The sequence below is a fragment of the Acomys russatus genome, chromosome 32 (assembly GCF_903995435.1).
Source record: "Acomys russatus chromosome 32, mAcoRus1.1, whole genome shotgun sequence".
Taxonomy (NCBI): Eukaryota; Metazoa; Chordata; class Mammalia; order Rodentia; family Muridae; genus Acomys; species Acomys russatus.
This window is the reverse complement of record NC_067168.1, coordinates 32,644,627-32,776,957: the sequence shown is the minus strand read 5'-3', so window position 1 is coordinate 32,776,957 and position 132,331 is coordinate 32,644,627. Positions and strand designations below refer to the sequence as shown.

Below are 132,331 nucleotides of genomic sequence, written 5' to 3'. Positions count from 1 at the left end.
GTCTTCAGGGGCAGTAAACTGAGAAACTGGCATGTGGAGGAGTGTTTTTGGACTGATTGGTTAAGAGTGTATATGGTCCTCCCAGAGGACACAAGTTCTATTCCCAGCACCCATGTCAGATAGCTTACAACTGCCTGGAACTCAAGTAGCTCCATGGCCAATCAACAGCTTGGGTCTCCTGAGGCATTTACAGTCATATTCTCTCTCTCACACACTGTCTCTCTCTCTCTCTCAATTAATTAAAAATTTTAAAGACTATTGAACAGTCAGGAGGCAGAGACAGGCGGATCTCTGTGAGCTTGAGGCCAGCATGATCTACAAAGCGAGTCCAGGACAGCCAGGGCTATTATACAGAGAAACCTTGTCTGGAAGAAAGAAAAAAAAGAAAGAAAGAAAGAAAGAAAAGAAAAAACAAACAAAAAAGATTTATTCTGTCTGCATGTGTGTCAGCACACCCGAAGAGGGCACCAGATCTCACTATGTGGTTGCTAGGAATTGAACTCAGGACCTTTGAAGAATGGCCAGTGCTCTTAACCTTTGAGCCATCTCTCCAGCTCATAAAAAAAATTTTTTTTAGTGTTTTGAGGAGAGATACAAGAAGTGGATACATATCTGATCTTATTTTACCTATCTTGGCATAGAATTGGTTCCTTTACATTCCTTTACGTTAGGAATGTCTAGGTTAATTTAACATAAGGACTGTGAAGTTCCCAAGACAAAAAATAGTTGCTCACAGGCTAGGCATGGCAGCACATACCTTTAGTCCTGGCACTCTGAGAGGCAGAGTCAGGGTGATCGCTGTGAGCTCAAGGACAGTACAAAGCAAGTCTCGGACAGCCAAGGCTACACAGAGAAACCCTGTCTCAAAAAACAAAACAAAACAAACAAACAAAAAACGACCAACAACAAACCATGTTCTGGGAGCTGGAGAGATGGGATCACCGAGGATTTTCCCAGAGGACCCAGGTTCAAATCTCAGCACTTAGATGACAGTTCACAACTATCTATAACTCCAAGATCTGACACTCTTACATAGACATACATGCAGGCACATAAATGCATAAAGTAAAGATAAATAAAACAAATAACAACAACAAAACCACATTCTGGACTGATATGCTTCAATTAATAAGAACAGTTAGCCAGGAGCAGAATTACAGAAGCTAAAAAGCAAGGTTAGTACATTTAGAGACTTTCCCAGAACTATGGACTTTGCTGGATTAGTTTTGGCAGATGGTGCTGTCTGAATTTTATAGCCTAAATGGTACTACCTTCATGGAGTCAGTTGTGCTACGTCTGGGGACCTGTTACAAGAAGGATCTCATGTAACCCAGGCTAGCCTCCAGATCACTGCGTATCTGAAGACAACTTTGAACTTCAGCTGATCCCACCCCCCACTCTGGAAGTGCGGATTGTACCATCATATTTGCTTTATACAATGGTGGGGGTTGAACCCAGGCATGCTAGGCAAGCATCTGTCCCATCTGAACTATAGCTCCAGCCCCACAGTTCAATCTTTTTTTTTTTTTTAAGATTTATTTATTTCATTTATTGCATATGAGTGATTTATGTGCAGAAGAGGGCATCAGATCACATTATAGATGGTTGTGAGCCACCATGTGGTTGCTGGGAATTGAACTCAGGACCTCTAGAAGAGCAGGTGGCGCTCTTAACCACTGAGCCATCTCTCCAGCCCCCACAGTTCAATCTTAATTACTGATGTTACTTCCAGCTCTCTTACCTTCATACATGTAAATATGTGTGTATATGCATAAATACATATGCACACACAATGTACTATGTAGGCTACAGAGTTCAAAGAAGCCTTGCTGGGAGGGGAGGGGAGGGGAGGGGAGGAGCATCTGGTGAGTTACTTTGTTATATATGATGTCAGTGAACACGGCTGGAAAGTTGCTAGAGGTTCTTAGAATCCAGCTGCAGAGGCGTAGCACCATCTTGGATATGGATGGACAGAGAATGGCTATTTGAATGGGTCAAGTTAGGCAGAGGGAATCATGCGGAGCTAAAGCCTTGAGGACAGTGAATTCTGTTGGCTCCTTGACACGTGCACTCCAGGAGTAGGTGACTGGTCACTGAGGGACAGGTTGGCGGAGCTGTTACCTTTGTGGTGTTAGGTGTTCGTAAGGGACCCAGGTGAGGGTGTGGTACCCTTCTTTGGTCTAGTCTGAGAAGTTCTCAAGGGGCTGGACATGGTAGCACATGCCTTCTATTTCAGCGCTGTGGAAGCAGAGGCAGGAGGATCTCTGTGAATTTGGGGTCAGCTATTTCCAGACCAGACAAAGTTACATAGTGAGACCCTGTCTCAGAACTACAACAGCAAAAAACTTCTCAGACCTGACATTTCTTTCTGATATGGTTTTTAGACGCCATGTGCCTACCTGTTTCCACTCTACGTGTAGGAAGTGATAAGTTCTAACTTTTTAAAAAAGATTTGTTTATTATGTATACAGTGCTCTGTCTGCATGTACGCCTGCAGGCCAGAAGAGAACACCAGATCTCATTACAGATGGTTGTGAGCCAGCATGTGATTGCTGGGAATTGAACTCAGGACCTCTGGAAGAACAGCCAGTGATATTAACCTCTGAGTCATCTCTCCAGCCCGTAACTTTTTTAAAAAAAGATTTATTTATTGCCAGGTGTGGTGGTGCATGCCTTTAATCCCAACACTTGGGAGGCAGAGGCAGGCAGATCACTGTGAGTTCAAGGCCAGCCTGGTCTACAAGGTGAATCCAGGACAGCCAAGGTTAACACAGAAAAACCCTTTCTCAAAAAATAGTTACATATTTATTATGTATACAGCATTGTGCCTGCATGTACACCTGCAGGCCAGAAGAGGGCATCAGATGACATTATTGATGTTTGTGAGCCACAGTGGTTGCTGGGAATTGAACTCAGGACCTCTGGAAGAGCAGTCAGTGCTCTTAACCTTTGAGCCATCTCTCCAACCCCAGGTTGTAACTTTTTCCTTGCAGGAATAAGATGTTTATCAGTCTGTGTATCATGGCTGGTCCTAGACAGGTGGTGATATCTACATGCACAAACAGAAAAATCTAGAGTCATTCTGACTCTGTGTTTACATTCACTAAGCAGCCAGCTGTTGTATAACATGGAGTCATCTAGGGCAAGGCATAGTTGGCAGGCCACTGTTTCATACAATGTGGAGTAACTTAGAGCAGGGAACAGCCTGGTCTCCACAGCCGGCTAAACATTCAAGGCACCAGTGGGTAGGAGGGTGGGTAAGAAAGAAAAAAAAATGCAGAAAAGTTTGTCTACTAAATTTAAGATTTAAGCTGGGTGTGGTCGTATAGGCCTTTAATCCCAGGGAGGCAGAAGCAGCAAATCTCTGTAAATTCATAGGCCAGCCTGGCCTACAAAGTGAGTTGTGGGACAGCCAAGGCTATTACAAAGAGACACCCTGAGCCAGGTATGACAGGACATGACTGTAATCCCAGCACTCAGGAGGCAGAGGCAGGCAGATCGCTCTGAGTTTGAGGCCAGCCTGGTCTACAAAGTGAATCCTGGACAGCCAAGACTACACAGAGAAACCCTGTCTTGAAAAAAAAAACACCAATAATAATAACAACAATAATGATGATGATGATAATAATTATAATAATAAAGTTTTTTAAAAACCTCATTGGTTCATCCCTTCTTTGGTCTCCATTTTCACACACAGGCATGCAGGCATGTATCTACACAGACATGAACATAAGAAAATAGATAGATAGATAGATAGATAGATAGATAGACAGACAGACAGACCTCCATTTTCACACACAGGCATGTCCCCACACAGAGACACATAAACACAAGAAGATAGATTGATAGATTAGATAGATAGACAGACAAATAGATATTTTTAAAAGGAAGGGGCCAGCCGGATGACTGAGCAGGGAAGAGTACTTGCGGCCAAGCCTGATGACTTGAGTTCAATCCAGAGAAGGTGTAGGAGGCATGGAGGTCCTTGTACTCACAGAAAAACACCAACGGAACCAGGAATGTTAAACACACGGGCTTGTTCCTTCAAAGGAAGGGATACATAGTGCACCTAGAAGACTGGGAGAGGATGTGATTAATAGCCTGGTGACATTTTTTGATATTTGTGTGACCGAGACATGGGATCTTCCCCCAGACTATTATTGAGAGCCCATCTTTTTTTTTTGTCTTTTGAGACAGAGTTTCTCTATAGCCTTGGCTGTCCTGAACTCACTTTGTAGACCAGATTGGCCTCAAACTCACAGTGGTCCACCTGCCTCTGCCTCCCCAGTTCTGGGATTAACCGTGTGAGCCACCACACCTAGCAAATAAATAATTTTTTAAAAATGCCCCAAATAAGCTACTCAGGGTCAGACTCTCAAAGTTTGAGCCAATACTGGCCACTTGGTGGTGTTGAACAAACTACCTTCTTGTGTTCCTTGATCTTCGCTCTGCTGGTCATATTAGTCACAGAGACATCCACCCCACCCCTCCACCCATGGTGGAGAGAACCAACAACTCCTGCAAATTGTCCTTTGACTTCCACATGTGCACCATGGCATGTGTGCCCACAAAAACAAAAATAAATTAAAAAAAACGTAAAAAAAAAAAAGTAAAGCCCAGCACGATGGCGCATGCCTATGATCCTAACATTCGGAGGCAGAGGCAGGTGGATCGATGTGAGTCCAAGGCCAGCCTCGTCTACAAAGCAAGTCTAGGAAAGCCAGGACTACACAGAGAAACCCTGTCTCGGGGAAAAAAAAAAAAAAAAGGAAGCTGTGGCTATAGCTATGTCAAGGCCCTGAAGTCCATCTTCAGTGCCTCGAAAAATGTTTTTAAAAAAGAAAAGTTGAATTGGGGAAAACTTTTGAACACCTTTAATCACAGCACTCAGGAGGCAGAGGCAGATGAAACTCTGTGAGTTCAAGACCAGCCTGGTCTACAGAGCAGGTTCCAAAGCAACAAGTACTACATAGAAAGGCCCCAATTTCAAAACAAAACAAAACAAACAGAAAAAAAAAATCCAAAACTTATGTGAAACAGTTTTTAAATGTTAGTTTTGCTCCAAGTGAGAGTCCCCGGAAGATTTTACTCCAGGTCTCCAGTCCAGATCTTTCCAGATCTCAATCTTCTCCATCCCTGTCTACCAGGGAAACAGAACAAGAGAAGCCCCTCCACTCAGCGAGCAGCCCGCTTACCCTCGTCAGCTCCATTAGTTTGGACCACAGCTCCGACTTGGCCTCTATTTTGGAGGGAGCTTAATGGTGAGGGCACTACGAGGGGCACTACCTCCTCAAGCCCCTGTAGTAGGGAAGTCTCGCTCCTGATACAGAGGCCACAGGAGTGTCCACCTTCGTGAACATCTAATCCCGCCACTGTTCTACAGTCCAAATCGAGGGACCGATGAAGACAGGACTAGGAAAGGCGGGCACCCCACTGTTCAGCCTAGCCCAGTCCAGCCCAGCCTGGAAAGCCCATCAGTGCTGCCAGACAATCTGTTCTGTTTGAAATTCGGTGCCATGGCAGCTCAGGGCTTGTCCTCAGGATTGGGCTGGTCTGGGGATGCGTCGTTCTGTCACCTGGATAAGCTAGTAGGCGTCACACCGCCTCTCCCAGCCTCTGAGCTCTCAATTATAGAATAATCATACATGCTACAGTGGGGGCGGGGGAATCCCAAGAGCTATTAACTCATGTTGGAGCCTGATGTTTCCTCTGTCACTTATTCCTCTGCCCCAACAGTCTAGTCACCACATCCTGTCCCTGCTCTCAGTATTCCCCCCAGTTCTCGGTGCTACAGCCTCGTTGGCCGCACTAGTCTTTGAACAGGTGTACTTGGCTCCCTGCTCAAGACTTTTTTTTTTTTTTTTTTTCAAGACAGGGTATCTTGGCTGGGTGTGGTAGCACACGCCTTTAATCCTAGTACTCCGAAGGCAGAGGCAGGTGGATCGATGTGAGCTCAAGGCCAGCCTGGTCTACAAAGTGAGTCCAGGACAGCCAAGGCTACACAGAAAAACCCTGTCTTGAAAAACCAAACCAAACCAAAACAAAAAAGATAGGGTTTTCCTTGATTTGTAGACCAGGCTGGCCTTGAACTCACATCGATCCAGTGTGTGTTACTATGCCCAGCCCGATCAAGACTTTTATACTGGATTCAGTACCAGTGACAACTGGCTTCCTACTATCATTTCCATCGGGACTTGTTCAGACATCATGACCCCTCTACTTAAAATGTCAGCCCTCCCCTCCCTTGTCCCTGCTTCCTTTTCTTCCAGTGACTTATTACCATCTGACACACTAGGTTTATTTCATTATTGTCCTTTGTTGTTGTTGAGACAGAGTCTCACTGTATACCCTTGGCTGGCCTGGAACTCACCATGTAGACCAGGTTAGCCTCCAATTCATAGAAATCCATCCACCTCTGCCTCCGGAGTGCGCAGGCTTGTGCCACCACAACTAGCCTTGTTTTTTTTTTTTCAAACAAGCTCTCATGTAGCCCAGGTTAGCCTCAAATTCACTTTGTAGCCAAAGGTGACCTTGAACTCCTGTTCTCTTGCCTCTGTGTCCCAAGCTGGGATTACAGGTGTGGGCTGCCTTGCCTGGTTGAGGAAGAACAGTTTGTAGGTAACACTCTCCACAAAGGACTGAAGAGAACTAAACAGAGATATGGGGCTCAGGGCATAGCAGGTGAGATCAGGGCAAACCAGACTGTAAGGACACAGAAGCAAACTAGATCCCTTGGGAATTAGTCTCCAATACACCACACACCGTGCCCTAGAGATACGAAAGAGTTTCCCAGGCCCCTCAGATGGGACTGTGGCCCTCATCCACCTCTTGTGGGAGTGATTTTGCAAAGTGCCCACCCCAGGGAGTCCCACAGCAATTCTGGGGCCATGACCCTGTGAGTCAGCTTTCTCTAAAAGCAGGCCACATCCTACAGAGATAAGAGAGCCAATGGGGTCATAGGTCTTCAGCCTTGCCTGCCCCTTGCTGTCCATCCAGCAGCAGCTCTGGTAAAAATCCCTTGCCAATAGGGACGTTAAGCAGGGGGGAGGGGGGGTTGTCCCTCTGGATGAGCACCTAGCTTTGGCCTATCTTCCCATCTTGTAGATAATAAACATGACTGGACATGTCTACTTGACACAGACATGTCATGTGGTTCCTGGAAATAAGAAATAATTCTGGCTTTGAACCATGTGTCCCCTGCAATCAGTTTCTAAGAAGGGTGTGGACACAGGCTAACTCTCACCCGCTCTGCACTTTCTGCTCTGTTCAGATGGGGATGCCTCTGTGTTCCAAACCTTCTAGTCACATCCCCTAAGCCTGACCTGTGCCCTTTCTGTCTTGTCTCCAGAAAGTCCCAGAATGCTTTCACTGTGTCCAGAGCCAGGGGACAAGCCGGGGCATCCTAGCTGTGATGAGGACAATTCCTCAGCAGAATTCCCCGTCGTGGGCCTGCAAGCACGGGCTGAGAGCAGGGTAAATACACACAGCCTGAGTTCAGAGTTTCCCAGTAAACAAACCAGCCACAGCTTTAGAGTAGCCACTGTGCAGAACCTCTCTCTGCATGAGGGTGAGCTGCAACATCAGTGTTTTTAGTTTTTGTTATTTTATTGTTGCTTTAAACAGTCTCCCATATACTTAGCTGGCATCAAATTCACTATGTGGGCTTCCGTGAATCTTGAACTTCTGATCCCTCTGCCTCTGCCTCCTAAACACTGAGATCAACAGGCATGCGCCATCATGCCCAGTTTATGTGACCCTGGGGATCAAAGCCAGGGCTTCGCTGTGTCAGGACGCGTGGTGGTCTAAGGCACCAGACTCGAAGGCATGGCCTTGTACATGCACTCTGCCTAGTGAACTATGTGCCCAGCCTCACATCACTGATTGCTTGTTTGTGCCACAGTCTCACTATGTAGCCCTGGCAGCCCTGGAAGTCGGTCTGTAGACTGGCTGGCCTTGAACTCACAGATCTTCCTGCCAAGTGCTAGGATTAAAGATGTGCGTCATCATATTTGGCCTAACATCAGTGGCTTTTAAGCTCTCCAGATGAGTCCAATGGGCAGCCAAGACTGAGAACCCTGGCCATAGACCAGCAATCATCAAAAGACTTTTCTAGGGCTGTGGAAATGTCCACATGCTCTGTCCAGCGTGGCGTCCACTGGTCACATTTGAGTGTGGTTAGTGTGGCTGAAGAACTGAATTCTTATCTTACTTTGTCTTAATTCATTTAAATATAATTAGCCATGTGTGGCCAGTGGCTACAGTATACCAAACCAGGGCTCCGGAATGTGATTTGGCACTGTGGCCTCCGGCTAGTTATTCATCACTTGGACTTTAGTTTTCAAAGGGATAGAGGGTCCAATCGACAGGACCTGTGGCAGGTTTTGGCCTATGCCCCACTATCCAGGTGAAGGCAGGGAGTCAGGGTAATAGTCCAATGTAGATACGTGGAACAGAGCAGAATAAGGCAGGTGTTTTGCCTGTATGCATGTCAGTGTGCCACACATGTGTCTGGTGCCTGTGAAGGGCAGATGAAGTTGTTGGATCTTCTGGTATGGGAGTCACAGACAGTGGTGAGCATCTATGTAGGTTCTGGGAATTGAACTGGGGTCCTTTGGAAGAGCAGCCAGTACTCTTAACCACTGAGCTGTTGTTCCAGCCCCTGATCATATATTTTAAGGTGTGGTGGTGCAACCTTTAGTCCCACCACTTGGGAGGCAGAGGCAGGGGGATCTCTGGGAGAGGCCAGCCTGGTCTACAAAGCAAGTCCAGGACAGCCAAGGCTATCATAGAGAAACCCTGTCTCGAAAAACAAAAACAAACACAAACCTTGTTATGTAAGTGGATCTCTGTGAGTTTGAGGCCAGCCTGGTCTACAAAGTGAGTACAGGATAGCCAGGACTATAAGAGAAACCCTGTCTCAAAAAACCAAAACCAAAAACAAACAAAACGAAAACCTTGCTGTGTTAAGCAAGCTCTCTATCACTGAGCTACGTCCCTGTGTCACTTTGCCTCAGCATAGCAGTGCAGGTTAGAGGTCAACTCTTTGGAATGTGTGCTTTCTACCTTTACATGAGTTCCTGGGATCAAATTTAGCTCATCAGATAGTCATCAGTCTTGTGTCATCAATGACAGGGCCTTTGCCTGCTGAACTGTCTCCCTGGGATTTTTTTTATCCTCCTGAGACGGGGGTTTCTCTGTGTAGTCCTGGCTTTCCTGGAACTCACTCTGTAAACCAGGCTGGTCTTGAACTCAGAGACCCGCCCTCCTCTACCTCCCCAGTGCTGGGATTAAAGGTGTGCGCTACCACTGCCCAGTTTAGCCTTGATTTTTTTTTTTTTCCTCGTGAGGTTTAGGATTTCACTGTGGAACTCAGGCCAGCCTTGAGCTCATGATGCATATAGGCCGACCTCAAACTCAAGATTTTCCTGCCTCTGCATCCTGAGAGTTCAGATTATGGGTGCACACCACCATGCCATGCCTGACAATTTAGCTGGCCATTAAATAGGGTGAGTCTGCTGGGCCCAGGCCTCCAGGGGATATAGGGTACAGTGTTAGAGAGTCCATGGAGGTCTTGCTGTAAATGTCAAATCTCATGCCTGCTGTGGTCGGCATCCATTGAGAAAGAGAGCAGAAGCTTGAGTTTGCAAAGGTCCCCACCTTGACTGTGATGCAGTGTGATGCAGTGTGACTGGGGCCTCGCTGGAAAGGCCACCCCTGCCTTGCCCTCAGGAAGCAGAGGGACCGTCACCTGCCTGTGAAACTCTGACCAGGGGCACAAGGCAAGTCCCTCTGTGACCTCACCTTGCTCTATGATCCCATCTGCTTCCTCACTTTTTCCAACTGTAAAATAAGGACGCACAGCTGCCGTGGAGATCCCGGCAAGCCCAGAGACTGTCCTATGGTCAGAGCCAGAAGGTTCTGGTCTTGGAAGAATCAGGTCCAGGTCTGTCCTCCATGTCTTCCCTCCACCGGCCCTGACCTGGCCTGCCTACTCCAGCGGGCAACTACAGACTGCCTGCCTGCCTGCCAGATATATAAGAAGATTTTCTGGTCTCAGTGGATGATGTGGTCAAAGGCCGAGTCCAGGCCTCACCACGCCGCACTGGCTCTTCTCTCTGTCAGCCTGGCTCACCCCAAACCATTCCTTTGTAAGATCACAGTCTTCCAGGCCTCAGCCTACGCAACAGCTCCTCAGAGATGGTTCCTAGGACTCCAAGCTGCACATGGAGGCCCCCCCCCCCCACCTGCTTAGGTGCTGTAGGTTCACCTTCCGTCTCTAGAGCTGTGAGCTCCCTGGGGCAGTGGAGACTGGCTGGGACCTCTGGTGGATGACGGGTATTTTGGGCACTTGTCCCTGACATGGCACAGAAAAGGGCCAACCAGACTTGTTTTACAAGTCTGGAATCCACAGTTGGTAGCTACTTTCCACCATCCCCAGCGAAGCCTAGGTTTAGGGAGGTGCTTCCTATGCGCTCAGGAGCAAGCAGTTCAATTCCTTCAGTGTTTGTGGGACACGGTTGTGTCCTCAGCCCTGTTATGGGATCCACACATTTAGGGAGTGCCACTGCATCCCAGCCCCTTACCTGGCTCAGCAGGGCAGGCTAGGTGACTAACACTGTGTCTGAGCAAGGGAAGGCAGACAGGAAAAGGGCCACCAAACAGGCTGAGCTTGGTGAGTGTTCTCACTGGAGTTCATCCCAACATGGGGGCAGGATGGCACTGCAGTGGCAGAGCAGGGGCTTCTGGGAGCAGGAGAAGCACTGGGGAGGGAAAGATAAACGAAGAGCCAGAGAGGCAAAAAATCACCATGGTAGAGGGTAAACTAAAAAGAAAGAAAGAAAGCAAAGAATCTAATGTTTGGGGTCACCATGGCACGAGATTGCAGCATCAGGAAGATTGAGAACCACTGGACAGAGGGTCTTCCATTATATAGAGAGCGACTGGAGGGAACAGCAGGACAGTGTGGAAAAGTGAGGCCGAGAAGGAAAGTGACAGTGATAAGTCTGTTACTATGAAAGTTACTATGATGCCGGGTGCACGTCTTTAATCCCAGCACTCAGGAGGCAGAGGCAGGCGGATCACTGTGAGTTCGAGGCCAGCCCGGTCTACAAAGGGAGTCCAGGACAGCCAAGGCTACACAGAGAAACCCTGTCTCAAAAAACCAAAACCAAAACCAAAACAAAAAAAAAAAAAAAAAAAAAAACGAATTCCAGGACAGTCAGAGCTGTTACACAGAGAAACCCTGTCTTGAAAAACAAAAACAAAAAGTTACTATGGTGAGTGACAAACACTGTCACTGAAAAGCTCTGGGGCATGTCACACAACAGTGCCCAGGGCTGTCTCTGAAGAGCAACAGAGTCCACTTGTTCACCCATTCCCAACAGGCACAGTTGAGCCTGGCATTTTCCCTACTGTCCTACCCAGGGCCTCAGGGCTCCTAGGACAAAGGCAGGCCTTGGGCACAGGGTCTCCAGTCCTGGGAGTTGGAAGTGAGATTTGTCTAGGTAAAAATGGCAAGAAAGAGGGATGAGACGGAGTGTAATATAAACCACTACACCATATGTCCATGGTTTTGGGCTTTGGTTTGGTTTCTGGTTTTTATTTTCTTTTTTTTAAAGAGGGTTCCTCTGTGTAGCCCTGACGGTCTTGAACTTGCTTTGTAGACCAGGCTGGCCTGGAACTCACAGAAATCCACCTGCCTCTGCCTCTGCCTCCCGAGTGCTGGGATTAAAGGCATGCACACCACCGCCAGGCATCACCACATGTCCACTTCAATGAGCGCGCTGGTGCCCTGTCATGCTCACAGGCAAAGGCACCAAACCCTCTCTTTGTGCCAGTTTCTGTCAGTTCACAGAAAGATCAATCCAACAGCAAGCAGGCTGTGGCCTTGCCCTTTCTTCTTCCCCACCCTCCCTGGCTCAGGGGCTGTCAAATCATGCCAAGCTTCTACAAATGTAAACCAGATTGTCCTGGCCCTTCTTTGGGTGGCGGCGGCAGCAGCTCCTGTCCTGATGCCAGTACAGAACCTGGGGTCAGAGTGCAGCAGGAGCAGGGCGAGGGGATCAGGACTTCCTCTGGAGAAGATACCAAGTTTAGGGGCCTTCTCAAGCCTGGACAGTAGCCAGGGAGGCTTTGAATGTTGTACATGGGACATTGACCTCTTGTTCATAGGCAGTAGGGTGTTCTGGGCATGGCACATGGGGTGGGGGCTCCTTTTGTCACACGGCTATCTTACCTTCAGTGTCCAGATTTTCCTCTTATGAGCCCAGCATCATCCAGGATGAATATATTTAACCTGACATTTGCAAAGTCCCTATTTCAAAAGAAGATCAACTCATTGACCCTAGGGGAGGGATGGAGTTGGGTATATCTTTTAGGGGATTACAATTTTGGGGCATAGGACTGCTGCCTGCCGATAAGTGAAGTCTTAAACAAGAAGAACAGGGGGATGGAGAGATGGCTCAGAGGTTAAGAGCACTGACTGCTCTTCCAGAGGTCATGAGTTCAATTCCCAGCAACCATATGGTGGCTCACAACCATCTGTGATGTGATCTTATGCCATGTTTCTGGCCTGCAGGTATACATGCAGGCAGAGCACTGTTTACATAATAATACATAAATAAATCTTAAAAAAAAAAAGAAAAAAGAAAAAAAGAAACCAGGTGTGGTGGCGCATGCCTATAACCCCAGCACTCGGAAGGCAGAGGCTGGTGGATTGCTGTGAGTTTGAGGCTAGCCTGGTCTACAAAATGAGTCCAGGACAGCCAAGGATACACAGAGAAACCCTGTCTCAAAAAACCAAACCAAAAAAAAAAAAAAAAAAAAAAAAAGGAGGGGGGCAGAAAAAGAAAAAAGAAAGAAAGAAAACCCAAGAAGAGCAGATAGGGGAATCAGACAGTTCAGGTAGACAAAGTTTTCATCTGTGTGCCCACATATTCACATGAACATTGCATGTGTGCGTGTGCATGTGTGCCTGGGCAGTTACATATACACAGGAAGCAAAGCACCAGTCATAGAGTTACACCCAAGAGGTCTGGGTCAAGTGACTAGGGACACTCAGCTTACAGCCAGGCCCAGGTCACAATGATCAACTTCCTCAGTGAAAGGGCCACCAACGTCTAAGCTTTGCTCCCCTGAAATTTCCTGAGGCATGTTGAACAAGGCCACCACTGACATCATGTGCAGATACTTCCAAGGCTACAGCTTTGGCTTGATGGAGGAGGTGTGTGTGTGTGTGTGTGTGTGTGTGTGTGTGTGTGTGTGTGTGTGTGTGTGTGTAGTCAGGGATCAGTAATCCTCAGTGGAGACTATAGGTAATCACCTCCAGTTCAAGAAAAGTGTGGGTCGGAGGGATCTGCCTCTCCTCATCCCTCCTTGTAATTTTCAGTCTGGCCCAAGCTAAACCCTTTTCCCTGAAGTTGGGAGCCCTCCTGCGCAGGAAGGGTGCGTTGAGATGGGTCAGGCTTGTCTGTCTCTGGTTCCTGCTCCACTCAGAACCTTCCGGCTTCAGCCACAGGGCAGCCTGTGAGCTCATGAGGTTCACTGTGGAGAGCTGGGTGAGCTGAGTTCATGTGTACTGCTGTGGCCTGTGTGTGCTATCAGGTAGTGACATGCCCCAGGGACTAGGACACAGGTCAGCACTGATAAGGCCCATGGAGCCGGAAATATGACCCACGGGGTCACTCCCTCTGCCTCAGTCTAGACACGTGTGCTCCCTTTCTAGACTGTCCTAGGACTCCAGACCTGTCATGGGCTCAGAAAGCCCCTGCTGCTTCCTCCCGTGGGGTAGTCCCATCTTTTCCATTCCAGCCTTGCTGGCCTGAGAGGCCCAAGCTCCAGGCCTATGGGGCTCTTTGGGCAGCTCCAGACACCTCTCCTTTGACAGCAGCTTCCTGTTCTCACCCCTGAACTCACTGTGGGGCGGAGCCATCAATAAGGCTTAGTTAGCCTCCTGGAGTTGACAGAGGTTAAAGAGATCAGAAAGTTCTGTCGTACAGAGGGAGATTGAGAGCAAGGTGGGGAGGGCCAGGGAATGGCAAAAGCTCTTGTAGTCAGCAAAGGCCTCAGAGAAGAGCAGGCACTAGGACCAGAAATGAGAGGAAGGACTGTAAGAGGTTGGTGCACCAAGCTGGAAGGAAGGAACATTGGAGACAGAAAGGGCAGCGTAGCAGGGTCCCCAGGTAGGGACTTCTTGGTTGGATTTAAAGGGTAGAAAAAGGAGGAGCCATTATCAAGGCAGCCAGGCTTTGCAGATTTCCTGCAGGAAGCAGCTTCTAGAAGGGACTCCCTAGTTTGGGCTTTTGAAAGGGCTCTCTGATCCTGCTGAGCTATACCACCATCACTCAGATTTCTGACATCTGAGGTGTGCCAGGGAGAGAAGTGGCTGCTGAATCAGGAACGCTGGGACCACATAGAAATATGCATCTAAATATGCATGGGGAGTAGGGGGTGTGTGGGGGCGGAGAAGGGTGCATGTGGTGGGGGGGGGAAGAAGTGGGGGTGTGTGTCTAAGCTCACTGTGCTCCAAGGCTTCTAGGGTGTTTTGTTTTGTATTTGTTTTGAAATGCTAGGGACTGCGTTAAGCACATTCAAGACAAGTGTCCTACCACCAAGCTAGGTCCCCAGCCCTCAAATGTTTCTTGAGAACTTTTGATCCTACCAGACCTCACCAAATTCTCTGAGGACAGTCCTGTGCTCAGGTGAGTGAGAAACAAGGCATACCTGATTGACTCCCCCGCCCACACCCCTAAACAATCCCCACGCACACTGCTTGCTCACAACTCCTGCCAAAACCCACAGAAATGAAACCAGCTCACCTTTCTTCAGCGCTTGCAAATTATATAATACAGTAACTTGCCTGATCACAGAATGCTCGAGAACACCCAATAAACATCTAGTCACAGGGAAAAATGCCAGTTCAGAATGTTGTTTGTGTTCTCTGGCTCCTATGGTGTCCCTGGCACTGAGTGGCCACTCAATTGCTCTTTGAAAAAAACAAAACAAACAAAAAAAAACCTCAGTTGTTCCATGGTGACCCTGATAGGACTTGGGTTCAGGACATATCAGTTGACCTTTCCCCAGGCTTGGGGCGAGGGAACTTGCCTACAGAACCTCATACACAGGTTCTCTGCACTGCCTGCCTGTGAAGGTTGAGCATCTGGGAAGATCCAGGAATAAGAAAGACACCAGGGACAGTGACCACCTTGGCTTTCCCAGAACAACAATCACCTGTGGGTGCTCAGGGTGCCCACCCGGGCTGAGTTCATTGCCAGCCCTCCAGGCAGCTGGCTTCTCTAAAAGGCTTTTCTCCTTATGATCCCTGAGATCAATCTTAGGAGCTGTTACAGAGGCTTTACATGGGTACCAGGCCATCCCAGCAAGCCCTCTGCTTGCAAACCAGAGAGTCATTCTTGCAGCTCTGTAGACAACCGCACCCCAGACCTGTCTCAGGAAGTATTTCTGAGGCCTCGGGAAAGGCTGGATTCTCTTTGCCTCCAAGAATACCTTGGCAGGATCTTCACTAACAGGCTCTGGACAATGCCATTGGAGTAGAGACTTGGGGAATGCCAGGAGAGCAAAAGATTTGGGAGTGTCCCTACCACAGGAGCTAGAGGAGACTAGAACCTCTCCCTATGCACATTCCCACTGGCAGGTGGAGAAACTGAGGCCCAGAAAGAAAGGGGGTTGTTCTGGTCACACAGCTTGATCCTACATACCGTCCATACCATACAATCCACGCACATTCTGGTCAGATTAGACTTTCTCAAAAAGTATTGAAGGCCAGCAGGACATCTCTGAGCAGGGAGCTCCTGAAGATGTCATAAGGGGATGACAGACAGGTCTCATGACTCCCCTAAATTCATTGGGAGTACAGGTGACAACACATTCCAGCAGTCCTTGGAGGTCAACATGACCCTGTTCAACTCAGCCCAAGGGAGCATGATAAGGTCCCAACTATGGCACACTGTGTGGCTATCTATCCTGGGGCTCACATTGGCTACATTGTCACTTGTAACAGTGTGACATTGTGGCTACCTCAGATAGCTGGTATTGTGTTCTTCCTGTAAGCGGGGTCTTGGAAACATGGCCATAGTGATACGTGTTTGTGTCTCTGAGTACTTGTGGCCTGAGACTGTGCATGTATTCAAGAGCTGTCCAGTATTATGCCTGTGAATGGCTCTGCAGGTTAGCCTAATAGGAAGTTGACCATATGATCTTTCAAACCTGAATTGTCACTTTAGAGCTGGCCAGCAATTCTCTGCCTGCTAAGACACAAACAGACTCGGGGAAACTATTGAAATACAGTTATCCAATATGAAGGGAATTATATAACACACCGACTTATCTGACCACAGAACATTCTGGAACACCCAGTGATCCTCTAGTCAAAGGGGAAAAGGCCAGTTCAGAGTGTCGGGTTTGTGTCCTCTGGCTCCCTGCACCTAGTGCTGGACTACTCAGCTGTCCTTTGAAAAATGCCTCAGTTGTTCCATGGTGACCCTGTGTAGCCATAGCTATCTCCTAGTGGACTGCTTAGAAGGATATGGGAGAAAGGCCTAGAGGGAAATGGAGATGTACCATATGTGCTAAGGCCAACCTCATACCTCTATGCTAAGTCAGTTCCAAGGGGTTTCCATTGATTTCATAATCACAGTTTGCTGAATGGGTTGAGAATCAGAGCAAGCCTGATCAAGGGTGCTGCTGCTGCTGCTGCTGCTGCTCCTGTTGCTGCTGCTGCTAACACATTGAAGGGCTTGTATGACCTTATATATGCCTGGGCGACATGAAGTGGCAGGAAATCCAGACCTGGTCACTTACCGAATCTACCAGGGCAGGCTCTTGAGTGTGTCCAAGAAACTAGGTCTCAGTAAATGATCTCTTATGATCCCCAGCCCCTCTTCAGGCTCCTCGCTGACCAGCCATCAGCTTCTAGCTTTCCACATCAACTCCTTTGCTGACACAATATACCCAAAGACTAACAGACTGCCCCTTCTCTGGGGCCTAGGGACTCACGCCTAACTCATTCACACACACAGTCCACGTAGAGAAGCCATGTTTATCTTGTGTACTGCACTCATTCATGCATTCGTGTATTCACTCAACAAGCATTCATTGAGCACCCCAGGTGGGGGTACACTAGTTGTTGTCCTCCAAACCCCAAGGTCAGCGTACTGAAAGCATATCTCAACGGACCTCTATGTGGGAAGCTAAGCAAAGAGGAACCTAGGGCCTAGTGGGTTTGTGACCGTTAGCTGGGGGGAAAGCAATGAGCTAGTGTCACAACCAAGCCTCTGCACCAAGCCAGATGGGCTCTGAAGGTTGAGTAAATATGTGTCATCCCCCACTCATGAGCAGGGCCTTCCAGCTCCTCCACTGTCCTCACCTACATAGGCCCCAAAGGCTTCTGTGATGCAGATCCCAGGTCTGTGTCTCCAAGACCCTAGAGCTGCCAGCAACATGGGCAAGGCTTTTTCCCCCCCCCCCCCCCTTTTTTTGGTTTTTCTAGACAGGATTTCTCTGTGTAGCCTTGGCTGTCCTGGACTCTCTTTGTAGACCAGGCTAGCCTTGAACTCTGCCTCCTGAGTGCTGGGATTAAAGATATGAGGCACCAAGCCCTTTGTTGATTCCATTCGGGAGAAACCTCAAAGCCACAAGACAATCCTGGAGCAATTAAGTGCTGGCACCCCAGGACTCCCTGCTGGTCTAGCTCAAGAATCTGTTAGCTCATTACCAGGAGTCCTAATAGGGTATCTGACCATACTCCCCTCCCCACAACCAGTGCCCAAGGGCTTTCATTAAACCCAATGGGAACTCCTGGAGACAGGGAACCCCTTGGGTAGCTTGTGACATGTGGGTGACAAGGTAAAAAGTACAGGTCTGGCTGGAATCCTGACTGCAGATCTGAAGCTACAAAAGGCTCCCGTTCCCAGCTCTCAATTTCCTCACCTGTGGCCAACAACTGACTTCCTGCCTGCTGCTCCTGGGGCAGTTGACCAGAGGAAGGCCTCATCCCACTGAGCCCTCACACCAATCTTGTGTAAAGACAGTGAGGATTCTCCTGAGAAATGGAACTAGTAGGACAGAGGGAAAGGGAGAAATTGACCTGAGTATTTGCCAAGACGGAAAGGTGTAAAATCTGTTGAAGAGTGGGAGGACTGCACACTCTGGCCAGACTTCTGCCTCACAGTCTGTGTGACACAAAGTCTACTCCAGGGAAGCTGTGCATGCTCCAGAAGCCTTCAGCTGACTGATGGATGCTCACTCTCATTATCCAAAATAATCTCCATTTAAAATCAACTGTTCAAAGCTGGGCATGGGGGCAGGTGGATTGCTGTGAGTTCCAGGCCAGCCTGGTCTAGAAAGTGAGTCCAGGATAGCCAAGGATACACAGAGAAACCCTGTCTTGAAAAACAAAAACAAAAACAAACAAACAAAAAATTAGCTGTTTAAAGCCAGGCGTGGTGGCTCATGCCTTTAATCCCAGGACTCTGGAGGCAGAGGCAGGTGGATTGCTGTGAGTTCCAGGCAACATGGTCTACAAAAACCTGCCTCTGCCTCCTCATTGCTGGGATTAAGGTGTAGGCCACCATGCCTGGCAGAAGTAGGATCTTAGTCTCTATTGTTGGAGGAAAGTTCTGTGGTGTGAGGCAGAAGAGCCTATCTCCTAGGGATTCCCAGGATGAGAAGCAGCCCAGAGCCACTGACCACCACAGATGATGGGGAATGGGTGGTGTCCCCAAGTATGTGGGGTCTGAAAGGAGTCCTGCCTCCTGAAGTCCTGGCGTGGTCCTGGGACTCCAATTGGACCAGTCACCTGGAGTACAGAAACACCTCCGCTGAGACCCAAGACCACACCCTGGTTCCTTGCAGCTTCCCTCTTGGTTTGGAAAACTGGTCTTGAAGGCAGAGGCCAACAGTCAGCTATTCTTCCTTGTCGGTGGGTGTATACAAGTTATCTGTCCTGGGCTCTGCCCCATGGAGGGTCTAATTGTGGCATCGTCCTATACAGTTGCTTCAAGGGGAACCTGGAATTGGCAATAGCATCTGGCCAAACACTTTAGCATATTTGCTAACTGCATTTTTAGCAACTGTCCCGCAAGTGTCCCCCCTGAGTGTATGCACTTGAATCTACTTCCCCTCTGAGCCCCTAGTCTTCCCCCTGCCTTTTTGTGACAGGGTCCCTCTCTCTAGGCAGAAAGAATGCAGGGCAGTCCTTTAAATGCAGGATCATAGTTGCAGGCCTGAGTTGTAATTGATAGTCTCATTGCTTTGGATAGATACAGAGGAGAAATTAAGGGGACACGGGAAGAGAATGGAGGTGCTAGCCCCAGAATCTGGTCAAAGCCTTTCAATTCTAGCACAGGGCTGATGAGGTAGTTCAAAGAAGAGGACACCTTTGAATTCAGAACTCCAGCAGAATTGACCTTGGTGAGTTTGAGACCAGCCAGTCTACATAGTGAGTTCTAGGCCAGCCAGAGTGAAAGCCTGTCTTTTTTTTTTTTTTTTTAGGTTTTTTGAGACAGGGTTTCTCTGTGTAACAGTCCTGGCTATCCTGGACTCTTTTTGTAGACCAGGCTGGCCTCGAATTTACAGAGATCTGCTTACCTCTGCCTCCTGAGTGCTGGGATTAAAGGCATGCACCACCACGCCCAGCTGAGAGTCCATCTCAAAAACAGAAGAAAGACAAGTATAGTGACACACAACTTTAATCCCAGCACTCGGGGAGGCAGAGGCAGAGGCAGAGGCAGGCTCTCTGTGCATTCAAGGCCACCCTGATCTACAAAGAATGTTTCAGGACAGCCAGGGCTACATAGAGTATCATGACCAAAAAAAAAAAAAAAACAAAAACAAAAACCAAGGGGGGAAGAAGAGAAAGAGGAATAGAAGAAGGAGGAGGAAGAGGAAGAGGAGAAGAAGATACCAATAACAAACAGAAGAGGAGTTGGGCAGGCACACACCTATAATCCCAGCACTTGGGATGCAGAGTCATTTGGATCTCTGAGTTCAAGGCCAGCCTGGTCTACAAAGCAAGTCCAGGACAGTCAAGGCTACACAGAGAAACCCTGTCTCGAAAAGCCAAGAAATAAGAGTACAAAGAAAAAAAAAACAGACGATTTTTAGCAACCATTTGGGAGGGACCTTTAAGAGCTCTGAAACCATGTATGTGGCTTCTACTAAAATGGTTAGACAGCTGGGTGCAGTGGCCCACACCTGTAATCCCAGCACTCAGGGAGGCAGAGGCAGGTGGATCTCTGTGAATTCAAGGCTAGCCTGGTCTACAAAGCAAGTCCAGGACAACCAAGGCTACACAAAGAAACCCTGTCTGCCGTGGGGAAGAGGTAAAGATGGTTAGACACCACTCCCAAGAGGTCCATAGTCATGTTTGGGTGTGTCTTGTTCTCCACCCCTCCCCCCACCCCCAGCACCTCTTTTCCTACTAACTCCGTACTTGAAGGTATGTTAAAACAGCAAACAGAACAATGTTAAACTTGCTCCCTAACCTAACTCTGCTTCACACCAGCTCATGCTGAAAGTCTTTTCTTTTTATCAAAGTCAATAGTCTTAGCCGAGGCGTGGTGGTGCACACTTTAATCCTAGCACTCAGGAGGCAGAGGCAGGTGGGTCACTGTGAGTTCAAAGCCAGCCTGATCTACAAAGAGAGTCCAGGACAGCCAAGGTTATACACAGAAACCCTGTCTCTCCTTCAGGGAGTAGAGGCTCCTGGAAGCACTCACAGGTCACTGCAGGCAACGGCAGGAGGCTGACTAACAGTGGAAGTCTGGCTGCAGTTGGTTGGGACTGTATTGCCTTCCCATCTCTGACATATGTCTGTCTTCCCCCTTTGCATGGTAGGCTTAAGCTTCCCCAGTATCCTTACTGTTTCTCTTCCACAGGAGACTCCCCCAGCCTTCACCAAATCCGTGGCTCTGCTGTTTGGTCTCAGATTGCCTCTGCTTGACATCAGCTCTGACCAGAATCCACCACCTACCTCCTCTCCCCCAGAACTCTGGCACATGCCATGTTTTTTCCAGTACTCAGTCTCCCCAGTAGGTCAGGAGGCCATCGCCACAGTGAGAAGAGAGACCAAAGACAGTCTGTGCCTGAACACTGAGGGGGAGATGGCCAACAGGAGAAAGGCTTGGCCGGAGGACTTGCCTGTTGGTGAAAATGCCTTTGCTAAAGTCTCTAGTGGGTGAGGACACCAAGAGCACAGAACTGCTGGATGTTGTCATGAGTTATGACAGGAAACAGCTTCACAAAAGAAGCCTACAAGGGGTTGGAGAAATGGCTCAGCTGTTTAAGGCACTTACTGCCAAGCCAGAGGACAAATATGTCTCTCTCTCTCTCTCTCTCTCTCTCTCTCTCTCTCTCTCTCTCTCACACACACACACACACACACACACACACACACACCATAATAAGAGTTTATCTCAACACACACACACACACACACACCATAATAAGAGCTTATCTCAAGAAAGCCAGCCAGGGGGCTGGAGAGATGGCTCAGAGGTTAAGAGCACTGTCTGCTCTCCCAATGGTCCTGAGTTCAATTCCCAGCAACTACATGGTGGCTCACAACCATCTATAATGAGATCTGGCGCCCTCTTCTGACCTGCAGGTGTACATGCAGGCACAACACTGTATATGTAATAAATAAATCTTAAAAAAAAAAAAAAAAAAAAAAAGAAGGCAGAGGCAGGTGGTTCTCTGTGAGTTTGAGGCCAGCCTGGTCTACAAAGAGAGTTCCGGGGGAGGGGGGAACAGCAAGAAAGCCAGCCAGCCAAGGCTACACAGCAGAACATTGTCTCTAAAATAAAATACTTTTTAGCAGGTAAAAACATGAATTCAGATGACAAGTGTCACTTTCTGGGTTACCCTGAGGACAGTGTGATCCCATCTATTTCTTCAAAGATGACTTAGAAATGGGGGGGGGGGGGTAAAACATTAACAAATTTGACAGTTTTGTTGGCTAAGGCTGTTTGCCACCTACACAACACCAGGACAAGTGGAACTGATGTCACCATGAAGCCCTCTGTTTTGACCTGGACTGGTCTGCAGTAGAGGCATCCATTTTGTAAATTATGTTTTTATTCATTTACCGTGTGTTCGAATGCATGTGTGTGGAGGTCAGAGGGCACTTTTCAGCAGTGGTTTCTCTCCTACCGTGTGGACCCCAGTTGTCAGGCTTGGCAGCAGGCACTTTTACCTGCTGAGCCACCTGGGGAGCCTGCCAATGCTTTTTAAACAAAAACAACAAACAAAAACATGTTATCATGTTATGTAGGTTCTCTTAAAACAAGCCAAAAACAAAATACAACCTGAACCAAGCAGATACCTACACCATAATTTGTGATGTGTGGGCTGGAGGGCTAGATCCTGGCGACGTCTGGAATCCTCTGGGCACCTCCTTATCTCTAGAAGGGGGTTGGAGGTGGGCCACTCTGTGAGAACCTCAATCCAGACCTGCATCTGGGAGCACCGACAGCCTTGTTCTGTTGTGGGGTGTCCATCAGAGAAGAGTACTCAGACATGGGTTTAAGTGTAGCCCTGAGCCTTTCTCAGAGTGAGCCTTTAAGGACAAAAATCATGTTGTGGGTTGACATACTTCAGTCAAAAGTAGAACTACAGAAGCCAGAAGGCAAAGTTAGTACATTTAGAGACTTTCCCACAACTATGGGCGTTGATAGATTAGGTCTTTTAGTTTTGGCAGGTGGTGCTGTCTGCGTGCTGAGTTTTACAGCCTGAATGGTACTTCCATCATGGAGTCAGTTGTGCAAAGGTCTGGGGAGCCTGGGGGGCCTGTTACAGCACCCCTCCAGCCAGAGCCCCCAATCCCACCCTCAGATTCATGGACAGAAGTCAGGGCCTACACTGTGTCCCCTGCCCCAGGTCAACCAGAGCCTGAAGTCATTCCAAAAGTGGGGACAAGGCAAAGCAGGTGCCTTGAGCCTCCTGTTCCCAACCCCTAAATCTCATCTCCCATGGCTGCTCCTGAGCCTTGACTCTTGTGAGTCTAGAATTCACGTCTCCAGTTTTCCAGGGCAGGAGTGGGCTGCCAGGTTGCCCTCACTTGCCACTGCACATGTGGGTGCTAGTACAAGATGCCCCTCTGGTCCAAGGCTATAGCAGCAGCTGCCTAGGCTGGAAGCCTTTGTTTTCTTTTTACTTCTGTTTTGCATTGCTGGGCACTGAACCCAGGACATCGAGCATTCTAGCAGCACTGTTTGCCAGGGTCTTCCTGAGGGGAAGCTGAGGCCAAGAGAGTTATAGTTAGTAAGATTGGCTAGTAAGCCTGTCATGGAGGAGCACTGCTGAAAACAGCTTGTGGGGCCCAGAGTAAGAAGGGGGGCAGGATTCTGAGGCAAGGGTTGACATTTTCTTTCTGCCTTGACTTCTGGGCCAGCTACAATGTGCAGCAGCCCCTGACCGTGACAGTGACGCAGACCGGCTGAGCAGTAGCAAGGTCTCTGCGTCATTTCAAGGATGAGAGCTGACCTTGTTTAAACTCCAGCGGTTTGGGGACCCATGCTTGGGGGCCACAGCCAAGGATAAGAAGAGTTTATAGTGCAGTTCAGGGGTGGGGGAGGGAATGGGGAGAGGAGAGAGGGAAGGGAAGGATCCTTGGAGGAGGGAAGACATGGATGGAGAAGGGAAGATGTAGGTGGGAAGCAGCAGCCCAGGAGAAGATCAGCTGGATCAGCACCAGCCGGTTCATGCACAAAGCCAAGGCAGGTGAGCCCAAGGCAGGCGAGGCCATGTCACAAAGACGGACACTGAGGACATGGAGCACCTGTTCAAGAAGCTGGACCATAGCAGTGCTAGGGTTATAAATCTTAGACTTAGCTTTATCCTTTGAGGTCTTAAACATGGACCATCCCAACACCCACAGTGCCAGGAGGGTGGTCTGTTTAAAGTACAGATTCCCAGCTGGGCGTGGTGGCGCATGCAGGCAGATTGATGTGAGTTCGAGGCCAGCCTGGTCTACAAAGAGAGTCCAAGACAGCTAAGGCTACACAGTGAAACCTTGTTTCAAACAAAACAAAACAACCCCTGCCCCAAATTCCTGGTTGAAAAAATTGAGGCTTGGGAGCTGGAGAGATGGCTCAGTGGTTAAGAGCACTGGCAGCTCTCCCAAAGGTCCTGAGTTCAATTCCAGGAACCACATAGTGGCTCACAACTATCTATAATGAGATCTGGTGTCCTCTTCTAGCATGCAGGCAGAATACTGTATATGTGATAAATTTTTTTTTTTTTAATTGAGGCTTGGCCAAGCATGGTGGTGCACATGCCTTTAATCCCAGCACTCGGGAGGCAGAGGCAGGTGGATTGCTGTGTCGAGGCCAGCTTGTTCTACAAAGTGAGTCTAGGACAGCCAAGGCTACACAGAGAAACCCTGTCTTGAAAAACAACTACTAGAGCCGGGCTTGGTGGCGCATGCCTTTAATCTTAGTACTTGGGAGGCAGAGGCAGGCGGATCTCTATGTGTTCGAGGCCAGCCTGGTCTACAAAGTGAGTCCAGGACAGCCAAAGCTAACACAGAGAGACCCTGTCTTGAAAAAGCAAAAAAAAAAAAAAAAAAGAAAAACAACTACTACTACTACTACTACTAATACTAATACTACTACTAATAATAATGAAATAAAAATTTAAAAAATCGAGGCTTGTATTTTGGGCAGAACTTTGGTAGTGATTCTTTGGGTTCTGACACTGGCTCATTAAGGCTTCTCTGGTCCAACCTCCTGCCCCAGCTTCCGGCTGTTGTATACATATGGCCAAGCTATTCAGGCTGACTCACACACCACGCTCCCCTCCCACAGGCCTGGGACTCTCCACTCTTGCTTTTCCCCGGCAATCTCCCAGTGCCATGTAGACCCACCCTTCCAGCCAGAGCCTACTCCTCTTTGAGTCGCCTTCCTGGTGGCTGGAATCTCCGTTTGAGTTGAAGTAATAATAGATCCTCTATCTGGGATTGTTTATAACATCCTAGTTCACTTTCCTTGTGAGTGGGGCCTCCTGGTCCCCTCGCCCCCGCCCCCGCCCCTGCCATTAAACAGGAAACGCCCAGAGAGCTGGATACCATGAGTTTAAACAATAAGGCTGCTCTGCAGTCATGACTTCACCCCGACACTCCTGCCAATGACAAGAGCTGGGAAAACTTTGCAAACAAGGAAATCAAGCCTTGGCTAGGAAGGCCAAAGCCAGCCAAGTTTAGAGTTCGTGTCTGCTCCAGTACTCAGCTCTCCTCCTAATTACCAGCTCCCAAAGACAGCCAGGCAGCAGCCATTATGATCCCATTGCCCAGATAAGGAGAGCGAGGCCCAGACTAAAGCAATCACTACTCAGCACAAGGTCTGAGTTCTGTGCTCAAGTGCTGGCCTTCTCTCTCTTCTGATGGGTGCTACCCCTGAGCCAGAGCCTATCCTGGCATGCTCACATTGCCACTATGGACTCCGGCGCTTCCTCCACAGTCACACTTACCTTGCCAGTCTCACAGCTAACTGGGGGATGCAGAGGGCATCCAGAAGTACCTGGGCAAACCATCCATCTTTACCATTCTGGACTTTGTTCTGTTTATTGATGTCCAGCTGGGAAAGAGGCAACCAGAATGGTTCTTTGCCCCAACTGTAGGAGGGCAGCTCTTGTTGGCCTGGCATAGGTCCAGCCTAACCCAGTCTGGGGCAAGCTGAGAAGGGTGTGGAATGAGAAGGCCAGGTTGGCATTCCTACCAGACTGCCAAGCCCTCCCCTCCCCCCATCAGGTGAGGCCTCAGGAGCTGGAAGGACTCAGCTCTGAACTCCGGCTGATGGACCAGCCTGCCTGCATCTCAAGCTTCAAAGGCATCTTAGAGCAAAGACAAACTAGGTTCACTCCTGTTTATGAGCACGTCTGTCTCTCAAGGATTGGGCTATGGCCCGCCTGTAACCTTAACTACAGATGCTTCTAGACTGCCTGTTCCAGGAAACGGCAACCGTTGTCTTTGTTTCGAAAAGTTATAACCATCTTGCAACTTTACCTTTGTTTCAGAAGGCTGCGATGTCTATCTGTTGTCATGACCACGTTATGACCGCCTTGTAATCATGCCTTTATTTCAGGGGGTGTTATGACTAACTTGGTATGCTTATGTTCTGCTCCGGTCGCCCTGCCTATTTTTTCCTGCAAAATCCCCCATTTGGAAACCTCCTCTACCCCTGAGCTATAAACATCTTGTATTCCTCATGTCCAAAGCTGACCTCTTTTTTTTTTTTTTTTTTGCTTTGTTTTATTTTTTCGAGACAGGGTTTTTCTGTGTAGCCTTGGCTGTCCTGGACTTGCTTTGTAGACCAGGCTGGCCTCAAACTCACAGTGATCTGCCTGCCTCTGCTTCTGTCTCCCAAGTGCTAGGATCAAAGGTGTGTGCCACCATGCCCGGCCAATGCTGACTTCTTAAAGCCTGCCTTATGGGGGAAGCAGTATGTGTACAGGAATAAAAACAGTTTGCTTTAATTAATTTGGCTGTGATGACTTTGGCCAGTGATTTTTTTTTTCCTCTCATCTTTTGGATTAACACAGGATGCAGTACTAAGCCCTTTAATTGCTGTACGTCATAGACACCAAGGACTTTGGACAATGATCCATAAAATATAAAATCAAGAGCTGATTAAATGTTGCGGCACATGATTTAACCCTGGCATTTGAGACGGAAGCAAGAGAATCTGGGAAAGTTTGAGGCCACCGTGGCCCACAAAGAAAGACCCTGACTCAACAAAACAACAAAACCAGTGTCAGGGATTGGAGAAGACCCTGGGCTCAGTCCTCAGTGTTGTATACTCCAGGCACGGAGGCTCATCCCCATAATCCCAGCACTGGGGAGGTAGAGGCAGGATGACTACAAATTCAAGGTTGACTACACAGGAACTCTGAGGCCAGTCTGGATTGATTACACGAGACCTTGTCTCAAAACAAAACCCAGAGCAATAAATTATAGCTGTTAAATCCTGTGTCAGGCTATGCTGTCATGTCACTCTCGTCATCTGGGTGACTAGAGCTGTGGAGCTATGGGCTCCATCAGTCAGTTGCTCTGTTCTCTTTTCTTCAATTTGGACCAGAACGTGCCACCGCTGAACTCCCTTCTGCTGCTATTTCTTCAACCCGATGTCCGCGGCCCCTTAGCACATCCATACAGTAAAGAAGCCCTGTCATCGCCGAAAACAAAGCCTCTCGTTGATCAGATCTTAAGACCGTGGCTCAAAACCCCTTTTTCTATGTCCAAAAATCCCTTTTTCTAGCAGGTAGGTTCCCGGGTGGTTGGTTTACGCCCTGCCCTCAGGGGGGTTGGGGGAGGGGCCCGACACAGGGTTCTGACGCTCAGGGCTTTTCAGGGAAAGTGACAGAGGGCCGAAAGTAAGGGGTTCAAAGAGGAACTTGCTCGTCCACCACCTTGCCCTCCTGGCTTCGCCTGCCTAGGCCAGAGACACAATCCCACCAACTTGGAGCCGGGCCCACACAGAGGGACCTGCAATCCTGCCTCGCCGACTCCGGTGCGCGTGCGCGCGGCAGGCCGCACCCACGGCGCATGCGCAGCGGTCACTCCGGCTCTATATTAGGGCCACAGCGGTCGCGGCCTGAGGCTGCTCGTGGACAAGGGCACTGGTTCGTTTAGCGTCCTCCGCTCGAGTGCCCACCGCCGCTTCGTCGAGAGCCCGCGCAGGTGAGGGCCGCGCTTGGTGGTCACGGGAGCCGGGCGCGCCTCGCCACCGCGGCCACAAGCCCCATCCCCCTCCAGCCCCCACCTTGGCTCTGAGTCCATCCTCCACTCTTTACCGCTTGGGCTACCTCCGACTCCCCCATTCCGTCCCTTTCTGACATTCGGCGTTTGACAGGACTCCAGAATCTCCCTTGTACCCTTTTCTTTCTCGTGCTTCTGACCCTAGAGAACCCATGACTCACTGCCGACCCCCTTCCACCAGCCAGACTCTCTGGGCTGTCTGGCCCTGCTTCTGTCAGCCCTGCCTTTAACCCTTCTTTCTGCCCCCTTTTTCAGGCATGACCTTGGCTCGGGGGACTCAGGGCTAGCCTAGACTCTTCCCCCTTTCTCGAGCTGTTAGGATTCCAAGGAGTTCTCCCAACCTGGATAGGTGACAGTGACTTCTCGGCTAGCCTCACTGTTGCCCCTGGGTGTGGGCTAAGGTGTCCCACCTACACAGCGCCCCCTCTGAGGAGCCAGCCTCATGCTTCCCGCACCTGTTCTGCCTTGTCCTTCGTTCCTTCCACACCCTTAGTTATTAATCGTCCTCATTTGCTCTGATGAGTTGCTTTGCAGGGGGCTTTTCTATAGCGGTGGAGAACGAAGGAGTTGGTGACCTGGGTAGTGTGTGGCTACTAGCCCTTTACTGAGTTCCAATGTCCATGCTGTCCTTAAGTTTTTGTTTTGAGTGAGGTGTGTATCCGGGCCTCCCTTGACATCAGCCATCATGGATTCTTCCACAGGATCCAGCACACTTTGCAGACATGGAGACTGTCGTTCGAAGATGCCCATTCTTATCTCGAGTCCCTCAGGCCTTTCTACAGAAGGCAGGAAAATCTCTGTTGTTCTATGCTCAAAACTGCCCCAAGATGATGGAAGTTGGGGCCAAGCCGGCCCCTCGGACCATGTCCACTTCAGCAGTACACTGCCAGCAGATCAAAGAAACCCCTCCAGCCAATGAGAGTAAGTAGCGTTAACAGTGAAGATGTCCCCCTTGGTGGCGAAGGCCGCTCTGAGGAAGGACTTACTCTGTCAGTGTATGGGGAAGGGGGTCGGGGTTCATCTTGTGTAACTGCCCTTCTGACTCCTGAGTTAGGAGCCTCTAATGCTCCTGGCTTTAAAACTGAACGGTGCCGGTTTCTGGATTGTACGTCAGATCTAGATCTGCTGGGCTCTAGCATTTCCTCATTGTCTGGTACAAGTGCTCACTTGTGACCTTTTCCTCAGTAAAGATTTGGCCTTTGGCTTGTAAAGGGATACTTTAAAAAAAAAATCTGTTTAGTATTTTGAGGCAGGGTCTCTCTTTGTATCCTTGGCAAGCCTGGAGTTCACTGTGTAGTCTGGGCTGGCCGTAAAGTCATGACTCCACCTCTGCCTCCCAAGTGCTGATATCACAGGCCTGAGCTACTGCTGCCAGTTTAGGTCTTGTTTATTTTTTTTTATTTTTTATTTTTATTTATTTATTTATTTATTTATTTATTTTGAGGCAGGCTGCCCTGGACTTGCTTTTGTAGACCAGGCTGGCCTCAAATGCACAGAGATCTACCTGCCTCTGCCTCCTGAATGCTGGGATTAAAGGCATGTGCTACTATGACTGCTGGGGGATGGTGCACTCCTTTAATCCCAGCACTTGGGAGACAAAGACAGACGGATCTTTGTGAGTTTGAAGCCAGCCTGGTCTACAGAGTTAGCTACAGGACAGCCAAGGTTACATAGAGAAACCCTGTCTTGAAAAGAAAAAACAAACAAAGAAAAAAAGGTATGTGTCAGCATTTGGGAGGCAGAGGCAGGTGGATCTCTGAGTTTGAGGTCAGCCTGGTCTACAGAGTGAGTTCCAGGACAGCCAGGGCTGTTACACAAAGAAACCCTGTCTCAAACAAACAAAAAGCTGGGTGTGGTGGTGCATGCCTTTAATCCCAGCAACCGGGAGGCAGATCGTTGTTAGTTTGAGGCCAGCCTGGTCTACAAAGGGAGTCCAGGACAGCCAGGCTACACAGAGAAACTTTGTCTCAAAACAAAACAAAATGTGTAAGAGTGATACATACATGCATGCCTGGTGCCCCGGGGCAGGAAGAGGGAAATGGAGTTACAGATGATGGTGAGCTGCCCTCTCAGTGCTGGAAATCGAATCTGAGTCCTCTGGGTGAGCAACAAGTGCTCTTAACCAATAAACCGTCTCTTCAGCCCCGGTTGTTGGGTTTTGTTTTGTTTTGTTTTGTTTTGTTTCTCCTACCATTTTAGCTTTTTTTCCCCCATCAGTATCTCATATTATAGCTAAGATTGCCCTCCAGCTTGTGGCAATCCTCCTGACTCAGCCTTTTAAGTGCTAGAATCGTAAGCATGCACCACTACATTGCCCATCTTAATCATTTAAGTGGATGATTCAGCAGTATTGCATACATTCGTGTTATTATGTCACCAACACCATCCAATTCCAGAACTTTCTTCACTAAACTAAAACATCCATTAACCATTAACTTCTGTATTCCTTCCCCCAGCCCCTGGCAACCACCACTCTGCTGTCTGTCTTTCTTTGGCTTCAGCTATAGTTGCTTTACATAAGTAAGGCATGGTGTTTGTTAGTGATTGCCAATGCATGGATCCATCTCATACAGATAAGCTTTTTTGTTTGGTCATTGGTTTTCGAGACAGGGTTTCTCTGTGTGGTCTTGGCTGTCCTGTAAACCAGGCTGGCCTCACAGAGATGCACCTGCCTCTGCTTTCCTGAGTGCTGGGATTAAAGGCGTGGACTGCCACACCCACTATACAGATAAGTTGTTTTGTTTTTGTTTTTGTTTTAAAGATTTATACAGTGTTCTGCCTGCATGTAATTCGTGCACACCAGAAGAGGGCACCAGATCTCATTATGATGGTTGTGAGCCATGTGGTTGCTGGGATTTGAACTCATGACCTTAGGAAGAGCAGACAGTGCTCTTAACCTCTGAGCCATCTCTCCAGCCCTAAAGATAAGTTTTAATGAACAGAGCAGAGCTGGTCTTCACCAAGTTCTCCCAGGAGAGGGCCTTTTCAGAGTCCACTTAATCCTGGTGAACATTTCACCTTCCAGGCTTCTCTTCAGTGTAGGCCTGTAGGAAAGGAATGTTTGTTCTGTAAGTAGGCAGGACTTAGTCCTTCGAAAGACTTCCTGTCAAGAGCTAATTGTCTTTTCTCAGAATGTCCATAGCAGCCATGTTTTGAGTTAGAATGTTTCTTTTCCTCCCGTTGTCTAGACTTTCCATGACAGATCTGCATTACTTGTAAAATTAAGTTAATTTCAAAATAACATTTTTTGGAGTCAGGGTTCAAGACAGGGTTTCTCTGTGTAGCCTTGGCTGTCCTGGACTCACTTTGTAGACCCAGAGTACCATTTCTTGACTTCCTTTTATAGAACATGTTATGGAAACTGTATTGAGACACCTTATCCAAGTTGTAGAAAGAGCAGCCCGTGACTCACAGGAGTATTCCAAAATGATGAAGGAAGACATTTCTAGAAGGAATGTGAACATTGCTTAAAAGGCCGAGGAGTGCCTGGAGCTTAGAACACAGATCCAGCCGGCTAGAGCCTTTGATGATCTTAGATGAGAAAGCAGGTGAGCTGTGTGAAGGCAGCTGCCTGGCTCTTCTCCACACAAACTGATAGTCTGAGGACAATTTGAAGATCTAAGTGATAGCCTGCCTTCTCCCCCACCCACCCAGAAGTATTTTTAGAACTGGCTGAGTTTTATTAGGAATCTGTTTAGAAAATAGGAAGAACAAATAACTGTGTGACTGCTCCCGGTTGCCTTGGAGAGCATTACTTCCCTGACCTATGCTGAGTGTCCATGGGGTAGACAGTGATCCATGTCAAGAGCTTTTGGGGCTAAGTGCACACATAAACCCAGCACTTAGGAGGCTGAGGCAGGAGGATGGCCAAGTCAAGCATCATGGGCTACATAACAAGACCCTGTCTTAAACAAATGAAAAAAGAATGTTGGGTTGTCTGAAAATATAAAATAATGTTCTTGATTTATAAGGAGAATTCTTGTGGGTTTGAGAGGTAACTGGGATGGGCAAATAATTCTTTCAAAAGACCACGGTTATGGGGGGCGGTGAGAAAGGGTGGTAGCAGGGTTTAGCAAGGGTGTGGTTATAGCTAGAACAAGTATAAAGTTTGAGGTGATAAGGGAAGGGTTTGACTTGCTTATGTACTCCACGAGCAGGTCTCATGCCTCATTCTTTCCATTTCCTTCCTCAGAAGAGAAAACTGCCAAAGCTACAGTCCAGCAGGCTCCTCATGAGTCCCAGATGGCACAGGCTCCAGACAGTACACAGCTCCCGTCTGGACACCCGTCACCTGCGACAAGCCAGGGCTCTGGGAGCAAGTGCCCTTTCCTGGCTGCACAGCTGAGCCAGACAGGCAGCAGTGTCTTCCGCAAGGCCAGTCTGGAGCTTCAGGAGGATGTGCAGGAAATGCATGCCGTGAGGAAAGGTAACAGCAACTCCAGCCAGTGGAAAGAGTGAGGTGGTCCACGGGGCTCCTGAGACCCTCCAGTTTCCATGGGAGCTGTTAGTAGGTCTGCGTAGTGATAGCGTGAATACCTTCCTCTTTCAGGGCCAGAGAGGAAGGAAAGTCCTCAAGCTATACAGCCCAGACCATATTGCAAAATGTGGCGCTTGCTTTGTGGTGAGGGTGTAGGAGGGAGCCAGCTTCCCAGCATGCTCACTTTCTGGAAATAACCTGTAGTCTTGAACAGATAGCAGCATTAGTTTTTCTCCTGAGTCCTTCCTACCCTTCGGCAGAATAGAAAGTAGAACTCTCGTATTGCTGCAGCAAGTGCTAGCCTAGACTCCCAAGTTGTGTGTCCTGCTGATGGCCATGGAGTGACAACCCTAACCCCATCTGAGCTCTCAACAGCCCCTAAAGGCTTCAGCATGCTGAGAAATTTCTTGTTGTTTTTGTTTTTGAGACAGGGTTTCTCTTGTAGTCCTGGCTGTCCTGGAATTCTCTTTGTAGACCAGGCTGGCCTTGAACTGACAGAGATCCACCTGCCTCTGCCTCCCGAGTGCTGGGATTACTGCTGCTCGCCACCATGCCTGGCTCATGCCGAGCATTTTCATGAAACAGGCAATAAGCTATGGTTTGGTTTGGTTTTGCTTTGAGACAGGGTCTCACTCTGTAGCACAATCTGGCCTCAGATTTACAGAGATCTGCCTGGCTCTGCCTCCTGAGTGCTAGAGCTAAAGTCATGCACCAACACACCCAGACAATAAGCTAGTTTTGGGGGAAAAATGATTTTAATGCATGGATGTTTTGCCTGCATGTATATCTGGGCACTGAAGTGTGCCTGGTATCCAAGGAGGCCAGAAGGGGGCATCCGGTCTCCTGAAACTGTAGTTAATGGACAGCTGTGAGCTGCCATATGGATGCTGAGAATTGAACCCCGGTTCTCCAGGAGGGCAGCCAGTGCTCTTAGCCGATGAGCTATCTCCTGCTATGCGCCTCTTCCCCCCATAAGCTGTTTTTGACAGTATGCTTAGAAATGTGGTGAACTAAGAGTGAAAGGCTCATCCACCCTCTGGGCTTCTTATCACTTCTGTTAGAGGTTGCCCAAAGCCCAGTGGCCCCCAGCGTGGTCAGTGTGAAAACTGATGGGCAGGATCAGAGCCGACTGCTGAAGAACTTCCAGGACATCATACGACAGCAGCGGCCAGAAAGAGTGTCTCATCTTCTTCAGGATAACTTGCCAAAATGTGAGTCTTGTTGTTTGTGAGTTATCTGTATGTCAGATGAAATGTGAAGTGTGTGGTGAGGCGGTAGTTGAAGCCCGCGGCCCTTGCTTGAGTACTGTTGGGCTCAGTGGCCATGCGTGCTGCTGGTCATTGGCCTTCCGTCTTTATTACCTGTCGCCTATGCACTGGACAGCGGGCCAAATACTTGCCAAGTGCAGTCTTGTTTACCCATCACAGTCTAGGGCATCATTCTAGTCCTGGATATAGTGCCATTAAATGGCCAAGCTGAGATTTGAACCCAGGTCCATCCCTCCCAAAAAGCCAGATATGCATCTTAAAAAAACTGTACCATCTTCTGTTTGTTTCCATTCTAGCTGTTTCTACTTTTCAATATGATCATTTCTTTGAGAAGAAAATTGATGAGAAGAAAAATGACCACACCTACCGAGTGTTTAAAACTGTGAACCGGAGAGCACAGACCTTCCCCATGGCGGATGACTACACAGACTCCCTCATCACCAAAAAGCAGGTGTCAGTCTGGTGCAGCAATGACTACCTGGGCATGAGTCGCCACCCGCGAGTATGTGCGGCCGTCCTGTAAGTAGCTGTCAGTTTTCAGATACCACTGTCATTATTTGGCAAGATATAGATGCTTTATTTAGCTGGATTTTTGATAGGAGACTATTTGGTCACTGAAAGTGTACCACAGTGATAAACTACTGTTCTTCATAGAGCCTACTCCCTCCCTCAACCTTTACAGGGGTTCTGGGCTTGACCTCAGGTTACCGGGCTTTCCCTGCTGAACCATCTCACTGGCATGGTATTCTTAGCCTTTGAAAATCTCTACAGATGATGTCTTGGGCAGAGAGTATCTCAAATACAAAGATGAAAAGGCTATAGAGGAAAGACCTAATGCTGTCCTATGAGCTCACACCCACCCCGCCCCACCCCATGGACTCACATAACATACACGAATACACAGTAAGCACACACACACACACACACACACACGAACACTTTTGGGCTGGGGTTGTAGCTTAGCCACATCTACAAATCTCTGCCTTTTGTAGAGAAACTCTAGTATATAGACGGTGGAGGGGCTATTTCAGTAGGACATGTTAAAAAGGATTAAGGTCCCATCTTTGTCCTTCAGGAGGACCACCATGGCTTGAGAGAGCAAGAGCCTTGCTAAAGGGAGTCATGCTTGAGGTTGGGCAGTAATGTGATGTCTCCTAGTGCTGCGGAGCCTTCCAGAGTGTGCTTTCTCTCATTCTCAAAAAAAAAGAAAGCTTAGTGACTGCTAAATAAACACTGTTGTTGTTGTTTTCTGCCGAGAGTGTGCCTGGGGCCTGTGCTGGGTCCTCTGGAAGAGCAGCTCTTAACCGCTTAGCCCTTGCCATTGCTCCAACCCTAAACACTCACTCTTTTTTTCTCTTCGAGACAGGGTTCCTGGCTGTCCTGGACTCAGTGTGTAGACCAGGCTGGCCTCAAACTCATAAAGATCCACCTGCCTCTGCCTCTCAAATGCTGGGATTACAGGCGAGTGCCACCACACCCAGTTCCAGTTCCTAAATGCCTTCTTAACAATTCTTTTTAAGATTTATGAAGCCAGGCGTGGTGACACATACCTTTAATCCCAGCACTGGAGAAGCAGATGTGGGTGGATCTCTGTGAGTTTGAGGCCAGCCTGGTCTGCATAGTGAGTTTCAGGACAGCCAAGGGCTATATAATGAGACCCTGTTTCTTTTTCTTTTTCTTTTTTTTTTTTTTTTTTTTTTTTTTGAGACAGGGTCTCTCTGTCCTAGACTCGCCACCATGCCCGGCAAGACCCTGTTTCAAAAACAACAAACAAAGAACCCTGAGTTTTCTTGCTTACTTGAGGCATGATCAGTTGTTGTCGTTTGTGGGGTTTTTTGTGCTAGGATTACAGGCACATACTCTATGATGCTTGTTTATGCAGCACTAGGGACTGAGCTCAGAGCTTTGTGTATTCTAAGCAAGCACTTTACCTGCTGAGCTACATCCCCCGTCCCAAAGTGTGCATGTGTGAGTGTGTGTATTGTGTATTCATGTGTGCTATGTACTTGTGAGTGTCTGGTGAGGTGGGTATGTGCTTGGAGGACTGAGGTCAGCATTAGTTCTTTCCTCCATAGCCTTCCCATCTTTGTTTTTGGAGACATGCTCTGCTGCAGTGCTGGGGTTGTAGGAATGTAAGTCTTCTGGGTTTTTAAGTGAGTTCTGGAGATCTGGACCCTGGAATATTGGGATTTTCCTTTTTTTAACAGGGAGACTGTGAAACAGCATGGTGCTGGAGCCGGTGGAACTAGGAATATTTCTGGAACGAGTAAGTTCCATGTGGAACTGGAACAGGCGCTGGCTGACCTCCATGGCAAGGACGCAGCCCTCTTGTTTTCCTCCTGCTTTGTGGCCAACGACTCTACTCTGTTCACCCTGGCTAAGATGATGCCAGGTAAGGAAGCACTCTGAGGCTTCTGCATAATAAGAATATTTGCTACAAAGGCCCATTCCTGTTGAGCCTGACACCCCTGAGTCAAAGCACTGTGCTGAGCACACGGTGCCTGGTGAGCTCCGGCTGGGCACGATCAGTGGAGACACAGGAGGTCCTGTCCTGAAGCTCCTGACGCAAGTCTCCTTCATAGTCTCAGAAGTTCCTTTAGCAAAACTCTTCATTGCATTTAGTTGTATCTTCACTGAGTTTGAAATGAGGTACCCATATTTGCCACTATTACCCATATTTAAAGACAGTTTTTGGCATGTGACATTGTGGCTTTGAAGAGTGTTCTCTATGGCCTTTGTCTTTCGTGTTTCCTGATGCTGGCATGGAAGCCAAGGCATCAGCTCATGGGACTCTGAGGCTTTGCAGCTGAGCTTCATCCTAGCGGTCGTGGGCTGTCTCTGCCTTAGCCTCTTCCCAGAGGAGAAGCAGTCGCTAGTTGCTGCGTCAGGACTTTAGGTTTTTGAGCCCATGGTGTTTTTGTATTGGACATTTTCGAGGTATTAGCAGCAGGAAAAGGTCTGTTGCACCTGTCCAGGATATATTTGTCTTGATGCCTCTGCCACTAAGTAACACTTTCCTCATGTCAGGCTGTGAAATTTACTCGGATTCTGGGAACCATGCCTCCATGATCCAAGGGATTCGCAACAGTCGAGTGCCAAAATATATCTTCCGCCACAATGACGTCAACCATCTCAGGGAGCTGCTGCAAAGGTCTGACCCCTCGGTGCCCAAGATCGTAGCATTTGAAACCGTTCATTCGATGGATGGTAAGTCTATGCAGAGACTAACCTGGAGCCTGAGATAGAGAGCTGGGCTCTAACTGTTTAAAGAGTACGGTGCGTGGGCCCTGGACATGTCACTGGTAGTCAGGCTTCTGCCCAGCTGTGTATGAGGTCCTTACCCAGCTCTGAAACAAACAAAAATGTCATGTTGCTGGTTTTGCATTTTTTCTCTGCCGGGATTCTGTAATTGAGAGACTTTATGTGGATGGGGTAGCTGGGTCTTCTGCTCTGGCTGTTGCTAGGCTGTATGACCTCAAGGCAGACAGGAACTGGGGGAGAAGTTCATTTTCTCTCCAGTACTAAAAGTGACCCCTTAGAATGGACTGTATTTTGAGGCCAGCCTGGTCTACAAAGTGAGTCCAGGACAGCCAAGGCGACACAGAGAAACCCTGTCTCGAAAAACCAAAAAGAATAGACTGTACTTTGCTTTGGCTCTAAGCACTGCTACTGACATTTTCCTTGGCTTTTGTCAGGAGCAGTATGCCCACTGGAAGAGCTGTGTGATGTGGCCCATGAATTTGGAGCCATCACGTTTGTGGATGAGGTCCATGCAGTGGGTCTGTATGGGGCTCGAGGTGGCGGGATCGGTGATCGGGATGGTGTCATGCCAAAAATGGACATCATTTCTGGGACCCTCGGTATGTATGCTTTGTAAGTCCTGTCCTTATACACTAAACTTTGGGTATATAACAAGATCAGTGACTGGCTGCTCTGACTGGCACCTGTGTGGTAAATGAAAGGCCTGGCTTGTTTCTTTTTGAAGTAAATTTTGTTTTCCTGAGGCAGGGTCTCAGTCTGTAGCCCAGGCTGGCCTTGTTTCTGTTCTCAGTGCTGAGTAGGCAGGTGTGTGCCGCCATTTCATCTTTAGTGGGTGTTTCCATCCCAGTGAATGCTAGACCAGCTTCCCAGGATCCCTGGGGACATGGAGGCTCACAGACTCCCACAGCTAAATGTGGCAGAAATTACGTTTCTTGTCATTTGAGCTCATTCCCGCCATAGATGTGTGTGACAGAAGCCTTCACTCTGCTGCTGAATTCAAAAGGAGAGAGAACCCCAGTGCTTTTCTAACAGGCCCTGGGAAGCGCCATTGCCCCAGCGAGCCCGGCCTGTTCCTCTCCTGCCTGGCACCCTGAAGCCTGGCCTTCAGCCCTGGCTGCGTAGCTCACTGGGTGTGCAGTGACCTTCTCATGCCTGTTTTTGTTTGTTTGTTTGTTTTGTTTCCCCCCCCCCACATCAATATGATAGAAATAGCAATAGGATCTATATCTGAATTCCTGTTGAGAAGATAAATGAGTTGTCTATAGATCATTACTATAGACATTGCTTTTTGTCTGTGAGAATGAATCATTAAGAGGTTATAGAAATTTAAGGGTTTTTTTTTCCCCCCTTAAACATCGAGTAATTGATAAGGCACTGAGATGCCTATATAGCAGTTAGCTGAATGCCAAGCTAAAGCCTACACTTGGTCAAGGATCATCAGGCAAAACCCAGCATCCTCCAGCCCTGGCAATGGGGTGAGAGGTCTGGCTCCTGAAGACCCGGAGATGGCAGGGGGAAAGCCACCTATTCAAGTGCCAAATTCCAGTTTGTGATAGAGGCTTGTTGGAGGTCTAGTACATTGAGCCAGGTGCAGTAATTTTCCACTATAGGAGTTTAAACCTACCTAATCCTCTTGTGGTCAGCAAAACGTTCCCTTTGGAATGCGGAGGTAAGGCTCTTGAGAACCCTTCTGAGGTCCTTAATCCAGAAACCTGAGATACAGATTACACAAGGGCCTTGACCAGAGCTGAAAAACAAGCCCTAACAGGTTCTGAGTGTTTGTATTTACCCAGCAAATGCTAATTGTCCAGAGGTCCAGTTTGCTTGAGTAGCAAGGTTGGCCTCAGAACTACAGCAAAGTCAGTGCCTGGAGGCTGCGCGGTGTCGCTCATGTGTCATGTTGCCTTTGCCAGCCTAACAGAGCTCCTCCTCCCAGGTAAAGCGTTCGGCTGTGTTGGAGGGTACATAGCCAGCACAAGATTGCTGATCGACACCGTCCGGTCCTATGCTGCTGGCTTTATCTTCACCACCTCCCTGCCACCCATGCTGCTGGCTGGAGCCCTGGAATCTGTGCGGATCCTGAAGAGCAGTGAGGGGCGTGCCCTTCGCCGCCAGCACCAGCGCAATGTCAAGCTGATGAGGCAGATGCTAATGGATGCTGGCCTCCCCGTCATCCACTGTCCCAGTCACATCATCCCTGTGCGGGTAATGGCCTGTTTGTCGTTGACCCTCGGGAGCCTGTGCCTCCACACATGATAGGCCAGTGCTCTGGTTCTACCTTCCTGAAGTTGGGCTTGGGCAGGGTGATTGCGGAGCTGCAACTGGTGCTGGGACTGTAGCCAGCGGCCCTCTGGCCATGTCTCTGTCTTCCGCTGCCTGGGCTGCCCTCACAATAAGAATGAAGTCTTTGAACCCAGGAGGCTGAAGCACAACTTCCTTCCCCAGAGCACTGACCTTAGCAGGGTAAACAAGAACGTGTGTCTGGAAAACTCTAGAAGCCTTAGCATAGGCAGCTGTGAAGTGGGACTTTGCACTTCATAAATTTCAAAGTAGATCTTGCCCTCCCCTTACAAATCCTATCTCTGATGATGTCACAGTTAATATAAGAAAACAGCTAGTGTAGCCAGAGCTGGCAGTACCTCCTGAGAGCAAGGATGTGGGATGGGGAAAGTACCTCCTTGACCGTGCAAGGCCTGGGAGGACAGCCATGTGGCATTTCATTCCAGTGTATCCGTCCACCCTGCAAGAGCTCCCTTGAAGTCAGGTAGCATTTCCTATTTCCCCCAGGCTTGCACACTTAACTATAGTCTGGCCTGGAGCCTGAGCCTCATCCTTGGACACTGTGTTCTTAACTTTCTCTGCCAAATTAGCATGTCTTATTCTCACCCGACTTTTGCTGTGGTGGAACTTAGGTTGCCGATGCCGCTAAAAACACAGAGATCTGTGATGAGTTGATGACGAGGCATAATATCTACGTCCAGGCCATCAATTACCCAACAGTGCCGCGTGGGGAGGAGCTCCTGCGGATTGCCCCCACCCCACACCACACCCCACAGATGATGAACTTCTTCTTGGGTGAGTCAAGGAAGGCCGAGCAGGGACGCTCTACCTCACTTCAACCGCAACCTGGAGAGCCTGCTCAGAGCTCCTGCAAAGTTCTTGGGGTGTTTACCCTCATGCATTCAGATGCAAATTGGTTTCTCTTGTTCCAAGTGGCTAACTGTGCCCTCAGATGCCACATAACAAAACTCTAAAATTAGACAGCAGTGACTCACTTTAAGAGTGTGCACACACACCCATTTGGAAGCTCTCAGGGAGCCTTCTGCACTTGTGTCCTCTCCCGTCTCCTGCATGCCTGCTTGCGGCTGATCAGGGGCTGGAGGCCTCTGACGGCACAAGTCTGGCCTGGTCTCTGGAATCTGCCTCACATTTCCTTGCACTGCTCTCCCTTCCCTAACATACGGCCCTGGAAGCAACTCACTCTGGTGCCTCTGTACTGTTGCCCACAACCCCTGATGTCCATTCCGAAGGCAGAGACTGGGGGCTTTTAGATGTAGCTTGTCATTGCCACAGATGAACTTTGCCCTTTGGGCTCTCCCAAGCTGTCGTAACTTCCAAAGACAGACTTTTTGTTCAGGATGCTCAGGGTATTTTGTTTGGTTTTGGTGCTGGGGTTGAACTTGAGGTCTTGGTACACGGTGTGGGCACTCCCCCCCCACCCCGAGCAACCACCCGCCCCCCAGATACTCAGGTTAGTGTTGATACTGCAGAGCTTGCTGAATCTGGCTTGTGAAGTAAGACCCAATTCTTAGAACAGTGTCATTGAGATTAATTGGTATACCATAAGGATTTACCCTCTTAAAATACAGAATTAAAAGGGTTTTAGATACATTCGTGGCATTGAGAAGCCATCACGTCTGCTTCCGGGACAGTTCTATCACTAAGAATGAAGCTACACTCATTAGCATTCACTTCCCTTCTACCTAGTCCACCCACCAGTGGCTGCTCTTACTTCCTGGACAGTTAGTGTTGGGGAGGGGGGAGGGGACGACCTTTGTGAACGATACAGAATCACTCACTACTGCTTATTTTATTTCCTCACTTTTTTTTTTTTTAAAAGACAGACTCAGCCAGGCGTGGTGGTGCACGCCTTTAATCCCAGCACTCAGGAGGCAGAGGCAGGCGGATCGCTGGGCCAGCCTGGTCTACAGAGTGAGTCCAGGACAGCCAGGGCTACACAGAGAAACCCTGTCTCAAAAAACCAAAAACTAAAAAAATTAAAAATAAAAAGAGATCTGGTTGTGTCTGTAGCCCAGGCTGGCCCAGAGCTCAGGTTCCCCCTTTGCCCTCCTGAGTGCCAGCTCTGTTCTTTTCGTCACCACACAATCGTCCGTGTGGCTTGGCCTCATTTCGCGTATACATTGGTGGATGGGCAGTTGGGTCACCTCCACTGTGGAAGTCTTAGGAGTGATGCCGCTGGGAGCCTTTGGGTGGAGGTTTTGTGTGGACATGTGCTCTGATTCTCCCCCACAGAGAAGCTGCTGGTCACATGGAAGCGAGTCGGGCTGGACCTGAGGCCACATTCGTCAGCTGAATGCAACTTCTGCAGGAGGCCCTTGCATTTTGAAGTGATGAGTGAGCGAGAGAAAGCCTACTTCTCAGGCATGAGCAAGATGGTGTCTGCCCAGGCCTGACCTTGACCTCAGTTATTCACCTAACCCCAGGCCATTACCATATCCAAATATTAGCCAGAATTGTCTTTATATGTGAAATAAATTATATATTAAATATTAAACTATAGTAAAATTATAGTCCTGAAATAAATTCTAGTGTGTTAGGTGTTTCTGCTGTTGACCACTGAATGAAGAGCTAACTGTCATGTGGTCTGCATTGTGGCTGTCCAAGCTGTAATGCCTGCAGGCCTTCTGCTGTGCTTGAACCTGACCAGTGCGGCAGACCCAGCTGGCACCCCAGGAACTGCAGGCAGGGATAACATCTGCTGCTGGTTTCCCCTTAAACTTCCTGCCTCAGACCCAGAAGGGACAGTCAGGGTGCCCACAGTCCTGTACAGCTCTGTCTCTACAGCTTTCTCTCAACCTCACACTGCCCACTGAAAGTCAAGCCTGAAGGAGGGTTGTGCAGCCTGCCAGCTCCTGACCCCCAGTCATGTCCTCTGCAGAGAAGGCGGAGGGCTCTGTGCACCTCCTCCCCCTCTGCCTTTGTATTTGGGTCCTGCTCTTCTTGCACGTTCTGAAGACACCTCTTGTCTTCAGAATGTGACGCACCTCCCTCTGCTGACCCTCTCTCCCACACAGCAGGCATCTCCTATCTGAACAACAAGCAAGCTGTCACCCAGGCTTTCAGCTGATCAGCCTGGCACCTCTGTTCCCTGTGGAGGTTGCTTTTTGCTTGCCACCTTTTGCCTGTCTTACCAAACGCAGCCGCTGCCTCTGCTGCCTCTCATTAGATCCTTCAGTAGTGTGAGCGGTTGGCCTTGGGCTTTTTACAGCTTTCCCATCCGAGTTTAAGCTATGCCAGTCATGGCTCCCAATAGTGTTCCTCCTGAGCTGGGTGCTTCTGTGGATGTTGGTGTTCCTGCTTCCCTCAGTGCCTCACAGTCTCCCTGAGGTCGCCCGGGTGCAGAGGGTGTAGAAAGCACCCTGTCCCCACCACCCCACCCTCCATTCTGCACCAGGTCCTCTGACCATTGGCTCAGGTAATCCGGCCTCTCATCTGCAGTCAGCTCTGTGTTCTCTTACGTAATAGCGGAAAGCACATTTCAGGCCAGGCCTCTGTTGCCCCCACCTGCCTTTGCCTCCTCCATGCCAACAACAGCAGAGAGGCCTTCCAACGCCACAGAGAGCAATGTATGGTGCTTGCTTGGTAGAGTGCTTTCCTAGTACACACAAAGCCCTGGATTTGGTTAGCAGCATCTCATAACCCAGGCATCACTGGTGTCACACTCCTGTAGCCCCTGGGAGATGAACAGGCCCTAGGCAGGCTCACTCTCCTCACTTCTGCTTCTGGCTGTGGCTAAAACAATCTCAGATCTACTCAACAGAGACTTTCCCAGGCCTTCAGGCTGCACAAGAAGGCTCTTGCACTGTTGGTGTTTTTCCCCCAGCCCACCAGGACAAAGCCTGCACTTGACTTTGTAGTTGGGGGTCTGTACTGGTTTTTATTTGAGGAGATAAGAGGGACATCATGGTAGAAGCCCCTATCCCCAAGTCAGAAAGAAGTTTTAGCTCAGTGGCAAGCATTTAGACCAGTAAAACACACACACACACACACACACACACACACACACACACACACACACACACACACACACACACACACACACACACACACCAGTAAAAGAGGAAGGGGCCATACTTCCCTCATGGCATACCCTGGAGGCAGGGGTGTGGGAGGGAGCAGGGCAACTGGCAATCAGGTTGCAAAATCAGCAGTTTGTCTGTGCTAGCTAGTTCCAACACTTTCTCACACCCCCAAGTGGGAGTCCCTGAGTGGCTGGCCACTGGCCTAAACCAACCAAACTGGTTCATTTCTCCTTCACCCCCTCCAGCACTGTGAGGCTCTGCATTTCTCTCTCCTTCTCACAGGCTCAGTGTGGTGATAATGAAGACAAAGGTCTTGGGATCAGGTTCCTGAAGGCTCCAATCACAGCACCATCCACAAGCTCAATGTACTTGTTGAATACAGACCTCGTCCACTGACACAGGAAGCATTGTGAAGTCTTTGTCATACATAAAGAAAATTAGAAATGCAGATGACTTGGGAGTGGGGGTCTACACCTTTAATCCCAGCACTCAGAAGGCAGAGGCAGGTGATCTCATTGAGTTAGAGGCCAGCTTGGTCTGTGAAGCAAGTTCCAGATCAGCCAAAGCTACGTAGTGAGATCTTATCTGAAAAACACAGTCAGAAAGAAAAGAAAGAAAGAAGGAAAAAGAAAAAAAGAAACACAGGCTACAAGACAGATCAATGGGTAAAGGCCTCACAATAAATATTTTTTCTTTTTGGTTTTCAATTAATTTTCCACAATAAATAAATTAAGCTGGGCATGATGGCACACGCCTTTAATCCCAGCACTCGGGAGGCAGAGGCAAGTCGATCACTGTGAGTTCAAGGCCAGCCTGGTCTACAAAGTGAGTCCAAGACAGCCAAAGCTACACAGAGAAACCCTGTTTTGAAAAACCAAAAATATAATAAAAATGTCTAGGGGCCAGCCAGAAGACCAATCCGGTTAAGCCCTTTGCCTCCGTTGACACAAAAATACAACTCAACTTGAAGGGGAAAGTAGATAGTTTATCCTGGAGCCAAATATGAGTGACCATGGTCCAGGAACACTGATTTAGGTTTACTTCAAACTCCATGTTCCAACGTGGTAGCAGTTTGATGAAGTTGTGGTTTTGTAGTAGCAGAACAAAGAAAATCACAAGTAGAAGCATGGTGCAGTGGCGCACACCTTTAATCCCAGCACTTGGGAGGCAGAGGTAGGTGGGTCTCTGTGAGTTTGAGGCCGGCCTGGTCTACAAAGTCAGTCCCAGGACAGCCAAGGCTACACAGAGAACCCCTGTCTTGAAAAAAACAAAACAGAACACTACACGTCAGAGGTACCTTTGAAATACAATAGAGGAAAAATTAAATAGGTAGGTCCAAGCAGAGTAAGCGGTAGGCATATCTCAGTTATGCCACATGCTATATGACGTGAGAAATGCCATATAATGCTGTATGACAACAGTCTTAGCTTTTTGTGTTGGTGGAAACTGTTCTGTTAAGTGATTAATCTGTTCAGTTAGACAGGGAGACAGGCAAGGAATGGCTATGCAGAGGGCTAAAGACAACCTAGACGAACTTGTAATTAGGTTCTGGACCTGTGACATTTCAACTCCTGCACAATGATTGTCATTTTAATGAGCCTTACAGAAGGTTCAGTGAAAGATGCAGCTTCTTTCCTGGAATTTATTTACATCTCCAACTGAATTCACTTTCTAAGCTGCTTCTTCTTCTTCTTCTTCTCCTCCTCCTCCTTCTGGTTTTTCGAGACAGGATTTTTCTGTTTAGCCTTGGCTGTCCTGGACTTGCTTTGTAGACCAGGCTGGCCTTGAACTCACAGAGATCCATCTGCCTCTGCCTCCAAGTACTGGGATTAAAGGCGTGCGCCACCACCACCTGGCTAATCTCTGAGCTTCTAATAGTGGAAGCAGAGAGCTGACTCCTTTGTCCTCTGACCTCCACAAGCCAGTCCTGGCATTTACACACCCACACACATACATACACATACAAAATAAATGCAACTTAAACAATAAAAAAATAAATCCGAGCATGGTAGTACACACCTTTAATCCCAGCACTTGAATGGCATAAGCAAGTGGATCTCTGTGAGTTCCAGGCCAGCCTGGTCTACAGAGTTCAAGGTTATCCAGGGCTATGTAGTAAGACCCTGCTTGGCTTCTAAACAGAAACATATGTATATATTTTATCTTGATCAGATGTGGCAATGCCTCAGTCTGAGTTTAAGCAGGTCTGAGAGACAAGTGCATGGAAGAGGTTCCTCCCACTGTAGCCAGGTAGCAGCTCCCCTCGGTGTCTTTTGGCATCTGAACAGAGTGGCCCAGCAGGAGCCTCTAGGTGGGAAGGGATGGATTGTAACTTCATCTTAACAGGTGTATTCAATCTGTGGTCCAGGGACCGATGGACCCTAGCATAGCTGTGAATGCAGCCCAAGACAAAACTATACATGAGCTTTTTTTTTTTTTTTTGGTTAGGTTTTTGGTGTGAGTTTATTTTGCTTTTAACCCATGATACAGATCTCAAATGTGAACTTTGTAGGTGACAATGTCTGTCATGATGTCAAAAGGGGAGACATAGGGCTGGGAAGACGGCTCAGTCTGTAAAGTGCTTGCCGCCCGAGCACAGAAGACCTGGATTTGATCCCCTAAACCCATGTGTAAAAGCTGGGTGTGGTGCCTGCAAGGGAAGCCGGAGGTGGACACTTGGGGCTCTCTGGCCAGCCAGCCTAGACTAACTGGTGAGCCTGGTGTCAACGAGAGGTCTCAAAAACCAAAATGTATAGCACCAGGAGAATGACATGTGAGGTTGACCTTTGGCCCCCACAAACACACATGTGTACATGGACCCTCATATACACACACACACACACACACACACACACACACACACGCACACGCACACGCACAAAGGTTGAACACACCTTTGAACCTCCTCTGGCTCTCAGCTCTTTGCTGCTACTGGCACTGGCCAGACTCTCATCCAGGCTGGCTGGCCTTCTTTGCCAAGCATAGGCATGACCAGTAGAGCAGTCACCTCTCTTTTTCTACATACCTAGGAATGAACACTGCCCTGCCTAGGAGTTTTCTTAGGACCTTGCTAAGGGTCAAAGAGAGACTAGCCCTGCCTGCATCTTCTTTGCCCTCAGGCAAAGTGGGTGAGGAAGACAGAGACCCTAGATAGACCAATATAAGATAGAGAGGTGCCTGCCTACCCAGGCCTGCAAAAAGGTCAGGGCATTCAGAGAACAGATGGGGGAGGGGGGTGGAGAAGGGTGGTGGTGGTGGCAGGAGGCAGACCCAGCCCTCTTCTCTGGGAAGGATTAACAAGTCCACATTTGGTGACTCTTCAGACTGTCCTGAAAGATGCCTGGGAAGAAAACTACCCTTTACAGCCAACCTTTGCTCTGGGGGTGGGTCCCGTTTTCATCTAACTTCTCCCTCTTTGTGAAGATCTGGAGAATTCTTCCATCTCTCCTCCCACCTAAACCTCCCAGGGAGCCCCAAGGCTGATGGCTTGGTTGCATGTGTTGAGTGCCTGCTAGATAACGGTAAAGCGGGAGTGAGACAGAGCAAGGCAGGCAGAGCAACCAGCGTGGCCAGGCGTAAAGGGGCAGCTGTTCCCAGCTATTGCTTTGGTCTATTCTACTGTGGGTCCCCGGCAGAAGTTCCGGTTATAGAAGTGACGGTTGTCCCTAGTCAGGGCTGTGCTCAGCTGGGCCCAGAAGCCGCGCTGCCCTATGGGCTGCTGAGGCCAGAAGAGCACGCTCTGGCGACAGAGGCGCTGGCGCAGTCGCACGTAGCGGGAGCGGTGGGCATCTGGCCGCAGGATCACCAACACCACCACGTCCTTGCGGTCCTCCAATAGGCGCTGCTGAGCGAGCAGGAAGCTAGTGCGCAGGAGGCCACTGACCCGGTCGGTGTGGGCCAACACAAACAGCGTCTTGCGGCTGCCATAGATGGAGGCCCAGAGATTCTCGAAGAGCGTCTGGCCCGGCAGCCAATCCCGGTCCTCTAGGCACAGGCGCAGAGCTCTGCGCCCGCGCTGCTCCTCCAGCCGCACCCGTAGCTCGTTATACACCCAGTCGGCCACCGCACTCTGCGCCTTATCGAACACAACGAAGGCATCATAGGGTAGAGCTTGGGCCCCGCGCCGGCCCCAGGCCAGCAAAGGTAGCCATGCCAGGCACAGGTGGAAGCAATACCAGACGTCCCAGCCGCAGAGGTGCTGCAGTATGGGCACCACCATGCCCGCAGCCACAACCAACAGTGAAAGGCCAAAGCATTCCCAGGAGAGGACGTCATCCAGGCACAGGCGCAGGTCCTGTGCGAAGATGCTGAGGCCCTGCAGCTGGTTGGGACTGCCACACTTCACGTTGTTAGCCAGCCCAGGCACCGCGGTCTGTACGTCCAGCAGGAAGTCCACAAAGGCTGCCCCACAGGCACAGTGCAGAGGGTTGCTCCTCACGTCTAGTATTGTTAGGCTCACCACAGTGGGCCCAAACCAGGAGCGATCCACCGTCTTGAGATTGTTGTCGGTGAGGTTTACCTCCTTTAGCTCCACAGCCAGAGCAAAGAAGGCTGGGACCACAGAGACAATATTGTTGCTACTGACATCAAGTTTCTGGAGCCGGGTGCCATTAGGCAGGGTGCCGTTGGTTAGAGCCTTGAGTTGGTTTCCTGCCAGATCCAGGACTACCAGGTTTGGTAGGAAGGCCAGACTGCTCCAGTTAAAGAAAGACAGGTAATTGTCACGGAGACTCAGCTGATTCAGGCTCTTGGGGAGGTTCTGGAGGTTCTGGGGCAGGATGATATGCAGGCGGTTCTGAGACAGGTCTAGATGGAGCAGGTTTCTCAGGCCTTGGAAGAAGTGGAGATAAAGGTCCCCTTCGCCCCACATGCGGCCCACACCGTTGCCACTGAAGTCCAGGGACCTCAGTGAGGGGCTGTAGAGACGCGAGGAGACGCGGCTGTGAATGCTATTGTGTGCCAGGCTAAGGTACCGTAGCTTGGATAGATGAGCCATAAAACTAAAGTTGTGGCCTATGCCCTGCATGCCGAAGGCCTGGCTGTTGTAGCCCAGGTCCAGGGCTTGCAATTTCGGGAGCTCGCTGAACGACTTCCCGTGGTACAGATCCAACTTGTTATAGGAAAGGTCTAGCACCTGCAGATTGGTCAGCGGCAGGAACTGAGAGCCGTTGACCGCCTGTGCAATGGAGTTGTGGCTCAGGCTCAGGCACTGGAGGTGTGAGAGGTTGACAAATATTTCCGGCTTGACTGTCACTAGGTTGTTCCGCGACAGGTCCATGATGAAGTTGAGTTTCTTGCACATGGCCATGAAGTTCTTAGAGGCAGGGGTGCTCAGTGGAGCTGGGGCGAGAACCCCAGACCGCACATTCTCCTCGCCGTCAGCTGCCTCTTCAGGGGTGCCCGCTGACAGTAAGAGAGGCCCGCTAATGCGGTTGTATGACAGGTCCACAAAGCGGAGGTCTTGGAAGGTACTGAAGATGCTGAGTTGAGCCTGGTTGATGAAGTTCATTTGAAGATGCAGAGTGTGCAGCTCGGGCAGGTGGGCCAGCCACTTGAGTGTCTTCCCGTTGAGCAAGCGGAAGAAGATGCCGTTCATGTTCAGCTCCTGCAGGGATACCAGGCTCTTGAAAGAACTTGCCAGGTGGAGCTGGGCAAAGGAAACCTTCTTGTGGTAATTGAAGGACAGGTCAAGCTTGCGCAGGCGTGTCAGGCTCTGAAAGGCCCCCGTCTTGGTGATGCAGTCGTAGAGGAAGTTCTCACTTAGGTCCAGCACGGAGAGGTTGACCAGACTTTGGAACCAGGAGGAGTTCAGTGTGTAGAGAGAACTGTCCTTCAGCACTAGGCCTTCGAGGTGGCTGAGGTGATGGAAGGTCTCAGGGTGGAGCTGGAGGGACTTTTGCCCGCATTCTATACAGGGGCTGAGGGCGTGGTCACAGCGGCGACAGTTCCCACCCACATCGAGCACTCGAAGGGAGGTCAGATTGGCCAGGTCTTCGGGTGCCAGCTTGACAATGTGGTTATAGGACACCAGTAGGTACTCCAGGCTGGGGGGCAGTTGGCGGGGCACCTCCGTGAGGTTGTTATACTTGAGTGACAAACGGGTGAGGCTGCTCAGGCCCAGGAGGGCACCTGGGGTCACCTCCACTGCCCCACTGCAGGGGTTCTTGTAGTAGCAGTTCCCATCCATAAAGAGAACTTGCAGGGCGCGCAGGCCAGCAAGGCTGCTAGAATCTAGTACCAGGATGTTGGTGCGGCTCAGACTCAAGGTCCTCAGGGAGCTGGGCAGTGGGGGTACCGTAGTGATGGCGTTGTAGCTCAGGTTTAGCTCTTCCAGTGGCACAGTCAGGAAGGTTTTGGGCTCGATGGTCATGTGGCAAGGGAAGTGCATGGGGCTGAGGCCAGTGGGTGGGCAGTTCCATTTGAGGTTCAGATGCCGCAGGTTGGAAAAGTGGACAAAGTCGGAGTTGTGCAGGTGGTGGATACGGTTGGAGATCAAGGAAAGGTTGGTGACATTGGAGCGGGGTTCTGCCGCAGAGAAGCGAGGCACAGATTTCAGGAACAGCCAGTTGCAGTCCACCAGGCCATAAGGCTTCAGCTCACAGGGTAGGAAAAGAGGCAGGGTGCCCAGGGCCAGAGCCTCGGCCAGCACCGTAGCCTGCACCAGAAGAGACATGGGATGCAGGGTCCCATGACAAAGAACCTATGAGAGCCAGGATTGAGTGAGTGTCTAGTGTTATCAAACCCTCTCCTGCCCTCTCTTCCTCATTGGGGCTTTCTTCAGGACTTCCAAGTCCTTTCCAAGTGCCCCTCCACCTTCACCCCCCACCTCAGGCCCCTTCCAGCCCACTCAGAGCCACTACTTGGTTTTAGGCACAGCCACTAACTCAGAGCAAGGACACAGACCCAGGACTAGGCCTGGAATCCAGACCCCTGACTTGGAAGCTTTTGCTCAGAATTCAACCCACAGCAGGGCCAGGACAGACTCCCAACAGGCCCACTGGGCCTCACCCACGTTCTCTTCCTCTCCTTGGGGGCCTCAGCTCCTCCCTCCTGACTACATCAGCAGCTGGAAGGCTGTCCCTTCAGCTTCCCTGAAGCCTTGCTCCACTAGCCCCCTGGCCTTTCCTTGGCCAAAGCACAGGGAAGACTGAAAGCCTACTGAGCTGTGGGTTGGGTCCCACCTAGGCCTCGATGGCACTTGCTAGTTCCTTTCATCCTTCTGGCTAGCCCCCCCCCCATTCTTGAGAACCCTCAACCTGGGGAATATGAGAAGGCTCAGAGGGAGCAGTGGGCAGCGGGTCTGCAGTGTGCTTGCCAGGCGCCACCATGCACCAAACTCCTGGCTCTCTGCCTCCCTATCCCCCTAGCAGGTTCAGCGCCCTCGGCTCAAGGAGTGGCTTTCACTCCAGTTCACTTAGGGTTCCATGGGTGTCCCGAGGGCACAGAGTGGACAGGCCTTTCCACTGTTGCCCGTTCTAACATCGTCCCTTCAGATGGTGCCCCTCCCCCTCAGGGCTAAGAACTGGGATCCTACCATGGTGGGAAATGGAAGATTCTCCAGAGATTCCTTCCGACGACAAGCTGGGGCGGCAGAGAACACTGTTCCCCACTGGTGTCCCTCAGAGGATTGGGGAAGTGACACTTTCACTACAGCTTAGTAGCTACTTTATCCCTACCCTGGGAGAGCAGGTGGTACAATGAGTCACAGGTCATTTGCATAGTCAGACGGCAGCCAGCCAGCCCCTTTCCTCTTTCTACTCTCTCCTCCCCACCCCACAGTCAGCCATGAAGGCCTCACATCTGTCCCTTGGGAGGTGTGGGGAGGGACCAGAGTCCAACTCAAGGTCAACGAGAAACCAGAAGAGCCGAGCTGAACATTGACATCCATGTGGAGGGTGTCACCTCACCCTCGTACCTAAGTATTTGTCCCATGGGTACTCTCATGGGACAGTGGCTCTTCCATCTGCTCTATCCACAGGAACTCAGTGAGCCAGAGGCTGGAGCCAACATCTGCCTTCACCACTGCAGCAGCCTTGACATGTCTTCCAGGAATACTGTCTTCAGCTCTGCATTCCTGGGTCCCCAGTGCCCTATCAGACTCCAGACCCCAGACCCCAGCAAGCTGCTGGGGCTCCTGAGGCCAGGCTGTGGCTGGTCCAGCTGGGGTTCTGTCTGACCTTGCTGTTGTGCGACGCTATTCCTGGAAGAGATGCAGATGTTTACTCACCCAAGAAAGGGAACCAGTGACAGACTGAAACTGAGGGTACCACTAAAGTCCAAGTCGGTTAACCAGTGCGTTTTATTGGAGTTACTGGCAAACGAATAGCTGAGGGGTTACTTAAAGGAGCAGAAATGACTCACAGACAGCTACAGACACCAAAGCAGAGGTCATGGATTCCACAAAAAGCTGGAAACCTGGAGCTCATAGCACAACTTGCTGGCAGCTCAAAATGTTGGAGAGTGACTTGTCCAGGCAACTCAGCTGGTCTGAGCCTTTTTCAGGCAGCTCAGCTGATCTCTGCTTCTTTCAGGCAGCACACCTCTTTGTCTGAGAGCACCTCTCAGCAGTCTTTTTTTTTTTTTTTTTTTAAAGATTCATTTATTATTTTACAGTGTTCTGCCTGCATGTGCAGGGACTTCCTGAAGTTTTTTAGTTGTTTACATCCTGAGGGGTTTTTTGTTTGTTGGTTGGTTGGTTGTTGGTTCTTGGTTTTGTTTTGTTTTGTTTTTTGATTTTTCAAGACAGGGTTTCTCTGTGTAGCCATGTCTTGAACTTGCTTTGTCGACCAGGCTGGCCTCGAACTCACAGAGATCTGACTGTCTCTGCTCCCTGAGTGCTGGGATTACATGCATGTGTCACCATGCCCAGATGGTTTTTGTTTTTGTTTCTTTTGAGACAGGGTTTCTCTATGTAGCCTTGGCTATCCTGGACTCACTTACTAGACCAGCCTGGCTTTGAACTCACAGAGATCTGCCTTAAAGGCGTGAGCCACCACTGCCCTGTCAGTTCTTGGGTTTTGTTTTTTTTGTTTTGTTTTGTTTTTGTTTTTGTTTTTTTTAAGGGGAGAGTTGGAAATGCAGAGGAATATTTTTGCTTGGCATAATGGAAGAATTGTTATTGACAGTTAGTAAGCCAAGTCCAGGAATGCTGTTAAATGTCCCATACTGTATAAGACAGCGTTTTTCAGGTTGGAGAGATAGCTCAGCAGTTAAGAGTTCAATTCCCAGCATCCACATGGTGGCTCACAAACATCTATAATGTAATCTGATGCCCTCTTCTGGCCTGCAGGTGTATGTACAGATAGAGCACTCATACATAAAATAAATAAATCTTAAAAGACAGCTTTCTCAATGGTTAACCATTGGTAAGCCCCCCCTTTTTTTTCCAAGACACAGTTTCTCTGTGTAGCCCTGGCTGACCTTGGCCATTCTGGACTTTGTAGACCAGGCTGGCCTTGAACTCACAGAGATCCGCCTGCCTCAGCCTCTGTCTCCTTGAGTGCTGGGATTACAGGTGTGTGCCACCATACCTGGCAATGTTCTGAGTAGCTAGTAATCTAAATGACCACTAGAGCCAGAAGCTCCCCCAAGCCCACCCAAGCAGGACCAGAATGGCTAATAGCCCAATGACCTCTATGCTATCTGTATGACTGAGACCTAGCCAGACCCTTAGGCCCTTAAGCTAGCACAGCTAGTACAGGTAGCCTATCTCTAGAATCCACCCTCTTGGAAGAAATGACATGTACCCTGAGTTGAGTTTCAAGGTAATTATGCTGCCTTGTGCATCAGGGATTGTATTACACCAGGAAACTTTCCTCCCAAATTATACGAGGCTTAAATACATTGGGAATAAACCACCTGTTATTAAGGCTCCCAATCCAGGTCAACCTGCACTGGGTTTTCATTCTTATCTCTTCATGGGGTTCATGTCCCTGTCTGATACCTGCAGAGAGGTCCCCAACCGACCTCGGAACAAAGTGTTACACAACACCAACCCACTTGGCTTTTCACACTCTCCTTTGGCCCTGGTGACTGGGACTGGTTCTTCAAGCTCAAAGCCCCAGGGACCCTGAAGAGACCTTGAGCCCTGATTCTGTCTCTTCAGAAACTGTCCACTGTTCACAACCTGCACCCCGACCTGCCCGCTTTAGCTGACATCATCTGTAACTTGGTCACTCTGTTCCTACTCTCGTCCCCAGCATCCTGTTAACACTGAGCCCCTGGAAAGGCCTGTCTAAACTCTCTCTCTCTCTGTCTGTATATGTGTACAAATATATGTATATACATATATATGAACATATATGCATATATATGTGTGTGTTGACTGCATGTATGTCTGTGTACCATTTGCATGCCTAGTATCTGAGGTCAGAAGAGAGTGTCAGATTTCCTGCAACTGGCATACACAGCTGTGAGCCACCATATGGGTGCTGGGAACTGAACCCAGCTCCTCTGGAAAAGCAGCTAGTACTGTTAACTGCTGAGCCATCTCTCTAGCACCCTGTTGCAGGATATTTGATCCTGTAGTGATCCCTGAGATTGTGAACTGTAAAAACCTGTCTTTTGTTTAACGTGGTTGAGCCCTAGCACTCACCTTTAATCCAAGAGCTTTCTGTACACAGGATTTAGGTGAAGAGGAGGAGCAAGAAACCAGCTGACAGAGACTAAACACTAGGAGGGATTTTAAGTTGAGGGGTATTTAAGACAGTGTGTAGAAGTAGAAGGAGCTTAGCTGGGTGGTGGCGCCACATGCCTGTAATCCCAGCACTCGGGAGGCAGAGGTAGGCGGATCTCTGTAAATTAGAGGCCAGCCTGGTCTAAAGAGCAAGTTCCAGGACAGCGAGAGCTGTAACACAGAGAAACCCTGTCTTGAAAAACAAAAACAACAAAAAAGAAGGAAGAGGAGGAGGAGGGAGCTCTTGTACTTTGGCTTTGTGGGCTTTGAACTAGCAAGCCTTTGGCCTTAGGTTTTTGGGTCTTTTCCTTCTGGGCTGTCAGCTGAGCTAGTGAGCCTTTTGGGCCTATTCCGTCAAGATGTGGGCTGAGTAGGAAGGTCAGCTGGGTGCTTTCTCTGTCCCTCTCTGAACTAGCAGGCTTTCACCCCAGCATCTGGCTCCTGAGTCATTATTGGTAAAATAGAACTACTAGGATTTTCTTTAAGAACAACAGCACCCTCTGTTCAAAAACTTTCATTCCAGGTCCTTCCATAACCATCTGGAGCCCTAGTCACTGTCCACGCAGTAGTCAAGGTCCTATGCATCCTGTCCTCCCATTTCCCCCCAGTCTGCTGACAGCCACTCTAGCTTCTTGTCGTTTGGACACACCTGTGCACTCTCTTGCTTCGGGGCCTTTGAGCATATTCTTCCCTCGGCCTGGACACTCGCTTTCCCCAGATTTCTCCTCACATGGCCCGGTTTGCCGCCTGCCTCTCCACACTGCACACATTATTCTCTCTCCATGGGGCCGTTCCTGGCCTTCTCACGAAACCTGTCAGCTCAGCTACACACCCATCCTACCAGCACTGCAAGGGTGATGCAGGAGAATTGAAAGTTCCAAGCCTGCTGGGGCTACAAAGTGAGCCCCTGTCTCAAAAGAAATATAGACAAAAGCAAATAACCCTGCCAGGCCAGATCTGGCTCTCCTGAGCACTGTGGCCAGCTGGTTTCTCTTTGCATGACATTTATCAACTGCTACCAACCATGGCATCCACCCTTCCTGCTTTGTTGGATACTGTCTTACTCTCCTGTTGGAATGTTGTCTTGAGGATAAGAGCTTACATCTGGGGAGGCTGGAGAGATGGCTCAGTGGTTAAGAGCACTAATTGCCCCTTCCAAAGGTCCTGAGTTCAATTCCCAACAACCACATGGTGGCTCACGATCATCTGTAATGAGATCTGGTGCTTTCTTCTGGCCTGCAGGCACACATGTGGGCAGAATAAATAAATCTAAAAAAAAAAAAAAAAAAAAAAAAGAACTTCTGTCTGTGTCTTCTACAGCTGCTCAGTATCTACTAAAGCTATGTCCTACCCACAGCACTCAGCTTTGGACAGGAGTTCACGTATCTCTGAGCGAAGTTTGAAGAAATGAACGAATGAATGAATGATCAGTCTCCTGAAAGGGGCAGGGTTCTACACCACTCTCCTGGCTCCAGCCAGACCCTCATCGGAGTGGATCTCATAGCAGGCCTGGTCCAAGGTGCCAACGATCTAGCTGGCTCTGCAGCCTGAGAGCTATCCATGTTACCTTCTTGCCTTCCTGAGAACCAGTATTTAGGCTGAGTCTCCTGTGGCTCTTTGCCAGGGTCCCATCTTTTCTGTCCATGATCCTAGGGGATTTAATAGGGGTTGGAATGTCCACCCAGCAGCTGACTGGCTGTCTACCCACTCTTTAGAGGCATAGAGTAGACCCCTGGCTCCTGCTGAGTATCAAACGAGCCATTTCCCAGAGGCCAAAAGACTCCTCATGGACCAGGGAGTCAAAATGCTCACTTTCACTCACCATCCTGCATTCCTTGGGACTAAGGAAGCAGAGTCTGGGGCTGGAGAGATGGCTCGGAGGTTAAGAGCACTGACTGCTCTTCCAGAGGTCCTAAGTTCAATTCCCAACAACCACATGGTGGCTCACAGTCATGTGATCTGATGCCCTCTTCTGGCCTGTAGATATACATGCAGACAGCACTGTATACATAATAAGAAACATCTTTTTAAAAAAAGCTGGGTGTGGTGATATACGCCTTTAATCCCAGCACTCCGGAGGCGCAGGCAGGTGGATCACTGTGAGTTCGAGGCCAGCCTGGTCTAAAAAGCGAGTCCAAGACAGCCAAGGCTAACACAGAGAGACCCTGCCTCAAAAAAACAAAAAGAAAAAAAAAAAAAAAGTCAAGATGGGAAGATTTGACTACAGATTGAGGCATGGCCACATAGAAGCAAAGATCATTAGAATCTGGTTCTAGTTCAGACAAGAAGACAGCCAAGAGCCAGCTCCACACCATGAGGTTAGCCTTGTCTGGCCTATAGATCTGTAAGAGTAAATCTACAGGTTTTTTTGTGTGTGTGTATGTGTGTGTGTGTGTGGTTTTAAAACAGAGTTTTGTTATGTTGCTTGGGTTGAGCTCAAACTAGCTCTTTTGTAAGTCACTGGGTTTGTGGCAACTTGTCACAACACCCACAAGAAACAAGAGACATCAAGATCTCTATAACCTTGTGGAAGTGTGTGCGCCTCATACGTAGGCCTTCTGCTCTCACACTCGAAGTATCTCCCACACCTGAGGCCAGGACCAACAGGCCCCTCCAAACAGCGAAAGGACAACCGTGCAAACCAAGGCACCCGATTCTCATAGTCAGGCTCAGTATTGATTTAAAAATATTTTATTCTTTAGAAAATACAGCGTTCAACCATCCCTTCCTGTGACATCTGGCCCCTGCCAACCGTCCCCACCTTCTGTGGCCAAAGGCCCTCTAAACTGGGCTGGGACCATAGCATCAGATCTCCTGGGGGTTAGGTTCAAGCCAAGCCCCCCCCCCTCCAATTCAGACACCCTGAACGAGCCAGGTAGGGTTCCCCAGCCACCCTGTGCACACAGATGAAAGGCAGGGACAGCAGTGGTGGGACAGGGTCACAAAGTGCTGGTCCAATGGCCCTCGGAAGGAGCAAATGTGTTCAACCATCTGCCCTCCTGTCCCATCCCACAGGAAGCAATTCCTAAGAGCCCAGGCTGGGGAGGAAGGAGGTGCATGAGTGGTGGGGTGGCAACCTTGTAGTCCATGTGCCTGGCCCCGCCCCCAGTCCAGACACCTAGCTGTCGTCCCCATTCTCGCCGGGGCCCCGGATGAGGCGCTTGTGGCCCCTCTTGCCCCCGGGGCCTTTGGGCTTGGCAAACGCCTGCTTGAAGGCATGCTGCTTGGGATGGACTTCATCGTAGAGGAACTCGGCTGTCAGCTCTGCCCCGTCACCAATCTCGATCTGTATGAGGCAAGACAGACGTCGTCATCACCGTGCTGTGGGCCCCTCTCCGTAAGTCCCTCTCCTAGAGAAGCCCCTGCTGTCTGTCTTCTTTTAGGTCACCACAGGATCTACAGGGTTAGTTAGGGTCTGCTATCCTGCTGGCCTGAGACACCTTCCCCCAGCCCCTCCCCCTGCCAGACGTAGGGAAAGGAGACAACAAGGCGGCCAAGACATGGGCTCGTGTGTGTCTTGGGTTTCCTTGGGCCTTAAGCTTCTCACCCGTACGATAGTGCAGAAACGAGTCTTGCATGCACATGGAACTCCAGTGTCCCACACAAAGGGTGGGGTGGTGGGACCCTGGGAACAGGCTGTACCTTCTTAGCTATCTCCAGCTGGAAGTCTTGCTCTGCAGAGTCGAGAAGGCGGCTCTTGCAGCTGGAGTAGAGCATGCGCTCCTTAATGCTGCACTTGTACCCCGGCATGGAGTAGATGAACACTGTAGGGGACGAGGAAGTGAGCGTGTGCAGTCTGGGGATACCTATAGACCTCTACTCCCACAGTAGGCCCAAGTGATGGTTTGTCATCGCCGCTCCTAGCCAGCTCAGAATTGAGGCCCCTGTCGTAGCTACTCACCCACAGATTCAAGTGAGTCACCCTCATGGGTATGCTTGTACAGGAAGAAGTGGTAGCGGGCAGCATCTCGGGGTACCCGTGAGGGCAGCTGGGTCACGTTTGTGGGTTCTGTGTGCACCAGCTCGATGGTCTCCCGTTCCAGGTCCAGCTTCTGAGTAAGAGCAGGAGAGGGTGTGAGGGCACCACGGCAGGAATGGTTGGGGTCCCTTTCCCTGGGGTCCCCTGTCCAAGGCTGGACTTTAGGCTGCAGACCTTCCAGGCCTCTGAGATGCCTGTCCAGGGAGGTGTCGGGGGCCTTGACCTCAGCAAGGCATCACCACAGGTCCAGCCTCAGAGGCAAAGCTTCCAGGAAAATGTTTGGAAGGTAAAGTCATTCTGCTTGGGCAGAGGGGGCAGGACTCTACCCGGGAAAGAGTCAAGGGAGCTACACAGAAACTCTGGGATAGTACAAAGGTCAGCCCTCAGGGCCAGTGTAAACCTATGGTGTCTATACGCTGTAAAGGTATATATGGCCACATGCTCGCAGGGCGCCTGCTGTGGCCAGGACTTGGGGGCAGGGAGAGAAGAAGAGAATAGCATGTTCTCTTTTATTGCCCCCAAACAGGGTTTTTCTAGGTAGCCCTGGCTGTCCTGAAACCTGTTCTGGTCCAGGCTGGCCTCGAACTCACACATCCGCCTGCTCCTACCTCTGGAGTGCTGGGATTAAAGGTGTGCACACCATGCCTGGCTTAATTTTTGTTGTTGTTGTTTTTGCTTTTTCAAAGATAAAATTGAAACAGAGTCTAGTGTCGATTAGGTTGACCTGGAACACACTATGTATGGATGACTAAGTTTCTGGTCCTCCAGTGCCACCACCTCTAGCTTTATATGCTGCTGCTAAGGGTCAAACGCAGAGCATGCTGTATGCCAGGCAAATACCCCACCGACTGCGCCACATCCCAGTCTAAGAACAACACGGATCAGCACAACAGCCCAGGAGATGGGCACAGGGCTCCGTGGTGCCTGGCCTGTGTGTGCTGGGCATGACCGTGTACCCACCAGCTGGATATAGTTGACTGTCTTCTGCTTGAGTTGCTGGAGTGCCCGCTGGGCCTCAGGCTGCAGGGGGAAGGCCAAGCCCTGCAGCGTCTGGTGTTTACTTTCCACGCTGATCTCAGTCTTCACCTGGGGGGAGGAAAGGGGCAGTGCCAACCATAAAGAAAAAAGCCTTACCTACCCACACCAAGGTACAGCTTACCAAGTTTAGGGTCTCCCAGCCCACTTCATCCTGTGTACCCACCTCATTGATTCGGATCTGCTGGAGCTCCCTCTCAGCCGACGTCAGTGGGGCAGGTGCGGCACAGGATGACAGGTGCTTCTGGTACCCAGCCAAGGAGAGGTCGTCCTATGGGGCAGGCTCCAGAGGTGTTAAGTGGACACCCCAGGTAGGTAGGCAGACAGAAGCCCACTGTGTATCTCAGCCTACAGCTCCTGGGCTCCCCAGCCTTTCATTCCTTTTACTTGAGACAGCATCTTATGTAGCACTCAAGCTAGCCTCAAAGTCATTACATTGCCAACAACGACCTTGAACTGCCCACCTCCTCGCCTCTACTTCCTGAATGCTGGGAATCAAACCCGAGTTTCATGCATGCTAGGCAAGCACTGTATCAACTACGGTACATCTCAGTCCCCAGCCCTTCTACAGCACCCTGAGCCTGGCAGTGAGTTGCTCTAGGACCCTCACACACTGCCTCCCCCTCTGGGGGGGCTTGGGTGCGTTTGGGCTTGGGTGACTAACCTTTACTGTCCCGAAGAGCTCATCCTTGATGTGGCCGCCTCCAAACTCCTTCTTCACTGTAGCTCGTGTGGCTGCGTACAGCATCTTCAGCCGCACCTGAGATGGGGCAAACTGTGAGGCCTCTACGGCTGGGGGAGCCAAATGGAGCCCAGAAGAGGGAGGCAGGGCATTGACTTGAATCAGGTCTTCTCACTGGGCCCACATGCCCAGCAGGGGGCGCAGCGAAGCTGTACCAGGCAGCTTTCGCCGGCAGGGGGAGCCTCCACCCAGCTCAAACTCAGCCTGTTATCAGATAGATAGAACAGGCATCCACCAGGAGACCCTGCAGGGTTTGGGGCGCAACCTAACCTTCTTTCCCTTAGCCTCCTTAGGCCAGAGTCTCTCATCTGTTCACCCCAGTTTCCACTGGCCCCATGCAGGGTGATGGGCAGTGATCCCCAGGACTCACAGGCGAATTATCAGGTGACCAGGCCAGGAAAAGCCACTCGAAGCCCTGAGCATTCTGCGAGTCGAGGCGGAAGAGGAGGTAGCAGGGCTCTTGAGCGTCTAGCAGCGGCAGTACAGCCCTGCCGTAGTCCTGGTCCCAGCGTCCCACTGGCTCCTGCGAGGCACCCAGCACGAGCTGCTCTGGGGGCAGAGGCCGGGTGAGCCGATGTGGCACAGCCCAACTCCTCTGCCTATGGACCTGTTCTCTGGATGTAGCTTTCTGAGCTAGCTCAGACCTACTGGCTGCTCCACCCCCACGTGTGCCAGCTATGGGTGGCTTCCTTTGTATACAACGCACACTTGCAAATGCTTGTAATCACGTATGCTCACGCATCAGTGCGCACACACACAAGCACACAAAGGAACCACAGCTGTTTGCCCACTGCCAGCAACAACGCAGTCCTCCTAAGGCACTCATACACTGGATACTGCTCAGTGCAACCGTAACCGCGTAGGACTTCCCTGCTCTCAATCCCCTCGGGTGCCCCTCTCCGGACAATGTGCTAAGGGAGAGGCTGTCATCCCCAGTTTCAAGCCACTACCCCAAAGTAAAAAAAACAAAACAAAAACAAAAAACAATAGCAGCCCACTTTTACTGTTTTGGTTTTTTGAGACAGGGTTTTTCCTGTGTAATAGCCCTGGCTGACCTGGCACTCACTTTGTACACCAGGCTGACCTCAAACTCACAGTGATCCTCCTGCCTCTGCCTCCCAAGTGCTAGGATTAAAGGCGTGTGCCATTATAGCCAGCTGCAGCTAACTTTTGTTTTGTTGAGACAGGGTTTTCTCTGGTATAGCTTTGGCTGTCCTGGACTCTCTTTGTAGACCGGGCTGGCCTGGAATTCACAGAGATCCGCCTGCTTCTGCCTCCCGAGAGCTGGGATTACAAGCGTGCGCCACCACGCCAGCCAGGCGCCAACTATTTTTTTAAGACAGGGTTTTACTATATAGCCTCAGTTGACGTTGAACTCAACCCTGCATCAGCCATCAGCCTCTGGAGGGCTTGGGATTATGTCCGTGCACCATCAAGCCAAGCTTCTGTTTGTTTTCTGTTGTTCGCTTGCTTGGCAGGCCAGACAGGCTTACTGTGTGCTGGAGGGTGACCCTGAATGTCTGATCCTTAGTTCTCTAGCTCCTAAGCGCTGGGCTCACAGGCATGCACCACTAACTCCACGTTATGACATGCCAAGGATCGAACCCAGGGCCTTGTGTATACTAGTCGACTGAGCTTCATTCCCAGACCTGTGTGGTTCTTTTTGATACAAAGTTTTGCTATCTAGCTCCAGGCTGGCCTCAAACTTCCAATCTTCCTACTTCAGCTTTCCAAGTGTTAGGAATACAAGAGTATCACCGGTGTAGCTAACAACCAACTTATTATTTATCATTATTTATTATTATTCTATTATATTGTTATTATTATATTATTATATTGTTGTTGGTATTATTATCATCATCATCATCATCATCATTATTATTATTGTTGTTGTTGTTGTTATTATTATTATTATTAATGTGTGTGCGTGACATATATGAGCGTGACTGCATACGTACCACAGTGTATATGCAGAAGTCACAGGACAACTTTCAGGACTCAGTCCACTGTAAGTTCCAGAAACTGAACTGAAGTTGTTAGGTTTGGGCATCAAATACTTTTTTTTACCCACTGAGCCATTTTGCTGGCCAGCCTGGACCTGACAGGCCTAACCATATCTCTGGCCAAGTAGGTCATCCAAGCACAGTTACAGGCTGAGATCTCATCTGGACACCACACATGTACTTGGTCACACAGCCAACCCAGAGGAAGAACTGGGCAAAACAGTGATCCTAGCTGGGTCGTGGGAGGCCAGCACTTCCCAAGGCCCCTTTGATAGGTCAAAGAATCCAGCTACCTGATACTCCAACATGCAAGGCAGGCCTTGGCCTCTCTGCTTGCGCCGCCGCCCCCCAGGACTCAGATGGGAATCAGGGTTGAAAGGTAGCAACTATGGGCTGGTGAGGTTGAGGAACCAGACCAAACCCTGTCAGTATCGTTCACTTTGCTGTTCATATTTTTTAAAACTTTTATTTACTTATCTTATGAGTGTTTTACTGAATCTGGGTTTTCTGCAAGGATAGCAAGTGCTCACAACTACTGAGCCCTCTCCCCAGCCACTTCTCTCTCTCTCTCTCTCTCTCTCTCTCTCTCTCTATATATATATATATATATATATATATATATATGCGCGTGCGTGCGTGCTGCGTGTGTGTGTTTGAGATAGGGTTTCTCTGTGTAGCCTTGGCTGTCCTGGACTCACTTTGTACACCAGGCTGGCATTGGACTCACAGGGATCCGCCTGCCTCTGCCTCCCGAGTTTGGGGATTAAAGGCGTGCGCCACCATGCCTGGCTACTTGCCCACATTTTAAACCAGAATGTTCGGATAGGTGAGGCAGCTCAAAGCGTAAAGGTACTTATTACCAAGTTGTTCACACACACACACACACACACACACACACACACACACACACACACACACACTAAATGTTAAGTTTAAAAGTAAACCAGAGTTTTATTTTATTTTATTTTTTGGTATTTTTAGACCAGGGCTCATGTAGCCCAGGCTGGCTTCCAACTTACCATACAGCCAAGGATGATCTTGGACCTCTGATTCTCCAACTTCTCCCTTCCAAGCCTGGCTTGGTTTTTATATTTGGAGACAAGTCTATATAGTCTAGGCTGGCTTCAAACTTGAGTTCCTCCTGTCTCTGCCCTCTCAAGTGCTAGATAATAGGCATATTCCATCATGCCAAGCTATACTAGGAATTTTAAATAAGACATATAATTTGGGCCAGGCAGCCATGGTGCACATCTTCAATCCCAGCACTTGGGAGGTAGGAACAGGCAGATCTCTGTGATGTGGGTTCAAGGCCAGCCTGGTCTACAGAATGAGCTCCAGGACAGCCAAGGCTACATAAAGAAATCCTGTCTTGAAAAACCAAAAAGAAAAAACAAAAAATAAGCTGGGCATGGTGGTATACATCTTTAATCTAGCACTTGGGAGGTAGAGGCTAGTGGATTGCTGTGAGAGGTTAGCCTGGACTACAAAATGAATCTAGGACAGCCAAGCTACACAGAAAAACCCTATCTCAAAAAACAAAACAAAACAAAAAGAGTAATTTGGGATTGGAGAGATGGTTCAATTACTACGATGTATTGCTTTTCCAGAGGACTTGGGTTTGGTTCCCAGGACCCCTGACAGGCAGCCTACAACTGCCTGTGACTCTAGTATTAGCAAATCAGATGCTTTTTTTTTTTTTTTTTGGCCTATTCTCATGCATATAACCCCATATAAACATAGACATAGTCTTTGTTGTGGTTGCTTTAAAAATAACTATAATTAAATTTCTGTAGGAAAATCAGGAGTACTGGGTGGTGGTGGTGCACGCCTTTCATCCCAGCACTCGGGAGGCCGAGGCAGGTGGATCTCTGTGAGTTTGAGGCCAACCTGGTCTACAACACTAGTCCAGGACTACACAGAAAAACATTGTCTTGGAAAAGACAAAAAAACAAGAAAACAAAACAAAAACAGACAACCCCCCACACCCTCCCCAAAATCAGGAGCTCCCACCACACTCAGCTAGAATGCAGATCCCTATGTCAGGTATTCCCAGGTACCCCACAACTTGGAGTATAGAACTAGCATGAATCTACCTAGAGATCACTGATGCTTACAGATCTACAAGGAACGGCTTACCTGGGAGGTTAACAGACAGGGCTGAAAATGACGGCCAATGAGCTAAACTCTCTTTATGGGCAAGGAGCCCCAACAGGCCCCCACCCAGCCTGTGAGGGCACCTGGATTTGAGGGCCCTGGACAAAGGCCAGCCTAGCTGTGGCCCTAAAGCCTGAGGTGAATGCTGGGTCTGGCAGGCCCTGCTAAAGTGAAAAGGACACTAGGCTCATTTAAGGAGCCCAGTGCCAAAGGGCTCGTGACACATGACTACCAAGGAGGCTGGAAGGTCCCTTGGAGGGTCTGGCCCACACCTACTCCCTGCTGAAGAAGTTGCTTGGCACAGAGAGGAGAGGGACTCCTTGTGTCCCCAACCCTAAATCAGCCTCACACAGATCTTCTGCCTCCTTGAATACTTCAGGCGTTGGCTCAAAGCCCTACCCCTACTACTGCCTGGTAAGAAGCCCCGGTGCTAGGGTCAGCTCAAAGCCATGTCAAGTACGGAGTCGCTCGCCTATCCTTAGAATGAGTAAGACCAAAGTTCTTTCTTCCTATTCTGGGGACATCTACCACGGGAAGGTCCACGACATTTCAGTCCTCCCATAGCCAGCTGCCAAGCCAGGCCCAGTCTGTGCTGACTCCCCCACCCCCCATCCCCACCCCCAGCCACACACACAGAAGCACGCATGCACACCACATACATATAGTAGGACTTACTGGGCCCCTGCTACCCGCCTAAAGCCACACAGCTTTAGATACCAAGGCTGGGCAGAACCACAGGATAGGACTCTGCACAACATGGTGGCCACCATCCCCATCTGCAGGGTACCCGTGAGACTTCTCTGTGAGTGGCTTCATCCCCATTCTCAGACAGAGAAACTGAGGTCTCAAAGGGGCCAGACCTTCACACCCCTCTTTCCTATCCCCAGAAGCAACTGGTTCAGCCTGAACCCCATGCCCCAGTTTGTGGGGGCCACTCACCGTCCTCAATGATGACTTTGATGAGTCGGACGGAGCCAGCCCGGGCCTTGGCAAAGAATTCCTTCAACTCTTCAGTGGCTACAAGCACAAGAAACATAGTTGTTGGTGGTGAGCAGGCAGAGTGGGCCAGAGATGAGTTTGAGTCTGCTGGTCTTCTGTAGGGTCTGGTGGCGAGGCTGGGAGGTGGGTTAAATATGTCTCCCCCATGTGACTGGGAACCTGAGACGGCCACCGAACAGAAGCTCCCAAATTTAGCTAGCAGGAGTGGCAGGCAGTGGCCTGCTGGCTGGGAGAGCTGTGATGACAGGAAGGGGACAGCCCACTTGAAGATGGACCAGGTTCTAAGATAAGCCAGGCTGGTCAGAATGACAGGCACTCACTTGTCCCCCGACAATAGGGTGATCGAGCAGTGGATAAACACCCACTTAGCTGGTCAGGGTAAGTAGACACACACACACACACAGATACAATCTCAGGTTGCCAACACACACACATAGGCAACAGACACAGCTGCAGGGTGTGTCTACACCACATGCACAGACAAGATAGACAAAATAAGCCGGGCGTGGTGGCACACGCCTTTAATCCCAGCACTCGGGAGGCAGAGGCAGGCGGATCACTGTGAGTTCTAGGCCAGCCTGGTCTACAAAGTGAGGCCAGGACAGCCAAGGCTACACAGAGAAACCTTGTCTCAAAAACAAAACAAAAAGACAAAATATACAGTCACAGGTGTGCATGACACACCCATGCACTTGTAGTCCAAGCCCCCATCCAGTTTGTAGCAAAAGAGGGGCCTGCCAGCCCCAACACAGCCCTATGGAGGGGCAATAAAGCCTCGGCCCCTAGGCAGTAAGGAAGGCTTCCTGGAGGAGGTGCCGTGCCTAGGAAGAAGACTCTACCTTGGAAACTGGGTATCAGAGCTGGAAGGTGACTAATGACCAAGGACACAGTGCCAAGTTGAGGACCACGGTCAGAGCTGGCGGACCACGGGTCATCTTGGCTCCACTAGTGGCAGTAGAGAGGGAACACACAGTTCACGTGTGTAAGGGACCTGCTTGGAGTCTCTGGGTGAGAGTGACCTTGGGGCTGCCAGGGGTCAGAAGAGCCTTCGACAGGAGCACAGCTGCAGAGTTGAGATCACAGAATATTTATAGGCCTTGGATACGGCAGCTGATGGGCAGTTGAGGGGCGTGGTAGAGGGGCTTTGGGTAAACAAACTCTTAGCCATGTCCTCAGGCGCTCCGCCTTTCCCTGCAGAGTGGCCTTATGCTCGAACCTCACGCTGTAATCCCACCCATGAAGGTCACTGCCCAGACAGAAATATGGCTTGTACGTACACAAGGGGGCGCAGCCCCGCGGGCTATACACAACTAATAACTATCAGCAGATGCCTGAAGTTTTTTGGTTTCTTTCGAGACAGGGTTTCTCTGCGTAGCCCTGGTCTTGCTTTGTAGACCAGGCTGGCCTCGAACTCACAGAGACCTACCTGCCTCTGCCTCCCCAAGTGTTGGGATTACAGGTGTTCCACGGCCAGGGGGATGCCTGAAGCGTTGAGCTTCATCTCTGAGGTCCCAGCTCCCTCTTAGCTGTGTGACCTCTGACCTCTCTGAACCTCAACCTCATCTATGAAACAGATCTAAATCCACAAGCTCAAAGGCTTGTGGTAAGGAGTGCAAGAACGAAAGTGCTAAGGAATGAGACTTGGCTGATAATTATTATTATTATTTTATTTACTTATTTTTTAATCTAAAGGTGGCTGTGTTTTAGTGCTCCTCCTACCTTGAGAGAGAAGCCAAGAATCTCCCCAGAGGGAAAGGCTGACAAGCCTCTTCTATTGTTACCAGGGCCAGCAAGGAAAGTGACAACCCTTCCTACCCAACCCCGATGCCTCCCCAGTCACCATCAATAATCCAGAGGCCAGGCCGGGGACACCTGAGCCTCTATCATCAAAGATTCATGCCTCCCTGCCTCCATCTTGCCCACCCCAGCTCTAGCAAGGCTCAGGTTACGGTCCCTCTTGGGCCCCCTTCTGAGGTCAATGGGCCTACTCCTACAGCCAGGCCAAGGCTGGCACCTGATCCTCCAGAGTGGCCTTTCTTGCCACCTCCAGCAGGCCCAAATGAGGAAGGGGTGCACCTTCATAGACAGGAGAGCAGGAAGCTCTCCTAGGCAGGCCTGACTCACTGCATGCGGAATGAAGGAATAGGGCAGAGCCTTGGCCACAGGTCTCTTGGCAGCATGTGTGTGTGTGTGTGTGTGTGTGTGTGTGTGTGTGTGTGTGTTTGGGGGTGGGTGGTAACTTCCTAGTGCCTCCTCCCAGCTGGAGGCACCAGCTCAGACCATATAAAGAGGAAGGAAGGGGCAGGCCAGGCAGCAGTTTCCCCACCCCTGACAATTCTCCACTTTGGGGCTGACTCAGGAAACCTGTCCCTCCATTTCCAGAAGAAGCTGGCCCACCTGTGGGAGGCCAAGACTGACCCAGGTCCCTACATAGTCAGGCTGAGCAGGATGGGGATGGGGCAGGGCCAGGGTAAGCCTCTCAGGGCTGTCCATCCACCAAGTAGCCACAACCGCAAGCAGAGATTGAGGCGGTCAGGCAGGTCGATGGTGGTAGCCCTGGTCAGGGCATCATGATGTGGTGACAGGAGTGGCTGATGGCCAAACCAACAAGCTGTCTGGGCAAGCAGCCTGGTCTTCCCTACTGGCCAGGAAAGCAGCCCTTCCGGGCCAGTAACAGTTGGGGACACTGAGACCAGGTAGGGCCAAAATACCTGGCTCCCTAGCTATTGCTTCTTTCTCAGTCTGTTCAAGGAGGAACCTGGGGCTCCAGAGAGGAGCTGTAGCTATGCCACTCTGGGCTGTAGAAGGTCCCCGTACAATCGGGTGGAGGCAGGAGCTCCTCTCTAAAGCTTGAATCCTGACCTTCGTCCCTGCTTCCAGCTTGAAGTTGGGACTGTGCAGGCCTGGCTGGAGCAGGAGGAGATCACAGTGGAAAACGGAAGAAGTCAGAGGCCAAGGTCAGATGTGCAACTCTTACCATTCTATTTCAGAAAGAGGGCCAGCTTCTGTCCAGCCTAGTCTGCAAGAGTAAGGGGGTCCTGCAAGGAGTAAAGGTCAGAATACCCTCTCCACACATATACACAAGCCCGGGAGCATCCATGGTAACACACACACACACAGACACACACACACACTGCGATGTGCCTAAACTGTGCACACATGCAGACACCCATAGATGTGTGCTGCCAGGAAACACTGATGTCTGAGATAGCCCATGCCACCCACAGTGTCCAAAAACCAGCCACTAGTGCATGCACATGAAGGAGCCTGGACAGGCGTAATCAAGTCACATCCAGATGTGCACACACAGGACGGTATACAGAGGACATGTGCAAATGCGTGTACACTTTCCCAGATGTGTGCATCCGCGTACACCCCACCTCCGGAAAAGAACAAAAATACCCAGACGGGTACACACACACACAGGCACATCCGCCCCCAGCTGGGTACACAAGATACTTCCACCCTCGCTGTGTGCAGCATCCATATGCACCCACTCCCGGCTATGTACAGCAGTCTGTACTCCCCCAAGATGTGTCCAACCCAGGGACTCGCGGCTGCAAAGGAGAACAGGAAGCTTCCCCCCGAGGGTGCGAGGAAGAGGTGGGTGAAGGGACCAAGCGCAGAGAACAGGCGCGGCAGAGCTCATGGGCCCCCTGTCCGCCCTCCATCCGCCCTCACCGTGGATGCCGGTCTGGTGCGCCATGGCTCAGCGTTCGGCTTGCCTCGGCCGTCGGAGCGCTCCGCTACGTCCTGGCCCGGCTCGACTCGGCTCGCCTGGACCCAGACCTCCAGAGGATGTGGCGGCGGCGCCGAGCTTCGCGCAGCTTCCCGGGCGGTGCCGCAGGACCCGCCCCCAGCGCGCCCCGCCCCCGGAGGGCGAGGCCGGCAGAGGCGGGCACTGGTGCTGCGCGTGCGCGCAGCGGGAGCTGGGATTCAGATGGCCCTGTGTCGCGCCGCTAACTACCTCGATGGCACAGAAGGGGCCTGCGGGTGCCTGATGGGTGTGTGGGCGGCTGCTGGTAGGCCAAGATCTTGGAGGTCTGTAGGCAGATTCGCGCTTGGGCGTGGGAGGAACTGTGCGCTTGTCGCGGAGGATGTTTGCGAGTCGGGCGGATCTAGGCGTACCCCAGTTTGTGACCGTGAGGGGAATCTCAGTATGGGCACGCATGGGCGCATGTGTGGTCTTGAACCCCAGCCGGGACCCACCAGTCATCGCTGCACAGTGGCTGTGGTGGCGGGAGACCTACGCTGAGAAAGTGAGGGGCCGTGAGAGGGCGTGAGTTTTGGATGGAATACGGTAGGAGAGACGGGGTGACCTAGCAGAGCGGAAGAAAGTTTTCCAAAAAGAAGGTGCATGTGCTAAGTAAGACCCAGGGGTTGAAGGACCGGACCTCAGCCTTTCCCAATACCTAATGAACTTGTTCCATTCTCAGCAGCCTTTCCTACTGCTGTTCCTATCAGCCAGTTAGCAGCTAGCACGGACCTTGTTATTTAAAAGTGGATAAATGGGACAGGACAGATGGCTCAGTGGTTAAGAGCACTTGGCTGCTCTTGAATAGGACCCAAGTTTGGTTCCCAACACCCACGTGACACAAAAGCTCATAACTATCTGTAACTCCAGCTCCTCCTGGCCACCTGGAACTGGGCACAAGCACAGTGTGCCTAGAAACATGCGGGCCAAACACCACACACACCAAGGAAAAAGTTCTAATGAAATAAAGAAAGCCTTTTTAAAAATTAGATAAATTAGTGCTGTGCAAACATATAATTTCAGATTCCCAGCATCAGAGTGAAAAAACAAAACAAACAAACAAACAAAAAAACAACAACAACTTGGTTTTATCCCCTGGGCTGGTCAAAGAGACTATAGGGACCTCCAGGAGAGCAAGGAGCCAGGTCAATACCTACCTGGAGCTAATTTGCCAGCCAGTCAAATGGAGAGTTCCAGATTTAGCAAGAGACAGAATCTTTAAAAAAAAAAAAAAAAAAAAAAAAATGGAGACCAATAGAGGAAGATGGCTGATGACCTCCTCTAGTTTCACATTGCAGCCAAACACACACAAACAAAAGAAAGGAAAAGTCTGAGAGAACACAGACAAAACAACATCCTTGGACTGGAGGTATGGCTCAGCTGACAGAGTACTCTCCTAACATGCATGACGTGTTAGGATCCCCAGCACTACATAACCGGGTGTGGTGACAGTGGTACATGCCTGTAATCCCAGCACTTGGGGAGGCATAGGCAAGCAGATCTCTGTGAGTTCGAGGCCAGCCTAGTCTACATAGCAAGTCCAGGACAGCCAAGGCTACACAGAGAAATCCTGTCTCGAAAAACCAACAACAACAACAAAAACAGTGTGATGATGGGCTGGAGAGGTGGCTCAGGGGATAAGAGCACTGGCTGCTCTTCCAGAGGTCCTGAGTTCAATTCCCAGCAACCACATGGTAGCTTACAACCAACCATCTATAATGAGTTCTGGTGTTCTCTTCTGGCCTGCAGGCATACATGTAGGCAAACATTATACATACATAATAAATAAATAAATCTTAAAAAAATAATTGTTAAAACAGTGTGATGACTGATCTTGATTTGATATTAGTTATCTAGGAAGGGTTGAGCTTGTCAGTGAGGGCATTTACAGAAAAGTTTTGGTTTGGTTTGGTTTTTTCAAGGCCAGGTTTCTCTGTAAAATTTATTATGTATACAGTGTTCTGCTTGCATGTGTGCCTGCAGGCCAGGAGAGGGCCCCATATCTCATTATAGATGGTTGTGAGCCACCATGTGGTTTCTGGGAATTGAACTCAGGACCTCTGGAAGAACAGCCAGTGCTCTAAACCTCAGCCATCACTCCAGCCCTTACAGAAAAGTTTTAACAAGGAAGGAAGACCCGCCCTTTTTGTGGGCAGCACCACCCATTGTGTGGGCTGTAGTCTGAATAACACTGGAGCAAACACTGTGACCAGCTGCCTCACATTCCTGCTTGCCCTGCTTCCGCTGTGATGGACTGAACAAGCTATTCCTTCCTGTAGTTGCCTTTTGCAGATACTTTGTTACACCGAGGACTAAAGTAACCAAGGCAAACAGTATGTAGGAGATTCTCCTATGTATCCTTTTCTTTTGTTGGAAGCAAGGGGGCGGGGGGATGGAAGGTGTCTGGCTGTGACTTTCTCAGACTTTGTCCCCACTCATACCTAGGTCAAGCACCACCTACCAGAACTGCTATCACCTCCTGGCCCAGCGTCCTCTCGGTTAGCACTGTGCTCCTATGCCCAGGGTGTGGCTGTTACTGGCTAGGCTCAGTAGGTTAGCCTCCCCAACTTACTGGGGTACAGCTCTGTTTCCTGAGAATCTTCCTTCTTGGGCAGGAGGAGCTGCTAGCCGAGCAGGACTGGCATACTGAAGGCAGCGAGGCCTGCTGAGCACTGGGCCTGCGCTTAGGAGCAGAGGCAAAGACAGTGAACGCCTCATCTGTCCATCCTTGGGCCTTAAGAGATTTTGAACTGAAAAGAGGAAGAGAAATCACTCATGGGTGGTCTGACTCAGCTACACTGTCATACTGACAGCTCTGGGCATCTAACACTTCCCCTTCTGTGGGCCTGAGCCTTCCCTTATCAAACGGAAATTGCAGGCTTGGAGGAGGGCACCTGGACTTTAGGGAGGCACTGGGGCTAGCTTCCAACAGTGAAGGCTACCTAAGGGGTAAAAGATGTCCTGAGCTGGCGAGATGGCATTTGCCTGTAATTGTAGTACATGGAAGGCAGAGAAATGCCTAGAGGGTGAGGCCAGCCTGGGCAACATAGCAAGTTCCAGGCCAGCCTGGGCTACATGGTGAGACCCTGTCTCAAAACAACAAAAGAATCAGTGAAATTCTTACACTTCCAAGTTTGTGCCTTTGACCAGCTGGGGAAAGAAACTAATGCTCCCTTTCAAATTCCCATAGGTTCCTTTTGTCCATCACTCACACTCCAGGGAGGATCTTGTGCAGCCCAGAGAAGCCATCTTAACTGTAGGGGCAGCCATTTGGGAGTGGGCCTCGGAAGATGAGGACCAAGGTGAACAGAACTCTGGAGCACTCTGAGCATGCTCTTACTCAATATGTTGGTCTCACACCTCCAAGGACGCACTGTCCCCATCCTCCCATTGCATAAGGTGGTTGCAGTCGCTAGCAGCGAGAGGCTGAGGCTCTGCGTGGCAACTGCCTGGCACCCTCTCTGGATCAATCTCTACCACTGATTCCTAGAGTAGAGCGAAGGACTTCCCCTTTCAGAGGACCGAGTCCCACCGTGCGTCCGTCTTTGCGCCTGCTCAATGCTACCCCAACACAGGCTTCATCTTGCCAGGCCTCAGTTTTCCTGCCTGTAAAGTGGGAAGGGTGACTGCAGTCTCTTCTTACAGGTGGTGTCTCTTTTTACTGGCCGCACACCCTGGGGTGGGATGGGGCGTGGCCTCCCACCCCAGGCTCCACCCCCCCAGGCCCGCTTCCTCTCTTGTGGCTGGCCGGACCTTTGCGCGGGCAGCCCCCGGCCGCCACGCAATGTCCGCCGGCTGGTTCCGGCGCCGCTTCCTATCCGGGGGTCCACTTCAAGAGCCGCGCCCGCCTGGGCCGCGCTCCAGCCCAGTGCCCTATCACCGGCCCCGCTTCCTGCGCGGCTCCAGCTCCAGCCCGGGCGCCACCGATGCCTCGCGCCGCCCGGATGCCCGACCGGTGCGCAGCCCAGCTCGGGGCCGCACGCTGCCTTGGAACGCAGGCTACGCCGAGTGAGTGTCCCCGCCTCCCGCGTCCCCTCCCGACCCCTTCCCGGATCCTATCTGGTTATGTGTTGACCTAGAAAGCTAGCTGAGTGTGGACATCCCCGCTAACCCTCTTCTTGTCTTCACTCCGGGGACTCTTGACTCCTACTTTCCTCACTTTCTCCTTTTCTTTTGGAGAAGGTGGGAGGCCCGGGACCCGACTGGACCTTCCTTTATGCCTTTGGAGATGTACATCCCACCTTGCACCTCACTCCGGGTTTGGCCAATGCTGTGTAGGATAGGGTTGGCACTGAGGTGGGACATCCCAAACTCTAGGCCAGCCCAGCGACTCTGAGGGCTCTGATTTAGACTCTAGTGACAAAGCCAGTGAATAGTTAGAAAACGTATTGTTCTTTGGGACTTTTCTAAAGTAACAGAACGGATCCCCTACAACCTTGAAAAAAGCTGGGTGTGGCAGCTAGGGGCCTGTGATCCCAGCTCTGGGGAGGCAGATAAGGGAAGAAAGACTCCTGGACTTGTTGGCCAGGCAGTCTAGCCGAATTAGTGACTCCTGGTTTAGTAAGAGACTGATTTGACTCAAAAACTAAAGTGGAGAGCAATAGAAAACACCTGGCATCCATCGCTGCCCTGTGCGCCGCGTGGAGACACACACACACACACACACACACACACACACACACACACACACAGAGAGAGAGAGAGAGAGAGAGAGAGAGAGAGAGAGAGAGAGAGAGAGAGAAACTTAAAAAAGAAAGAAGTTGTCCAGATGTGTCAGGGATAGCACACACAAACACTTGTCCTAAGTGGAGTCTGTGCCCACAATAACATAGATGAGACATCACTGGTGATTTCATGGCCTCAGGGTTATCAACGCAGAGAAATCTGAATTTAACGAGGACCAGGCCGCCTGTGGGAAGCTATGCATCCGGCGATGTGAGTTTGGGATTGAGGAAGATCAAGAGTGGCTGACAGTGTGCCCCGAGGAGGTGAGTGCAGCCCAGCCCGATGTGCAGGCTGAGACTCCTGCCTTGCTGTCTCATGTCCTAGTTCAGGCTGGGCCAAGGGGATACCTGGGGAAGCTTGGTGGTGCCTGACACAGGGCCCTTCTTGTGTAGTTCCTGACAGGTCATTACTGGGCACTGTTCGATGGGCATGGTGGACCTGCTGCAGCCATTTTGGCCGCCAACACCCTGCACTCTTGCCTGCGCCGGCAGCTGGAGGCTGTGGTCGAAGGCATGATGGCCACTCAGCCCCCCATGAATCTCAGTGGCCGCTGTGTCTGCTCCAGTGATCCCCAGTTTGTGGAGGAAAAGGGCATCCGGGCAGAAGACTTGGTCATTGGGGCCCTGGAGAACGCCTTCCAGGAATGCGTGAGTGGGGCCTACGGCGAGAAGGGAAGGGACTTAAGAAACTGGGGTATAACTGCACACCATTATCACCCCATCCCTTGGACTATGGAGAGGAGAGGAGGCTGTGTTGATTCCTTCATCCTTAATAATAACCCCTTGGTCTTCAGCTCAGCTCTCCCATTGGTCTAGCTCTTTTTGTTTGCTAATGGTTCACTGGTAATGTGCTGTTGGCCCTCGGTGCAGGAACTGTTTTTCTCTTCCTGTTTTGAATTCCACTTCCCTTGTGTAATTCTCCTTACACAGGAATTCAGGAGTTAATGGTCAAGCTTTTGAGCTGGGATTTGTAGGCCTGCTTATGGGAATGCAATTGTAAGGGGTTGGGGACTGGAGATGGTGGCCGGTTCGCGGCGCCAGCGGCTCTAATGATTTGCTCCTTGGTTTGCTCCAGGACGATGTGATTGGAAGAGAGCTGGAGGCCTCAGGCCAGGTGGGTGGCTGTACAGCCCTGGTGGTTGTGTCCCTGCAGGGGAAGCTGTATGTGGCCAATGCTGGGGACAGCAGGTGAGTGGACCATCGGAGAGAGGGCAGGGTAGTGGGCAGTAGGGTACCAGAGGGAGTTAAGACAAGAAAAGGAGGCTTTGAAATGAGGACGACTGGCTGGCCGAGATGTATAAGCTTGGACACAGATCCCAAAGCAGACAGGGCCCATGCTAAAGGGCTGTATCTTTACTCTATAGATCTTGGAGTCCTGGAGGGATTTCAGCAAGGCCCCTGGGGGTTGGAGAAGGGTGGCCATGGTGAATATGGAGGTTGCTTCATTAGACCCCCTTGCCTCCCTCCACCTGTCTAGGGCCATCTTGGTGCGGAGAGATGAGATACGGGTGCTGAGCTCTGAGTTCACCCCAGAAACAGAGCGGCAGCGGATCCAGCAGCTGGTAGGTACCCTTGGCAGAGGGACCGCCAACTCCCTGGGTCAAAGACCGCACAGGGCCTTGGGAGGGAGCCTGATTGGAAAGTGGCCTCCCTACCCCAGGCCTTTATTTACCCTGAGCTTCTGGCTGGCGAGTTCACCCGACTGGAGTTCCCACGGCGGCTGAAGGGGGACGACTTGGGGCAGAAGGTTTTGTTCAGGGATCATCACATGAGTGGCTGGTGAGCTGGTGGAATAGGGGGATGTGATGGGGGGAAAGGCCAGGGGCCAGGCTCACCTGTGTAGCCTGAGGCAGTCCTACTTGGGCAAGGTGGGCATGTGAAAGTGTGGTAGCTGGGTTTTAGGATTGGAGAAGCTGCAGTAGGGTGCGGGCCTTTTTGGCTGATTCCAGGTCTGCTCCTGCAGGAGCTACAAACAGGTGGAAAATTCCGATCTCAAGTACCCACTGATTCATGGACAGGGTAGGCAGGTCAGTGACACCCCACCCCCACCTCCACTCCAAGAGTCCCTATTTAGTCGGTCCCTGAAGGTGGGAGCTTCTTTGTCCCTTACTAGTGGCTGTGGCTAGTATCCTGGGGTCTATTCTCTCATGTTTTTCCCTTAGGAGCCACCGTTCACTTCCTGCTTTGTGCTCAGTAGAGCCAGGCCCTGGTTGGACATGTGTTAAGCTCCTATCTTCTCTCCCTTCCCTCCAGGCTCGGTTACTGGGAACACTAGCTGTCTCCCGAGGCCTGGGAGACCATCAGCTCAGAGTCCTGGACACCAATATACAGCTCAAGCCCTTCCTGCTCTCCATCCCACAGGTGACAGAGCACTGTAGCCCACTCCAGCTTCCATCTGCCCAGAAAAGCAGAGAATGAACCTGGCAGGAACTGGAAAGGGAGCACTGGAGGATTGATTCTCAGGCTTAACTTGCAGGTGACTGTGCTGGATGTGGACCAGCTGGCATTGCAGGAAGATGATGTGGTTGTCATGGCAACCGATGGGCTCTGGGATGTCCTGTCCAATGAGCAGGTGGCGCAGCTTGTGCAGAGCTTCCTCTCTGGGAACCGAGGGGACCCACACAGGTACTGTAGCTGAGGGGGGGGCCTACCTGACAGGGCCTGGGTTGGTGCCAGCAACACCACCAAGTAGCTACAGCTGCCAAGACAGTACTAACTCAGGGCAGGCGGCCTGATCAGCATGCTTTCTCAAAGCTTCCCAAGGGAGAAGGGACATAAGGAAAAACCCCAAGTCCAGTCTAGTAATCTAGTTTATGGTCCTTCCAGGCTTGTTGCTTATCCTACAGTTGTACCACATTTATGGGGTCTCGCAGGTGTTGTGCCTCGGGCACTCAGTTTTGGAGGGGTGGCCTTTTGCTCTCTATCCAAAGTACATCTGCAGGTGGTCTCCACAGGTTCTCAGAGTTGGCCAAAATGCTGATATACAACACACAGGGGAAAGACGATGGTGCCACCAGCGAAGGGCAGGTGTCCTACGACGACGTCTCTGTGTTCGTGATTCCTTTGCACAGCCAGGGCCAAGGGGGCAGTGGCCACTGAGGATTCAGACAACTGCATTCTAGAACCTCTTCAGGACCAGTGCAGTCTGAGCATACGTCCACTGTGGCCAAGAGCAGGCCCTGCCTGTCCTGTCCCTGGTCACAGCCCAATGCCCTTGCTTTCTGCCTTAACTCATGTTTCAAGAGAGTAGTGGCTGAAGAACCCACCCCACCAGGCCCTGCCTCCTGTAGTGGTAGCATCCCTCAGGCAGAGGTACTTTTACAATGTATGATATCCACGTTGGTGCCTCTACAGTGCCCTAAAGGGTTAAAGGCACTAGGAAGCCTTGGAGAACAGGCAGCTCATTTGGTTTCAACCCGTGTCAAGTCATCCATTTAACCATCCACAGGAGATGCCTTGTTGAAAGCTCTGAGCAGCCTCACACCTGCTTAATCTAATTAATATTAAAGCTACCTTAACTTTTTCCTTTCTTTTTTAAAGATAGGGTCTCTGTTATGTAGTTCTGGCTGTCCTGGCTATGTAGAACAGGTTGGCCTCAACCTCAGATACCTGCCTTTGCTTTCTGAGAACTGGGATTAATAGTGTTCCACTATACCTGGCTGGATCAGCCATCTTGAAGACAGCTCCTGAGACCAGTTCTGGTCCTGCCCTACTATCTGCCTATGAAGGGCACAGGTAGAATGGGTGAGAAGTTCCCAGCACTGGCTATGCTGATTATCACTACCTGGAGCCTGGCTGCCAATCGGATTGCTTTTTTGCAGTTCCAGGCCTGCCCTATGCACCAACAGTGTGTTCTGTTCCACAGATCTCATGCCAAGTAGGAACACTTCTCAGCCAATACGTCTTGTTTCTTTTTTCTTGTTTTCCTTTTATGAGTTTCTCTGTATAGCCTTGGCTGTCTTGGACTTGCTTTGTAGACCAGGTTGACCCTGAATTCAGAGACCTGCCTGCCTCTGTCTCCTGACTGCTGAGATTTTAGGCGTGCACCACTGCACCCCATTTCTTGTTTTTAACCTTCCACTTTCAGACTCCTAGCACTATCCCAATCCACTCTGGTGCCCTCCTTTCCACTTTACCCTACCCAGCCTCCAAAGATTCACTCACCTGCTACGCTTGCATTGGCCACATACAGCTTTCCCTGCAGGGACACAGCTAACATGTTATTAAATGTTTGTATGTAAAAGAGCCCTTGTGAATCATGAATTGCTCACACAGCTTTGGCTGACAATTTTGCTGTTTCTTGTGGACTCAATGGGTCCTTTTAGTTCTACCATGCAAACTTGTATTATAATCAGGAGTGTTTCCCATGCTCAGCCCCTTCATCAATGCAAGACACTACTCACTTGAAACATGAGTTAAGGCAGAAAGCAATGCTCTGCATCAATACCAGTGGACTCTGGATTGGAGGTACCAGAAGGGCTGCCTTTTCACTTTTAAAAAATTGTTTTGCAAGAGTTTCACTATGTAACCTTGTCGGTTCTGAAACTGTATTGTGGCTTTAACCTTGTGATTCTTTGGCTTCTGCCTCCAGAGTGATAGATTTCTCATCCTGTAGGCCAGGCTGGTCTTATGTTTCATAGCCTGAGTTGGCGTCAGTTGTGACTCTCCTCCCTCAGCCTAAGTACTGAGATCACAGGTGTGGACCACTACTGAAGACTCACTTTTTTGAATGGCCTGGTGTAGACTTGTCAGTAGTAAGGGCTCTACATAAGGCTGCTTGATGAACAACTTCACTCTTTATCTTCCCTGTAACTTGCCAGCTGGGTGGTGGTGACGTATGCCTGTAATCCCAGCACTCAGGAGGCAGAGGCAGGTAGATCTCGAGTTTAAGGCCAGTTTGGTCTACAGAGTAAGTTCCAGTACAGCCAGGGCTACACAGAGAAATTCTATCTAAAAAAACCAAACCATACCCTATGTCGCCATCTAAAACTTGCTGAGACTCAGAAACATCTGTTAACTACAGAGGGGCTTCAGATAACATTCAGCTCTCAATTGCAGCGAGGAAGCTGGTGGTAAGCTTGCTGTTAACTCCTCCAGGGCACTCAGACCCCATTTCCTTACCTTAGAGGTAATTTCCTATTTGTTATCAAGGAGAGATAGAACAGGATACGTTGGTATTTTCTAATTCCTATGTAACATGTACACAGAACCACACCTGGTCCTAGCTGGCCCTTGAAGCCCCAGGCAGGCAGCTGGCAGATGTATAAGGCTGCTGAGTTTGGCTTCGTCTTTCTTCAGCACACCCCCTCCACATCCTCTGTGAGCAAAGTGAAGGCAACATCCTGTGCCTGCCTCTTGCCCATACCACCTGCTGAGCCAGCTAGCTCGCCCCCACAGCCTGTCTGTTCTTGTTCATACACAACAACCAGGGAGTGTGCCCACCAGGTCTCTCTACTGCAATCATATCAGAATAACAGCTGTGGCAGGCTTCCCTTTTATTACGTTTGGGGCATATGCCATGGCATATGTGGAACTCCTTCCACCATGGGGATTTTGGGACAGAACTCAGATTGACATGCTTGTGTGACAAGCACTTTCAGCTGCTGAACATTCCCATCAGGCTTTGAGGGGTTTCCTATTCCTAAGGTGATCTGAGTAGGAAAGCAAACCTGGTCAACTAAGCCCAAACCAGATGTTTTCTTCCAAAGTGGCAGGTAAGGTTTCCATCTGTTCTGGTTCAGTCAGGGAAGCAGGTCCTAGAGTTCTAATAATTTCTAATGCATTAGCCAAGCAGTGGCTCACCAGGCAACCAGGTGGTCCTCTTGCCACATGGCCTGCTCACCTTCCATCACACAGGGGCTGCTAATCTGGTCAAAGTTTGAGGTAAACAATGTGACACAGGCAGCAGAGGTGGTCTCTGAGCAACAGGGCTGAGTCAAGCTCACCTTTTGTAGTCACTCATTACTGGCCCTGTGGTAACTTAACTGGAATTTAGGATTAAGGGATTGTGTCCAGGGGGGGTTTCCTGTTACCGGTAGGCCCAAAGGAGGCCCAACACTTCATACAACATTACAGGCAGCTCCAGAAGAGCCAGGACGTTCAAACAACCCATTCCTTCGAGTGTGAAGCAGGCAATGTTACAGAAACTCAATGGAAGAGGCTACAAGCCATCAAATTCCGTTTAAGACTGGTTACATGGCAAAAAGAAAAAAAAAAAAAAAAAAAAGTATATGTTAAGTACAAAAGGGACATAAAATCGTATGTACAGCAGAATAACACCTATGTAAACACACTGAAGTATATGCACAGAGACATTTAACATCAAGAGTAACAGTGGTACCATTTGAGTGGCAAACTAGTTAAGAATCCCCCAATTTTCCTTCATAAGCAGTAATTGTCAGTTACAACAGGGAATAATTTATTAAAAAAACACCCCAGTGGCTGGTGGTTGAAAGTGAAGTGCCCGCTGTTAGACAGAGCAGAGGACAGTAAATACATCCAGAACCACACCCCACACTGCCATCTCTGCCTTGTTCCTCTTCCTTACCCTGTGACCGCATACACCATCATGGGAGTTCTAGTTGCATCTTTCCCTACCAGTGCAGACCTCAGCAGAGGCTGTGAGGCAGTATGTTTTCCAAGACACGGCGCCTCAGCTCTGGACACTGAGTTAACATTCCTGCAGCCAGGGAGCCGCTCTACTTTCAGGTTACGCAGCCTTAATAATCTACATGGATGTTTAGGTCCTTGAAGATGGGCAGTGACAGCTCTGATCACCTGTTTCCTATAATCTGTCTACTCTGGGAAGGCAGAATTTTATAGCAGGACTGCTCAGCAATACTTAACAGACTTCAGTGAAGGTGGCTACCTTTTCAGTTGGAATAACAAAGAATAATTGCTTTAAAAACTGTTAGTGACTGGAAGCCTGTCTGCTGTAGAACAAAAACATTGATGGCCTGATCAAGATCCTGGGCAGCTGGGTACTTGTGGGCAAATCATAATCTGTTGGGTCCTGATTTCTGAATCTGCAGGGGTATTGCTTGCATAAATGTTCAATGGCCAGTTGGGCATGTGGCACCACACCTATAATCCCAGCACTTAGGGAGGCAGAGACAGGCGGATCTCTGTAAGTTCAAGGCCAGCCTGGTCTACAAAGTAAGTCCAGAACAACCAAAGCCACACAGAGAAACTTTGGGGGGCGGGGCAGGGGGAGAGTTTGAGGGCCATTTGTTCTATTGTAATGGGCATGCTGGGAAGAAGAGGTCAACTGCAAGTCTTCTAGTATGGGCCTAGCTAAAGTCTCTCAGGAGAAAGCAAAAAAAAGGGGCCATAATGCAGGCATAGCAGGTGAGGGTGACCTATTATTGGCCAAGTTCTGACAAACTACAAATACTGTGGTTCCAACACCCTGTCCCCAGATGCCACAAGCCAGGCACAGAAGCCATGCAAAAGTGACTGTCACATATATACAGGTGCAGACAGAGCATAATCAGGCAAAAAAAAAAAAAAAAAAAAAGATTCTAATACTGTAGAGAGGGCCCCAAAGTGTGGCTTGAAGAGCACAAGGGAGTCACCCCAAGGCCCTCACTTAGCTGCCATGAAAACAGCAAACACTAGAAGCTCTGCTTCGTGGTGCGTCCCTAAGGTCAACAGAGAAGAGTAACACTGTGTACACTATCCACAGAGTCGTTCTCAGCTGCAAGGCTCCCTTCTCCTGCTGAACTCTTGATAAACTAGATGAGAGACAGGCATACACACACACATATGTGCATGTCTGCACAAATGTATTTAAGTGGACACACTGTGTTCAAATATAAACAGATTAAGGGTCATATAAAAAGGCTAAATATAACATATAACACAGGCCTAGAGCCAGCTCTTGGGTAGGAGCTGGGGAAGAGGGTATCATGTGCTGACTATGTACACAATTTGTAGTGGGCAGGGAAGGAAGGCATCAGTGTAAACTCAAGACTCATTCCACAATACTGGCCCACAGGAAAACGTGACGTGACTCAGGTACAAAAATAAACTACCACCTTGCTTTTGTACAAGCCAAGCTTGGCAGGACCCCCACAGAGAGACTGTGGGATTGTCTCGATGGGGGATCTGCACCAGGCTGCTAAGCCTTACAGCTCTCAGAACGTACTTGCTACCTGCTTCCCTTCCTTTTAGGCTCTTGAGCTTTTTGCTAGCCAACATCCAAGGCCAGGGTCTGCCCCATGCACCTCACAGGAATACTGTAAAGCCTCCTTCCAACAAATAGTGGCCTTCCGTGTCTGGCCCTTTCTTTGACCCCAAGGTATATGAAGACTTATTTTTGTAAATGTTTGGCACCTAAGAAACATGATGGTTGAAATGCCACAATTAATTACACAGGGAGACCCAGTAACAAGACATGCAAAGTGAGGGCAAGGAGTGCTGAGCTGCCCTACTATCTCAAAACCAGAACCGTGAGTGGGAGAAGGATGTGCAGAAATCCGGTGACTTCACTGGCTCCTCAGCAGCAAATACATTCAAAGGGGCTCAAGAGCCCCACTGTAACCTAATTGTAAGTATCTGAAGAGCTTGGCGCACCAAGAGCTGGAAAGGCTGAGTGCCAACTGAGTCTGCAGCACCAGGAGTTCTTTTGAAGGCGCTCAGCAAAATAATTCTTAGAGCAGATGGACAGCACATCCCTGGGAAGGCCAAGTGAAAAGGTGTTCTCCAGCCCAAATGATCAATCAATCCCACTGTCATCTCAGTCATCTCCGACCTTTTCCTGTTGGCTGCCCTCACTGTACAAGTAGCCCAGCTGCATCAGGATCAGTCATCAATGGTGGGCAACCAGAAGGCCTGGAAGGAGAACACAAGTCAGCTTTTTAAAAGCCAGGTACCTTGCTAGGCGTGGTGGCGCACACCTTTAATCCCAGCACTCGGGAATCAGAGGCAGGTGGATCTCTGTAAATTCGAGGCCAGCCCGCACTACAAAGCGAGTCCAGGACAGCCAAGGCTACACAGAGAAACCCTGTCTCGAAAAACAAAACAACCAAACAAACAAAAAGCCAGGCATCTCATCACTATGGAAGGTTCTTCCCCACCACACAGTATCAAGGTGACCAACCCCAATGGTGAAGGAATTATGATCTAGTGGCCCTTACTCCTGACTGAACAATTATCTGTATGGACTCAGAAACATTCTGCAACACTCAGTTTATTTATTTCCAACATTCACTCTCTACCTTGCACCCACCATGGTGGCCCAGTGTTTTAGTGGCTTTATGTGCCTTAGGCCAATCTCAAACGCACTATATAATCAAAGATGACCCTGAACTGATCTTCATACCTTTACTTTGCAAATGCTGAGATTACAGGTATATACTAACACATCCAGCTTAAATTAGTTTCTTTCCATCCTTCCAGAACCGGAGGGATTGAACCCAGCCAGGGTTTCATACATGCAGGCAAATGCTCTAAGCTACATTTCCTCTGGTACCATCCTTCTTGGTTTCTAAAAACAAGAAATTAGCTAGATGCAGCTCAGCAGTAAAGGCCCCAGGCTCAAGCCTCAACACTAAAGAGTGGTGTGCATTATGCTCTGGATAAAGGCAGTACTGAAATGCCGCATCCAAGGGCCTACTTAAGAGATGGACAGAGGTTAAGGGAAACTAGAGATCAAGACTCACCTACTTCCCATCTCCAGTTAATTGTTTTCTAAAGTTATGCTTGTGTGTGTGTGTGTGTGTGTGTGTGTGTGTGTGTAGGCCAGAAAACAATCTGATTTCCTCCTTTTAGTCAGAGATCAAATTTAGGTTATCAGGCTTATCAGTAAGCATCTCTGTACCTTCAGAACTGTTTTGGTTTCAGTTTGTTTGTATTTAAAACAGGGTCTCATATCATCCAGGCTGGACTTGAACTCCTGGTTCTCCTGTCTCTACCTCCCAAATGCTAAGATTAAGATGTCTGCCACTAAGCCTGACTGAGTTTGATTCCTGGAACCACACAGCAGAAGGAGAGAACCAATTCCCACAAGTCATCCTCTGACCTCTGCATGTGTGCCATGGCACATGTTCAGGAACGCGCGTGCGCGCGCACACGGATTCAAGGCATGCATGCCCAGTGGACCCATCTTACTAGAAGAGGAATGTCTGTGCAATGAGCAGCCTAGTCAGGTACCTATGATGTGGGGTACAGGGAAGCCATCACTTCCGAAACATGAACCGGCAGTGTGTGGAACACTGTCTAAGGCAGTAACCCTCCATGCCTTCCATGGAAAACAACTCTCACTGCTCACATACCATGTTGGAACAGGCGCTGGCAAAGGTCATGAACTTGGGGTTGAACTGCAAACAGGTAATGGGACCGGTGTGTTTACCATCCAACACAGCTACTTTTATGCCACTCTCTCCGTTCCAGACATGGATCTTGCCATCTTCTGAACCTAAATGAATGACCAAGACAATAGTAGTTCAAGAGGCAAGTAAAGACAAGCGAGAGAAAGATCAACACATTCCTCAGCAGAAACTGCGAGGACAATGGAGGAAAGGTACTGGGAATTGATCTTGATTTGTCTCTGTTTGAGATTTAGTTTGTTATGTAGCCTAGAGTAGCCTTGACCTCTTTATGTAGTCCATGCCAGCCTCAACTTTGTAATTTTCCTGTCTCTGCCTCCCAACCACAGCACCCAAGTGCTGGTGAGTGGAGTGGATATGAAGGAGTGCGTCACTGTTCCTAGGTCATTTCCCATCTACGTGGGGACTAAATACCATTAGTCCGCTGACATCTGGCCACCAAGACCACTGAGCGCAGGGTTGTGCCAAGCTGGTGATACAATGCAGTAGTGCTTTTGGAGCTTAACTTTCAAGTCCAGGAGGGGAAACCCACACATCGCCAGTTCCAATAAAGAACACATGCCTGGTGGGGAATCAGAAACCCAAGGCCATCCTTGTTCATGGCCAGAGGGGTTACATAATGAGACCACTGCAACAAGTGAAAGAGAGAAGGGGGGAAAGAGCCTGAGGCAGCTCAGAAGGTAAAGGCGGCCTGCCAGAAGGGGCCCACCATGGACCTCCAATGGTGGGATGAGAAAACTGACTCCCAGAAGGTGGTCTCTGACCTCTACACACATGGCACTGCATGTATACTCATGTGTACAAAGTAAACTCCAAAATCTGAAGGTGCTATACAGAAAATCTGAAAACGTCCACTGAACAGAATTTTAGTTACTTTGCTTAATAATGAACAAATGCACAGTACCAGAAAAATAACAAAGAAAACAAAAGCTCACCAATCATAATAAATTGTGAATCTGGAGTAAATGAAGCTTCGAGTGTAACAGCTTTGCTGTTAGCATAACCCTGAAACACAACAGAGCAGTTCTCATTATAAAGCCATTAATAAAACCAACCCAACACACTACTACTAGCTGCTTCCCCCCCACAAAACACTCCCAACCCTAGCCCCACATTTAGAGAGGAGGAGCAAACACCCTCTGCTTACTGTTACAAATAAGTATATTTAAAAGCAACCTTAGGTCACTTTGTGAGAGGTGAATGAATGATTCCAATCCAAAGGAAGTAAAGTTCATGCTCGGGAGGAACCATAAGCCCAGGCCTTATGAGCAATGAGATAGCCACTCTTCAAAGCTGTGGGCTTACCCCGAATGTGTGCATCACCACGCCCTTGAATGCATCAATGAGACGGATGAAGCTGCCGTTGGTGGAGATGAGGATGAGTTTGCCATCATTGCTGAACTTAAGGCCTGTCCACTCACAAGTCCGATCATATTGCATCTTAAAGGTTGCAAATGGTCCCTGCAAAACACAAAAATAGCAGTCCCCAGGCTCCACACACATCCCTACTCCCTCTGTTAGAACCCTGTTCTAGTCTTTAAATTTTTTTCATTTTTTATCCTACATCATTTAGATTCTTCCTGAGAAGACAGCAAAGAATGAAGCACTGCTCTGCCTCCACCACAGAAAGTCTTTTTAGACAGGCTTTCATTGTGTGTAGCACTGGCTGGGCCAGAACCACTATGTAGACCACCTGCATGTGCCTTGGAGTATTGGGTCAAAGGTGTGTGCCACCACCATGCCTAACCCAGAAAGGGTTTTCAAATATCCAAGTTGCCCTTAAAATTTCTGCACCTTCAAGATAGCTTAAGGATTCAAAGATTTACCTTATCAAAAGAACGAAGGTCATAAAGTTTGACCATTTCTGAGTTGACACCTGCGGCAAAAATTAACCCTTCTGGATCAAAGGAACAAACTGGTTTGCCCTGTAGATGCATGAGGCCCTAAAAAGGAAGAGGAAAGTTAATGAATGCAGGAGCCCACCATTCAATCACTGACTTTTTCCAATGAAAACTTAAGGAAGGAACAGGAACCGCACCCAGCCTACCTAGAAAGCATTAAAAAGTAAACAAACAAAATTCTGACTAAGTCACCATATGATGCATTTCCAATCAACCTGAACTACAAACATTTTAGAGTTCAAAGAGAAACAAATTCCTTGAGGCTAAAGGCTCTAGGCAAACTTTTTCAAGCACTAAGCCATATTATAATGCAATCTGCTCTGGAGTAGGACATCTGCTTCCCAAGCAGTAGCCAACTAATAAAAGATTTTGCTGCCACATAACAAAGACTCTGGGATCCAAAAATGGAACCACTGTTGTCTCCCTTAACTGAGAGGGAGAGCTGATAATGCTTTCCACAGAAAATGCTCAAAAATGTAACTGTGAGGTACCATTACCTGGCAGTTAGGAGACCGCAGATCCCAGAGTCGAATGGTCTTATCAAGAGACCCAGAAATGAAAGTGTCATCCACAGGTGACATGGACAAGGCCACCACCCTGCAATGTAGCAAGATAAATAGGAGTTGAAGCAAAATATGAGCAAAAATTGGATGTGAACCCTAAACCACTCTGCCTGCCTACATATACCTATTTTCCCAAGACTACCATCTTAGGAAGTACACACAAACTTATCTGAAACAATTAAAAAGCAGCTAATTGGAAAAACAAAAAACAAAAAAAAAACAAAAACCCAAAACCAAACAAACAAACAAACAAAAAACCAGCCTAAAAGTTCCATATTAAAAAATATGGTTCTTAGGCTGGAGCTATACAGGTCAGTGGTAGTATTACAAACAAAATATGTGATTCTACTGAAAATCAAAAGCACAGGGAGATCCTAGTCTACACTCACTAATGGCTGTCATAAAAAGACGGCTCAACAACCAAAGCTACACAGAGAAACCCTGTCTCGAAAAACAACATAAATAAATAAATAAACAAACAAACAAACAGGACAGCTCTGTGCTGGTAAAGAGGAAGACAGAGACTCAGCCCCTTATCTACCACTGATGAAATAAAGTTGTACAAAACCCTTTTTTCAGGTTGGGTGTGATGGTGCTTGGGAGGTAGAGGCAGGCGGACGTGAGTTCAATGCCAACCTGGTCTACATAGTGAGTTCCAAGCTAGTTCCATGTCTGATCTGCTGACCCCACCACAAAAAAGCCAAAACCAACCAACCAAACAAACAAATGTTACATTTTCTTGAAAGACAGTTATGGGACTCAGAAATTCCACTCCTAGTATATATACACGAGCAAACTGAAAGTGTCTACACAAAAATGTTCGTGCTTTTAAAGCAGCATTATAAATGGGAATAACCCAAATGCTCACTAAATTAACAAATCAACAAGATGTGGACTACAAAAACATGACACAACATTATTAGAGAATAAAAGAAAGCAGGTGCTAATTCATATGATAACAGGGATGAATTCTGGAAACATTATGCTACATGAAAGAAGCCAAACACAACAGGGCATATGTTATCTGATGCCATTTATACAAAAGCTTCTACAGGGAAATCGAGAGACAGCACTTGACCACATGGCTGCTAATGGGCACCGAGTTTTTCTTAGGGTCATGAAAATATTCTAGAGTTATAGTAGTGGTGATTGCCTACTACATATATGCACACATATCACTAAATTGTATTTATTTTATTTATTTTGAGATAGGGTTTCCACACTGCCACATTAATAAAACAGAGAGAGCAAAATGCATATGAACATGCAATTTTCTGAAAGTGTTTAGCTCGAAAGTTCAGAGAAGGTCTCAGTTGATGCAAAAGGCTCTGTACTAAGTACAGGGAACATAGAACTAAAACCCTGGCCCTAAGGAAACTTACCTGCCAGTTCACATGGGGCCAACACTAGAGCAAAGTGAATAAACAGTGGCCTATTCTTTGCCATTACATAGTAACCAACACTTCCTGTCTTCAGCAACACAATATAAATACCCTGCCTGCTTGTAAATGCAACTTTCTTACTTAATTATTTTGAGGGAGAAGGAGTTTTGAGACAGGGTGTTAGTAGGTATCCCAGAATGACCTTTAATTTACCATGTATCCAATACTGCTTTTCAAGAGACAGCGTGTTAGTATGTATCCCAGGATGACCTTTAATTTACTATGTATCCAATACTGCTTTCCAATTCTTTTTTTTTTTTGGTTTTCTGAGACAGGGTTTCTCAGTGTGTTGTCTTAGCTGTCCTAAATTCACTTGGCTTGCTTTGAACTCAGAGATCTGCCTGACTCTGCCTCCTGAGTACTGGGGCTAAAAGTGTGTGACATCCCACCTGGCAGAAGCACCACTTCTAACAGGCAGCTCTCAGCCACCTCTCCTGTCACCCTTTAGTCATGACATGGCCTTCTTGAAATCAGAGTGGCTATGACTGCTATGTCACAAGACCCCAATCCCTTCCAGGGACATATAAGGAAGCAGCAATTATTTGGGAGAAGAGGGAGATAGATGCCATTTAAGTAGCCCATGCTCCTACAAACAAACAGGATTAGATTTACTGGCTTACAAAGTGAAGACTTGGGGAGAATCATGTCTTTGGACTATTGTTGGAGCCCTAGGGTGGTTAGATATTTTTTTTCACACCTTTAAGCAAAAGTGACACAGTATCTGTCAGGTCACTATAACAAACCACTCTATGTTATCTGTATTAATGCACATCTTTAGTTCTAGTATTTGTGAGGCAGAGACAGGCAAATCTCTATGACTTTGAGGCCAACCTGATCTATACAGTGAGTTCTAGGATAGCCAAGATCACATAGTAAGATCCTATCTCGAAAGAAAGAAAGAAAAGATTAGGGCTAGAGAAATGGCTCAGTGGTTAAGAGCACTGGCTGTGCCGGGTGTGGTGGTGTATGCTTTTAATCCCAGCACCCAGGAAGCAGACAGAGGCAGGCAGATTCCTGTGAGTTCAAGGCCAGCCTGGTCTATAGAATGAGTCCAGGACACCCAAGGCTACAGAGAGAAACCCTGTCTTGAAAGGAAAAAAAAAAAAGAGCACTGGCTGCATTCCCAGAGGTCCTGCGTTCAACTCTCAGCACCCACATGGCATCACAAAACCACCTGTAACTATAGCCCCATGGGATCTGATGCCCTCTTCTGGTGTGTAGATACACAAGTAGACAAAACACCTACGTAAAATAAAAACAACAAGAAACCCTTCACATTATATGGAATATTTTTCATGTAGAGGCCAAATCAAATGTTGGCCCCTGCAGTAGAAAGCCCCATAAATGCAAATGGCTCTTTTGTTGGAGCTGTCTGAGATATGGTGTTACTAAATACCAAGTCTAATTGTTACAACATAGGTTTTAATTTAATAACTTTAGTCCACATGTTTCTAACACACACAGAGACATGCAGAGACACAAATTCTTGAATGGTAAGCATGCTCTTACACTGAGCCATATCCCAGCTCCTTACTCACTATCCATGGCACCCAGACAACCCCCCCGCCCCACACACCTTGGTTTTTCAAAACAGGGTTAATCTGTATAGACCAGGCTGTCCTCAAACTGGAGATTTGCCTACCTTTGCCTCCTGAGTGCAGCGGTTAAAGGTGTGCACCACCACTGCCTGGCTCCTTCCTTATATTTTAAGAGATTATATAACTATCTCTGAAACCATATCTCTTACTTCGATTAACCGCAGTAAACCAAGAGTTGACTGAGATCAGTTAACAAGATGAAGCAGAATCCTGAATAGTAGTAGGAAGGCTAGATTTAATAACAACACTCTCTCCCCTTTCTCCCATTCTCAGTCACCTCAGGTATGAAGGAAGTGAACTTGTAGTACTTAGTCTTACCTTTTGCTGTGTCCAGGAAAATATCTGATGTATTTGTTGTCATGCAAGGACAAGTAACGAATAGTATCTGTAAGAAAACAAATAAGGGTTGACATTGTACTATTTAAATGAAACTTATGTTGCATTTTCATTTTTGAAAAAACCTACTATATCAGAACCTACAATATTCTATTATCCAAGCAAATTATAGACAGATAAACTTGAACAACTTCTCTCAACAGCTTGGGTGCATATAAAGATTCATACAACTCAAAAGCCTAGTTTTCAGTTGACAGCATTTATACCAACATTTAATATCACAGTTTTGGGGCCTATATGTGTGGGTCAATGGTGATGTACTTGCCTAGTGTGTGTGAAGCTCAGAATTCAATCTGCAGCACTGAGGTGGGGGTGGGGGACTCGAGTAAAAACTACATTAAAAAAAAAAAAATCACCATTTTGTTACCAATCCTTGGATTCTTCATAAACTACAATTCAACTTGTCCTGCATAAATTTTTCCTACTAGTTATAGACACTAATTTTATACAAAATGACAATCTTATATTGAGCATCAGGACAGTAAAATCAAAGGGCTATACAGCGAGTTGGAGAATAGTTGGGGCTATTCCATAGCCAGACTGTCAAAGAAAGAAAAAAGAGAAAGAATGAGGGAGATAAAAGAAAGTCTATCTAGAAAAGTAAACAACAGGGGCTGGAAAGACGGCCGGGGTGAGAGCACTTGGGCTCTATTCTCAGGAGCTACACGGTGCTTCACAGCATCCGTCACTCCAGTTCCAGGCATGGACGTTCTCTTCTAGCCTCTCTGGGCACCAGACACACACGTACATATGTATATAGCCACGCAAAGCACTCTTCACATAAAAAATAAAAATAAAAAGAAAAACAAAACAAAATGGCATTGACAGCAGAACGAAGGGAGAGTGGATAGGCATGAGCGAGGCCCTTGGTTTAATTCCCCGCACCACAGAGGTAAAAAGAACAGAACTAGAAAGCAGGAAAGTACTATGCACCTAAAAAGATGAAGACAAGCTGGATGTGCTAACTCTAACCTGTAACTGCAGCACATTGGAGACAGCATGGTGTAGGGAAACCGTGTCTCAAAAAACAAACCAAAATGCTAATAAAAACAAAGCTCAGAATTCAATCTGCAGCACTGAGGTGGGGGTGGGGGACTCGAGTAAAAACTACATTAAAAAAAAAATCAAAAAAAAAAATCACCATTTTGTTACCAATCCTTGGATTCTTCATAAACTACAATTCAACTTGTCCTGCATAAATTTTGGTGGCGCACGCCTTTAATCCCAGCACTCGGGAGGCAGAGGCAGGTGGATCGCTGAGTTTGAGGCCAACCTGGTCTACAAAGTGAGTCCAGGATGGCCAAGGCTACACAGAGAAACCCTGTCTCGAAAAACCAAAACCAAACCAAACCAAAACAAACAAACAAGCAAACAAACAAACAAACAAAAAACACAAGAAATTGTTGCTGAGAAACAGGTAATAGAAAACATGGCACCAAAATGCAGAAGGGAAAAAGGCAAACAAAGAGGTCCAAAGTATCAAGTGTCTTCTAAGTGTGCTTTTGTTTTTGGTTTTCTGGTTGTTTTGTTTTTCAAGACAAGGTTTCTCTGTGTAGCCTTGGCTGTCCTGGACTCGCTCTGTAGATCAGGCTGGTCTCAAACTCAGAGACCAGCCTGCCTCTGCCTCCTGAGTGCTGGGATTAAAGGTGTGTGCCACCACACTGTTTTTTGTTTTGTTTTTTTTTTTAAGATTTATTATTTATACAGTGTTCTGCTTGCTTGTACACCTACACACCAGAAGAGGGCACCAGATCTCAGTATAGATGGTTGTGAGCTACCATGTGGTTGCTGGGAAGTTAACTCAGGACCTTTGGAAGAGTAGATGGTGTTTGTAACCTCTGAGCCATCTCTCCAGCCTCCTTCCTTTCTTTTTTGAGACAGAGTCTCACACTATAGTTAGTGCTAGATTGGAACACAATATATAGCCTATGCTAGCCTTGATACTAGCAGCAATCCTCCAGCCTCAGCCTCCCAAATGCTGGGATTATTGATGTGAACAACACCCTGGGCTTGCAGGGATGCTTTCTAATGAGAGGGCATTTAGGCTCAGAGAGAGAGAAAAAGGAATCCTTTCTCTATCACCTGTAACAGAATTCCACAAGATTTACTTGAACAGCCCAGGCCTCTCACTGACACCCACAAAGCATTTCTGGCTATTCTAGTGCCAGGAATTACTCACCTGCCCTAAGAGAGACCCCTCCCCATTACCTGGAGTCCCAGAGATGAGCAGGGCTTCGCCATCTTCTCCACCCCATGTGGTAGCTGGTGCGCTGTTCCTGGCAAGGCAGTGGCCTGTACAGTTATCTCCTGTACCGGGTGGTATCATAGACCCTCAAACTGTACAAACTACTACCTCAGCCTGGAAGCAGGCAAGAGAACGAACGGAGCACGGGAGGAGCTCTGCAGGACGCACTCGAGGAAGGGAAGGCAACATCCCCACAGCAGAGGCCTGGCAGCAAAGCTGCAATTGCCACACATTTGCCTCACCTTGTACCATATTAGGAGAATTATTTAATCGCTCAGAAAAGCAGCCCAACAAAGAAATACAGCAGTCATTTAGATGTATACACACACACACACACCCCAGGAGCCTAGCATGTATTGTTATTCAAAAGCATCAATAGCATTGTATACTCAGAAATACTTCTGAAACAGTCATGAAAAATAGAAATTAGGTAAGTACTAAAATCAAGTTCAGGTAGAGAAGTCTCACTAAAGAAAGACTACTCCCATTTGCTTTGAGACGAATTAAAATAGCAATCTAAGTTATCCTTGCAGGGTGGTGCTTGACTAATCCCAGCACTAAGGAGGATTCCTGTGAGTTTAAGGATAGCCTGGTCTATATACAGAGTACCAGACTGCCAGGGCTGCACAGTGAGAGCCTGTCTCAAAATAGGGAGGGAGAAGAGATTACTCCGTGATTAAGGGCACATACCGCTCTAGTAGAAAATCTGAGCTCACTTTCCTAGTACCCATGTCAAACAGCTCATGATAACCTGTATCTCCAATTCTGAGATCTGACAACTTCTGGACTCTGTGGGTAGCTGTATTCACATATGCACACACCATCTACACACACCTACACACACCTACACACACACACACACACACACGAGATCAAAAAAAAAATCTTAAGGAAAAAAATATGCCAGACGTGGTGGCGCACGCCTTTAATCCTAGCACTCACGAGGCAGAGGCAGGTGGATCTCTGTGAGTTCAAGGCCAGCCTGGTCTACAAAGCAAGTCTAGGACAGCCAAGGCTACACAGTGAAACCCTGTCCTTGAAAACAAAACAAAACAAAAAACAACAAACAAACAAACAAACAAAAACAAAAAAACAAAAACAAAAACAAAAACAAAAACAAAAAAAGAAAAGAAAAGAAATCTAGATGCCAGAGGCATGGCTCAGTGGTTAACAGTGCTTGTCGCTCTTCCAGAGGACCTGAGTTTGGTTCCTAACACCCACGGCACATGGCTCACAATTGCCTGCAACACCAGCTCCAGGGTACCTGATGCCCTGAGGGCACTGGTACACATCCTCACAGAGATGCACACATCCACATAAATAAAAATAAATCTACTGTGCCAGCCATAGTGGCACAGACCTATATAATTTTAGTACTCAGAAGCATGAATATCATGAGTTTAAGGACAACTTAAATTACAGTAACACTATCTCAATAAACCTAAAGTAAAAAAAAATCTCTGTGTAGTCTTGGGTGTCCTGGACTCACTTTGTAGACCAGGCTGGCCTCGAATTCACAGTGATCCACCTGCCTCTGCCTCCCAAAAGAGCTGGGATTAAAGGCGTGTACTACCATGGCCGGCTCTTAGTTGTTTTTAAGACAGGGTCTAGCTACAAATGCTAAACTGCCCAGGCAGGGCTCAAACCAGGGACAGGGCCTCAGCCTTCTTGGGTGCTGGGCTACATCTACTACTCTTCATCTCACGCATTTGGTTTCCTTTTCATTCTGCACTTAGTGTATTTGCAAGTTCTGTTTTATTCTCCCTCAATCAGAAATGTAAACGTTATCTTTACACCAATCCCCTGACCTTTTAGTTTGAGGATAGTCTCACTGTGTAGCCCAGGCTAGCCTGGTACTCCCATTCCTCCAGCCTCAGAGGCTCAAGTGCTAGGAATACAGATGTAAGGTGTGACGCCTGGTTTAACCCACATACATATTCTAAACGGAAGGCCCAGGGGTTTACTAATTGCTGTGTGTTGATTATTTCTTCCTTTCGTTTTTTTCTAAGTATGCTCTCAAGTTTCAAGGAGTTCAAATCATAAACACAATTAAGTTACTTCTCTTTCCTGCTTCCCATTGTAAAGTAGACGTTTCTCACATTCTGTTCCAAGTCCTTCCAAGTGCTAGTGACTTACTTCCAGAACGCTTTCACTTTTAATAATGTCATCAGCACTGGTAACATCATAGGAAAATATTTAAAGCAACTATAACCAAAGCACAAGTCCTCCCAAAGACTCTGTCAAGTATTTCAAAGGAACCATTACTGTGACTTCCTAAAAAGGCTTGCTTACCGTCTATTTTGTTAGAGCTGTAAACAACTGTGTTTGCTGCGTGAGTGTATCTGATGAGGTCCACACCATATTTCTTACTGTATAGGGTTCTCTTTGGTCTGATGAGCAAACAGAGAGAAAAACAAAAACCATCAGAATCCACTATCACAACCAGTCAGCTCTCCATTTAACCAGCAGCACTTGGGTCTATGGCAAGGGCAAGGATTATTAGTAGACTACTCATCTCAGGTCTCCTCCAAGTGTAGGCTGAGCTCTTAACCACTGAGCCATCTCTTCAGCCTCAAACCCCATCTCTTGAAAATAAAAACCAAGTGTTAACAGTAACTCAAGAATACTCTTTCATTTATGAACACTAAGGCCCAGGTTAGAAAGTAAAAGTAAATACAGAGTATTAATTCAATCTTTTATTACGATGTTCAAAGGGAGGGAGGCTTTTTTTTTTTTTTTTTTGAGACAGGGTTTCTCTGTATAACAACCTTGGCTGTCCTGGACTCACTTTGTAGACCAGCCTGTCCTCGAACTCAGAGAGATCAGCCTGCCTCTGCCTCCCCAGTGATGGGATTAAAGATGCGTGCCACCTCGCCCGCTGGAGGGAGGCTTCTCAAGGCAGGGTCTCACAGGGCCTCCAGGTCACTGCATAGGTTGAGGATGGTCCAGAACTCATGGTGCTCCTGCCTGGAATTCTCTAGTGCTAAAATTACAAGAATGGTCCAATATACCTGGCTTCAAATGTAAACTTTGAGAAGATTATCTATTTGAGAAAAAGGTACATGAAATATCACAAACGATGACTTACAACAGAGGGATATGAAAGTACCTCGAAGCCAGTAACCTCCCCCCCCCCCCCCTGGTTTTCTGAGACAGTGTTTCTCTGTGTAACCTTGGCTGTCCTGGACTGGCTTTGTAGATCAGGCTGGCTTCAAACTCACAGTGATCCTCCTACCTCTGCTTCCCAAGTGCTGAGATTAAAGGCATGCGCCACCATACCCGGCTGTCACATGCTGTTTAAAGCAATTTTTGAAACCCAAATACCTCTAAAAAACAATTTGTTTTAATTAACTAATTTTATTTATTTATTTATTGGTTTTATGTGTAGCCCTGAATGTCCTCAAACTTAGAGATAGGTGGATGTATCCAACTTTACCAAGCAAAATTTAAATGCTAGAACTGTCTACATGAACCAAGTCAGAAAGTAAAACCTTTAACATGTTTTACATTTGCATCTTAGAAGAATTTAAAGCTAGACATGGTGCTTCATATCTGTAGTTCTAGCCAGAGCTTAAAAGGCTGTGGCAGGATGGTCATTATAAATTCAAGGACAGTCTCAACTACAAAATGAGACCCTGTCTCAAAAGGGCAGGGAATAAAACAAACAAAAATCAAACTTGAGGCTATGTGAGACCCTATCTCAAAAAGCCCCCCATATAGTAAGTAAAAGATTGATTGGTGTACTAATGTTCACCAAAGAGTCTGAATTTATGCAAAAGAATGTTTTACCTTCTCAACGTCAAATTATTTTGGAACCAGGGAGTTGGGCAATCAAATGACCCATGCTGCCTACAAGTCAATCATTTGCATTTTCAATTGCTAAAGTCAGAGGGGGCGAGGCCTTCTGCTTCATGAAACCTATCTCGAACAAGAGTTCTTGAGATTGTACTATACTTTTTTTTTTCTTTTTTCTTTTTGTTTTTCGAGACAGGGCTTCTCCTCTTATACAGAGCCCTGGTTGTCCTGGACTCTCTTTGTAAACCAGGCTGGCTTCCAACTCATAAGAGATCCATCTGCCTCTGCCTCCCATATGCTGAGATTAAAGGCCACAACCAGTACTATACTCTCTCTATGTCCTCTTCTGTGAAATAAAATTACTCCGGTGTAGTCTCCTGTCTGGAGTTCTGCTTTACATCTGCCAGTGGTAAGAGTGGACCCTACTACTTCAGCTATCTACAGTGAAGACAGGTGGGGATATGCTCAGTCACAGAGCCCAGGGGAGTCTATCTTCAACACTGCAAGTAAACATCAAAAACAGCATTAAAGAGCCGGGCATGGTGGCGCATGCCTTTAATCCCAACACTCGGGAGGCAGAGGCAGGCGGATCACTGTGAGTTCGAGGCCAGCCTGGTCTACAAAGTGAGTCCAGGATGGCCAAGGCTACACAGAGAGACCCTGTCTCAAAAAACAACAACAACAACAAAAAAACAAAAACCCCCCCCCAAAAAACAAAAACAAAAAAACAAACAAACAAAAAACCAGCATTAAAGCATGTGGTATAAAAAACAAAAAACACTAGCAGGTTTGTTCCTAAAGAAAAGAAATCTACTTTTTATTTCAGTTCTACTCTGAAAGTAAAACTAATGCATTACCATTGTTTGTGTCTTTTCTGGCATATTATTTCAAATATTTTGGCAAGCTTCTTTATGATTCTGGAGGCAAAGTATGAATAAAGAAAGTAACAGTAAAGCCAGCTAGTGTTGGTGGAGTGCACATCTATAATATAGCACTTGCACTTGGAAGGTAGTGGGGTAGGATCAGGAGTTCAAGGCCAGTCTTGGACACAGAATTGGAGGGCAGCCTGGGCTACATGAAACCATTGTCTTAAGGAGGCAAACTAAGTACATATGTGTGTGTATACATAAATTAAAATATTTTGAGGGAGTGTGTGTGCATGTAAATAAAATAAAATATTTTGAGGGGGGGTTCAAACCAAACGGAACAAAAAATTCCTTAAAACCTCTTTTTTGGGTTGATGAGATGGTTTAAAGGCTAAAGGTACCTGCCTCCCAACCTCAATAACCCGAGTTCAATCCCCCAGGACTCATATGATGGGTGGAAAATGCCAAATCCTGCAAATTGTCCTCTTACCTACACATGTACAGCAAACTCACACACAATAAAAATGTAAAAGAGAAATATGTTGTATAAAAAAAACTGCTTGCAATAAAAAAAATATTCTTTTAAGCCAAATATTGTTGGCTCACACCTGTAATCCTAGCAATGGGAAGCTGAGGCAGGAAAATTGCTGTTTGAAGCCAGCCACCACTATGTCTACAAAGCCAGTTCCAACTGTTGGGAATGTAGTTTCTTAAAAAGCAAAACAAAACAAAAAACCAAAATCAACTGTATTTTAGCTATTTTCAAACACCCAAATTGAATTTTTTTTTTCCCCCCGAGACAGGGCTTCTCTGTGTAGCGTTGGCCATCCTGGACTCACTTTGTAGACCAGGCTGGCCTCGAACTCACAGTGATCCGCCTGCCTCTGCCTCCCGAGTGCTGGGATTAAAGGCGTGCGCCACCATGCCCGGCTAAATTGAATTTTTTTATTTAATTTTTTTTGGTTTTTGTTTTTCTTTTTTTAAGATTTATTTATTATGTATACAGTGTTCTGACTACATGTATGCTCACATACTAGAAGAAGGCACCAGATCTCATTGTAGATGGTTGTGAGCCACCATGTGGTTCCTGGGAATTGAACTCAGGACCTTTGGAAGCAGAGACAGTGCTCTTAACCTCTGAGCTATCTCTCCAGCCCTGTTTTGTTTTTTCAAGACAGGATTTCTCTGTGTAGCCTTGACTGTCCTGGTCACTTTGTAGACCAGGCTGACCTCAAACTCACAGAGATACACCTGCCTCTGCCTTCCCAGTGCTGGGATTAAACGTGTGTGCCACCACCACCCGGCCCTGAACACCCAAATTTTAATACTTGTATTATCTAATAAAGATAGACCTCCAAAGCCAAGTTTGGTGGCACATGCCTTTAATCCCAGCACTCGGGAGGCAGAGGCAGGCAGATTGCTGTGAAGTCTAGGCCAGCCTGGTTTACAAAGGGAGTCCATTTGGGGTGGGGTGGGGGTGGCAAGTGAGATAGACTTCCAAGGAAACAGTAATTTTCTTCTAATGTTGGAATTATTGGACTATTCTCCTAAAATATATATTTTTTAGATTTACTGATTTCATTTGATGTATACAAGTGTTTTGCCTGCATGTATGTATAGGCACCCTGTGCATGCCCATCGCCCATGGAGTCCCGAAAAGAACATCAGATGCCCTGGAATTGGAGTTAAATGTTAACTGTGAGCTTCTATGTGGGTGTTGGTAATTGAACCCGGGTTCTCTGCAAGATTAACTTGTGCTTTTAACCACTGAGCCATCTTTCCAGCTGCTGGATTTTTTTCAAACATATTTTCTTTCTGTTTGTCTTTCGTGACACGGTTTCTTTGTGTAGCCTTGGCTGTCCTGGACTCCCTCTGTAGACCAGGCTGGCCTTGAATTCACAGCGATCAGCCTGCCTCTGGCCCCGAGTGCTGCGATTTCCATCACGGCCAGCTCATATTTTCTTTTTTAAAACAAGATTTTAAAGACCTTTTTTTTTTACTTCATTTTTATGTCTATCACATGTGAGTCAGAAGCAAGGGTCAGAGCCCCTAAAACTAGTTACAGATGGTTAACAGCCGCCATACTGGTGCTGGCAACTGACCCGATGCTCTGTAGGAGCTGCAAGCGCTCTTAAGCATCTCTTCAGCCCCTGGTCTTACCATGCAGTTCCAGTCGCACTCCAACATTCTCACCCCCAGTCTCTCAAGTGCGGAAATCACAGGCACTGCTGAGCAAAAACGCTCTTTTGTCAAGGGAGTTCTTTGGAACATTGTAACTTTCTGTAAGTTTGTAATCATGTAAAGGGTTACATACATGAATAAACAGTATTACAGTCTTAGCACTTTATTCCTTTGAATAGGGATATTCATTTCCATTTCAGGTTTTGGTGGGGATAATTCTATGCACTGCAAGAAACAGTTCAAACAAACAAACTTCCAATTACTTGTATTTCCCAACTTTAAATCCTACAAGCTCTTCCAAGCGACTCAAATGGTCAGACCAGGATAGAAATCAATACACTAATATGAACAGCAATTCAAATAACTCTCTGTCCAGCTAGTAATTCTCTTCCCCGGGGTCACCACTGTAGGGAACTCTTCCACAGACAGCAAGCCAGGTCCAGAGGTAGTTACATAATACTTTCTTATAGCACCAGTGAGGAAAGCAGTCAGGAAGGCCGTCATATACAGCGCAGTCTACAACAGCCCTACTTTAGATAAACTCAGACAAGTTCCAAAAGAAACTATCAGTTATTTGAAAAATATAAATAAGCAAAGAAACAGCTGGACAAAGTGAAGAAAAAGCCAAGGATTCAAAAACATGGATAACTTTATGGAAAACAGTATTAAACTGTTAAACACCTCCTGCTTAGGAAAGGTGACTGAAGTTGACAAGGAGAATCAAATTTAGCCTCAACGAGTTGCTGCTACAAAGGGTGACTGCTGATCAAGGATCTGGACTTTGAGGCAGGCAGACAATGTCCCTTTCACACCCCAGACAAAGTGCTCTGCTCAGCAAAGACACACAAATTCTCCAACTACCATATAACTTCCATAACCAGATCCAGAATTGTGATAATTACAAGCAAGCCACAATCTGGCAGAGTTTTTTGTTGTTGTTGTTGTTGTTTTGTTTTCTGTTTTGAGTCAGGGTCTCGGCTATGAAGACTGACCAGCCTCTGCCGCCCAAATGCTGAGATTTCTAGCTAGGCTGCCACACCTGGGTGAACTTTTTTTTTTTTTTTTTTTTGTAATGCAAAAGGAAACACTAAGTTGTTCCGGAATCTTTCTTTGTTTTAAAGAGAGCTCACATTCTTCTGACCAGAATGGGGCGGCCAAGTTCACATGAGTCTGGCAAAGAAAAGTTTCCGGGAGGCTGTTATTTAACAAGTTAACTGTAAGCGTGGGTATCCGCACGAGGAAAGGCCAGCAAGCTCCCAGAGGCCCAATCGATAAACCCTGACAGCTATAAACTGCCATGCCGCCGGGCTCGATGGCAGAAAAGGCCGCGCGGGAAGCTGAGGGGCAGGGGACGGGCACGGTGCCAGGGCTGAATCCAGGTCACCGCGGCGAGGGCAGAGATGGGCAGAACAGCTCCCGGGGTTCCGCACCGAGCTCAGAGCCGACCCGCGCATGCTGACAGTCAGGGGAGCGGGAAGAGCTCAGGTTCGGGCCACAGGGTGCACGGGCATGGCGTTTAAAGGTCAAGGTCAAGGTGGGGTTTTGCCAGCGACGGGGAGGCGCGCTAGGAAGAGAGCAAAGACACAGGAAATAGCAACCATCACCATCTTAAAGAGAAAGGGAGGTCTCCTGCAGCACTGCGGGTTGGACGCGGCCCCGGCAGGCAGGAGCAAGTGCACCGCACGCCGGCCGGGCCTCGGGAGGGGACCCGCGACAGAGGGGAGGAGGGAGGCGCTCGGACCCCGGCCCGGGGCCGCCACCACCACACTCACTTGCCCTCCTGGCAGTCGTAGAGCACGATGGAGTCGTCGTCGCTGCTGGAGATGACCGTCTCGCCATTGGGGCTGAAGTCAAAGCAGTTGATCTTATCCGAGTTCTCCCGGAACACCTTGGCGACGCGGAAGCTCCTCAGCACGCTGTCGGTCAGCTTCATGGCGGCGGCGGCGGCGGCGGCTGCTGTTGAAGGCAGCGGCGGCGCAGGGCCGGGGCGGGGCCGAGAGGCTAGCGAACAGGCGGGCTGCTGAGGGACAACCCCGGCGGTGCGGGCGCCGCCGCGCTGGAAGCGAGCGGGAGGCCGGCTGACAGTGGGGTCGCCGCGTCCTCTTCCTCAGGCAACAACGCCCTCTCGTCGGGATGACCGGACCTCACTGACCGTTCTCTTTCGGAGTCACTTCAGGGCCAACCGGCGCTCCGCAGGCTCATTGTGTCCGCCATCTTGAAGGGAGAAGCGGAAAAAAAAAAAAAAAATCAGAGGGCGAGGAGCCGAGGCCCCGGCGAACGCCGGGAAAAGGGGGCGGGGCGGGAACTGAGGCGCGAGTGTGGGGGGCGGGACGATGACGTCAGCAGGGCGGGCTTATGTTGCTCGGGGCCGGGAAGCGGGAGCCCGCCGTTCTCTGGGTATGAGGGTGGTTCCCTGAGGGCGTTGAGGATCCCTTTCCTGAGGGCAGAAAAGTTGAGGTCGTCCCGGGACTAGTGCGGTTGTGAGTGCTCCCAAGCCCCAGGGAGACTCAGGTGTCCCTCAGGTCGCAGGTCCTGGCAGAGAAAGGCCTGTCTGTCGGTGGGTGTGAGTCCGGTGAGCCCGTCACTGAGGGACTTGACCACTACACCACCATCCCAGGAGACCTTGATTTGTTATTTTAATGAAGTACAACATATAATTGCACAAATTTTAAGTGGGTGGCCTTTTTTTCCAATTGGGTATATACTATGAACTTCAGAAGCTTCTTTAAAAACTTTTTTGAGAGTCAAAGCTCGTGAAGATCGCTAACTTCAAGCGCGGGAGGAGGGGACTTTTAGTCAAGGCAGCCAGGCATTTCACTCCCTGATAGGTAATTGGAAAGTGTGACAACCAGAGTCCCTTATAACCTGGGCTAACAAACAACAAACAAACAAAACCCCACGAAATAGAAACACTAGAAAAGTTGGGAGTCCTCTTGGAAATAAGCAGAGGTTGTATCTCATGCCTTTCTGTAAAGAAACAGTATCTACATGGAAAGAGAAATTGTTAGCTGAGGGGAAAAAAGACAAAAGAGTGTTACGTTTGGACTAGTCACCTCCTCAAAAAGAACAGAGCTCCTGGCTACAATTAGAGTGAAACCTGAATGGATGGCAACTTTCCAAATTGCAAATTGATTCAGGAAAAATCTTCCACGGGTTGTTGCACTCAATTCCCAGTGATTGTTTTTGAGTTTCAAAAGGATGATACAGATGGGCACAGTGGCCAATGTCTGTAATCCCAGCAGATTGGGAGGCAGAGGCAGGCAGACCACTGTGAGTCTACAAAGTGAGTCCAGGACAGCCAAGGCTACACAAAGAAACCCTGGAGAGAGAGAGAGAGAGAGAGAGGGAGGGAGGGAGGGAGGGAGGGGAGGGAGGGAGAGAGAGAGAGAGAGATAAGAGAGAGAGAGAGAGAGAGAGAGAGAGAGAGAAAGAGAAAGCACTCGGGAGGCAGAGGCAGGTGGATCGCTGTGAGTTCGAGGCCAGCCTAATCTACAAAGCGAGTTCAGGACAGTGAAGGCTACACAGAGAGACCTTGTCTAGAAAAACAAAAAAGAAAAAATACTCTAATTAATAAACTCCTTGAGGGGGCTGGAGAGATGGCTCAGAGGTTAAGAGCACTGACTGCTCTTCCAGAGGACATGAGTTCAATTCCCAGCAACCACATGGTGGCTCACAACCATCTATAATGTGATCTGATGCCCTCTTCTGGCGTCCAGGTGTACATGCAGGCAGAGACTATATATAATACATTAAAAAACAAACAAACAAACTCCTTGAGAGTTATCATTTAGTTTAGCTTCATCAACACTAAAGCTAAGATGGCTGAAACCTCACATCTTAAATCTACAATTTTTCTACTTCGCAGCTTTGCTGGGTGGCCCATCTACTTATTATTTCTACACACAAAAATTTCTACAACATACTGATTTTTTTTGTTTTGGGGGTACTGTACTGTGACTAAAAATTTGGATTATTAAGGGTAAAATTGGTCCCTCATTCCTGAACAAAGCTGTTCCTTATATCATCAGTTGGGAAACAAATACACCCAGGAGATGCCATTTTGGGGGGGAGGAGTCCATCTTAACGTACTAAAATGACCATAGGAACAGCCATAACTTACCAAATGTTCTCAACCAAAAGAAATCCTTGAAGGATATCTTTCAAAACTATACCCATGCTGGGTGGTGGTGGCGCACACCTTTAATCCCAGCACTTGGGAGGCAGAGGCAGGTGGATCTCTGTGAGTTTGAGGCCAGCCTGGTCTACAAAAGCGAGTCCAGGAAAGCCAGGACTGTCACACAGAGAAAACCCTGTCTTGAAAAACCTAAACAAACAAACCAAAAAAACTATATCCTGTTCTTTTTCCAGATTTCACTGCTAAAACCAAAGCTTCCTCTAAGACTAGCATCCTGAACTATTTTTAAAATGCAAAAAAAATTATTTTTTTATATTGTAAGAGTCATGAAACATTTCTCCGTTTCACTTCCTGTTTGGCTCCCTGCTCTGCCATAGTGGGCTTGCCTGTCTTTCAGTTCAGCAGCAGCACTGCCTTAAAGGATAGACTGAATAAGACTCAGAAAGTCAGCCGGTCGTGGGTGGCGCACACCTTTAATCCCAGCTCTCGGGAGGCAGAGGCAGGCGGATCGCTGTGAGTTTGAGGCCAGCCTGTCTACAAAGTGAGTCCAGGATGACCAAGGCTACACAGAGAAACCCTGGTCTCGAAAACCCAAAAAAAAAAAAAAAAAAAAAAAAAAAAAAAAAGACTCAGAAAGTCTAGCTCCAGCCATCAGTGGGCCGAGGGAAAGCTGGAGTTGGGAGTGAACTGCATGGCTTTAAAAAAGCTCCAGGTGTGAGTTCGAGGCCAGCTGGTCTACAGAGTAAGTTCCAGGACAGCTAGAGGTGTTACACAGAGAAACCCTGTCTCAAAAAACCAAAATAAATAAATAAATAAAAATAAAAAGGCTCCAGGCTAAATGGTGGCTCACATCTTTAATCCCAGCATTAGTCTACATTAGTGAGTTTGAGGCCAGCTAAATAGTGGAGCTTGGTTTTTAAGACAAAGCAAGCAAACAAACAAAAATCAGGAAATAGAGATAAGATTCTCTTAAGTTGAGGACAATCTATGATGCATAGTAAGACTACTTAAAAATTAAATAAAAAAGCCGGGCGTGGTGGCACATACCTTTAATCCCAGCAGGGAGGCAGAGGCAGGCAGATCACTGTGGGTTTGAGGCCAGCCTAGTCTACAAAGTGAGTCCTGGACAGCCAGCATGACATACAGAAACCCTGTCTCAAAAAACCAAATAAATAAATAAATATTAAAAAAACAAGGGACGTGGTGGCACAGGCCTATAATCCCAGCACTCAGGAGGCAGAGGCAGGCAGATCACTGTGCCAGCCTAGTCTACAAAGCGAGTCCAGGACAACCAAGATAACACAGAGAAACCCTTCTTTTGAAAAACTAAAAACAAAACACAAACAAAAAACCCCAACCAACCAAAAAAAAAAAAAAAAAAAAAAAAAACCAACCAAACAACCAAAACCAAAACAGAAAAAGAGCTAGGCATATGGGGTTACAGGCACGTGCCACCTCTCAGAGTTTGTTCTAATTGAGGTACACTGCTGAGCTAACAGTGCCCAGCAGGGCTTTCTTAGGGCCCTGGAATAACTAGAGTCAGATGACTCATTGACTGTTTTTTTGTTTGTTTGCTTGTTTTTGTTTTGGTCTTGGTTTTGGTTTTTTGAGGCAGGGTTTCGATGGTTTTATTATTTAATCATATATATGAGACCAGTGAGATGGGCAGGGGGGAAAGTGCTTGCTGCCGTGATGAACATGGCATGGGCTCACTGTGGAGCTCATGGAACCCATACGGTGGTGGGAGGAGGGCAGACTTCCACAAAGTGTCCTTTGCCTTCTGTGCCTGGGTTGTGGCAGGTATACTTGCAAACTGAGCAAGTAAATGTAAAAACAAAAACTTATCTTCTTTCTTTTCTTCCTTCCTTCCTTCCTTGGCACTCAGAGGCAGACAGATCTCTGTGAGTTTAAGGCTAGCCTGGTCTACATAGCAAGCTGGCTCAGTGAGAAGTAGGGTGAGGTAGGGGCAGTAAATTCTGAGGGCAGGGAGATTTTTCTTTTTTTTTGGTTTTTCGAGATAGGGTTTCTCTGTGTAGCCTTGGCTGTCCTGGACTCACTTTGTAGACCAGGCTGGCCTCTAATTCACAGTGATCCGCCTGCCTCTGCCTCCCAAGTGCTGGGATTAAAGGGGTGTGCTGGCTCCCAATTTCTTTTAGGCTTTTTTTTTTTTAAAATAAAGAGACAGACTGGGCCTGAAGGGAAGATAAACTTGTTTCTGTTTTGACCCCAAGTATGGGATGGAAAAGAGGGCAGGATGTTTACCACTTAGATGTGAGAAAGCAGGATGTTTTTCCACATAGAAGTCTAACTACTTGGTAGGGGAGTTTGGTGAAAAACACCCTTTAACAGACTGAGAGGATATATATATATCTCCCCAAAACAGGCGAGAAGGTTTGTGGTTGGGACTTCGCTTTTGCCTGTTCATCTCTGAGCTTCAAAGAACTGTTCCAGGAAAGTTTCAAGGCTTTGGATTCCAGCTGAGGCTTGAAGTTCCAACTACTGCTCCTGGTTCCAGCAGCAACTTTGGTGGAATTGCTGATCTGCTGAAATCCTGCTGGCTATGCCAGAGACTGGTGTCCTTAAGGTTTCATTGTAGAGTTCTTCAATATCCTTTTCTGATTGTTTGGGTTAGTCGAGTTGTTAGGGAGGTAGGCTTGTTTAATAAGTTCGGAATAAAATATAATTGATAAAAAAATTGATCTTGCTGGGTGTGGTGGCGCATGCCTTTAATCCCAGCACTCGGGAGGCAGAGGCAGGCGGATCGCTATGAGTTCGAGGCCAGCCTGGTCTACAAAGTGAGTCCAGGATGGCCAAGGCTACACAGAGAAACCCTGTCTCGAAAAACCAAAAAAAAAAAAATTTGATCCTACACTGGGGCCAGGCATGGTGTTGCTTGCCTTTAATCTCAGCACTTGGGAGGCAGAGGCAGGTAGATTGCTGTGAGTTTGATGCCAGCTTGGTCTACAAAGGAGGTCCAGGACAGGCAGGGATACACACAGAGGAAAAAAAAAGAAAGATTGGGTTTCTGAGTGGCTTAGTAACTCTCAAGGCATTGAAGCAAACGCCCAAGACTGGATTTACATAGTGCTCTGCAACTCAAACTTTGGCCTTGTTCCCAAGGGAAAAGGCAAATAGCCATTCATATTTAACCAAGGCCATTGTTGGCAAACAATGCTGTCTTGTTCTGAGACAAAGATATGGGCTGACTTGGGCCAGAAGGAACTTCCTAGCTCCAGAAGCTCCATCTTGAACCCCACAAAATTGTCTCCAAAGTCTTAAAAAACTTTATCATAATCTGACCTCCCTTATGCCCCATGGATTCCAGTTTGCAGATGGACAGTGTAGTTCAGCCTGTGATATGCAAGGCCTTTCTTGTCCTGTGGTTGCCACCTGAATGGTTCAGTGTAGCAGCTACACAGCACACATGTATGTGCACCTGTCCCCGTTTCAGGGACATTGTCACCGTGGGAGAGTGCAGGCCCCTGTGCAAGACTGTTATATTCAATGTGCTCAAGGTCACCAAGGCTGCCGCTGCTAAGAAACAATTTCAGAAGTTCTGAGGGGACTCTGGCCTGCTCCTTAGAACAAATGAAGTTATTTTCCAACTTAAACAGGCGGTAGTGATGCAAGCCTTTAATCCCAGCACTTGGGAGGCAGAGGCAGGTGGATCTCTGTGAGTTCGAGGTGCCAGTGTGGTCTACAAAGTGAGTCCAGGTCAGGCAAAGCTACATACAGAGAAACCCTGTCTTGTGGAGGTGGGGAAGAAGGGGGGTTGGAGGGGGCAAGAGGGGGGGTGGGTATTACAAAAGGAGACACTTTCAAGCCAACAGAAATACCGTTTTAGGGCTTAGTGTAGCATCCCATGCCTTTAACATTGGGGTGGCAGAGGCAGGTGGATCTCTGAGTTACAGGACAGTCAGGGCTACACAGTTAGACCTTGTCTCAGAACATAAGGCAAACAAACAACAATATTATTTTAAGGGACTTTAGCATCCATAGGTTTTGGTATCTATGGGAATTATGGAATCTGTTATTGCTAGATAATGTTACTTTAAAAATTTTTTTTATTTTATGTGTTTTGGCTGCATGTATGTATATGTACCACATAGGTGCACACTGAGGCCAGAAGAAGGTGTAACTGGAGGTACGGATGGTTGTGAGCCACCACTGCAGGACTGAGTCCTCTGGAAGAGCAACCAGTGCTCTTAACTGCTGAGCCATCTCTCCAGAACTAATCCCTCTCTCCTGCTTTCTTGAGACAAGGGCTCTCTATGTTGCCCTGGCTAGCCTGAAACTCACTATGTAGACACCAGGCTAGTCCTTTTTTGGTTTTGTTCTTGATTTTTCAAAATAGGGTCTCTCTGTGTAGCTCCCGCTATCCTGAACTCACTTCGTAGACCAGGCTGGCCTCGAACTTATAGTGATCCGCCTGCCTCTGCCTCCCCAGTGCTGAGATTAAAGGCCTGGGCCACCATGCTCGGCTTTTTAAATTTTTTTATTTTATTTTTTGGTTTTTCAAGACAAGGGTTCTCTGTGTAGCTTTGGCTATCTGGACTCACTTTGTAGACCAGGCTGGCCTCGAACTCACAGAGATCCACCTGCCTCTGCCACCACCACCCACCTCATCAGGCTAGTCTTAATCTCATAGAGATCATCTGCCTCTGCCTCTGGAGTGCTGACATCAAAGGCATGTGCCACCACACTCATTGGTGGACATTACTGCCAGATGTTAAGAGACAACTCTGAAGCCCTGGTGGTTCTCTGGTAAACCTGGTAAGGGATAACTGTGCCCTGGCAGTCTCTCAGGTCTCCAGGTGAGCTGCTTCTGAGAGCAGTTTGCAGCTTCCACTCTACCCTGCTACTCTCTAGCACTGCCATTCCACTTCCTTCCCCCGGAGCAGCTGCACACTGGCATCTTTCCACTAGACAGGCCGTCAAGAAGTACTCAGCACTTCAGAGCCCAGGGTGTTGGCAGGGGAGGACTGGCCCCAAGATTGAGGCCTCACCCTGAGATGGAAGGGCTTTGTTTCTTTGTGTGTTCGTCCTTTCTTCAATTTACTGGAGCAACTTTGTTTCCTTTTGAGTACAGCTCTATACACCGCCCCCAACACACACCCAGGGTTTCTAGCCTTGGCTGTCCTGGAAATCTCTTTGTAGACCAGGCTGGCCTCCAACTCAAAGAAATCTGCCTACCTCTGCCTCCTGAGTGTTCTGATTAAAGGTGTTACAGCTCCCTATTTTATTTTATTTTAATTAATTTATTTTGGTTTTTCGAGACAGGGTTTCTCTGTGTAGCCTTGTCTGTCCTAGACTTGCTTTGTAGAGCAGGTTGGCCTTGAACTCACAGTAATCTGCCTGCCTCCACCTCCCAGAGTGTTGAGATTACAGGTGTGCACCAACGCACCTAGTGAAGTAGGGTCGTCCTAATCACATGTGGTGATGCAAACCTTTAATCCAATCCAATCACTCCAGAGACAGGTGGATCTCTGTGAGTCTGTTCTACATAGTGAGTTCCAGGACAACCAGGACTACATGGTGAGAGCTTGTCTCAAAAACCAAAACAAAGCCAGGCGTGGTGGCACACGCCTTTAATCCCAGCACTCGGGAGGCAGAAGCAGGCGGATCGCTGTGAGTTCAAGGCCAGTCTGGTCTGTAAAGTGAGTCCAGGACAGCCAAGGCTACACAGGGAAACCCTGTCTCGAAAAACCAAAAACAAACAAACAAAAAAAAACCAAGCTGAGCAGTGGTGGCACACACCTTCAATTCCAGCACTCAGGAGACACAGGCAGGTGGATCACTGTGAGTTCAAGGCCAGCCTGGTCTACAAAGCAAGTCCAGGACAGTCAAGGCTACACTGAGAAACCCTGTCTCGGAAAAACCAAAACCAGAAAAAAAAAAAGTAGGGATTTGGGGAGATGGTTAGATCCTGAGGGTATGTTCATTGTAACAGGCCACCATGTGAAGTCATGTTTTATATGCTCACGAGGATACAGTGATGTCATTTTGGAAACAGAATTAAAGCCATGGGCAGACACGAGACCTGCAGATCACTTGCTCATTTTGTATGTGTGTGTATGTATATGTGTGTGCATGTATAGGTGAAGGCCAAAAGACAACCTTGGGTGTTACTCATTTATTGTTTAATTAATTTACTTTAAAGTTTTTGTGTGTGTATGAGTATTTTGCCTGCATATGCGTAAGTGCACAGTGCCTGGTGCCCTCAGTGGCCAGAGGAGGGCACTGGATCACTAGGAACTTGGAGTTACAGATGGTTGTAAGCTGCCATGTGGGTGCTGGGAAGAGAACCCCTGTCCTTTGGAAGAGTAGGGGGTGCTCTAAACCACTGAGCTCTCTTTTTCAGGCCTCCCCCCGCCCCTTTTGAGACAAGGTCTTCCAGACTGACCTTAAACTACATAGACCAGGATGACTTTGAGATCCGGATTCTGCTAATTGTTGAGATTATAAGCATGTACCATAAAGCTTGGCTTGTGTGATGGCTGCCAGTCAGACCAAGGCCTTGTGCATGCTAAGCAAGTTCCATATCTGCTGAGCTATAGTCCCAGCCCTGTCTCCAATCATGATAAAAAAGGTTTCCTTATGTGCATAAATGTTTGCCTATTGTATGTACCGTACCACATGAATGCCTGAGGAGGTCAGAAGAGGACATCAGCTTCCTTGGAACTGGAACTCTGGGATACTTGTAATTCTATCATTCTGTTCCCTGGATGCTAGGAACAGAGCCCAGGACCTTTGCAAGAGCAACAAATGCTCTTAACCACTGAACCATCTCTCCATCTCCCTGTACCAATTTTTAAATACTCCATTGCCATTCAAGAAGATTAAGCACAGGGGACTGTAAATTCCTGCTTGGTATTGAGTTGATCTAATTCTTGCTTGTATTTCTGTTGCTTTGCATACAAGCAGAAACTGGAATTTCCTTTCCCCTACCTTTTTTTTTTTTTTTTTTTTTGATTTTTCGAGACAGGGTTTCTCTGTGTAGCCGTGACTGTCCTGGACTCACTTTGTAGTCCAGGCTGGCTTTGAACCTACAGCGATCCGCCTGCCTCTGCCTCCCGAGTGCTGGGATTAAAGGCATGCGCCACCACGCCCGGCTTTTTTTTTTTTTTTTTTTTTTTTAAAGGAATGTTGAGACAGGAACCCACTGTGTTGCCCAGACTGATAGGGAACAGCAATGCCATCAGTTGCAAAATGGAAGGGGGTTTCACAAAAGAGAAAGAGATTTTGCTGAGTGGTGGGAAGGACCCCCAAGTAAGGAAATTTAGACGTGGGGTGTGGCCCGTTGCTGTGGTGATTAAGCGTCTCAATTACACAGTAGTACGTACCTGCAACTTTAGTAATGTTTTTTGTTTTTGTTTTTTTTTGAGACAGGGTTTCTCTTGTAGTCCTGGACTCCCTTTGTAGACCAGGCTGGCCTCCAACTCACAGCGATCTGCCTGCCTCTCTCTCTGTCTCCCAAGTGCTGGGATTAAAGGCATGCACCACTATGCCCGGCACCTATGTCCTCGGTCTTTGTTTTTCTTTTTCTTTTCTTTTTTTCGAGACAGGGTTTCTCTGTGAAGCCTTGCCTGTCCTGGACTAGCTCTGTAGACCAGGCTGGCCTTGAACTCACAGAGATCCACCTGCCTCTGCCTCTTCTGGGATTACAGGCATGTGCCACCTGTCGTTTTGATTACAGGCGGTGTGTTCAAAGAGCACGGAACAGAAATCTTTTGCAGAGTTAGCTGTATGTGGTGGTTTATGTAAAAGAATGGTAAATATCAGCGAATTGTCATGGAATTATATGTATGCGGAGGAGCGTGGATGACCTTAAATCTCTAGAGGGGTGTGTTGTAGCTCTCTCCGATGGTTCAGCCAGTTGTCTGGCACCTAACAGAAATTCAGGGTGTGTTTAATGGCCGGCTGGACCTAACGGGATGAAAAGGGAAGGATCATTACTAACCACTGAGAATTCACTGCAGGAATACAGAAACCAGAGGCCCTGACTCGCATCCTGTCAGCTTTTCTGGCGATCAGTGAAGCATGAAAGTTCTAAACCATGCTCCCGGTCTCCAGGGAGACCGTAGACCTGCCATTTCCGGATTAATCCCCACCCACATGGAGTACTTCCCGGTCTCCAGGGAGACCGTAGACCTGCCATTTCCGGATTAATCCCCACCCACATGGAGTACTTCCCGGTCTCCGGCGCTGGAAGCTGCGGAAAGGTAAGTTTGCGTCTCAAGGACATACATGGTTCTTGGGAGGCATTCCTGGCCCGGGCGGAGGCAAATGTAGGCGACAACAGCCCCATAATTTTGCGACACCTAGCAGTACGCGGCAACCGTTTCCCTCGCGAAGATTATGGGCTACTAGTCCCGGTGATGTCACTTCCGGCCACCTGGCGGGTCCCCAAATCTGGACGTGATGTCGGCGCCACTTGGTTCCGGGTGGAGTCGAGGCTGGTCTTTACGTATTCTCATGTAGTAGAGCGCTGGAGCTGGGAAGGTGTAGTGTCTTAAATAGAGCTGGGGATTTGGCAACTGAAAATGGAAGTCGTCCAATTAAAATTAGACTTACCACAACGTAATTTTTAGTTGCACATAATTCCAAACATACTGGTCATAGTTAGACAAAATTACTTTGCGAAATTCAGATTTCACCAAATGTTCCGCATTTTATCCGACAATTTTAGCCTGGAACATTTTTTTTTTTTTTGTCCTGAATTCTAATAGGGATCTTGTAGGCTTTTGCTGCTCTGTGAAATAGACACAAAGTTCACATAGGGCTGAGCATTGTCTTCTAGACGCTGAGATGTGTTTTGCTCCAACTCCTGCAGAAACCTTACATGAAAACAGGACATATTTCAGACAAACTACAGCTGTGCCCTGTGTATCCTTATCACAGTGCAGCTAGTATTTATTTTTTTTGGAAGGGGGGGAGAAGCCTTGTAAACTATAAGGCTAAATGGCACGAGTCTGGAAGTTGCCACATGATTTAGGAGTGCGATAAACTGAGTTTTCTCTGTACATTGGACAGAGACTCAGAAAGCCTGAGGTGTCAGGAAAACAAGAGTATTGGTCTCCCACCACTATGGAGAATTCTGTGACTTCATGCTTGATAGAGATCGTCTCTCCCGCAGAAGTACACTTTCAAGTTCCCCGAGAGAATTAGGCTTAATTTCATCCCACCTCTCATCTTGCAATTGAGCTCAGATTGAGAAAAGATTCCTAGACTCCTTCCTCTTCCATCCACGATTACAGAAAAACAGTTGTCTTTAAGCACAATGGTAGGCATTTACCACAGTAAGTATCTTTTTTTAAGGGGCTTTATTTTTATTTTAAAGCTTTATTTATTAATTATGTATACAGTGTTCTGCCTACATGTAACACCTGCAGGCCAGAAGAGGGTACCAGATCTAATTATAGATGGTTGTGAACTATCATGTGGTTGCTGGGAATTGAACTCCGGACCTCTAGAAAAGCAGCCAGTGCTCTTAACCTCTGAGCCATCTTTCCAGCCCTTTTTAGGGGCTTTAATGTAGCTCAGTGGTAGAGTGAATACTTGTCACAAGCAAAACCCTGGGTTCATTCTCCAGTCTTCCCCCACCCCCAATCTAGATACCTTTTTACAGATGAGCCCTTTGGCTTTAGTGTTCCTATATTTACCCTGTATAGTTTTCTGACCTTCACCCCAAGACCTTTCTGTTTTTCACTCTGCTCAGTGAGGAAAATGATTGTTTGGGCATAGTTAGTGGAGATTGGCCTCTGCCAGCTCCAGCACTGGGCTCTTCCTGCAGTGAGCGCTGTAGCTCAGGACTTGTTTTGCTCTCAGGGAGCCAGAAAGGGGTGTTCCTGGCAAGGCTGGTACTGACCAGCTGTGTGGGTAGAACGGCATCTTTTTCTTTGTCCTGTAGATGAGCCCCATACCATGTGCCCTCTTGCATATAACCTAGCAGCTTGCCAAAGGTCTCACCTTGAGTCAGATTTCTGTAGCTACCCCTGATTTGTGCCTGGATCTCTTGCTGAACTGGCCTGGGTTCTGAGGTTGCTTAGCTTGTGTGCACTGATAAATCTGTAGCCTTCTCCATGGACCTGACTCTCCCATTCTAGTCTTATGAGCTAATGAAATAAAGCAGGCTAGAGGTCAGTGGGCTTGAGGTTAGCTGGTGAGACAACAGCCTTTTTTTCTCCCCCAGTAGAAGTGGTAAAGAGGTAAAGCAGAAATGCCAGAAAGGGGCTTGGAAGTAACAGGATGTGGAAAATAGAACGGCACAGGAGCCCACTGGTAGGAATGGCTTCTTTTGTGAATGATTAACTACTAGGCAAAGGAGGTGACCTAGGAGGAGGGTCCACTTAACAGCAACTTTGGACTTGGGGCAGAGTGTCTAGAAGATTGGTGTGCGGCCCCCAGCAGAGGAGGACGTGGCTGGGCATCAGGGCTAGGCTCCCAGGCCTGGAGTAAGATCAGGTTTGCTGTAGGCTTCATGAATTCCCCTTTCGTTTTCATTTCAGGTGGCTCATTCTTGCAGCAATAGCTATGTGGAGTCCACCAGTCCTGAGCCCTCCGAGGGGGTGGCCATGGCGGTGGGGTGTTCTGTCTGTGGCCTGACTCATTCTCCTCCCTCTCTAGGCAGCTATGAATACAAGGCTGTGCTGAGAGAAGTGGGGCATGGCTGCAGCCCTGCAGGTCTTGCCCTGTCTCCTCCGAGCCCCATCACGTCCATTCCTCTGGGGGCCCCCGGTGGCCCGGATGACCAGTGGTATGGCCTTGGCAGAACAGGCACGGCAGCTGTTTGAGAGTGCTGTGGGTGCCGTGCAGCCGGGCCCCATGCTGCAAAGGACACTGTCCTTGGATCCTAGTGGCAGACAACTGAAGGTGCGGGATCGGAGCTTTCAGCTACGGGAAAACCTCTACCTAGTGGGCTTCGGCAAGGCTGTCCTGGGCATGGCCGCTGCTGCTGAGGAGCTACTGGGCCAACATCTCGTGCAGGGTGTGATCAGTGTTCCCAAGGGGATCCGAGCTGCTATGGAGTATGCTGGAAAGCAGTAAGAATCTATGATGGAGCCGGGGGTTGGGGGTTGAAGCGTGGAGGGTGCGTCTGAGAGGGCCACCCTCCACTGCCCTGTAGAGGAAAACCTCCCTTTATCCTTGGCCTTCCTATCTCCTGGGTCTGGCCTGGTTTCAAGATAGGTGTCAGTGGGCATCCTCACTCATGCCACTTTCACCTGTATGACTCAGAGGTCAGGTGTGTGTGTGTGTGTAAGCGTGTGTAAGCCCACCTCATCTCTTCTTCTCTGTTTGCTTCCTCCTCAGAGAGATGCTGTTGAAGCCACACAGCCACATCCAGGTGTTCGAGGGTGCGGAATACAACTTACCAGATCGTGACGCACTGCGGGCTGCTCTGGCCATCCAGCAGCTGGCAGAGGGGCTCACTGCTGATGACCTGCTGCTTGTACTCATTTCAGGTGTGGCTTCCAGATCAGCTGGCGACAGCTGACAGGGATGCCCCAAATACCAGATCCTTGAGAAATTGATCTGAGCCCCCATGGTCTCAGGGTGAAGTCAGCACCAGGGGAGACAGTGAGGAACCTGGAGGGGACCTTGTGGGTGGTGTCGGGTCAGCCATCTGTCCTGAACTGTGAGGTCCTCCTCCTGAACATCTGTAATGGTGACGACACAACGGGGCACCTAACACTGACATACATCAGAACCTTTGGAAAATGTTGCTGTCTGCCTCTGTGTCGCTCCAGAGACTGGGTTTCCAGCTCCCACAGAACGTTCTCCTTATTTATTTGCTGTTTTTTCTTGCTACTCCTTAGCTTTACATTTTATTTATTTATTTTTGTGGTACTGGGAATTGGGTTCAGGGCTTCACACAGGCTAGGCAAGCACTTTCCACGCTATAGCCCCAGCCCTTCTAGTGTCTTCTGGGATCTGGAGCGCCCCAGGTAGGGGAACAATTTCACTCCATGTCCACAGGGGGGCACTGTAACTCCATCTTCTTAGTCCACTTCCCTTGTGGCTTGCCTGGCTTGGGCTGTTTGTTTCCTCTCCCTGAGAGACCCACACTGACTCTGCAGGTGGAGGCTCAGCCCTGCTGCCTGCTCCCATCCCACCTGTCACACTGGAGGAGAAACAGATGCTCACCAAGCTGCTGACAGCCCGTGGAGCCACAATCCAGGAGCTGAACACCATGCGCAAGGCCTTGTCCCAGCTGAAGGGTGGAGGGTTGGCTCAGGCTGCCTATCCTGCTCAGGTGCATTAAATTACTTCTTCAGCCAGCCCTGGGAGATGAAAGGCCTAGGCCAACATATAAGTTGGCAGGGGCCTCATCGGGGAAGTCCTGGGAGGAGGCCCCCTCGTTAGGAGTTCTGTCAGCCCACCTGAAAGTGGCAAGAAGTGGGAATGGAAGCATGCAGGTGGTGCATATAGGTGGTGTACACTCAGGGCCCTGGGACATGGAGGAGGCCAGACTGAGCCTTCTTTTGTGGCCTCTGTCTAGGTGGTAAGCCTCATCTTGTCAGATGTGATTGGGGACCCTCTGGAGGTGATCGCCAGTGGCCCCACTGTGGCCAGTGGCCACAGTGTGCAAGATTGCCTGCACATCCTTAATCGCTACGGGCTTCGTGCTGCTCTGCCACGCTCCGTGAAGACTGTGCTCTCCAGAGCTGACTCTGACCCCCGCGGGCCACATACCTGTGGTCATGTGCTCAACGTGATCATTGGCTCTAATTCTCTGGCGCTGGCTGAGGCTCAGAGGCAAGCTGAGGTACTGGGCTACCATGCCATGGTGCTGAGCACAGCCATGCAGGGCAATGTAAAAAGTGTGGCACAGTTCTATGGGCTGTTAGCCCAGGTGGCTGCAGCCCGCCTTACTTCGTCCACGGTTGGGCATCTCTCGGCAGAGGAGGCAAAACTCCATCAGCTGGCAGCTGAACTCCAGCTCCCAGACCTGCAGCTGGAGGAAGCTCTGAAAGCTGTGGCAAAGGCTCAAGGCCCAGTCTGCTTTCTGGCTGGTGGCGAGCCCACGGTGCAGCTGCAGGGATCTGGCAAGGGCGGCCGGAACCAAGAACTAGCCCTACATGTGGGAGTAGACCTGGGGAGACAGCCACTGGGACCCATTGATGTGCTGTTTTTGAGTGGAGGCACCGATGGGCAGGATGGGCCTACAGAGGTGGCCGGGGCCTGGGTCATGTCTGACCTTGTCAGCCAGGCTTCTGCTAACGGCCTGGACGTGGCCACCTCCCTTGCCCACAACGACTCATATACCTTTTTTTGCCACCTCCAGGGTGGAACACACCTGCTACATACAGGGCTGACAGGGACCAATGTCATGGATGTTCACATTCTGATTTTTCGTCCTCATTGATGGCATAGGTCATATTTTGAGAGTATCAAAGAAACCTGTGAGGGCAGAGTCTTCTAGAAAGATCATGGGCTACCTCCCAGGGCCTTGCTGTGCTTCAGGACTCTCCTCTTCACCTAGTTGCTTTGTTGCTTCACTCACCTTCCACAGGTCAACAGCACATTCTTTCCCTGAACTAGATTAGAAAGTTACCTAGGGGTCTCTTCAGGCTATAGGGCACTGAGCTTGTTTTCCTGCGCCAGCCCTATTATCCCAGGCTAAACATGCTGTGTTCCATAACCACTTCTCTGGGTATAGTTGAGGCCCTGGTGTCAGCATTTCAGTGCCTGGCTCCAGGACTAGAGTGGTAGGTCAGAGCACTGAAGGAGTTCAACAGTTCCTCGTGCCAGCCTCTTACAGCTGGCAGAGGTGAGTCCCTTGGCTTGGCCTGCAGCCGCTGGCCTGCCTCTCCCTGAGTCCTCTTGTTCAATGTCAGTGTCCTCCGTTGGCTGTCCCCACCGTGCGCCACGGCTCCAATCCCTATATGAGTGAGCAATAGAATCACATAGGAATAAAAAGCCATAGTGAACAGTGAGGCCTGGGGCTGCTCCTGTGGGCTCTTCTTCAACCATGAGGGGCTGAGGGGCTCTAGACAGAGCTGATGTGTCCTGGGAAAGAGCTTCCCTTTTCTGTTGGGCCCTGGACAGTCTGATCAGTTGGGCCACGACCTGGAGACCTGGCTTATGCGCTTTCTCTGGCCTGGGAGGGAGGTAGCAAGGCAAGCTGGCTCGAGAGGACCAGAGAGGTTTAGGGAGATGGAATACTTTGTAGGAGGACCAGAGAGGTTTAGGGAGATGGAATACTTTGTAGCATTTTTCCCTTCTGTTGTGTGGAGGGCCAAAGTCTCTGGGATTTTGTCTTTACGCTGGTGTGCTGGTATCCTCTAGGGGTTGTCCTGCCCCTGTGTCCTTGACGTTGGGAATACATTCCCATTAGACATTAAAGTTGCAGGCGGGAGCTTTGAGAGAAGAAGGCCCAAGGGCTTTTCAGCCTACCCTGGTGTCCTTGTGTGGTGAACGAGTGAGCACTGAACACTGGCGTCAGATGGGTATGTAGTGTTCCCACAGGTGCTTTTCAGAGTAGGGTTCCTTGTGGGGGAGAGCTGCCTCCATTGCCTGCTGAAGGCTTTGCGTATAGGCAGAGTCTTGCTGGGGGCTCCCCTTGTCTACCTTGGTCCCTTTCCTGTGCCTATGCTTTCAGAGTCTGGGGGCCACAGTCTGCATTGGGCCCCATTAGAGCAAACAGTATGTGGAGTAACCCACTGTATTGCCTAACCTATATTTGTTCAGTCTAGATGACAAAAATAGGCAAATTCCTCAGAAAGTTCTGTGGCACTCCCCCCCACCCCCCAGCTCTGTGAATGTCAGTTATGCAGCTGGGCCTGGTTGCACGGGCCTGTAACCTCAAATACTTGAGAGGCAGGAGGACCAGTAGTTAGTTCCTGGCTAGCCTGGCTAGCACAGGCAATTCAGTGAGATGCCATTTCAGAGAGCTTTAAAAAGTGGCATTGGGGGCTAGAGAGATGGCTCAGAGGTTAAGAGCACTGGCTGCTCTTCCAGAGGTCCTGAGTTCAATTCCCAGCAACCACATGGTGGCTCACAACCATCTATAATGAGATCTGATGCCCTCTTCTGTCATGCATGCAGAGCACTGTATATATAATAATAAATAAATCTTTTTTAAAAAAGGTGGCCTTGGAATATAGTCAACGATACTGTCCTAGCATGTGTGAAGCCCTGGGTTCAGTTCCCAGCACTGAAAAGTAAAATGAATGAATGAATGAATGAATGAACGAACGAACATGGGTCCTGTTAATGAATTGTTAAAGACACTCCCCTCCTTGGGCTTTTCGCTGCCATCTCTCCTAACTCAGGTTTTTGCTGCCCAAGTCCCCACTTCATCTTCACATGCTGACACTTTGCACGGCTTGAGGATTTTGACCCGAGGTGTCGCAGGCCTCCCTCACATTAAAGCCTCCTCATTCTCCGCACTGGGCATGAGCTGTGGGTCTGGAGAACCTTTCGGGGGTCAGCTTGTCATTTGCCCTGTAGCTGGAGAGCTAGGGAAGGTGGTTCATCCGGGATGCAGGGCTAGGTAGTCACAGAGCTAGAATGAGAACCTGGTCTGGATCCATCTGGGCATTCTCTGCTGCTCTTTGGGGGCTCAGATACCGAGGGGCCAACCCAAGGCCCAGGCAGAGTTAGGGGATTCCCTTTTGCTTCCCTTGGTGGTTTGAGGGAGGTGATATGACCATACTTACCCTCTTCAGGGATTTGTATGGCTGAGTTGTTCAGTTTGTGGTTTGGAAGGGCAGTGCGCTGGGCAGCTTGGTGCCTCTTCCTAAAGGTGTCCTTACACCTGAGTGTGCATGTGTAGGGCGTGTGTGTCTGGTGCCGTGTGCAGCCAGTCACTGAGCAGAGGCCTCCACACTGCTCTGCTCCATTCCAAGGTGTAGGCTGTTTGTTTGGATATTGAGCAACATGGTGAGCAGGGAGACCTTAAAGGCTGCCAGAGGCAGGATGGCACAGGGCCTCATGTGCCTGGTTGCAGGAGTTAACCTTACTTTGATAACAGACGTAAGCTTCATGAACATTTTACCAGGGCCCCAAGGGGATGTGGCAGGATTGGTGCTGAGGGGGCAGGGGATGAAGGTATGTGAGGAGGTAGGAGGGTCCCAGATGGAGAGACACATCCACATCGTGTGGCTTCCAGCACTTACTTCCCCCTCTCTCCCTCCCTCCCTCCCTCCCTTTACAAGTTCCTTATAGTCTCAGCCCTGTAGTTTTCATTTAGTATTGGCAACCCTGTTCTCTCTCTCTCTCTCTCTCTCTCTCTCTCTCTCTCTCTCTCTCTCTCTCTCTCTCACCTCTCTCACCCTCGCTCTCCCCTCTCCTCCTCTCTCTCTCTCTCGTCTCTCCTCCTCCTCCTCTCTCTCTCTCTCTCTTTTAAAGATAGGGTCACTATGTAGCCCTACCTAGCTTTCAACTCACAGAGATCCATCTGCCTCTGTTTCCCAAGTGCTGGGATTAAAGGTACCACCACATCCAGTTCATTGGCAATTCTTTAGATGCCCACTTTGGAATCAAGATGAAAGCCCTGGTTCAAATATCTTTGGGGATAAATGTGCCCCTCCGTCCCTGGGAACGTCATCACTGCCTTGAGGATGAGGAAGGTAGAGAGGCTGGGCAGTTAGTGCCTCCATTAGGGGGCATAGAGAGTCTGTGTAAATGTAAAAACTCCTTCGAGTGGCACTTAAGTGGCCTGGAAGGTACATTAGAGTGGCGCTCAGGTCCCAGGCCCTTGTCCTGGCCTTCTTACCTTTCTTTCCTCTCTCTTTCTGACGTAGACAATGTCTGTGCCCTGCTCACCTCTGGTGGGGCGGGGTTTTCAACAGCAGGTGGATCTCTATGTGAAGCTCCATGCAAATAGGGAGCTCAGGGAAAGGTGGGGGGGAGGGAGGCGGGTCGGGGGGAGGCGGGGGGGGGGGTGGGAAGGGAGATAGATAGGGCTGAAGGATGGCTGCTCTTCCAGAGGATCTGAGGTCAGGCTCAGCCCCACCACAGCAGCTCACAACTGTCTACCACTACAGTTCCAGGGACCCAGCACTTTTATTCTGCTTTCCATGAACACCAGGCATACATGTGATATACATACACATACATACATACATACATACATACAGGCAAACCACTTACATGAATAAAATCTTAAAAAGTCTTAGAAATAGAGCCGGGCGTGGTGGCGCATGCCTTTAATCCCAGCACTCGGGAGGCAGAGGCAGGCGGATCGCTGTGAGTTCGAGGCCAGCCTGGTCTACAAAGTGAGTCCAGGACGGCCAAGGCTACACAGAGAAACCCTGTCTCGAAAAACCAAAAAAAAAAAAAAAAAAAAAGTCTTAGAAATAGATACAAATCTATAAAAAATTATAGATATTAGTATCTTCCAAAGATAACTGTAAAGAGATTGCAGTTTAGAGAGGCAAGATTAGAGCCAGCAGGACACTGCTATTCATGGCCTGAAGCCAAGCAAGCCACCTGCCACCTATGTCTCTGACATGAGAATGGCATTAGCAAAAAAAAAAAAAAAAAAAAAAGCATTAGTTGGCGTAAAAAAAAAAAAAAAAAAAAAAAGCCAGGCAGGGTGGCGCACACCTTTAATCCCAGCACTCAGGAGGCAGAGGCAGGTGGATCTCGGTGAGTTCGAGGCCAGCCTGGTCTACAAAGTGGGTCCAGGACAAGCAAGGCTACACAGAGACACCCTGTCTCGAAAAACCAAAACCAAAACCAAACAAAAAAGCCAGGGTCTCATATAGTTCAAGGTTAACCTCCAGCTTGAGATGTAGCCAAGGATGACTTTGAATCTCGCCATTCCCCTCTCTCTATCTCATGAGTACTGGGATTACAGACACGTGCTGTCAGTTTGATCTGGTGCTGGGATCACAACCCAGGGCCGCATGAATGCTCACGACTGCTCTACTGACGGAGTGACAACCCAAGTTTGTCCTTAGTGTGAATGTGTCTGTCACTGAGCTGCACCTCCAGTTCAGGCATGGTTTTTGAGTTATGGGGGAGTCCAACAGCTGAGGGAGGGGGATTGGCCAAAGTTAGAGTCAGCTGGCCCTCTCTAGCAGCAAGAAGGACCCCTAATATCTCAGGGGGAAAAAAAAAAGGCAGGGAAGCCTGCCTCCCTCTGAGTTTGGGTCAAATATGATAAACATAGACCCAGATAAGGGAGGGGACAACTAGGCTGTCCCCAGGCTGCCTTAGAGGGCTTGGAGTGTGCTAGGGGAAGGAAATGGGCCATGCATGTGGGTGACGGGGTGAGCCCCGATACCCAGTGACTGAGGTGAACTTCCATGCAAGACAGAGCTGTAGTACGCTGTGCTCAGCCTGGGAGAGAGGGTTTTCTCCAAGAAGCAGGGATACCTGAGGCCAAGCCTCCCTAGGTAACCGCTAGTGCCAGCCCCGAGGCTTTGCTTGCCCTCTTCCCCTGGTTCAGGCTGGCCTGTAGAGTGGCTGGAAGGCGTGGGTGGGAGGCGGGTATTTGGGTACTTAGCAGCTATAGCACCTCCATCTGGGGGAGCAGTGGGGGTAAGATCAGTGGCAGCAGTGGCTACTCTACTAAAATAAAGTTTTGGCCAAGGGCAAGGGAGAATTGGCCTTTGGAAATGTGTGCCCTAGGTACTCAGCCCTTAGGCCACCACCCTTACTTAGTAACTATAACTCAAGGAATCGATCCACTTTATGTTCCCGCTCACTATAGGCACTGGGTAGTTCGAGGCAGCCTGAGACCCTCCCCCAGAATGCGCCCCTCCCCCATTGGGTCACCACTCTCCTAGCGTTTTCTGGGTCTCCTGCAACTAGCAGAGCTCTTGAGGACTTTGAGCTTTTCAGTCTTGGTCCCAGTTAAAGCCAGCCCTGCCTCCAGCTCAGCTGAGAAAGGGGTCCAGGAGGCTCATTCCTGTCCCTTCCCTTCACTCCACGCCCTCACTGGCCAGCTTTAGGCTCTCAGCATCTTCTGGTGACTCCAGGTTTCTCCAGAAAGTGACTTGTAGCTTCTTCACTTAAGAGCCAGGGCTCTGTCTCCACTTGCTTTCCACCTCCTCACCCTACTCCTCCCACAGAGCCCGAAACCTTTCTGTCCCTCCTAGCTCCAGGAAGCGAATTGAAGGAACATCTGTTCCCTGGCCTCAAACGCTGTTTGCAACTCTGGGGGAATGCTGTCTTGGGCACCCTTGTGTCTGGGCGGGAGCTGGTCAAAGACCCGCAGAGAAGAGAAAGATAACCTCATCTCCTATAGCTTTGTGAGTCTGGGGGTCAGTAGCTTGGAGAAAACCCGGGAACTGGCGGGGGGGGGGGGGAGCTGTGCCCCGCCCCCTCCACTTGGGCAGTAGTAAAGCCCTAGCACATCCTGACCCGTAAACAACCCCCGGGACCCCCCACTCCCCCCCCCCGCACTTGTGAGGGTCACAATGCAGTCAGTGCGGCTGATGGCCCCTGGCAATCTCCTAGCTGCAGCCCAGCTAGCGGCAGGGAGGACTGGGCGTAGACTCAAACCTTCAGGGGTGGGCTGTTCTGGGTACCCCAGTCTCCCCTTTTACTCTGTTGGGTCCTCCTAGGGTCTCCCTCAGCCTTGGGCCATCAGCCGAAGCGGGGTACAAGGACCGGGACAGCCTGCCAGCTCCCTGCTAGCCCTTTCCCTCCGCCCTGTTCTTGCTGACCAGTAGGGCACCTGCGGCTAGCACTCTGCTGCTTCCGTTGCCCTGGGCAGAGAAGTGATGTGGCCCGGGCTGCCTACTGTCCCCACCTGCCTGCCCCCAGGGCTTCGGCTGCCCCGCGCCTGTGTCCCCGAACCCCCAGCTTACCTCAGTGGCGCTGTCTCCTTACCAGAGGCACTGCAGTGTGGGAACTGTCCCGAGGAGCCGGTTCTCAGCTGAAACAAAGAGGTGGGGGAGAAAGAGGGGGGCAGCGGGAGAGGGAGAGGGTGAGTGAGCGGGTGAGGACTGACTGAGGAGTGGAGGCTGGAGGAGGAAGAGAGGAAAGAGAGGGTGAGAAGAGAGGGGAGGACGAGCCGGCACTACCCCTGCGGGAGAGAAAGCCCGATTACCCGAATTGGGGGGCCCCAGAAAGGAGGGAAGAGGAAATGGGGAGGGGGCCAGGCCGAGAGGAGAGAGAGAGGGGGAAAGCAAGGACAGGGTGAGGGGATTGGGACAAGTCAGGGGATATGGACAGAAGAGGGAGCATTGGAGGGCGGGAAGGGTTGCAGTGAGCGGACGGGTCCCACCCCGTCCCGTGCCAGGTTCTGATCTGAGACTTGAATGGGTAAAAGGCTATACAAGAAAGGGGGGGATGGCTGGGAGAGGGACCTGCCGGGCAAAGGACAAGGGCTGGCGGGCTGGCTTGGGAGGCCAGGGCCAGCCACAAAGGCGCGAGAACAAAGGTGTCTGAGGAGGAGGAGTAGGACCCCTGCTGACCGCAGGTGCACCAGCCCTGAGCACACAGAGTACCCCCCCCCCCCCAGCAGGTTTGCTAGAGCTGCCCAGGCAGGAGAGGCCCCTCAAGGTCCAGGGGCTGAGGGAGCAGACAGGGCTCTGTTTCCTTGAGAGCCCTGAACACCCTAACCCATACTCCGTGATCAGGGTGCTGGTGCCACTGCCTTTGATGGGGAGGGGGAGGAGACAGTTAATCGGGGAGTGAGTCTGAGGGGCCCCAAGGGAGAAGCAGAGGATGGTGGGCATATGGAGGAAGCAGAATGGTGGGGTTTCAAGCAGGGAAAGAGGCGGTTAGGAGGGGAGGCAGAGCGCTACCACACAGACCCTCCCAAAGCGAGACCCTCCTACTCCGCTCCGTGTGCTACTTGGGCTGCCTGATCCCTAAAGGTGAACTGGTGATCCTTGCTGCCAAGCGCTGCTGGGACAGGCATAGGACACTGCCTAGGAAAGTTGCCTTGGTTGTCTGGGCTCAGCATGTGCTAGCAGTGCTGGGGGGAGGGCGGTGAAGGAGCCTGGGTAGCAGCCAGGGATGGTCAGGTCTTCCGTACTTGCTCACCAAAGAGAGCTCTTTTCTTGTCTACTCTGAGGTTCCTCATAGTCGTGTTTTGGGGCAAGGGGCTGGAACATGGGCGTGTGTAAAGCTATGGTGGTGGTTGATGGTTGGGGGAGAGTGAGCCCTCAAGCTCCAACCTGCGTGGTCACACCACCTAGCAGCCTGGACCCTCAAGAAAGGAAAAAGGCCTTTCTTCCTCCCACATTAACAATAACAGTTTTTATTGTTAGGGCTGGATCCCAGAGCCCTGCACATGCCAGGTAAGCATGCTACCACTGAACTGCATTCTCAGTCCTTGTATGTGGTGCATGCGTGTGTGTATGTGCACATGTGTGTGAGGATGCTCTCGCCCATGTGGACTCATAGGGTCAGGGGCTGACTCTGGCACGTCTTCTTCAGTGACTTTCCCACCTATATTTTTTGAGACAGAGTGTCACTGAACCTCACCTTCTTGGCTTGACCGGCTGACCAGCAAGTCCCTGGAATTTATTGTCTCTGCCTCCCAGTTGCAGGGGTCATAGGCTTTTTAGCTGCATCTGGCTTTTACTCAGGTGCAGGGCATCTGAATTCTGGTCCTCACACTTGCCCAGCATGCGCTTAACCTACCCAGCTTCTTGTCCAACTCCTGGTCATTGTCGTCATCGTCGTCATCATCATGGTCATCACATCCTCATCATCGTTTTCATCACCGTCACCATTGTTATTATTACTGGAGACAGGAACTTGCTAAGTAGCCAGGCTAGCCTGGGAATCCCTATGCAGTCCTAGCTGGCCTAACAATCCTCCTGCCTTAGGCTACAGGTGTGCACAACTATCCTTACTACTTATTTTACTTTTTATTTACAAATTATTTTCAAACTTAAAGAAAAATTACCAGAATAAGAATAGTATAGATGTGGGGCTGGAGAGATGGCTCAGCAGTTAAGAGTGTTCTTCCAAAGGACCCGGGTTCAATTCCTAGCACCCACATGGCAGCTCACAGTTGTCTGAAACCCCAGTTCCGAGGATCTGGCATCCTCACATAGACGTACAAGCAGTCAAACACTAATGCACATTAAAATAAGAAAAGTATGAATGTGACACCCAGCTGCCTTTTTTTTTTTTTTTTCTTGAGACAGGCTCACTTGCTGGTACTTGCTATGTAGCTAGCTGAGGCTGGCCTACTTGCAGTAATCCTCCTGCCTCAGCTTCTCCAGTGCTGGCATTATAGACATGAGGCATTGTGTTTAGTTTGTTCAACTGGTTTTTAAAAAAAATTATTTTGATTTTTTTTTAAATGACAGCTCCTGCATATATGTCTGTGCACCATATGTGTGACTGATGTCCATGGAGGCCAGGAGAGGGCAATAGATCCCTAGACGTGGACTTGCAGATGGTTATGAGCTGTCCTATGTGGCCTGGGAATCAAACCTGGGTCCTTTGCAAGAGCAGCCAGTGTTCTTAACCACTGAGCTATCTCTCCAGCCCTCAACTGTTCCTACCATCCAACTATTAGTATTTTTGCTGCAGTTCCTCTTTCTTTATATATTTGCCATTCATGCATTCATATAACCCCTTGTCTCCACCCCAGTTGTCTAAATAAGGTGCCTATTTCTGAAAGGATGACTCCATTGAGTCACCTCAGTCTTTTATTGATGGAGCCAGGCCAGTGGACCTCAGATCCCGCTGGGTGGAATGAATGAAGGCCTGCACAGGCAGTGAATGAGTGAGTGGATGTCCCTCACTGGGACCCTGAGACCCGGCTGGGTAGAGTGAGCTGTGCTGAGCTGTAGCCCTGGGAGGGAAGCAAGAGAGCAGGAAGGAGCTTTGTCCACCAACAAGCGAGCATGTGGTATTTGCTGGGTGTGGAGCTGTAGCATATGTCTGCAGAGCTGGCGGCACGCAAGCAGGCAGGCAGATGGGCAGAGAGGAGCTGCGAGAACGAATGGCCGTTGTAAGGCACCTGGGCATACGAGAGAGAGAGAGAGAGAGAGAGAGAGAGAGAGAGAGAGAGAGAGAGAGAGAGAGAGAGAGAGAGATACTGCTAGTCCTGAGGTGGAAGGCAAGCTGCTGGAGGTCTGCCTGAGCCCCTAACTCTGGGACCCTTTCCACAACTCCATGAAAGACAAGGTGGGTACAGGGGCCACTTGGCAGATGCTCCATGCTCGCTTACTTGGAGGAGGCAGGATGTGCCCCAGACCTTATGCCTTGTTTTTTTTTTTTTTTTAAAGACAGGGTCTCCTTACGTAGCCTAAACTGGCCTATGTCTCCTGAGTACTGGGATTATACGCATGTACCACCATACTCAGCTGCAGGGGTGTCATTCTTGTTACATTCCCCAATGTCCCTTTAGTTAATATGGCTGCTTCCAGCTCCTATCCAGACAAGTTTTGGGTTGGAGTCATTGGGATGGGGCCAGTAGGAAAGGCATCTGGTACCAAGCTTGCAACCTGTGATCCCTGGGACACACATGGTGGAGGGAGAAAACCAACTCCCACAGGTTGTCTTCTGACCTCCTTGCAGGAATATATGCATGCCTGTGCGCAACTGCTGCTGCTGCTGCTGCTGCTACTCCTACTGCTGCTGCTGCTCCTCCTCCTCCTACCAAACAACAATAGGAGTTTCATATTTAGAAATCACACCTTGAAGATCATCTGGCTTCTGGTGTTCTGATTTTCTCCCTGCCTTGTAAGTGAAGGCTTGCTCCTCCCAGAAGCCCTCCAGACTTCTTCAGAACACCCTGCCTCGCATGTCTTCCTGGGAAGGCTGGTCGTAGTCATTATTGCTAGTACACACTTTTTTTTTTTAATCTCTAGCAACTGGGCCTTTGCTTGGTTAGCAGCTTAATTCACTTTTGCTTGCCAGGCTAAACATATATAACTGGATCTCAAAGATCGACACCAGTTAACGGCTAGCTTTGGTCCTGGCTGGACATTGGGTTCCCTTGATGACACTATGTCCAAAACGACCATAAGCCCAAAAGCTTGCTGAGGTGAGGGACAACAAAGGAACCCTATCGAAAGAAAAGGCTAGCTCATGACTACTAGCTGGTTTAGTGATTTCGTCTGTACTTTGCCCAGAACCCATGCAAACACACTCATCCAGAGCTACCATCCAGGGTCCTTTCTGAATTTCACCAGGTGACCCCTGGAAGGTCTGTTACCTCTGTCTTTTACCTCCAGAGCATCCTTATAGAAGCCCAGGACATATAGGGCTCCTCTCCCAGTGCCCATCCCCCTGAAGAGGTTTCAGCCAATTAGCACATACAGTATTTACTTAATTAGGGTAATGACATAATTAGTGTAACTTGGGCTCCATCACATGGCTTCAACATGCAATTAGGAGCTGTCAGTGGGAGGCGACATTGTGAAAACCCGCTCATTCATTTTTGGATCCAGCATGGGGGCCTAGCAGCTGCCTCTACGCTGCAGTGGGTGGTGGTGGTGAGTTGCCCGGTATGTGCTCAGAGTGTGTGTGAGAGAAACTGCCAGAACTCCATAGCCTGGGGCAAAGAGTAACCAGGGCAGAAAGGCAGTTTCCAGGGCTGACAAAGCCTGCTCACACCAAATATGGGGACTCCTACTCTGGGCCCGTTACCAGGGCATAGCATCTGTGGCCTGCTTTGTGTGGCTGAGCCTGGGCCCTTTGCCTGAACTGTCACCTGAAATGCAGGCAGGCCTGTTTTGTCTTCCTTTAGAGTTGCTATTTCAAAGATGCCACGGTTTCATACCTACAGATCTGTTGTTCCTTCAAGGTGGCCCCAAGAGGCTAGTGTATTGACTGTCAGGATTGGGTCAAGTATCCTAGTTGGATGAATGGGGAAACTGAGGCTCAAGGCAAAGGACTGGTAGGAACAGTCATGGGAGTGCTGGCCTGAAGATGTAGCTTGGAGTAGTTGAGGATTCTCCAACCCTGGATGTTGAGTGAACTTTTCCTGGGGTTACATAAACCCTAATAGGCATCAGCAACAGACTAAAGTAAGATTCCATTGGAGCCAACCAGTTTAGTGGGTTTGCTATGAGAACATGGGTGAGAGGGCTTATTCACAGGAGTGTGGGGAGGGGAGGTCCAAACAGCTGTATTACCCCAAAATGTTACCCAGCTTAGAGGGTGTCTTCCTCATGACTGCATATATGGGGTACCCTGTTCAGCTATCCTTTCATACTCTCTACCAGTAGTCCTCAGCCTTCCTAGCACTGCGCTCTTTAACACAGCTCCTCCTGTTACGGTGATGCCAGCCATAACATTATTTCATTGCTACTTCATAACTAATTTTGCTACTGTCATGAATCCTAATGTAAAATCTGATATGCAGGATATTTGATAAGCAACCCTCAAAGGGGTCATGACTCGCAGGTTGAGAACCACCGCTATTACCTCCCAAGACTGAGAAGGTACCCAGCCTGGGTGTAGGAAGGAGTAGCTGGAATCTCGGTGACAGTCTATGGCTTTTCTCACCCATTGATTTTATTTTATTTTTCTCTCCTTCCCTTTTTTTTTTTTTTTTTTTGAGACAGTGTTTCTCTGTGTAGCCTTGGCTGTCCTGAACTCGCTTTATAGACCAAACTGGTCTCGAACTCAGTGATCTGCCTACCTCAGCCTCCCTGAGTGCTGGGTTTAAAGGTGTGTGCCACCAAGCCTGGCTCCACCCATTTCTTTTCTTTCTTCTTTCTTTCTTTGTTTTTTGTTTTTTTTCAAGCCAGGGTTTCTCTGTGTAGCCTTGGCTGTCCTGGACTCTCTTGGTAGACCAGGCTGTCCTTGGACTCACAGTGATCCGCCTGCCTCTGCCTTCCGAGTGCTGGGATTAAAGGTGTGTGCCACCACACCTGGCTTTTTTAAAAAAAAAAAAAAGATTTATTTGTTCATTATTTATACAGTATTCTGCCTGCATGTATGCCTAGATGCCAGAAGAGGATACCAGATCACATTATAGGTGGCTGTGAGCCATCATGTGGTTGCTGGGAAGTGAACTCAGGACCTTTGGAAAAACAGCCAACACTTCTAGTGTCTGAGCCATCTCTTCAGCCCCCACCCATTTCTTTTTATGAGAGTTGCTTGCAGAGAACTACAGCTATCTAATGAAGAAAGTTATGCTTGGAAGGTACTATTCTATAGCACAGGGCATGTCACCCTCAGCCTTGCAAAGTTGTCTGCCCTGTGGGATCCTGTCCCTAAGAGAGAACAAGGTAGCCAGGTGGTGGTGGCACATGCCTTTAATCCCAGCACTTGGGAGGCAGGAGCAGACAAATCTCTGGGAGTTTGAGGCCAGTCTAGTCTACAGAGTGAAGATGCAAGCATGTGCACGTGTGTGTACACACACACACACACACACACACACACACACACACACACACACACACAAAGACAGAGAGAGAACATGCCTTTAGTCACTAGTTGGTCCTCCAGTTCCTCCCTCCACCTTTTCAGAGGTTAGCTGCGGAGTTAAAACCTGCAGCTCCCTACCTCTACCTCAGTTTTCAGTGACATTACCAAAAGCTCATAGAGTGCTCCTGGCTCACGGCTTGCCTCCTAGTTTCTCCTGCTAAGCAGCACCATGCTTTCATTTCTTATGTGGGGAGGCTGTGACGGAAAGCAAGTCCTAGTAAAGACAAGTGCTGAGCCCCAGGCTCTGTCTTTGTCTCTGCAGGTCAGGGTCTCCCACACAGGACATCTGCACCCATGCTAGTCACTGACCACACAGCATCAGGTAGGAGAGAGGCTCATGTGAGAACAGACTGGCGGTGCAACCAAGAAGATTCTCACCAAGCATGTGTGTGTGTCTCTCAGGTGGCCTCCCACATGGACGGAGGATGGGGATTGTGCAGTTCAAAAGGGCAGAGGGAATTGCTGGTTAGAACTCTGTCTCCCCAGGGACCCTGACCCTCGGGCAGGTGGGTAACCAGGGGGAAGCTGGCAGACAGCCCTGGTTGCTGGCAACAGTCAACAAAATTAAAACTCCATTATGTGGTCAGATTTCTATTAAGATCAGGACATCGTCTGTGAGATTGTATGACAGAATTCATTTTGCGAGACCAGGAGGCTGCAGAGCCCATGGCTACCTATAGCCAGAGGCCCAGACGGTCCTGAACATTTGGCTCAGTCTGCCATGGCTCCCTTGGGCTTTTCTGCCAAGGAAGTAAGGACCAGGGCAGAATGGAGGCTGGGGCTGAGACCAGATGGCACAGGGGCAGCAATGTCAGCTGCTGAGAGGCCCTGCTTGCCTGTGAGGACGCTGAGCAGTCAGTGCAAAGGCCCCAAAGGCGAATGCAAAGGAGAGGGTTGTGTGAAAGGGCAGGTTGGGACTAAGCAGCATGGGACAGGACTTTGGCCTTTATTCTGAGTGTGATGGAGCCAGTAGAGGATTTTGATGACTGAGTACTATTGGGAAGTGGTGGGAACACTTGGGCTACTATTCAGAGGTAGGACCAAGTGTACTTCAAGTGGACAGGCTGTGGTTCGCGCCAGAGGCTGAACAAGGGCAGCAGCGTTTCAGTTCCTGTCTTGAGCAAGTAAGGAAGTAGTGTGGTCTTTTTCAGAAGTGAAGGATGCTGGGAAGAGCAGGCTGGTGCCTGAGAAATTCAAGTTTCTGTTAGGTTTGGGATGCCTGGGGGTGGATGGGGCTTGAAGCACTAAGAAACTGCTAGTCAGATTTAAGCCCAGAGAGTAGGCTGCCCTACAGAGAGGGCATGTCATTCATTGTTAGCTGGAGACACGTTGCCCTGTAGCAGGATTGGTCTCTATCCAGCTCCAGAGTCCAGAGACCCAAGTGAGCTAGTGATCTGGAGGCCTCTAGAAAAACCAAGATTAGAACAAACAGGGGGTGCCAGCAGGGAGGCCCCTGCTCTTTTTTTGTGTATGTACTTGTATGTATTTGTATACAAGTGGGGGTGCTTGCCTATGTTGGGGCAGGCAGAGGCCAGAGGTCAATATTGGGTGTCCTCTATTGCTTTCCACCTTACTTAATTTAAAAAAAAGACTTAAAAAGGGTTGGAGTGACGGTTCAGTGGTTAAGAGGGATGGTTGCTCTTCCAGAGACCCAGGGCTCGATTCTGAGCAGTCACATGGCATCGCACAATCCAGTTTCAGGTGATCCGATGCCACCTTCTGGACTCCATCGACACTATATACATGTGGTGCACAAATATATATGCAGATATACACACACATTAAATAAATAAAGATTTATTTATAACTGGACAGATGGCGCAGCAGTTAAGAGTACATACCACTGTGCCAGAGAACCTGGCGCCTGAACCACAGGTCACTTCCACATGGGAGTGGGGGGATGGGGCAAGTATGTGTGTGGAGATTTAAGTCCTCTGGCTTCTGTGGGTACACTACACACACACACACACACACACACACACACACACACACACAGATAATAAAGTTAATTATTAAGGATTTATCTATGTGTGTATGCTTACGTGTGTGTGTAGGTGACAATAGGGCCCCATCGAACATCCCCTTCCCCCCAATACTGGGGGTTGAACCAAGGTCTCATGAATGCCAGACAAATGCTGTATTACTGAGCTACATTCCAGCCCTTTTTATAATTTTTATTTTGAGAGAAGAGTCTCAATAAATTAAATTGCCTAGGCAGATCTTGAACTTGTGATCTTCCTGCCTCAGCCTCCTAAATAGCTGGGATTAAAGGCATGCACCATTAGGCTTGGCTACCCCTTGGTAGCCTAAAAGGGTCACCAGCATCCATCCCCACCAGTTAGCTGTGTGTCCCCCACCCCCCAAAAAGCCCCTCACCTATCTAATCCTTAGCCTCCCTGTTATAGGAGGAAGAGGAATTACTCTGAGTCTTTTTGTCCTCTTGTGACAGCAATCCTGGAATACAAAAGTCCTGCCTGTCACACAATCAGCAGGGTAGCCAAAAGATAGCATTAGGTGTGTGTGTGTGTGTGTGTGTGTGTGTGTGTGTGTGTGTGTGTGTGTAGAGGGGGTGTCCCTGCAGGTGTGGCCTGTGGCCCTTGCTTTGCTTCCACTCCTGGTATCCTTCATCCTCAGGGCTCACTCCTGGCAGACACGCATCCCTCCTGGGTGTCCCTTCTGTAGGGAGAGGAGGTGGCTGCCACTGCTACCACCGAACCATCCTCCAGGTCCACGCTCCTTCATGCCAAGCACATTAGTGGATAATTAAGTAAAAATAGGCCTTCCGACCAGTGTAGCTCATTAAGATCTAATTAAGTTAATTAGTTCCAGGTGTGGATGGCGCGGCTCAAGCGAGGCAGGCGGCTGTTGTTTGCTGTAATTGCATTTTCGAAGCAGCAGTGATGGCGGTGATGACGCTGTGGCAGAGGCAGTGGATTCCTTCAGGGCCTGGAAGGCTGCCAGGGTGCTCAAGAGGTTGGCCCTGAGCTGGGAGGGCTGGGAGGCTGGAGACCACCCAGAGAGAGAGAGAGAGAGAGAGAGAGAGAGAGAGAGAGAGAGAGAGAGCGCCCCACTGGAAGCGGGGCTGGTCCAGAGAGCCATGCACTCACACTTGCCCACTCTGCTGGGTGGTGGGTCGCTAGTCTTTTGGCCTAGAACTTGATTCTCTTATAAAAGTGTCTTTTCTGAAGTGGAATATGTGACCCAGAAGGAGTGAATGACATCCTGGTCATCAGGCTCAGTCACACCCCTCTCTATTTGGCTTGACTCTCCAGTTTGTGCCTCTTTCTTGCAGGATATGCACCTCAGAGAAGTAGCCCTTTTTGTGGCTCAGGGCAGGAGCAGGGGAGGGGCATGCAAATTTGGAGCCTTTGCAGGGTCTCTGCATATACTGGGCCAATCTGAGTCTTG

At 49.0% G+C, this 132,331-nt stretch overlaps 6 protein-coding genes across 9 annotated transcripts; 3 read left to right on the top strand and 3 right to left on the bottom strand.

Moving 5' to 3' along the window:
* The first annotated feature begins 27,538 nt into the window (after window positions 1-27,538).
* Window positions 27,539-41,594, top strand: Alas1 (5'-aminolevulinate synthase 1). Of its 2 annotated transcripts, XM_051140579.1 has the most exons (11): window positions 27,539-27,691; window positions 28,471-28,690; window positions 31,962-32,195; window positions 33,308-33,457; window positions 33,811-34,033; window positions 35,722-35,906; window positions 36,542-36,721; window positions 37,210-37,374; window positions 38,712-38,980; window positions 39,688-39,850; window positions 41,309-41,593. In XM_051140579.1, exons 2-11 carry the CDS (start codon window positions 28,492-28,494, stop codon window positions 41,467-41,469), a joined length of 1,929 nt encoding a protein of 642 aa, XP_050996536.1. In that variant the 5' UTR covers window positions 27,539-27,691; window positions 28,471-28,491; the 3' UTR covers window positions 41,470-41,593. The 2 variants fall into 2 exon arrangements, with proteins under 2 accessions (XP_050996536.1, XP_050996537.1); XM_051140580.1 differs by lacking the exon at window positions 27,539-27,691 and having other exon boundaries at window positions 28,473-28,690; window positions 41,309-41,594.
* A 5,045-nt stretch (window positions 41,595-46,639) lies between these two features.
* Window positions 46,640-50,686, bottom strand: Tlr9 (toll like receptor 9). Its single transcript, XM_051140578.1, has 2 exons — window positions 50,633-50,686; window positions 46,640-49,798 (listed from the first exon to the last, which is right to left on the bottom strand). The coding sequence occupies exons 1-2, from the start codon at window positions 50,633-50,635 to the stop codon at window positions 46,709-46,711; spliced, it is 3,093 nt and encodes a 1,030-aa protein (XP_050996535.1). The 5' UTR covers window positions 50,636-50,686; the 3' UTR covers window positions 46,640-46,708.
* A 5,942-nt stretch (window positions 50,687-56,628) lies between these two features.
* Window positions 56,629-68,532, bottom strand: Twf2 (twinfilin actin binding protein 2). Its single transcript, XM_051140581.1, has 9 exons — window positions 68,367-68,532; window positions 64,626-64,703; window positions 59,900-60,078; window positions 59,452-59,547; window positions 58,954-59,058; window positions 58,713-58,838; window positions 57,675-57,825; window positions 57,416-57,537; window positions 56,629-57,059 (listed from the first exon to the last, which is right to left on the bottom strand). Exons 1-9 carry the CDS (start codon window positions 68,389-68,391, stop codon window positions 56,892-56,894), a joined length of 1,050 nt encoding a protein of 349 aa, XP_050996538.1. The 5' UTR covers window positions 68,392-68,532; the 3' UTR covers window positions 56,629-56,891.
* A 3,666-nt stretch (window positions 68,533-72,198) lies between these two features.
* Window positions 72,199-76,298, top strand: Ppm1m (protein phosphatase, Mg2+/Mn2+ dependent 1M). 2 transcript variants are annotated; one of them, XM_051140582.1, is made up of 10 exons: window positions 72,199-72,447; window positions 73,304-73,427; window positions 73,557-73,811; window positions 74,239-74,351; window positions 74,641-74,725; window positions 74,824-74,942; window positions 75,127-75,190; window positions 75,417-75,524; window positions 75,640-75,788; window positions 76,118-76,298. In XM_051140582.1, exons 1-10 carry the CDS (start codon window positions 72,224-72,226, stop codon window positions 76,260-76,262), a joined length of 1,386 nt encoding a protein of 461 aa, XP_050996539.1. In that variant the 5' UTR covers window positions 72,199-72,223; the 3' UTR covers window positions 76,263-76,298. The 2 variants fall into 2 exon arrangements, with proteins under 2 accessions (XP_050996539.1, XP_050996540.1); XM_051140583.1 differs by lacking the exon at window positions 72,199-72,447 and adding an exon at window positions 72,592-72,723.
* A 5,031-nt stretch (window positions 76,299-81,329) lies between these two features.
* Window positions 81,330-100,434, bottom strand: Wdr82 (WD repeat domain 82). Its single transcript, XM_051140122.1, has 9 exons — window positions 100,251-100,434; window positions 93,929-94,026; window positions 89,314-89,380; window positions 85,890-85,989; window positions 85,318-85,434; window positions 84,797-84,952; window positions 84,427-84,496; window positions 83,438-83,580; window positions 81,330-81,995 (listed from the first exon to the last, which is right to left on the bottom strand). The coding sequence occupies exons 1-9, from the start codon at window positions 100,409-100,411 to the stop codon at window positions 81,966-81,968; spliced, it is 942 nt and encodes a 313-aa protein (XP_050996079.1). The 5' UTR covers window positions 100,412-100,434; the 3' UTR covers window positions 81,330-81,965.
* A 12,531-nt stretch (window positions 100,435-112,965) lies between these two features.
* Window positions 112,966-116,181, top strand: Glyctk (glycerate kinase). 2 transcript variants are annotated; one of them, XM_051140425.1, is made up of 5 exons: window positions 112,966-113,077; window positions 113,240-113,655; window positions 113,924-114,075; window positions 114,691-114,866; window positions 115,113-116,181. In XM_051140425.1, exons 2-5 carry the CDS (start codon window positions 113,279-113,281, stop codon window positions 115,977-115,979), a joined length of 1,572 nt encoding a protein of 523 aa, XP_050996382.1. In that variant the 5' UTR covers window positions 112,966-113,077; window positions 113,240-113,278; the 3' UTR covers window positions 115,980-116,181. The 2 variants fall into 2 exon arrangements, with proteins under 2 accessions (XP_050996382.1, XP_050996381.1); XM_051140424.1 differs by lacking the exon at window positions 112,966-113,077 and having other exon boundaries at window positions 113,109-113,655.
* Window positions 116,182-132,331: the final 16,150 nt, after the last annotated feature.

Bases quoted from the DNA above. Each gene is read 5' to 3' on its own strand.
- Alas1 (XM_051140580.1), top strand. From the start codon at position 28,492: ATGGAGACTGTCGTTCGAAGATGCCCATTCTTATCTCGAGTCCCTCAG. The intron at 32,196-33,307 runs GTAACAGCAACT...CACTTCTGTTAG, and splicing joins AATGCATGCCGTGAGGAAAG to AGGTTGCCCAAAGCCCAGTG. The intron at 33,458-33,810 runs GTGAGTCTTGTT...TTTCCATTCTAG, and splicing joins TCAGGATAACTTGCCAAAAT to CTGTTTCTACTTTTCAATAT.
- Twf2 (XM_051140581.1), bottom strand. From the start codon at position 68,391: ATGGCGCACCAGACCGGCATCCACG. The intron at 64,704-68,366 runs GTGAGGGCGGAT...TTGTGCTTGTAG, and splicing joins GCACCAGACCGGCATCCACG to CCACTGAAGAGTTGAAGGAA. The intron at 57,538-57,674 runs GTGAGTAGCTAC...CGTCCCCTACAG, and splicing joins TGACTCACTTGAATCTGTGG to TGTTCATCTACTCCATGCCG.
- Ppm1m (XM_051140582.1), top strand. From the start codon at position 72,224: ATGTCCGCCGGCTGGTTCCGGCGCCGCTTCCTATCCGGGGGTCCACTT. The intron at 74,352-74,640 runs GTGAGTGGACCA...CCACCTGTCTAG, and splicing joins GCCAATGCTGGGGACAGCAG to GGCCATCTTGGTGCGGAGAG. The intron at 75,789-76,117 runs GTACTGTAGCTG...TGGTCTCCACAG, and splicing joins AACCGAGGGGACCCACACAG to GTTCTCAGAGTTGGCCAAAA.
- Wdr82 (XM_051140122.1), bottom strand. From the start codon at position 100,411: ATGAAGCTGACCGACAGCGTGCTGAGGAGCTTCCGCGTCGCCAAGGTG. The intron at 85,435-85,889 runs GTAATGGTACCT...CTTCCTTTTTAG, and splicing joins TGCGGTCTCCTAACTGCCAG to GGCCTCATGCATCTACAGGG. The intron at 81,996-83,437 runs GTATGTGAGCAG...TTCTCCTTCCAG, and splicing joins CCAGCGCCTGTTCCAACATG to GCCTTCTGGTTGCCCACCAT.
- Glyctk (XM_051140425.1), top strand. From the start codon at position 113,279: ATGGCTGCAGCCCTGCAGGTCTTGCCCTGTCTCCTCCGAGCCCCATCA. The intron at 113,656-113,923 runs GTAAGAATCTAT...CTTCCTCCTCAG, and splicing joins ATGGAGTATGCTGGAAAGCA to AGAGATGCTGTTGAAGCCAC. The intron at 114,867-115,112 runs GTGCATTAAATT...GCCTCTGTCTAG, and splicing joins AGGCTGCCTATCCTGCTCAG to GTGGTAAGCCTCATCTTGTC.